At 37.9% G+C, this 144,179-nt stretch overlaps 3 protein-coding genes and 3 long non-coding RNA genes across 9 annotated transcripts; 2 read left to right on the top strand and 4 right to left on the bottom strand.

The window, feature by feature from the left end:
- Positions 1 to 1,052: 1,052 nt before the first annotated feature.
- On the top strand, positions 1,053 to 11,474 carry LOC126814291 (uncharacterized). The gene is made up of 4 exons (XR_007677478.2): positions 1,053 to 1,210; positions 5,385 to 5,472; positions 8,133 to 8,319; positions 10,317 to 11,474. It is a non-coding gene; the product is annotated as an uncharacterized LOC126814291 (long non-coding RNA).
- Positions 11,475 to 36,810: 25,336 nt separating this feature from the next.
- Positions 36,811 to 38,788, top strand: LOC126815044 (uncharacterized). The gene has a single exon (XM_050540572.2). The coding sequence runs from the start codon at positions 36,889 to 36,891 to the stop codon at positions 38,758 to 38,760; it is 1,872 nt and encodes a 623-aa protein (XP_050396529.2). The 5' UTR covers positions 36,811 to 36,888; the 3' UTR covers positions 38,761 to 38,788.
- Positions 38,789 to 42,891: 4,103 nt separating this feature from the next.
- LOC126814299 (uncharacterized) lies at positions 42,892 to 86,386 on the bottom strand. 2 transcript variants are annotated; one of them, XR_007677523.1, is made up of 3 exons: positions 86,263 to 86,386; positions 85,509 to 85,590; positions 42,892 to 43,328 (listed from the first exon to the last, which is right to left on the bottom strand). It is a non-coding gene; the product is annotated as an uncharacterized LOC126814299 (long non-coding RNA). The 2 variants fall into 2 exon arrangements; XR_008787638.1 differs by having other exon boundaries at positions 86,133 to 86,270.
- A 4,637-nt stretch (positions 86,387 to 91,023) lies between these two features.
- On the bottom strand, positions 91,024 to 98,105 carry LOC126814265 (putative ankyrin repeat protein RF_0381). 3 transcript variants are annotated; one of them, XM_050539318.2, is made up of 4 exons: positions 96,936 to 97,133; positions 95,786 to 95,868; positions 94,911 to 94,974; positions 91,024 to 93,781 (listed from the first exon to the last, which is right to left on the bottom strand). In XM_050539318.2, exons 3-4 carry the CDS (start codon positions 94,922 to 94,924, stop codon positions 91,423 to 91,425), a joined length of 2,373 nt encoding a protein of 790 aa, XP_050395275.1. In that variant the 5' UTR covers positions 94,925 to 94,974; positions 95,786 to 95,868; positions 96,936 to 97,133; the 3' UTR covers positions 91,024 to 91,422. The 3 variants fall into 3 exon arrangements, with proteins under 3 accessions (XP_050395275.1, XP_050395277.1, XP_055955657.1); XM_050539320.1 differs by lacking the exons at positions 95,786 to 95,868; positions 96,936 to 97,133 and adding an exon at positions 98,013 to 98,105; XM_056099682.1 differs by lacking the exon at positions 95,786 to 95,868.
- A 3,417-nt stretch (positions 98,106 to 101,522) lies between these two features.
- On the bottom strand, positions 101,523 to 110,264 carry LOC126814266 (uncharacterized). Its single transcript, XM_050539321.2, has 3 exons — positions 110,033 to 110,264; positions 102,748 to 104,711; positions 101,523 to 102,067 (listed from the first exon to the last, which is right to left on the bottom strand). Exons 2-3 carry the CDS (start codon positions 104,708 to 104,710, stop codon positions 101,892 to 101,894), a joined length of 2,139 nt encoding a protein of 712 aa, XP_050395278.1. The 5' UTR covers position 104,711; positions 110,033 to 110,264; the 3' UTR covers positions 101,523 to 101,891.
- Positions 110,265 to 133,967: 23,703 nt separating this feature from the next.
- LOC126814306 (uncharacterized) lies at positions 133,968 to 140,049 on the bottom strand. The gene is made up of 5 exons (XR_007677531.1): positions 139,898 to 140,049; positions 138,911 to 139,126; positions 136,720 to 136,773; positions 136,254 to 136,481; positions 133,968 to 134,122 (listed from the first exon to the last, which is right to left on the bottom strand). It is a non-coding gene; the product is annotated as an uncharacterized LOC126814306 (long non-coding RNA).
- Between the last annotated feature and the right edge of the window lie 4,130 nt (positions 140,050 to 144,179).

Below are 144,179 nucleotides of genomic sequence, written 5' to 3'. Positions count from 1 at the left end.
ATTAATGATTTTAGTAATGATGACCGAGACTATGCAAAAATTTCACCCGCTTCTTTCTCGCCTCATAGTGGATCAATTTGACTGAAATTTTCAGCAAATTATCTTTTACTATTATAGCGAGAACTGCCATCTCTTTATCTTATCTCCCATAATGTATCTTTAATAAAAAAAACTACAAAAACAACTGTAATAAACAACAATAAAAACAACTGTAAGTCAAATCATTTTTAAGAGCCCTCTTTCTCGACGTGAATTGTTATATATTACATACTTGAATTTTAAAATGCCACTGCCATTGAGTCAACTGGCGTGGTCTCGAATCCCCGGTTGTACGTGATAAGGAGTAGTGTCGCCTGCTAGCCTGGAGGTCGGGTGTTCGATCCCTGCATTGGCCGAGAAAGTTCATCCTGATTTTCCGACGTGGTTCCCCCCTTGTCAGTTTAGCAGAACGAAGGGCCTGACAAGGACAGCTGTCTAGTCCTTCGGATGAGACGAAAAACCGAGGTCCCGTGTAAACATTGGAAGGCACGTAAAAGACCCCTTGGCAGTTGGAATTCGATATAAGAGTAGGCGATAGTGCCGCTGCCCGGGCAAAATTTCCCTCATAGCACACTCTATGACGTACGCCCGTCTTCATTAGCCCAGTATAGGAGCAGAACAGTAGGACGTTAAACCCCATTTCCATTTCCATTTGTTTTATTCCAGGGAATTAGGTAATCAGTCAGACGTTAATGAGTACACATCACGGTGTGTATACGTAATAAGGAATAACCATACATATGCATTTTTAATTGATTATATTCATAAAGTATTTAATATTTTTTATATTATCTGTGTTATTTGTTTTTATTTATGGATGTGAATATATTTCTGTGATTCCTTTCATTTTAACTCGAATAATTCACAATATGTTTGGAGCAAAAGAGACCTCTTGGTTCTGGCGTGCCATTAAATACCACATTTCATTCATTCATAATAACTTTTGTGATGTAGTCTCCGATATCAAGGTGGTGCAGAGAGTCGTCTCTAATATCAAGTTCTTCTCGATACATATTACCAGACGCGGGATAAGACGGGTGTCATTTCGATTCAGTTTGTGCAGAGTCGCTGAGTTTTCTATTCCTTGGATTTTAAACGGGAAATTATTTCACTAGCTTTCTACAGATTTACGTCATCATGAATATTTTGCTCATGCTAATCCTCATTTCTGGTAAGTTTGTTTTTATACGCCCACATTTTCATATGGACGTATATTGTCGTCGCCCATGTCCATCTGGATGTCCGCCTGTCTACAATTGGTTTGTGGACACTCTACAGGTCACAATTCTTATTCGATTTTGACGAAACTTAAAACAGAGGCTTATCTCCCAAGAATCTGGGGTTTCTTTTGATATTAGCATGAATCGGACCATAACTTCTTGTGGTCCCTCTAGAGGTCATAATTTTATCCGATTTCGATGAATCTGAAAATATATGTCAAAGACCTAAAGATCTGGGTTCCGTGTGATATTCACGCATATCGGACGGCAACTTCCTGATTACGAAAACGCGTTTTTTGAGATTGTGGTCCCTCTAGAGATCACAATTGTTACCAGAATTTAAAAACCCTTCAAATGTATCACCACTACACCCTAATGGTGGTTTAATTCGATTTTCGTGAAAAGCAGATCGAAATCATACGCAAATAGTGGAACAAAATTTAATACTCTAGAGGTCACAATTCTTATCTGATTTGGGTGAAACTTGAAATACACGTTTACAACCCAACGATCGTGGTTCCTTTCGATATTTGCGCATATCGGATCGTAACTTCCTGAATTATTGGCCTTGATTGAGTGTACAATAAATCGCGTTTCTAGCTTGTGGTCCCTCTAGAGGTCACAATTATTATCCAAATTTTAAAAAAAAGTTTGAATATATCACCGTTACACCCTAATGATGCTTGAGGGCGGAATTTCGTGCCAATCGGACCAAACCTGGCGGACAAAATGGCCGCACCTCGTATGCAAATAGTGTAAATATATGGTATATCAAGGTTGTGGACCCTCTAGAGGCCATAATTTTAATCCGATTTGGATGAAACTTGATGTTTATATCACAAAGATCTTGGTTTCTCTCGATAATCGCGCATATCCGAACGTAACTCCCTGGATTATGACCTCTGATTGTACGAAAAATCACGTTTTTAACTTGTGGATCCTTTAGGGTCATAATTTTTATCCGATATTAAAAAGCGTTCAAATATATCACCATTACACCCTAATCACTGTTGAGTGCGAATTTCGTGAAAATGGGAACTGTCTGACATATTGGCCGCTCCTTTTACGCAAATAGTGTAAAAGTGTTTAACACCAAGATCGCGGGCTCTCTAGAAGTCACAATTGTTGTCCGATTTTGATGAAACTTAAAATATATCTTTATTACCCAACTATATCAGCCCATTTCGAATTTCAATATTTGCGCATTTCAGACCATGACTTCCTGGATTATGACCCTCGATCCATCTCTTGCAAAATGTGGTTGTTGACTTTTTTGGAGTAGAGTGGACAAAGATGGCTTGAATGAACATTGTCTGCCAGATTTGGGTAAATATTCATGATTTAGAGGCGGGAGGATAACAGAGTTATAGGTTACATATTTTTAGTATGCTTCTTCAAGTTTGTGTATCTCAAAATTTTGGTGTTAACCTCATACAAAGTTTGGTGCAAGGACATGGCCATTTGTGTTTCTGTCTGTAGTGAATAGCATTCAGCCCAACAACAATTGGGGGAAGAGTTGGAGTCGAGCAAAGAGGCCAGAATTTACATTGAAGTCAAAGGGGAAATTAATGGTGGTCTGCCTCCGTGTAACTACCGGATTGTACGAAAAATCGTGTTTCAGCTTGTCACATTTTTTATCAAAACGTTCAAATATATAACCGTTACGCCCTAATGACGGTTAAATTCGAATTTACTGAATATCGGACCGACACTTCCAGACAAAATGGCCGTTCCCCGTTTGCAAATAGTGTAAAAGTATATAATACCAAGGTTGTGGACATTCTAGATGTCACAATTTTTATCCGATTTTAATGAAACTTAAAATATTTGTATATATTCCAAGGATCTCACTTTCTTTCAATATTCGCGCATATCACGTGTAATTACCTGGATTATGGCCCCTGATTGTACGTAATTATCGTGTTGTTAGCTTGTGGGGCATCTAGGGGTCACAATAATTGTCCGATTTTGATGAAACTTAAAATATATGTTTAGATCCCAAAGACCTTGGCTCCTGTTAATATTGTCGCACGTCGGAGTGTAAAATATTGGGTTATGTACGAAAATAGCCCTTTTAGCTTCTTTTCCGTCCTTCTCTTGCAAAATGTGTCCATATCTTGCATGGCAACAGCCCGTATTATTTTGTTTTCGTCTTGGTGAATTAAAATTAATTGACATTTTAAAATATATACATATACTTGTATTTAGACAACATCTCTATACCAAACACGTTAAGCCCCATTTCATTTCTATTCCAAACCTCATACGGAAATATATATATTGTATTTTTTAACAAACGACCATGCAATAATTTAGAATTTCGTTGCAACTAAAGGAATTCCAATCTTTGTACTTATTGCATTTTTGTCTTTGTATTGTTATGCTTGGAATATGTCTTTATTAAACACTGTTGCTCAATTAACGCCTATTGCGTCACATGCAATAAATACAATACAATATCAATACTTAAATATCACTATACTGATGATATGTATGCTGCAATAATATGAACACACTGATTCGATTCACTGTCAACTTCACTGCTTTTAACACTGCATTAAGCTCATGTCCTACTGTTCTGTTTCAATTTGTTGATCCGTAAACACTTCTTGAAATTCGTCTCCAGAACCATATCTGCTTGCATACTGGAATTCCCCAACTGGTTCGTTTGCTGTGCGTTAACACAGAGTTCATTACATCCCGTGTCCCACCAGTGTACTTACTCCATTAGACAAATATTAGTTGAATTACATTGGCCTTATTGTATAACATTTATTAATTGGTTTCTATTATATCGTAATCAAATTGTACCCTTCCGCCTATTTTAAAATTAAACTTGTATTTACTACCCTTTTAACTCATATTTTCATTTTGAAGCGAGAGCCTCAACCAGAATGTGTTCACTGTCATGTTCCTTTAACAGTAAAACACATCTTGATTGTTTGCAATCATCTCAAACATATTAGATCTAAATGTAACCGTTGCCAGTCACCACGTCAGCTATTTGCTCAACCGGAGCTTTATGATAAATTGCTAACATTTTTAAAAGAGACAAACTTTTATTCAAAATTTTAATTGTATATATTTGTCATATATTGAGTTTTAAATATTTATATAAGTAAAGGAATTGATATATTTATTTTTAATTATATTTTCTGTGATATTTGTTTTTATTTACATATATGAATACATCCCTGTGATATTGTTTTAATTTGTCTCGTTAAATTCACCATATGTTTGGCGCAATATAGCCCGGATGGAGCTGACCTGCCATTAAACAACATTTCATTTCATTTCACTTCATTTTGAATACACCTGTGTATTTATCTATAGTTCTAGTTACTTTTAAATAAATACCTAAATAAATTATAAACATCAGATAGCTTAAACATACATTATGACGTCAAATTAATAATGATGTCATTGTATTAATATAATGATATATATATATATATCATATATATATATATATATATCAGTCGACATTTTATATTTCTTATTGTTATAGTAATATGTATTTTCTTTATTCATTATTATGCATTTATTATTATATGACTCACTCACACTGTATATACCAGCACCCGAAATTCCGGGGGGCTAAGTGGGTAAGACACTGGCTCGCTAGCCTGGAGGTCGGGTGTTCGATCCCTGCATTGGCCGAGAAAGTTCATCCAGATTTTCCAGCGTGGTTTCCCCTTGTCAGTGATGCAGGACGGAGGGCCTGACAAGGACGCCTGTCTAGTCCTTCGGATGAGACGAAAAACCGAGGTCCCGTGTGTATATTGGAATGCACGTAAAAAATCCCCTAGCAGTTGGAATTCGATATAAGAGTAGGCCATAGTGCCGCTGCCCGGGCACAATTTCCACCACAGCACACTGTATGGCGTATGCCCGTCTTCATTAACCCAGTATATAAGCAGAACAGTAGGACGTTAAACCCCATTTAATTTCATTTCATTTGGGTCTATTCCGCGCTGGTATTAAAGTAGCGTTTCAAACTTTCTAATGATCCTTGTGCTAGGGAATAATTGAAATAAGGATCTAAATGTACCATATTATGCAATTAAGTCTTGAAATCTCTCTCCATTGTATTTCCATCCATCATAAACTGTTCTCTACTTTCAGGTGTTGTTGCTATGGTAGCCACAGACTGTGACGTAGCAGGATGTATGCGCGGGATGCCTGAAGCTGGTTCTGGAAAGAGTATTTGCTCGTAAGTAACATTAGGTGGCCATAATTGTCTAAACTGTAGAGCGTGTTTGCTCGTAAGTAACATTAGGTGGCCTTAATTGTCTGAACTATAGAGAGTGTTTGCCCTAAGTAACCTTTAATGGCCACAACTGTCTGAGACTTGATAGGCGTCACCGCTGTCTGTCTTGAAAACGCCCTATAAATACAACACAATGGCGGATACACGCCCAGCGATAGAGATTCGTACGGATTCCCTTAATCCCTTAATTTAGACTCGGTATCTCCTTATAAACAACTTAGTATCTCCCAATTATGATTAAGTATCTCTCCATCTGATTATGAATTGGTTTCTACGAATTTCGCCTGAAGTTAGTATCTCCTAATGTCAGTTAGCACCACCCACTTATAACTAAGTATCTCCCAGTTAGAACTTAGTATCTCCTGAGTATAACTTGGTATCTCCTGAGTATAACTTGGTATCTCCTGAGTATAACTTAGTATCTCCTTTTTCTTTTTTTAGTTTGAGTCATTCTATGTGTCTATGACTAGTCTGTGTCTACGGATGTATTCCGTCTGACTTACCATGTTTTTATTTAGCAAAAAATTCAAATATTTTTCATATATATCTAGCCAGGTGTGCCGCTATTTTTTCATGTGTTCCAAGGTGTGCCGTTGGCAAAAAAAGGTTGAGAGCCAATGTCTATTTTCTATCTTGTCCGCAGGTTTATCTTGTAGATTTTTGTTTTACCTGTACTGCGGTCCTCCTGCACTTACTATTAATATCTCCCAGTTAGATCTTTGTATCGCCTCATTATGGCAGTATCTCCCCATTATAACTTAGTGACTCCTAATTATGACTTGATATCACCTAATTATGACTTGATATCACCTTATTATGACTTAGTATCTCCCCATTATAACTTAGTGACTTGATATCACCTAATTATGACTTTGTATCTCCTCATTATGGCAGTATCTCCCCATTATAACTTAGTGACTCCTAATTATGACTTGATATCACCTAATTATGACTTAGTATCTCCCCATTATAACTTAGTGACTTGATATCACCTAATTATGACTTAGTATCTCCCCATTATAACTTAGTGACTCCTAATTATGACGTGATATCACCAAACTATTTTCAACCCAAAGAAATATCAATGATACTGCACAAGGTTGAGGAATTAGTGCTGATAAAGGGAGGAGGTTATACGGGTTATATCCTGTTATAATCCTGTAGATTACACAGAAAACTTCAATAATTCGCTTGCGCGTAGGGGTCTGTAGCAGTGGGAAGAAACCGGAGCATCCGGAGAAAACCCACGAGGTTGAACAGGCGACCCTACTCCTTGTCACGTACATACGGAGAATCGAAACCACGCCAGTTGACTGACAGACTGGTTAGCACGTGCGCGCTGTATCATGAAGCCTCTCATTGAGCCAACTGGCTTGGTTTCAAATCCCCGGTTGTACGCGACAAGGAGTAGGGTCGCCTGTCCAACCTCGTGGGTTTTCTCTGGGTCCTCCCACTGCTAAAGACCCCTACGCGCAAGCGAATTATTGAAATCAAATTAAACCATATGTTAGTCCCGAAATGACCTAGTTTGTGTCATTCGGGGCAGAACAGCAGGACGTTAAACCATACACAATCTAATTCCTATTTAAGAGTCCAACCTCATGGGTTTTCTCCGCCCCCCCCCCCCCCCAACTGCTAAAATAGAACTAAACTTAATGTTAGTCCCGAAATGACCTAGTTTGTGTCGAGTGGACGTTAATCCCCATTTCTCTCTCTTTCTCACGTCGGTCCTTCTTCCGCAATTTCTTGTAAACAATCTACAAACTACATGTACATGTATTATCTGATCAATTTGAAATTTATATATATTGTTTATATTCGTGCGACGACGTATCCTGTCGAATTGCAACAATTTTAAAGATACATTATGGGAGATTGGATAAAGAGCTGGCAGTTCTCACTATAATAGTTACAAACTAGATAATGTAAAGGCAATTTGATGAACATTTCAGTCAAATGGATTCATTCTGAACCGAGATTTTAGCGATTGAATTATGGGCATAGCCTCGATTATCATTAATAAATCATGAATGTATTTTAAGCAACAAATCGGATCCTAATCCAGTATATATACCAGGCTAGCGATGACATCGAGAGTTGATTATGGTTTGGATAAGTTAATTAATGTCTATTTAATAATTTAGATAGCATTCGAGGCCTAAAGAAAGACAGGAAATAAGCAGATTTGGCTCTTGCATATTATATGTTCAATTAATTAGTTCTGGAGTTATGGTTCCTGTTCCATTTCGTTGAACCTCGTGAACGCTCTAACGACAAAAGATATCCGATCTGTATTGAATTTACATGTATGTTTTTAAAATTGGTAAAACGAAGAAATCTGCTGAATTTGAGCAATTTCCCTTTTCACGTTGTTGAACCTTCTTGTGAATGCTCTAACGGCCACAATTATTATTCGTTCTGTTTGAAAATTTTATCAGCTTGTCTTGTAAATTCTCCCATTTTCAACAAAAAAAATGATATGTGACAACCAGTGACTGCCGGACGATTTAGCTGCTGTGAGCAGATGTTTCGTGGCCTGGCAATCTATCTTTTTTATAATCTGGCAATATTTACTTTTAAAACATGACACTATATTTTTTCAGACCTATGAGAATGATATTAACATGTTTAGAAAATGTGGTGAATACTTGTCCGATGTTGGCTGATCACCAGGAAGCCATAAGCAGACCTCTTGTTGAAGCATTGGACTCCTTCAGCAGATATTGCGGGGACGGTCCCCCCAACACGTTACCATAATGTTGTGCTCTTTCTGTGGGCGTTTTCTACACGGTTAGTTAACAAGGCGTTAAATGGATTTAAAATGAAATGGGTTTTACGTCCTTTAAGGTTCTGCTCAAACTGGTCTAATGAAGACGGTAATACGCCCTACAGTGTTATTTAAAAACAAGTTACCCGACCAGCAGCACTACGGCTTATTCTTATATCGAATTCTGTCATTGGTTCTTTTTTGTACAGGTCATTGTTTACACCGAACATTCGAACGACTACGATGGGTTTGTCCGGATTCTTTCTCTGGCGACCTCTTATTAATAATAGTAATAATGTCCACCGATTGCATCCAAGCTACATGCTCTAAGCATTGTAATAAGCCATGCGTGTCTGAGAGAGAGAGAGAGAGAGAGAGAGAGAGAGAAAGAGTAGAGTGAAATAGGGTTTAACGTCCACTGGACACCAACTAGGTCATTTCGGGACTAACACATGGTTCAATTTTATTTCAATAAGTCGCTTGCGCATAGGGGTCTTTAGCAGTAGGAGGTTGGACAGGCGACCCTACTCCTTGTCACGTACAACCGGGGAATCGAAACCTCACCAGTTGACTCAATGACAGACCGTATGATACACGTGCTAACCATTCGACCATCCCCCCGTCTTAGGTCTACATTAAAGCTGGGAAATCGCAGACAGTATACACTAAAAGTCCAAGGGTGGTCGCACACGGCGAGATTGTCAATAATTACAGTAACGTGTTACTATAGTTACCAAGTTTTATTTAAGTAAATGTTGTTTTGATTGTTGATTTGGAACATTGGGGAAATACATTGGGAGGGGGCACAGTATTTAACAATGTTAATATTATATTCAAATTTATTAATTCGACTATACTGTGCAGTAAAAACCGAAGGGCGTTATCTCCTCTTAACATAATATAGTTATTTCCCTTGTGGATGTCGTACTCTTTGATATGATTGGATGGTTACTGGTTACAATATCAGTTAGATTTAGATTCGATCAGGTTTTTTTTCCCCATAATCAAAGCAACAACAAAACTGTTGTTCCCTCCATACCTCCATGTTTTCACTTCATAAAGTTGCAAAATTAAATTTTGTTGGCATAACTACTGTTTAACGGGCGAATCTATAAATGAGGGGAAGATATGATAACTTATTTTTTTCTGAGCATTACAATAATGGGACATTACTAATCCTTTATCTGCGGATTCGATCCCTTTATTGTAATGTCCAGAAAAATATAAGTTATGTCCCTTGATCGCCATTATAACAACAGTTGGAAGTGAAAACATACTTATTTGATGGAGAGGACTACCGTTTTATTGCTGCTTTGGGTATATTTTGGAACGATAATACTAGACTTTATGGCGCAGAAAAGTATTTGGTGTTTCTACTCTGTTGTGCAAAAATTTCACGAAATAAGAAACAATTGGTTGGTGCTGGTTGATTTGTTATTGTTTGGGGTAAGGCAATTTCTCTGTTATTTTTAGAGCAAAAGTACACCGTCGTCTAATTAGTAAAATAATATATACCTGATCAGACATAATAATTGTGTAGCAATAATATTTTCTGTGGGCTGATAGTGGAAAAAATTCGATTAGTCAGGAGGTAATTGCTAGTTGACTATAAATTACCGGATGTGGACACTTCGGTTGACACGGCAAATACTGGAAGTGGGCGTGGCCTGCCTATGTATTTGTCCACCCAAAACGATCGCCATGTTAGTTCAAGAAATTGAAAACAAGTATGGCGGTTGTTTTGGGCGTAACCTTTTTTTTTTTTAATTATTTCTGTAGTTTTATAATCGGAGTTCAGCTTTAAGGCAGGCACGTAGCTAGCGCCGGCGCGTGTGTTTGTGTGTGTGTGTGGGGAGGGGGGCATGAGGCCGAATGACCATGGTTGGGCTGCCCCCCCCCCCAACAAGCTACGGGCCATTTATTTATCTATTATTTTAATTATTATTATTATTTACACCTTATTTTATTTTTGTGGTACTGTGCCCTAATTTATTTATCATTTGTTTTTTTATATTTTCAGGAGTTATCCAGTCTCAGCATTTGCTTGCCGTAGTCCCTGTAGCATTCGCAGCGGCGTCTATAGTCGTTTGTAAACATAAATTGTATTTTTTCTTGGACTGATATTTAGAAATTGAACATATTAACACAAGGTACGGGTTTAGTTGTAAATGACCCCCCCATAATCAAAGGTGTTAAGATGTATATGTTACTTGTGTTGCATATTGTGTATTATGTTTGTCTTCTAATCATTATCGGTATCATTTACTTAATAAAGACGAGAGTATCCCCGTCGAAACGTCGCTTAGTATTAAACTCAGTAATTGTGTAACGTTGGTGCAATAAATAACACAAATAATTCTTCATGAATTGTGCATACCCTATAGTTTCGGGTGCCATTTGTTCAAAAGATTATAGCCCTAAGCCCTTTAAGCATACCAGCTCCTGCCAATACCATCGCCACGTATTCTAGCTGCTCCTCTGACATTCACTGAATTCTGTAGAATTTTAATTGGGTTAATCCGTTTATATACGCCCACATTTTCACGTGGACGTATATTGTCGTCACCCCTGTCCGTCCGTCCACAATTTGTTTGTTGACAACTCTACAGGTTACAATTTGTATCCGATTTTGACGACACTTGAAATATAGTTCTATTTCCCAAAGACCTCGGTTCCTTTCGATATTGGCATGTATCGGACTAAAACTGCATAGATTATGGCCCCTGATTGTACGAAAAATCACATCTGTAGCTTGTAGACACTCTATAGGTCACAATTTTGATCCGATTTTGATGAAACTTGAAATGCATGTTTCGATGTTCGCGCATATCGGATCGTAACTTCCTGAATTAATGCGTTGATTGATAAGAAGCCAGTTTAAATCTTTCAGTACAGGTGTGATGTGCTCATATTGTTTCGTTCTGGTTATAATACGGGCAGAAATATTTTGAATTTTTTTTAAGATGTTGTAAAGTTGATGCGGGAATGCCAAACAGTAACCAATTGCAATAGCCCAGGCGAGGTGTGATCAGAGCATTTACTTTGGTTTTAGTTGTATCTGTATCTAGGTATTTACGAATTCCCGCAGAGATGATTGGAGGAAGATTTGCAAATTGAAGAAATATGTTGTGTAATGTCCATGGTGTTGTTAAAAATTAAACCAAGGTTTCTAGCGGAATCTGGAGATGTTATGTTATCGTTTCCAAATGACAATAAAAGGTCCTGCGACATACAATTGGGTATCATCAGCAAACAAGTGGTGTCAAACTGCATAATAATGTCTCCTAGTGGAAAAATGTAGACCGAAAACAAGAGCGGACCAAGTACGGAGCCGGACGGGACACCATATCGCAGGTAACTTCCTGGATTATGGCCTCTGATTGGTAGAAAAATTGCATATTTAGCCATGTGGTGGCCTCCATTTAACATGCGGTAATTCATCAGTTATGAAACTTGTCAGATGTTAGAGGGTATCAGATTGGACGTGCTGGAATCAAATTCTTTCAATCTCAAAAACAGTGAGATGGGTGTGAAAAGGGGGATTTCGGGTTACAACGCAAGCACAGACTGCATACGAACCAGAGAGTTTAATGGAGTTGTTATAACCACAGGCCTAAACATTAGGTAAACCGGGCAGTCGTGGATACTGTTATAACTACACGCCCAAACATTAGGTAACCCATGAAATCATGGGCACTGTTACAGCCACAGGCCCAAACATTAGACAAACCATGAAATCATGGTTACTGTTACATCCATGGGCCCAAACATTAGGTAAACCGGGCAGTCGAGGATACTGCTATAACTACACGCCCAAACATTAGGTAAACCAGGAAATCCTGGGTACTGTTACAGCCACAGGCCCAAACATTAAGCAAACCAGGGCGACCTGGGTACTGTTACAACCATGTTATTATTATTATTATCATTATATATTTATATTAGCGCCGCTTCCACAGCACTGTGCTCCAGTACGCTTTACAGTAAAGATATTCAAGCAAATATGAAAATGCAGGACGTAGGGCCTGATAAGGACAGCTGTCTAGTCGTTTGTCTTCATTAGCCCAGTTCGGAGCAGGACAGTAGAACGTTAAACCCAATTTCATTTCGTTTCTTTTAATTAAAAGACAATATTGGTGCCAGTCATTATCACATATGTGATAGAACTGGTTAAACACGTTCCAAATATTATTTTATCACAGAAATAATTGCTACGATAGATGCGTAATCAATGTTTAAACAATCGGAAGTGATGCGCGCAAAACGAATACACGAGTTGTTTAACATCAACTCGACACAAACTAGGTCATTTTGGGACTAACATGGTTCAATATTATTTCAATAATTCGCTAGCACGTAGGGATCTGTAGCAGTGGGAGAAAATGGGAGGACCCGGAGAAAACGCATGAGTTTGGACAGACGATCGTACTCCTTGTCACATACAAGCAGGTATTCAAAGTCACGCTACTTGACTCAATGACAGACCGTGTGATCAAATGCGCACGCGTTAACCATTCGGCCACCCTCCCCCAGTCTTTTCTCGGAGAATAACCCTTGTCCTTGTCCGAAATTAAAACATGGAGTGATTGGGGATAGGAGATAGCTATTTCACTCACCGAGGGTTGATATGTGAAATAACCTCAGGCCTAGGTTGCCCCACCATAAATAAATATCTCGAAATATCTCGACAATTACACCACAATACTTATATATATACTAAGCTTTAAATCAGTTTCGCACAATTATAGTCACTAAATAAACGGTCATGTTGTACTTAATAAGATATGACCATTTAACCATCTATAAATAATATACTGAAAAATGGTTCGGAGTGTCGTCTATGAAATCCAGACACTTTTGAGCAAAAGATAGGTTACGTGCCCTTGTTTTGAAATTAGTCTCAATTAACCAGTCTACCGATCATTCTCCGTCTGATTGACAGGCCGGGATAATCAAGACTACTTTTTTTACGAAACATGACAGAAAGCTAGAACAAGAAATTGAATTTACAAATAACGCCCGGTGGGCGACACAACAATTGTTTTAATAACCTTGTAAAAGTAAAACGAAACTACTGCTAATATCATTTTCCTGCCCAACCCGCGTTATTCAGAGAGATTATTTGTACTAAACCAAAAGATGCCACTCTTAACAGTCTAGTTAATAATAAAGCAATTGAAAAAATAAAACGAGCGTAATTTCTAAAGCTGCAGTAATGACCAAAAAGCTAAATATTATTGCTATTCAGAATCGTCAACAATAGATTATTTACGTCTGTAATAGTTATTACAAGTGTTGAGAATTTCACGTGCTGTGGCTATTTATAGACACAAAGAGAGATCGAGACTCGTCTGAAATCATACTGCACGCAGCGACCCATCTACGTCATACTTCCCAGAATGTGACACTGCACTGATTATCCGCCATTTAAAACGATCATGTGATCATTTTGGGGCGGGACTTATCGATTCGACACCGCTTTGTTTAGACAACAAAGTAAAAATAACCCACGCACGTGTGTTTTATGTAAACACGGCATGTCGCTGACACTCGCGTAAAAGCGATATATAATATGTGCTATGGGTAATATTGCAATAAACTCTTTACCATTGTAAACTGTCTTTAGAGTTTCAATCTGTTTATCTTTCAAAACAAGGTTAGATACTCCTAAATTTGTTTTCGCAAACAAAACCGCCTCTGTGAAATTATGTTTCATGGGCGCCGCCATATTGAATAATTAGAGGACTATTTTGTGATTCGGCTTTGATTAGTTTGACATCTTTCATACACACAGCGGCTAAATAAACATATTTAATTTCATTCAATATGACAATAGAAGAGAAATAAATACTTTTAATATTTTCTAAAAGCATACTCAGTGGTTTCGACTAAAATCGTCGATGTAGGAATTTAAATGTCGGTTAATTAGCTTAGGGCCTATTCTCAGCCGGAGCTAGCTGTAGATAGGCAGCCTAAGTTTGGGATGGTCTGAAATCAATTAGAGTTACATCACTGAAGCGTGCACATTCAACGTGTCGAGTACAACTTTTAGAAGGGAAAAGATTCGGCCACGGGGCACCCTTCCTGTCAGGTCGAAAGCCGTGGGTTATTTCACATATCGACTGAGGGTATTAAGTTAATATTTGTCTTACATACTGACGTCAATGTTAAATCTATCCTAATTGATTTCACCTATAAGACAATGGTTTAGCCCATATCGGCCCCGCGATTGATATGACAAAAATGAAGAAAACAAGTTATAAGTTGCACGTGCCTTACATTTTAGTAATCACACGTTGACAAACTGGCATTCATTTTGTACAATGTTGTCAAACGATTCCGACGACGAACTCATCCGAGCAAGGCAGAAAATGTGGTTGAAAAAGAAAACGAAGATTTTGACAAAGAATTATTTAAAGCTAGTGAAAGTGCAGAATTTATGCAAAAATATTTAAGTAGAATTTAATGTACTCGGATATGAAAACGTTTTCGAATGACAAAAAGTCGTCAGTGAAATTGCCAAAAATGTCCTGCCCTGCATAAATATGAAATCGTTCAGTTGGGACGAAAACCTAGGTCCCGTGAACACACTGACGTGCACGTAAAATATCCCTTGACAGATGGAATTCGATATAAGAGTAGGCCGTAGTGCCACTGTCTGGGCAAAATTCCCTCATAGCACACTGTATGGCGTATGCCCATCTTCATTAGCCCAGTTCGGAGCAGAATTATAGGACGTTTAACCCATTTCGTTTACACGTATATATTCTAATATGCTGAGTTCGATTATGCATTTGTCTATAATGCAAAACGCGGAATGGAAAAGTGTAATGCGCAAAATAACTATTATATTGTATTTTGTATTATTGAAAAGTGTATTCTGCCCAACAATACAACACAAAAACACCAGCCACTTGACCAGGGAATTAAAACGAGAGCATCGCTACCGCTGCAATATACGTCCACATTCATACTTTGATAAATATGAAGAGAATGAAGTATGAAATGGCTGCAACGACTGTAATATGACAAGAGGCAAAGAAGGCTAGGCGTTGGGTATGTTTTGCCAAATTTACAGACTAAATATAAACAAAAAATAGGTGCCACATCACCCCTGGGGTTTGGGCACCACATCGCCCCTGGGGTTTGGGCATGCACGAAAATGAATAGTTGCTATCCATACAGTAAAATGAATAAATATGCGAAGTTTCAAAATGATCCATTCAGAATTCCCGCCTGTAGACAACAAACACAAAAATTGGCCGTGGTTCTGCCCCTGGCTGTTGGACATGGATCAATATGAATAGGTACAACCCTATGATGGATCATGCCGAATTGGATCAAAGTCTGTTAATATATTGCAACCTTTAGAGTATTTACAGACAAAATATTAACAAAAACTGCCAAAGATGGTCGGATCATGCACCAAAATCAATAGTTGCCGTCCATAGGCTATAAGGAATACGTATGCCAAATTCCAAGATAACATACCTATAAGTTCAAGGGATATTCCTGATTTGACAATGAACCTCCCAAATTTGATTACTGCCATAGAAATATTGTTTTATTTGGATTTTAGAACACATAGTAGGTTATGACTTCAGGTCTATCGAAAGTTTTACGAAATATATGAACTAAAATTTACAAATTAATGATTTTATTTGATCAGAAATATTAAACTAAATTAAACTACTGACACCCGATAATAGATTAGAATATTAGTAAAAAATTATTAATAATAAATTTGGTACTAAATTATAATAACGAATGACACCCAAACATAAGACTTTTTAAAAATGTACATCCTGAAAACGCACATGTACTTGCAGTTACATGAATTTATAATTTATTTAGTGTGAGAGAGAGAGAGAGAGAGAGAGAGAGACATTGTCATTGCAGTACCAAAAGGTCTTTAGCAGTGGGGGGAAAGGGGGAGAAAACGGTGGTTTGAAACGTCAACAAATAACCGGTATAAATACTTCTAACACTTACAAAGCGTTCTGAAAAATAAGTTGAACAAAGGCTCTCAGAAACCACTCACAAAAACCCGAATGTTACATGGGTGACAACTATTTAAAAGCATATCACGTCAGTTTGACATTGTTAAATGGAGTTTGACATTGTTAAATGGAGTTATCTCCCCAAAATCGGGCATGCACCCAAAAGAAAAGGGACCAACCTCAGGGTATAAGGAATATGTATTTTAAGTTTCAAGATGATCGATTTAGAATTGTGGCCTGTAGGCGACACACAAAAAGAAAATTGGCATGGCTCTGCCCCTGGGGGTTGGGCATGTAGGGCCTACTCCAAATGATAAGGATGTTCCAAATGATAGGAATGTTCCTTAGGGTACAAAGAATAAGTATATAAAGTGTGGCTCTGCCCCTGGGGGTTGGGCATGTACCCCAAACGATAGGGATGTTCCTTAGGGTACAAAGAATGTGTATGCAAGATTATAAGTTAAGAAATGTGGCCTGTAGACGACAAACAAACAAATACTAGAAATGGGCGTGGCTCTGCCCCTGGGGGTCGGGCATGCACCAAAAACAATAGGGATCTTCCTTGGGGTATAAGGAATAAGTATACCAAGTTTGAAGAAAATCCAGTAAGAATTGCGCCCTGTAGGCGACACAAAGACACACGAAAAGAAAATGGGAAATGGGCGTGGCTCTGCCCCTGGGGGTTGGGCATGTACCCCAAACGATAGGGATGTTCCTTAGGGTACAAAGAATGTGTATGCAAGATTATAAGTTAAGAAATGTGGCCTGTAGACGACAAACAAACAAATACTAGAAATGGGCGTGGCTCTGCCCCTGGGGGTCGGGCATGCACCAAAAACAATAGGGATCTTCCTTGGGGTATAAGGAATAAGTATACCAAGTTTGAAGAAAATCCAGTAAGAATTGCGCCCTGTAGGCGACACAAAGACACACGAAAAGAAAATGGGCGTGGCTCTGCCCCTGGGGGTTGGGCATGCACCCCAAACGATAGGGATGTTCCTTAGGGTACAAAGAATGTGTATGCAAAGTTTCAAGATTATTAGTTAAGAAATGTGGCCTGTAGACGACAAACAAACAAATACTAGAAATGGGCGTGGCTCTGCCCCGGGGGGTCGGGCATGCACCAAAAACAATAGGGATCTTCCTTGGGGTATAAGGAATAAGTATACCAAGTTTGAAGAAAATCCATGAAGAATTGCGCCCTGTAGGCGAACCACAGACACACACACACACACACACACACACACACATACATACATACACACACACACACACACAGACAGGGGCGACGGCATAATACGTTCACATTATGAATGTGGACGTATAAAAATGAAATGAAATGAAATGTTGTTTAATGGCACGTCAGCTCCAACCGGGCTATATTGCGCCAAACATATAGTGATTTATGCGAGACAAGTTAAATAAATATCACAGAAAAAGTATTATTCTATTCAAAAAAGTAGGGGATATTTGATTTTGGGGGCATAATACTAAACAAGCCAACAGTGAGGCTGATGTCCCCCGCCGAAATCCCAAAATAAATAGATGACACATTAATTAATCGCACATTTATTTTTTTCAAAAGTATCGAGCAATCAAATTATACACTAAGTTTCAGCACTCTCTATCAGATAGAATCAAAGTTATCTTGTCCCAAAGCATCGACCAATGTTAATAATTGAACTCAGCCATGACATGACAGCAGAAAATACTCATTATCAAACTTAGTCAAGGTAATGATATAATAAAGCTATACACCAAGTGTCCTCACTCTCACTTAATTAGAACTAAAGTTATCGTGTCCCAAAGCATCAACCAATCAAATTGCTTATCCCTGCTTACTCTAAGCAAAAAATTCTCATCTTCACACTCCATCAAGGCATTCACCTAATAGCCACCTATGCCAAGTGTGAACATTCTAACTCAACTAGAATGAGAGTTATTGTGTTCTAAAGTCTCGACCAATCAAATTGCTTATCTCTGCTTAACCTAAGCACAAAATGCTCATCTTCGAACTCCATCAAGACATTAACCTAATAAACACCTACACCAAGTTTGAACATTCTAGCTCAATTAGAAAAGGAGTTAATGTGTTCCAAAGTCTCGGCCAATCAAATTGCTTATCGCTCTGCTTACCCTAAGCAGAAAATGCTCATTATCGAGACTTACTCAAGGTATTGATATAATAAAGCTATACACCAAGTGTCCTCACTCTCCCTTTTAATTAGAACTAAAGTTATCAGGTCCCAAAGCATCAACCAATCAAATTGCTTATCTCTGCTTACCCTAAGCGGAAAATGCTCATCTTCGAACTCCAGCAAGGCATTGACCTAATCAACACATACACCAAGTTTGAACATTCTAGCTCAATTAGGAAGAGAGTTATCGTGCCCCAAAGTATCAACCAATCAAATTGCTTATCTCTGCTTACCCTAAGCGGAAAATGCTCATCTTCGAACTCCATCAAGGCATTGATCTAATAAACACATACACCAAGTTTGAACATTCTAGCTCAATTAAAAGTTATCGTGTCCCAAAGCATCAACCAATCAAATTGCTTATCTCTGCTTACCCTAAGCGGAAAATGCTCATCTTCGAACTCCATCAAGGCATTGACCTAATCAACACATACACCAAGTTTGAACATTCTAGCCCAATTAGGAAGAGAGTTATCGTGTCCCAAAGCATCAACCAATCAAATTGCTTATCTCTGCTTACCCTAAGCGGAAAATGCTCATCTTCGAACTCCATCAAGGCATTGACCTAATAAACACATACACCAAGTTTGAACATTCTAGCTCAATTAGGAAGAGAGTTATTGTGTCCCAAAGCATCAACCAATCAAATTGCTTATCTCTGCTTACCCTAAGCGGAAAATGCTCATCTTCGAACTCCATCAAGGCATTGACCTAATCAACACATACACCAAGTTTGAACATTCTAGCCCAATTAGGAAGAGAGTTATCGTGTCCCAAAGCATCAACCAATCAAATTGCTTATCTCTGCTTACCCTAAGCGGAAAATGCTCATCTTCGAACTCCATCAAGGCATTGACCTAATAAACACATACACCAAGTTTGAACATTCTAGCTCAATTAGGAAGAGAGTTATTGTGTCCCAAAGCATCAACCAATCAAATTGCTTATCTCTGCTTACCCTAAGCGGAAAATGCTCATCTTCGAACTTCATCAAGGCATTGACCTAATCAACACATACACCAAGTTTGAACATTCTAGCCCAATTAGGAAGAGAGTTATCGTGTCCCAAAGCATCAACCAATCAAATTGCTTATCTCTGCTTACCCTAAGCGGAAAATGCTCATCTTCGAACTCCATCAAGGCATTGACCTAATAAACACATACACCAAGTTTGAACATTCTAGCTCAATTAGGAAGAGAGTTATTGTGTCCCAAAAAGTGTGACGGACAGACAGACATACAGACAGACGGACGAACCCATTTTAATAGTCCCCTGCTTTCTTCGAAAGGCGGGGGACAAATATGCAAATGACTACGAAAAAAGTCACTATAGAACCTAACAGAAGAAACATTTCCAGTTACATGTGACGCCCAAACGCACCAATAGCTACCGCATGGAATGCAGGCGATGCTTGGGATCATCATGGGGGTCCAACCCAAGATTTGCACGACTCTGACTTTGAATGTTACAGTCATTGTGGCATTGAATTCCAGGGTGGAAACATCAGTTTAATTGTTTTAGTGACCAGAAAACAAATTTGATATGCGTCGGCTTACCCAAAATGAAAGGTTACGTGCCCTTGGCATGCTACAGATCGGCACAACACAGGCGGTTGTGGCGCGGACGATGAATGTTTCTCAGTCTGTCATAAGCAGGCTATGGTCCAGATACCGTGATACACAATCTGTACAGGACAGACCACGCTCAGGTCGACCAAGGGCGACAACTCAAGCCCAGGATCGATTTATCCGTACCTTGGCCTTGAGAAATCGTGTCATCACAGCAAATCAGATCAGCGCTCGTCTTTAAACAGACACTGGTGTGAGAGTGAGTGGCCAGACGATTCGGAATCGACTGCATAGGGGTCACCTTCGCGCCCGACGTCCTCGCGTGATTCCTTGTTTTGAGAGATCATCACATTCAGGCAAGACGTCGTTGGTGTAGGGATCGTCAACACTGGGATAATCGACGCTGGAGCAATGTGATGTTTTCAGATGAGTCAAGGTTCACTGTTGATTTTTTGGACAGACGTAGGAGGGTGTGGCGTCGTCGAAACAAGCGCTTCCAAGACGTTAACGTCATCAGACATGATCGATTTGGGGGTGGTTCTGTTATGGTGTGGGGAGGCATCACTGTTGCTGGAAGAACGGCTTTACATGTTTTTGCAGGGCGTGTTACACGCAAGATGTCACAGGGCCAGGATCGTTACAGGTTACCTCCAACAACAGAACATCACCACATTACCTTGGCCAGCACTGAGTCCCGACCTCTCCCCCATCGAGCATGTCTGGGACATGCTTGGACAGAGGTTACGTCAACAACGTCCTGCCAATGTCCAAGAACTTGCTGCTGCGTTGCAACAGGAATGGGACAATCTGGACCAAAATGACCTTAGACGTCTCATTAGGAGTATGCCACGTCGGATCAATGCTTGTTTGGCAAACAGAGGAGGATTTACCCGTTACTGACTTGGTTGTGATGCTGTGGTAACTTTGCTGTTTGACCCCGGGTATCATTTTACCCTTATAATGGTCAGTCTGTGCCTTACTTAGTCTAACGATCATTTGGAATAAATCGATGAATGTGAACTTCATTTCATTTTGTCATTTGTTTCTTCGTCAGTTTCATTATGTGACTTTAATAACACTTAAAAATCAAATATCCCCTACTTTTTTTGAATAGTATATAATAAATGTTGCAGTGGATGAGCGTTACAACAGCATAACCATAGGCCACAGTAAAAAGCCAGGGCAAGCAGCCTCGCAAGCCATTGGAATAGCATGCGAGACAAACACAAATATACCCCGAGTGCTGTGATGCAAAACAAACTGTGCTGGCAAGGTGCGTGACTTAAGGGAGCACTAAGGCTGTACTGCAGATTGACCAGTCCACGCACCATTATCGGAGTTAGATAAGGGGGAAAGGCATCGGCACAGAACTAGCGGTCCAAAACGTACTCATCAAATATGCAACAACAGATGGAGATGGACGATCAGCTGCTGGAATTGAAGATATTTTTAAAAATATTGCATCCGATGTGGAGTGTGGAGCGACTAGCCGACCCTTCTCACCTGGCTGCCACTCAATTTAGGCACTGCTATAATGCAAAATTCAGTGACGAGATGTTTCCTGGTAAAACCAGACTGGCTAAGGGCAAGATCAAGAAAATACTAAGCCAAGATGTAAGCGCTAGATGCAGTCTAATCATGACCACATTGTTTGAAAACTACTGTGGTAATACTGAGGAGATGAGAAAACGCCTACCAAAAGTCCTAGAGTCCACTATCATGTGTTACGACGGTGACTGCTCAAGGTGTCGCCATCATTCTGTTCTGTGTCGGGGTGGGATAAAAAAATAACTGAATATGAATGAAAATGACAAATCAATTCTAAGTGAAATTTTAAAAATCCGAATAAGTGAAGCAGCTTTAGAAAAAAAAATTCCAAACAAACACACAGAAATGCGAGGCAATCAACCGAGTATTTCACTTCCAAAGAATGTAAATTACTGAATAAATGCGATGGGTCGACTTTCCTCAACAATATTGAGAAGCAATGATGGAATAAAGAGTACCACCCAGCAGAAAGCTGAACTCCTTGGGGCCCATCGTTCTCCAAAGACAAGATATTCCCTGCCGCAAAGAGAAAGTCTGTACCATAGAGAATACCAATCCAGACCCGAAGTGCAAAGACAAGCACTTGTGCTGCGCGGACGAAAGCTTCACGAATTCCGTGAGTACAAGAATTACTATGCAGTTGAATACGGCTACAAAAAAGGCCATTTAAACCAGTCATCAACAGAAGAAGACACTTAACAGGATCACAGCTATAGTAAATAAGCAAGACAGACAAATGCAAGCCATTGTCATATACCCAAGTTTTGCCATAATACTTGTGTTGAGGTCAATAAATCCACTCTTGCACAGTAACCTGACACCTGAAATGATAGAATGATGGGAATAAATATGCAATAAAAAAGTAAGAAAATAATAATAATAAAAAAATATGCGGTTGAATAAGAAGGGAGACCTCCTCGCGGTTTCAACTGGAAATAGAAATAATATGCCTCTTTATTTCTAGCGAACATCCCTTCAGTGGCCCCCCCAACAAGAAATTAGTTAAAAATGCATTATGTAAGAGCAAAATCTGTTTATTACAAGTCTTTCTTTCGGCATGAAATGTTATCAAAATTTTCAATTAGAGATTAATTAACTTATCCAGACCATAATAAACTCTCGATGTCAAGGCTAGCCTTAGGCTAGCCTTCGATGCTGGCTGGATTAGATTCCTATATGCCGCTTAACGGCCATTGATAATTAAATCAAAACAGTGGATAATCGAGACTATGCTGTTTATATTAATGATTTTAGTAATGATGACCGAGACTATGCGAAAATTTCACCCGCTTCGTTCTCGGCTCATAGTGGATCAATTTGACTAAAATTTTCAGCAAATTACCTTTACATTATCTGGTTTTTACATTATCTCTTTATCTTATCTCCCATAATGTATCTTTAACAATCAATAAAAAAAAAGTAAACCTTGAGTATGACATACATCTAAGCCAGTCTCAAATGTAGAAGACACCTGCTGTAGGCACCATGGCCATTGGATTTACAATACTGTCTGTTGTTATTTATATGGTGCGGCTCAAAACTGATGTGGCTGGCATTCGTACACAGGCTGTTGTGGCAGACATGTGAACAATCCATGTTTGAGGGCAAATCAAAACCGAACGCCGTGGTCACCATAAAGAACAGTCTGGACACCGGTGGACTTCCAAACCCCTGTTAATGGGCACTTAAACGACGTCCTCCCATATCTTGCATCTGCCGACTTCAAGCCCTGTCATATCCTGCCTTCCCCATTTGCACTCAATAAAGATGGATATTCATATTTCTCATAAATCCTACGATAGAAATCTGCCATTTTGAAAAAAAAAACAACACATGCCACTAGATAACTAGAAACATTGTAATACACTATTCAACGTTTTGATATGACATCATACATGCAACAAAATGTAAACATTTACCCCAAAATTCACACTCTGCCAACGGATACCCCAAATAATGGCTATTTTGATTTCAAAGAGCTAGAAAAATGTCTTCTGAGCAATAAAAACACAGTATATTCTTACCATTCCTGACAATTCCCATTCAAAACTTCATGAAATAAGTGGCTGAGAAAATATCTACATTCCAAGCCTGCCGCCATATCATGACTCAGACTAGCAATTATTTGCCCATTGACTTCAATGTTAAATGGCTGTAACATTCTGTTGGTTCCAATCTTTATAGGCACAATGTAGACCACATTTGGCAATCTCCTCATCATAATTTTGTATGGGGTTGACCGTTTAGATTTTTTGCTACGGGGATTTGAAGTTGACTGGGGTGAAAATCTCATTTCCGACACAATGATTGCTCTGCAGAAAGACACTTTACACCCCCTATCCCTCCGCTGTAATATCATCCGTATTACCCAAAACTGCTATGAAATTACAAATTTGATCCCTTTTCTCCAATTCTAGTTCAAAAAGTTAACCAAAGAATGCAGCAAGATGGTAGAAAAAAATGAAGGGAAAATTCTCTATAACTCGCACTACATTCGTGAAATAAGGGGAAATAATTACTAGTCTTAGTCAATTTCCGGGATGAATGATTTTTAGTGTGAGAATGATACCTATGATCGTGAGTTGACAACCTATTGAGCAAAAGACAGAAATAATTATGTTTTGACTTTAATAACTGTGTTTTCAAATGGTTAGTTGTTGAATCAAGCTGTCGGTAATATCTGGGAGATAGTGACGATTGAAGATGAAGCGAATGTTTATCTGAGTGTTTGCCATTTTTAAATAAATATAATTTCGACACAGACCATCCATTTATATTCATATGGTGAATTGAGTTCGTGTTTGGAGGCATAAAGCCGACATAAACTGGCATTAAGCTTTGCTCTCCCTCACGCTCCCGCCCACGACTTCTTGCGGAGTGGGAGGGAGGGGGTATATAATATATAGTGGTTCCAATACCCACCTTGCTTTTAAATTGTAAAAGAGAAGCAAAAAAAAAAAAAAAAAAAAAAAAAAAAACCAACGGACCAGCAATCTGTGGGTGCATAAAAGTTCTTATTATTTCTGTCCCCATCTCTATTGCAATTTGCTGGTCTACATCACAAGCCGACCCCTGTAAGTCCTTATCATCACTGTCAGTGGTGTAGGGAAGAGGATCTAGGTGCTAGTCGTTCGGACGCGGCGAAAACAGAGGCCACATGTATCCTTTGGCAGTGACATACAAGAATTCAACATAGAGAGAGAGAGAAATGGGGTTTAACGTCCACTCGACACAAACTAGGTCATTTCGGGACTAACATGGTTTTAATTTTATTTCAATAATTCGCTTGCGCGTAGGGGTCTTTAGCAGTGGGAGGAAACCGGAGGACCCGGAGAAAACCCACGAGGTTGGACGAATTCAAAATAAGAGTATTTCCTGGGAACAATGTCTCACATTGAACACATTATGGCATATACCCGTCTTCATTAACCTTGTTGATGCGAAACAGCAGAACGTTAAATCCCATTTCCTTTATGTCGGCATTTAGAAGCTTTGTAATTGTTAGTCATTACTTTAGCCTCGCCATCTTGGGGGATCACGTGGCTAAGTCGGTAAGACGCTGGCTCGCTAGCCTGGTGGTCGTGTGGTCGATCCCTGCATTGGCCGAGAAAGTTCATCCAGATTTACCGGCGTGGTTTCCCCCTTGTCAGTGATGCAGGACGGAGGGCCTGACAAGGACAGCTGTCTAGTCGTTCGGATGGGACGAAAAACCGAGGTCCCGTGTACACATTGGCGTGCACTTAAAAGATCCCTTGACAGTTGGAATTCGATATAAGAGTAGGCCGTAGTGCCGCTGTCCTGGCAAACAAAATTTCCCTCATAGCACACTGTATGGTGTATGCCCGTCTTCATTAGCCCAGTTCGGATCAGAACAGTAGGACGTTAAACCCCATTTCATTTCATTTACCTTGCCATCTTTTCAAGAGTGGTCGGTCTTTGAATAACATTTAATATTTGCAGTATTAACAAATAAAATACAATCTATTGATAATAATTAATAGTGTTTATTACACTGCGACATGTGTGTACAGATGAACACAAGAAAGTGTGGTTTAATTTTAATTGATCCGTGTAAGTATATTAGTAAAAACAGTATAAAAACTTACGACACTCAGTTGGAAGTCCTTGGTGCATAGGTGTAGTTTAATGGTCTCGTGCGAGACATTAAAGATACATATTGGGAGATTCGATAACGAGTTGGCAGTTCTCACTATACTAATTAAAAACTAGATAACCTAAAGGCAATTTGCTGAAAATTTCATTCAAATTGATCCACTATGAACCGAGAACTAAGCGAATGAAATTTTTGCCTAGCCTCGGTCATCATTACTAAAGTCAGTATGTTAAACAGCATAGTCTCGATTATCCATTTAATCGTTTAATCGAGAAGGAAAGTTATGTAGTAAATCGGATCACAATCCACTTAAGATCGCAGGCTAGCAATGCCATCTAGAGTTGATTATGGTCTGGATAAGTTAATTAATGATTTAGATAACATTTCAGGCCTAAAGAAAGACCTGAAATAGACAGATTTAGCTCTTGCATAATGTATGTTTAAGCAATATATTGATATTGCACGAGTGCTACAACTATATATTACCCAGTGTCTTGCACGAGACCATAAAACAGACACTATCCAGGACTTACATTCCAATGAAATACGTCATATTAGAAATAATGTACGCTTGACACTTTGGTCGTACCATTATTGAACCATTGAAATAATGGTACGCAAACATCAAATGATGACGTCACATCTGTATTTTAATTACCAATATAGGCCAATGCTTCAATATATATTTCCATTATCAAAACCAAACCAAGTCATTGACATTATGTATTACAAAACTGACATGTCAAGTACACTTCATGGCATGGTCTAATGGTTACGCACAGTTAGATACGGTTTAAAGAACTGAGCTGAATGAAATGTAAAGTTCGCGTCATGTCAAGGTCTAGTAACTCTGGACTGTCATGCACGGTTCAAAGAATTGAACTAAAATCAAATGTATTTCTATAGAGAAGAATTTAAATTGTTATAACCTCGAGCTCCATTGATAGTAAATGTTTTGTTTTGTTTCCATACTTTCTTTTGTTGATTCATCCATTGTACGTTTCAAGAGTAAGGTCTTTATCAATACTCATCTTTCTTAGCCCGGTCGGTGTTTAACAATTATGGCGTCATGGATTACACAATTTAATTTACATACGGTATATAAATTATGTATATATATATATATACGGTATATAAATGATATATATATATATACGCCCTGTATAACAATTATGACGTCATGGATTACGTAATTTAATTTACAAGCGATATATAAATGATATATAATAGACGTTCTATATGGCAATGAAATTTCCCTCCTATGCAAATGCAATGGAATAAATTTACTTATATATGAGTTGATATAGAAATGAAATGAAATATTGTTTATTGGCACGTCAGCTCCAACCGGGCTATATTGCGCCAAACATATGGCGGGGTTTCTCGAGACAAACTAGACACAAATAATCACAATATTATCTATATATACATAAATAAAAACAAATATCACGGTAAATATCAAATAAAAAGAGGTGATATAGAAATTTGTATATAAACATATAAATGGATGTGTGTAGGAGATCCAAATTCCGAGGCCGCACAGATTGAACAACTACAATAACTGAAATAGAAAGGCAACATGCATTGAAAAACTTCGGCTACCTGTCAGTCTTTTGAGGGTTAACGAAGCATGGAGCGACAACAATATTCTCTCGCAGTTCGACAGACACAGAATCAGTTGGAGGAGTGCAATTAGAAAGGTAAGTGAACGACATTTCTTAAAATATTTTACAGGAGAATTATTAGGCATTTGTCTTTCAATATTAAAAACCCTATCTTTTTCGATATCTTTTGTCAATGAGCGACAGACAAATATCGGGTTTAACATCCGCTTGACACAAAATAGGTTTTTTGCCGATAAACATGCGGTACAATTTTATTTCAATAATGCGCTGGGCGAAAAAACTCTTAAGACCGCTAGAAAACAGACGAGGTAGGCTACTCTACTAATTGTCACGTACACGAGTGGGGTGGAAATTAGGTTACTTGATTCAATAACAGACCTTTTGATCTATAGTACACATTTTAGATCATTCGACTAGAAAACCCACGAGGTTAGGCAGGCGACCCTAGGAAAACGCCACCACCTGTCTCAATAACAGACCGTGTAATCTAATGAGCACGCTGTAGACCACATTACCATTGACTAGATACTGTTTCCGTCTCAAGGGACAGAACTAGAAGATTGGTTGAGAATTGTGGACAAAACTTATATTATGTGTATGAAGATGGGGGAGGGGAGAATATGTTGAGATAGTGGACAAAAGGCAAATGTTTATGAATGATTTATAAAAGAGGACAAATGTATACTGATTTGAAGTTTACTATTTCTACCGGGAAAGACTGGTTTCTGTTGTAGCTTGAGGATATTCGCGAACTGTGGATAGTCTACTCTTGATACTTGTGCACTTTAGTAGTTAGTCTCACAAATTATTAACAACTGAGTTTTAAATATAAAAGTTTTTCTCGGTGTTTTGAGTGGATCTGTGTAAATATTTTTCGCTCCGTTCTCTTCCATGTACTCAAGGTCAAAGGGAAGTCACTCTCCCTCACCGGCAAGTAACTCTTGCTAGTTGTACTTGCTTTAATTAAACTGTGGTTTCGAAAAATATCACTCAAGCTTCAACAGATACACTAGCTATACAATGCATATTTCCGGTAATTATCAATTATAGTAATGAAAGTTTGATTAACGTAATGTATAAAACAAATTATTGTTCGCATATATTTTACAAAGTTGAAATTATAAACTGTTTGATATAAACAATTGAAATTGCCATAGATCTTGAAAAACCAAGTTATACAACTAAATAAATGAAAAAACATTAATTAGCACACACACATATTAAAAAGTGTTAATGATATTTCATACGTTATCAGTTTGTCGAGTTTGGTAGTTATTGATATAGACGGCAAATAGGGTTGGCAAAATAAGACAGCCCCGTTTGACCACTGATTGATCATCAGTCATTTGTTGACGGAACAACTGTGGACTGACAACTTGATAGGTTTCTCGTGTCGCCCTTTCGGCTTGTTTACAACGTTCAAGTCATCAAAGTCAATTAGGGGTAGGTACCTATAAAATAGAGAGCAGGGGTAGAATTCGGGAAAACTCACGCAGACGAATATAACGGCAATAATAAACCAGATAATATTCTTGAGAACAGGGGAGGGTTGAGATTATCAATTACCCCAGATTGTTTGAGGAAAGAAAAACACAACAGCAGTAGTACTACGGTAACCGGATTCCCGAATGAAACACTTGCCTAAGTATGGTAATTGTCAACCTTAAAAGCATACGTACCAAAGCATTTTCTATAAATTAAAAGAACGCGAATAATTTTTTTTTGTGTGTTAGCGCTATGCAGTTTGGCAACCAAATCAAAGTCGCTGGCTAGATGTGGAAAGTACAAAGCTATAAAAAACATCCGACATCCAACGTGTGACACATACTCTCTCCTCTGCTACATATTTTATTAGCCTTGTCATCGTCTAGAATTGTCTCTGGTTATATTTATAATTCTTTACTTTAGGACTCCGCTTTAAACGTTGTGAATTTGTTCTCCGCTTATTCAGTTTATGGTTACAAAAAGAAAAAACTATTCCACGGCTCGTTTCTACATTTTATATCAAGCACTGAATACATAGAGCTTACAAGCATAGACTAAAATCAAATTTGATTGGCATTTATTTATTTATTTATTTTTTTTAAAAATATAGTTCATTTATAAAATTCATATAATTACATTCAGTTATGCATAATTATATTAACAATGCAATAGATAATTTATAATTTAATACAGTAGAATTATTTATTTACATGTATTTACAATTGTTATATACAAAGTCAATATGAGATGATATATACAAACGGTAATATAATACAAAATACAATTAAAGTTCCTATATTATAGCTACTTTCTTATATACAGCTAAAAATATATTTGAAGTCTGTAGTGGAAAAGCGTCTGGTTGAAAGAGAGTGCGATGTTTCCCAGCAATTGAACATATTAACACGAGGTACAAATTTTATGGATACACGAGTTTAATACTAAGCGACGTTTTGACGAGGATACTCGTTCGTTCGTTCCTAGAAGCCCACTTCCACCATTACTGATATGTGAATGGTAGGTAAGTATATACCGAATATGCAACAAAAATAACAATCAAATACAATTAAGACTTTAACACCTTTTATTAGGGGACCATTTACAACTAAACCAACACAGCGGAAACCCTTACAGGTATTTAAAGGAGGAAAATCCTATTAAAGATCAATAAGTTAACACTATTGACGTGAAACCAATTAACCTGAGCTATAGATAAACAATAACTGAAAGAAATTGTGTATGTATGGGAGTATGAATGAACAAGAGAGATCGCTGATGCAAGGGAAACAATAAATATATTTATTCAATCAACTGAAAATCATGAAAGATATAAAACCTATTATTAGACTATAAAACTGGACGAAGGAAGCCGTAAATATTAATTCAATAAAATGAAATCAAAAGAAGTGAAATATATTATCGAACTGTATACTGGATGAGCACTGTGAATCAAGATAAGTAAAACACACTTATTAAGACTATACAAAAACTAGATAAGCACTGAAATAAAACAAAAATATGGGAATTAGTGTAAAAGTTTGTCATAAGCCCCTGAACAAGAGTGATCGCTGATGCAAGGGAGGCCATCAATTTATAAGCTGAAAACCATGTAAGTCCGTACTCAGTCCTTAATTTTTTCAGAAGGTTATACATCCATACGATCAATACAAGTCAAAACTAACTCCGTACTTGAAGACCAAGTGAACACTTGTTATGTCAAAAAATACAACAGTTTAAAATCAAGACAACAAGCAACACGTCCGCTTCCGATGAGTACCTTACAAAGCTGAACCTCGGCTCTACTAATGGCCTGTCCAACCTCGTGGGTTTTCTCCGGTTTCCTCCCACTGCTAAAGACCCCTACGCCCAAGCGAATTGTTGAAAAAAATTGAACCATATGGTGGTCCCGAAATGACCTAGTTTGTGTCGAGTGGACGTTAACCCCCATCTCTCTCTGTTTTTATTTGAATATATTCCCGGAGCAGTTATTATCCACGGTATATCTCTCGTACAATGGTAAAATGTTTGAAAAAAAAAAAATAAAAAATGGAGTGATTCATATCTTAATAGATATACGTTAATTTGGTGGCAAATCCATAAAAAAACCAAGTGTGTTGTTTTATTATTCAAGGCAAAATTGCACTTTCAGCATACTATATGGCCGGACTATGCCCGTCTTCATTAGCCCAGACGGTGCAAAGCAGGGCGTTTTTTTTTAAATAGTTCGTGCATCATATTTTAAATGCAAATATATTTGAACTATGAATTGAAATGGGTTTTAACGTCCTATTTTTCTGGGGCCTGACAAGGACAGCTGTGTAGTCGTTTGGATGGGACGAAAAACCGAGGTCCCATGTACACATTGGCGTGCACGTAAACGATCCCTTGGCAGTTGGAATTCGATATAAGAGTAGGCCGCAGTGCCGCTGCTCGGGCAAAATGTCCCTCATAGCACACTGTATGGCTTATGCCCGTCTTCATTAGCCCAGTTTAGGAGCAGAACAGTAGGACGTTAAACCCGATTTCATTTCCTATTTTTCTTATCTAACAGTGGTCATGAAGACAGACGTACGTCAGTCAGTCGGTGCTACAGCCTACTCTTATTTCGAATTCTGTCAGGGAGCCACGGTGGCTAGGTGGGTTAGACGCTGGCTCGCTAGCCAGGAGGTAGGGCGTTCGATCCCTGCATTGGCCGAGAAAGTTCATCGAGATTTTCCGACGTGGTTTCCCCTTGTCAGTGGTGCAGAACGGAGGGCCTGACAAGGACAGCTGTCCAGTCCTTCGGATGAGACGAAAAACCGAGGTCCCGTGTATATATTGGAATGCACGTAAAAGATCCCTTGGCAGTTGGAATTCGATATAAGAGTAGGCGATAGTGCCGCTGCCCGGGCAAAATATCCCTCATAGCACACTGTATGGCGTATGCCCGTCTTCATTAGCCCAGTATAGAAGCAGAACAGTAGGACGTTAAACCCCATTTCATTTCATTTCATTTCAAATTTTGTCACGGAACCTCGTCTGTTTTGTCCAACCTGAACGACTAGTCACTGTTCCTTGCCAGGCCCTGCGTACTGCGTCACCGGCAAGAAGACGCCACACCGGCAAAAGCCCAAGTAACATTCAAGGTCAACACTTTGTGGGGTCCTTTAGCTTGCCCACCTGTAGATAATTTTTACGACTGTTTGTGGTCTATTTAGATTATATTTATGAATCAATGTAGATCAGAATAACTTTAATAACGAGGTCATAACAGGTCATGTGTTGTAAAGCATATCTGTTCAAAATAAATAATACTAGCCCGACTAATGCCTTTTCTAGATGGTTTACAAAGCACAGCGCTCTGGGTTAGACACAATTATATGTTATGGTTATATATGCACACAGGTGATATAATTATATCAGGTGATATAATTATATGTGCACATCAAATGATATTATAATAATATGACCCTAATCGGAGACGGTGGGTTATTTCACATATCGACCGAGGGTATTAAGGTAATATTTGTCTTACACACCGACAACAATGTTACATCTATCCTAATTGATTTCACCTATAAGACAATGGTTTAGCCCATATCAGCCCTGCAACTGATACGACAAAATTAAGAAAACAAGTCGTAAGTTGCACGTGCATTGCATTTTAGTAACCACTTGTTCAAAAACTGGCATTCATTTTGTTCAATGTTGTCAAACGATTCGGACGACGAACTCATCCGCGCAAGTCAGTTTGTAGAAAAAGATAACGTATATTTTGACAAAGAATTATTTAAAGCTAATCCAAGTGCAGAATTTATGCAGATAATATACTCGTATCTTCCAGCGCACACAAGATTTTTCGCTCACTATCGTGTTTGTTAATCCGCCACACTGACCAACTCTTAAAAACGTTCACAGCCCACTGATTTCTGCGTAATGTATTTATGGACACGGCATTGTTGGAACATTCACTGGCGTCACTCGAAATTGAAAAGCGTTGATCATTTGTATCTCACAATCCGAAATATCTGAGTACATTAAATCCCTGTTAAATCAACGGATTTATAAATAAAACAGGACAAACACATATCTAGCTATGATAATTTAATAAAAATAAGAGCAAATTGTATGTATTGATAATGTAAATGAACCATTTAAATCCTATACCACATTCTGTTAAAATTGTTAATAAAAATCTGTGACTTTTAAAATCTTCCACTCAATCAAAATGTGATTTATTGACATTGTTCAACATTGGGGTCGAGGAATGGACTTCAAAATAACAAAATAATAAAAATAACAAAATAATAAAAAAAGAAACGTATGACCAAAGCAAGAGCCACATAAAACCACTGTCTATGAATTGGATCAGTTTCCAAGGAGATACTCGGCTTTGTGTTGTACATATATTTCTCTCATTTGAATAGGGTGGGTGGGTTGCTGAATGGTTAGCGTGTGCACGCTGTATCATAAAGTCTGTCATTGAGTCAACTGGCGTGGTTTCTAATCCCCGGTTGTACGTGACGAGGAGACGGGTCGCCTGTCCAACCTCGTGGGTTTTCTCCTGGTCCTCTGGTTTCCTCCCACTGCTAAAGACCCCTACGCGCAAGCGAATTATTGAAATAAAATTAAACCATATGTTAGTCCCGAAATGACCTAGTTTGTGTCGAGTGGACGTTAAACCCCATTTCTCTCTCTCTCATTTGAATATTATGTTTTGGCTTGAAAACGAGTGAAATTTTATGTGCGTTTTTGTGTGAAATAGCGTTATTTAACGTCCGCTTCCACCCAAGTCTTATCGCATATATTTAACGGTCAGCTCCAAATGTGGTCAGCAGCCTCAAGATATCTCCGTCTCTAGCGTATGGTACTGGTCTTGATAAGCAAGGCAACCCCGAAAAAACACACACTTCGATTTAGTGCATTTTTTACGACCACCTTCCCTGGGCTAATGAAGACGGGCATACGCCATACAGTGTGCTATGTCTAGGCTATATCTTTTAAAACTTACATACCTTCCGTATTCCACCGCGGACATGCCATTTTTGCATTCTGTTGCATATGCCCCAACTCCTTTGTGGCAACATGTATGTCCAGAATAAACATTCCTAGAAAAGTAAAACATGTTTTACTATCCATTGACAGTAAAGTTCAACCCCATCATTAAACAGGTAATTAACGTAGGGTGTTAAACCACATTTGATTTTAATTTATGCGTGTAATTAGCAAAACATGTAAACCACATGGAGCAGTCAGATCTAAATGTGAATTGGGTTTATAGGTCATTTAAACATACATTATGCAAGAGCTAAATCTGTCTATTGCAGGTCTTTCTTTAGGCCTGACATGTTATCTAAATTATTAATTAGACATTAACTTATCCCGACCATAATCAAATCGCGATGGTATTGCTAGCATACGATATTTAGCGGATCGGAATTCCCTTTTTGTTGTTTTTTTTAAAAAAAATATTAAATACAAAAATGGATAACCGATAATCAACACTATGTTTTTATCGTACGTCTTTAGTATACGTATGATTTAGACTAGGCCTAAATTTCCACAGCTAATATATCGGTTCAGGCTGGAGCAATTTTACTTAAATTTTCAGCATATTCTACTAACGTTATCTCTTTTTTTAATTATTATAGAGCGAAATGTCAACTCTTTAAAGAATCTCCCCTTTTCAGAATTCATTAATCGGCCAAGGACTTACCAATTCGTGCGTTTAAGGTGAACGATTGTTTTCGATAGGCATCCAATGCTACGACTATCCCTTTCAACTCCATAAATTCTTCTACCATTATTGCTGTTATAAATTTCATGTCAATATTCATCTTAGGACCTAAATAGCGTACAATAAAGTCAGGGTGAAGGCACTAAAACAATCATAATCTCACAATAGTCGGATACGTAATATACATTATATTACATCACGTTTGTCATCTAAGTCTAATTAAACATCTATCATTGGCATAAAGTAAAATAACAATTATATGTCGTGATGTAGGTATAAATGAATCAGTTACCTGTGATAAGACCGATTAGCAATATTGTAATATTGTTGCCGACTGGCAGGGGTAAATTTAATATATCGCATGTCTGTGCCCAGATACTGTAGCTGCCTTTCTTCATTATATGGTGGTGGGGTTGAAGCCATCACTACAGTTGTAACACTATCTTACAGATAACAGAAGATCAGTATAATTGATAAGACCTTTATTGAGAACATGAAATAGACATAAATCGGGAGGAGCTCTATTCCAAGTCTGACTTGCTGTCAGTAAACGCCTGCTTATATAGCGTCTAACAATTAGGGAAGATGGACAGGAGTGATCACCATATATGGTATTGTTTATTTATCAAATTATGAAGTCTGTAATTACACTGCGTATTTCTTTGGAAGTCATTGTCAGGTCAAGGTATGATGCACTGACCACTAATACATTCTCTTTGAAGTTCTGTCGAATTATACACGGATCACGTGTAAAGAACACATTGAATAAATTAGATGTTTAATAAGATCGTGCCTTAACAAAAATTTATAGACGTCAACTTCAGGTATAGATCACTTTGTAACATTCCTTTCCCACCCACAGGTTATTTATTAAAAATAAATAACGAACACAATTCCCACAGGTGGGACACTGGCTTCATCTGTATTACATAATAGTACACACAATAAAGCTTCATCACAGACGATATAAGAAGAGCACACACGCTATGATACAAAAAAACAGGATATAATGATACTCATGATATAATACTTTATACTATACTTCAGGAACAACATTAGTCCTAGACTTTTTGTAGGACGATAACATTTATGCGGTCTACGCTTCTCGTTATACCATTAAATTCTGGCATTCTTCTGGACTAACTCATGACAAAGTTAATGTCACTTGGTTATTTCTTAGTGCTGGTGTGGAATCATCTGTTCCATGGAGCGTATTTTCGTCCTCGATCTCAGCCGACACCATCTTCTTAATTAACGTTGTTATCTAACATGCATTAAATACAATACAATATCATTACTTTAAAGCTCTAAATTTGTCCATTACAATTTCACGTGTAGCTTGTAAAGAACATATTGAATAAATTAGATGTTTAATAAGATCGTGCCTTAACAAAAGTTTATAGAGAGTTTAAACGTCAACTTAAGGTATAGATCACTTTGTCACACAGTATGAAAGTACTAGTTCTCTAGGGTCGTCGCTGCCTTCCTGTCACATGATCGCTGAATAAAACATCGTATTTTATTGTATATTTATCAAGACATGAAATTTGTCGGAAAATATTAAATTTTCCATGGTTTAATCCAATTTACAGTATACACAAATTTATTTAAGACATCGCAATATCAATGATAAATAATCTCCCGATTGTGATTCAATCGGATTTAAAATAGACCCTTTAACAGTCTAATTCAACGGGTTATTGAAGGTACAACGCGTAATCGTCCGGATGGAACGAACAATGTTTGATTGCACTTTAAGGAACCCTTTACAGTTGGACTTTGAAATTAAAGTATGTCAGGACAGCTGACCGGACCAAATGTCGCTCATAGTACACTGCATTGCGCATGGCTGCCTGTCTTCATTGGTATTCAAGAACGAATGTTAACACCTTTTTTTTATTATGAGCCCCAGGCACCATTTGTTGTACGTGTTTCAGTTCAGTTCTTTATTCCGTGGGCTAACTGCCCATCAGATACAATACAGAACAATATACAGAACATACAAACATTCAAATGTGAAATTATTTACAATTTAAATTTTTTAAATGGTTGTTATTTATGGGAGAGTAGACATTGTATTTGTTTCGTATCATAATGGGACAAAAATTGTGGGTGGGGTGTTCTCTTTAGAGACGTAAGGGTTTTTTTTCTTATCAGTCTGTATTGTGTTTTCTGTTCTGTTTATAAATGTTTGTTTTATTTTATCATTTAAGGATGACTAGAACAATTCTACAGCTTATACTTCCGGTGCTAATTGTGTCATTAGCAACAGCACACACGTGTCACCAGAATGCAGAAACGTGTGAATTTTGGTTGCACATTGAGCACAGACTGACAATGGTAAAGGGTCGTATTGCTGTTTTCCCCGAAAATGGTCAACTCTACAGTTATGATACCGTCAACACTTCCGCCGCTACGCCAGTGGACTTATCAGACGTTATAACCGCTGATGGCTGGGAAGGATACCGTTTAGTTACAGTAGCTAATAATAGTTTACCTGGCCCACCTATAGAAGTCTACGAAGGTCAAACTGTTGTTGTACATGTGAAAAACTCATTAACCAGCGAATCTGTTACTATTCATTGGCACGGACTCCATCAGACGGGTACCCCTTGGATGGACGGCGTAGCTTTTGTTAGCCAATGCCCCATTCACCCCGGTGGGAGCTTCACCTACAGATTCAAAGCTAAACCTAAAGGTACCTTTTGGTATCATTCACATGTGGGCTCACAGCGAACCATGGGTTTATATGGAGCGTTGATCATTCGTGAGAAAAAGCCAATGGTAATGAAAGAATTGATTGCCGTTATTACAGACTGGAACCATTGGGATTCAGCGGAGGTTCATCAACAGATGCTTTACGGAATGTACGATCATCGTGTGAAACTGATTAGCACCGACTCACTGGATGGTGGACATTTCAGTTTGTTTCGATTTCAATCGGGTTTAATTAATGGCAAAGGCAGATTATATGATGGCAATAAACATAACGGGGCTCCTTTACATATATTTAATGTTACTGCTGGAGAACAATACCGATTTCGATGGATTGCAGCAGGTGCTCTCTACCCGTTTCGTATATCCATTGATGAACATAATCTCACCATCATTGCTTCAGATGGTTATGATTTGAAACCAAAAACAGTTGAATCACTAGTGATAAATCCTGGTGAGCGATACGACTTTATCATTACGACAGACAAGCCAGTGGGAAACTATTGGGTTCGCGCCATCACTCTTGAGGTGAACGTCAATCACACAGCGGAGGCCATTCTTAGATATGATACAGCTGCCAACATGGAACCTGATTCAAGCAAAAAGGCGTGCACGCAAGATGATAAATGTGTTGTAGCAAATTGTCCATTTTCTTATTATCCTATAGAAGCCAGTACCGTTTGCATTCGATTTGATGAGTTTAAAGCCCTTCCTGATAACGACCCTGCACCAAAAGGACAACTGGAAGAACGTTTCATAAACTTTGCTTTTCCGGGAAGTAGCTGGTATCCAAGCTCAGCCAATGGCCGATCATTTGTATATCCACCAGTTTCAGCCATGACCCAACCTCAAGAATTAGGGAAGTATCGTTGTGGTGAAGAATGTACGGAGCAAACGAATTGTCATTGTTTCGGCACAATGGATCTGGATCACAACAAGGTTTATCAGATAGTATTTCTTAACATGGGTAACGGAAAGGGTTGGGCTCATCCAATTCACATGCATGGCCACTCGTTCTACGTCGTCAAGATGGAATATGGATCATACAATGAAACAACTGGGAAAATAATAGAGGACAATTTAGATATTGATTGTCGTGGCGGTAAAGACAGGTCTAAAAGTTTCTGTAACAATGCCACGTGGACGAATTCAACGTGGTTTGGTGGTAGTGTCCCCGGTTTAGAACTGACAAATCCGCCACGAAAAGACACAATAATCGTTCCAAGTGGGGGCTACGTTGTTGTAAGAATTAAGGCGGATAATCCTGGGACGTGGTTTGTGCATTGTCATATAGATCTGCACGCAAGTGATGGAATGGCCCTTGTTTTAAACGAGTCTTTCCCACACCATCCAAAAGCACCCAAGGGCTTTCCTAGATGTGGCGATTTCGACTATAATATGTCCAACGAGAACATGAAACCAGATCCCGAGAAGGAGACCATCGAACCTGCAGGTAAATATGTATCATGTTTGACACCAAGCACAACGAATTAAGGAACTGCTATTGGCTTAGATAATAGGAACTACAATGACTCAGTAAGACGCTGGTTCATAACCAGGTTGTCTCGGGTTCACATCCAGTGTTGGCCGGGATAGTTCCTTAGTATTTTTACGATGTGGTGCATGACCGATGCCGGGCAGTGTTTAGTCGTCGCCAGACATTGAAAACAGAGGTCCCGTGTAGACGTTGGCGTGCACGTAGGAGTAGGCCGTAGTATTTTGTCCAGGCAAAATTGTCATCATAGCACAAAGTATGGCGTGCGTACGTCCGTCTTCAAAGCAGAAAAAATGATCTTTATAGATAATAAAAATTGATAAAGCCGCAAAGTCACAGGCAATATAGGCTACCCCCATCTGGAGATATTATAAACATGTACGCGCTGAACCATGGAGCCGTTTCAGAAGGTTCGCCCTTGTGTCGTGTATTACTGTAAAACATGAAATTATTGCGAAAATTGCGAACGAGGCCCTCTCGCAATAATTTCATGTTCGCAATAATTTCGTGAAAATTCGTTAAAATGTCGGCCATATTGAATTATCCCCCCTTCATTACTCTTCACAAGAAAGAGTCCCAATAAGTACCAATATTAACCTGGGGCGTAAAGGAAATAAAAATAAAGATTTTAATACCAGTATCATATATGTTTATAATATTTTATAATGTATATACCATCAATAACAATTATCATCATACATCAAGTTTATTTTATAAGAATGTCCAACAATCCCGCTTTTTTCCAGCCAAGTAAAACTGTGTCTTTTCTTTCTTTAATTTTATCAAAGGCTTGAATAGTCCACTTGGCGTGAAGAGGCTCCATTGTTGATAGCTTTAGGTCTACAGTCTTCGTATTATCCTTGGCAATTTTGTCTGTATACCACTCTGTAAACTGGTCCTTCATTATTGTTTTAAAATCACCGTTAACACTCAAATCTATAGGCTGAAGTTCTCCAGTGCACCCCGCAGGCACAAACACGTGCTCTATTCGGGCATTGGTATTTAATTTTCTTTGATCTGTTGAATACAGACTCAAAGCCATAATCCTCAATAGTTGTTTATTTACTGTTACTAATGATCACCAATCAACCGATGTTTTGAAGAGCCGACTGTCACCTCAAAATTAACAATCTACCACATTTTATAGACAAATTTTCTAAAAAAAAAATTATTTAAATTCGCAATTTCATGTCGCAATAATTTCCCCCCCACTATAGAAATTCGCAATAATTTCATGTCGCAAATATATTTCACCACCCCAACTCGCAATAATTTCATGTCGCAATAATTTCATGTTTTACAGTATTAAAAAATTGTGCCATAATGGCGAGCCGTCTTTGTATTTAGTTTATTATACGTAGTTGATTTTCATTAAAAAATTCGTTATCTTTTTGGTATAACAATAAAATAGTATTGCTAGAAATTGGACTCTATTTCGATTTAATACATGGTTTGTTATTTTGTGTGTTTTATTTTCAGAGAAAATGGTGTCGAAAGAACAGTTCTGGGCTGTAACAGGATGTCTAATTGGTGGCAACGTGCTTCTTGGTTCCATCATTGTCTGTATGATTTGCAACAAAGAAAAGACTAAAAATATGCCGTGGGTCAAGACAGTAAAGTCTTCACTGTTAATTCATAACAGCATTTGATGTTTCAAACTATATATGTATATACACAGACAATGGACGTCTTGTGGAGGTCCATCTTAGGTTTGGTGAAAGGGAAGTATATGCATTCGGACTTCAGAGGCAGCAATCGTCCTTCATTTGTAAATAATCATAATTAAATCCACCTGTCTATAATATCATATCTATGTAATGGACGATAATATTTTAATAAATAACAATAACAGCGACTGTACTCCTCTCTTTCTCTATCAGCGCAGTCGGAACAGAACAATAGGGCGTTATGCAGCACTAGACAGTTCGGCAACCAAATCAAACATAGTGATATGCAATGCTATGTGTCGCTGGTTAGATGTGGAAAGTACTAGCGACCAAAACACATCAAAAACCAACGTGCAACGCATACTCTCCTCTGCTACATATTTTATTATTCATGTGATCGTCTAGTGTTGCCTCTGGTTATGTTTGTAATTTTCTACTGGTTAAGACGTTTCTTTAAATGTAACTCTGACATTCCTTGTTGTGAATTTGCATCCTACTCCGATTATGGTTATACACAGAAATAACAATGCAACAGTTCATTTCATGTTGAACACTGGATATATGGTTACAAGCATATATAGATTAAAGATTAGACGAAATAAGTCAACTACGATGTACTTTTGCTCTAAAAGTAAGAGAACAACTGCCTTGTTTATATACAGCCAGGTTTGGAAGCTGAAAACAGATCTGGGGTTCTTCTTGGAGCCAAGTTACTTTGTGGTTCAAAGGTATTTGGGTTTTGGTGGACCAGAAGCAAATTGGTGTTTGGTTCAGAAGCATATTGGCCTGATGGTTTAGACAAATCTGGGTCTGTTAGTTTTAAAATAACCTGTTCTGCTTGTTTAGAAGTGTCTTGTTCTGGTAGTTTATAAGTACATGGGTTTGTTCGTTCAGAAGTACCTAAATTTGCATGAGCAGAAGTAACAGGGTTTATTGATTCAGTTGTGTGGGGAATTCGTGGTTCACGCATATCTGGGTCTGGTAGTAGAGAAGGATCTGGGTTTGATGGTTTACAGGCATGTGGGTTTGGTGGTTCAGAAGCACCTCGGTTGTTTGGTTCAGAAACACCTCGGTGGTTTTGTTTTAAAAAATCTTGACCTGTCAGTTCAAAATTAAATTGTTCCAGTTGGTTCAGAAGTACCTGGATTTGGCGATTCAGCTGTGTCTGAATTTGGTGGTCCACGTGTATCTGGTAATGGTAGTTGAGAAGGATATGAGTTTGGTGGTTCAGAAGATCATGTGTTTTGCAGTTCAGTTGTACCTGCGTTTGGTGGTTCAGAAGCTCCTGGGTTTCGTGGTTCAGAAGCAGCTTTGTTGTTTGGTTAGATGCAGCGTGATCTGTCAGTTTAAAAGTAACTTGTTCTGGCCGTTGAGATGTACGTGTACCTGAGTTTGCATGGGCAGAAGTAACATGGTATGATGGTTCACGCGTATCTGCGCCTAGTAGCTGAGAAGCATCCGTGTCTGGTGGTTCAGATGGGTCTGTTGGTTCAAATGCATCTGGGTGGTTTAGATGCCTCTGGGTTTCGCAGTTTAGAGGTAGCTGGTTTTGGTGGCTCAGGAGCAGCTTTGTTTAGTAGTTCAGGGTCAGCCCAGAGGCACCTTGGTGGTTTGGCTTAAAAGTATCTTGGTCCACTGGTTCAGATAAATCTTGGTCTGTCGGTTCAACATTAATTTGTGCTTTTTGTTTTCAAGTAAACGAATAGGTTGGTTCAGAAGTGCCATTTCTGTGTGTCGTCCACCTGCTGCTTCAATATTTACAGCTGAGCTCCAGGCCATTCTTCAGGCTTTGGAGCTTATTCAGTCATCACATCTACTACAGCACATCATCTTTACTGATTCTCTGTCCTCGCTTTCTAGCAATTAACAGCTTGAACACCCATTAGTAGCAGATGTTTATTGTCTGCTACTATCTTACGAGTTGATCATCAAGGACACTGTCTTTTGCTGGCTCCACAGTCACGTTGATATAAGGGGGAATGATCAAGCAGATTTTGCTGCCAAAGCTGCTTTAGATCTTCCCCAAGCAACCTTTTTAATACCATATCAAGATTTTAAATCTTCAATAAATCATTTCATTTATGGTAGTTGGCAAAGGTCGTGGGATCTTGCAGGTACTAACAAACTTCATCACATTAATACCATATCAAGATTTTAAATCTTCAATAAATTATTTCATTTATGGTAATTGGCAACGGTCGTGGGATCTTGCAGGTACTAACAAACTTCATCACATTAATCCTCTCTTAGGGGATTGGTCAAACTCCTACATAACCAACAGGAGAGATGAAGTTGTTTTGTGTCGCTCTCGTATAGGTCATACTTTTTTTAAACACATATTTTTATCTTAAAGCGAGAGCCTCAACCAGAATGTCATCACTGTAAAGTTCCTTTGACAGTTAAGCACATTCTGATTTAGTGCAAGTTTCTTAGAGACATCAGAACAAATTATTATCGTTGCCAATCATTAAATCATTTATTTGCCCAAACGGGTCTATATTCGAAACTACTAGATTTTTTAAAAGAGACAAATTTTTATAAACAATTTTAATTGTAAATATATATCATATTGTTTTTCATTTTTAAATACTTGTGTACATGAAGTTGTGATTTTTATTTTTAATTATTTAATACACTGTGATATTTGCTTTTATTTGTGTACATAAATTCCATAAGATATTTAGTTTGTCTCATACTTTTCACCATATGTCTGGCGCAATATAGCCCGGTTGGAGCTGACGTGCCATAAAACCAGGGCATGGTGGTTCAAATGTATCTGGGTCTGTTATTTGAGAAATATCAAAGTGTGGTGGTTCAGAATTACATTATCTAGGTCTTTAGGTCCATAACTATCTGGCTTGCATCGTTTCAATTCTGGACATCTGACCTTTTTGGGCTTCCTAAATCAAATACAAAACAAATTAGAAACATACTTCAATAACAAACTGAATGATTTTCAAATATGTCCAGCTTACGGGTGGAGTGTATGTGTCTCAGCTAGTTCGTTACGCGACAGCTGGTTCCTTTTATTCTGATTTTTTTTAAGTAGATCGAGGCATTTGGCATCTAAGCTTCAACTACAAGGATACTTGCTCACTAAACTTAACGTTTTATGGTCGTCATATTGGACATGTCTCTTTCGGCTATTATTTGTACGGTGATTACACCATTTACTGATTACACTATTCTGTCTATATTGTTTTTAGGACTATCCCCGGTTGTACGTGACAAGGAGTAGGGTCGCCTGTCCAACCTCGTGGGTTTTCTCCTTGTCCTCCCACTGCTAAACAGCCCTACGCGCAAGCGAATTATTGAAATAAAATTAAACCATGTGTTAGTCCCGAAATGACCTAGTTTGTGTCGAGTGGACGTTAAACCCCATTTCTCTCTTTTTAAGGATTTCGATTTTTGTCTAATGGTTTGATTTGTTCGTACTTTTATTTTATTTCATTTTATGAGAAAATTCTAACAGCAAGATTATAATCATTCAAAAATGCTGCCAGGGAAAACTTCGCTTTCCTTAACTGACCTGGATATAAAAATTTGTAATTACAAAAGAAGAACTGTTGAAAGTCAGGTGACCATTTTTAATAAAGTTACCTGCATAACATTTATGAAAAGGTTATCATACTAGACCCACATGAACCTATCATGAATATAAGAGCAAAATGGAAATGGTACACTCGCTGTCTTTGAAATAGTGGGGCCTACCCACATTTTAAAAATATATTTAATATTCATGCCGGATTTGGATTTCTGGATGCAGATTAAAAGACAATATCTGTGTCAGTAATTATCACATATGTGACAGAACTGGTTAAACACATTCACAATATAATTTTAACACAGAGATCATTGCTACAATAGATGCTTTATGAAGATTTCAAGAACGGGGAGTGACGAATGCCATACAAATGACGAGTGATAACAGATAAACGGGCGAATTTTTGCTCACTAATTTATAATAATTCATTCGAAATGGAATGAAATGGGGTTTAACGTCCTACTGTTTTGCTCCGAACTGGGCTAATGAAGACGGGCATACGCCATACAGTGTGCTATGAGGGAAAAATAATTGCTTCGAAGACCAAAAGTTGTTATATAAGACTGTGGGAGGATGTCTGTTTATTTTTATCAAATGTACATAGTTTTTGTCTAAATGTTAGTTTATTTCAATTAAATTTACTAGATCAAGATCGAGTTTAGTTCTAAATGTTAGCTTAGATTGATCAAATGTACAGAGTTTAGTGTTCTAAATGTTAGTTATTTCAATTAAATATTCATAATTGGTTAGTATTGGGTAAAATCAATCAAGGTTGGTTTTTTTAATTGTTATTCTAAGACTTTGTACACCTTCTAAACCCCCACGATGAAATTCAGCTATATCTTTAAAGATACATTATGGGAGATTCGATAACGAGTTGGCAGTTCTCACTATAATAGTTAAAAACTAGATAACGTAAAGGCAATTTGCTGACAATTTCATTCAAATTGATCCACTATGAACCGAAAACTAAGCGAATGAAATTTCTGCCTAGCCTCGGTCATCATTACTAAAGTCAGTACGATAAACAGCATAGTCTCAATTATCTATTTAATCGTTTAATAGAGAAGGAAAGTTATGCAGTAAATCGGCTCACAATCCACTTAAGATCGCGAGCTAGCGAGGCCATCTAGAGTTGATTATGGTCTGGATAAGTTAATTAATGTCTAATTGATAATTTAGATAACATTTCAGGCCTAAAGAAATACTTGTAATAAGCAGATTTTGCTCTTGCATAATGCATGTTTAATATATACTGAACGGAATTAAACCAGTTTTGTACTGGTATTCCTTTTATAAGCCGGAAATCAGAATATTTAGTTTTTCACATATTCCTGAAGCAATGGCCCGAGAAATCCCTCTCTGATACTTGACCTTTTGAGGGAGTGTGTCTATCGGTGTCGTTCAATCAAACCTATCGCAAGTACAGCAATATAACAGCCCTTCGTTTAATCTGTTGTGTTCCCTAAAACTTTGGACAGTGATTTAAGGTATTAAAAACTGTAAGTATTGTTCGTCTCCACACAGTTTAGTGTACATTGCATCCGTGTTGTTAGCCTCGTTTGTGACACAATTAGTTTGTCTGCACTGGTTAATTGAGCATAAAAATATCCGAGTTATGACTTGACGTTATGTGAACATATTCGGTCCAATTTGGAGCTCTGTTTAAAAGCGTAATGATATTGTTACGAAGTTAGCTATTATTGGTCAGTTATAATTTGGAACATAAATTTGCTTCCTTTACAGCAGTGATAAGTGGGATTAGCTCTAATTAAACAAAACACTGCAAAGAGTATGAGTTTTTCCTTTTTCAAGGAAATGAAATACTGCAAACGAACGACGACTTTAAGAATAACAAATTGGTAATTTAAGATTTGAATGAAATATGGAATGTCTCTCTCGGTAACTTAAATATCGATGCATGTTCCGTTATATGAACGTAAAGAATCTTAGTATGCATATTTAATAGCCTTTTAAAATATCTCGCTATGCAAGAGTTGTTAGAAAACCAATTAACCAGTAAGCCATCAAGAAACTATGTACCGTAACAACTGCATATTGTTTAACAAGCTTTTGGTTGCTCCAGAAATCGGACTTGGGCTACAATAATAACAGTACTGTATGGCTATATGGGTATATTTATGTTCCGTTATATTCAAGAATTGAAAAATCTCAAGAAGCCGGTTATATCCAAAGAGAAGTCACACCTCTATCCGGAGATGGTCGGGGTATCAATTTCGAGTTTATTACAACAATGAGTGAAATTCTAATAAATTAATTTGTTTGAAATTATAAATTATCACAATCGTTATTTCACCTGTTTTTAAGTAAATAAAATAAGTTCCTCTCTCCAATTTCTTAGTATTAGGCCCTCTATTTAAGTCTTGGGGCACATAATCAGTCGCTTTGTTCCATATATTAATGAATAAAGCTATTTTATCAAACTAACGGAACGGCTGATCACATAGTACAGCCATCCATCCATGAATTGACTAGGAGGGTGTGGCGTCGTCGAAACGAGCGCTTCCAAGACGTTAACGTCATCAGACATGATCGATTTGGGGGTGGTTCTGTTATGGTGTGGGGAGGCATCACTGTTGCTGGAACAACGGCTTTACATGTTGTTGCAGGGCGTGTTACAGGCCAGTACTACCGGAACAACATCTTGGCAGTCCATGTTGTGCCGTTCGCACGACGTCATGGCCGCCGTTTCATCTTCCAGGATGACAACGCAAGATGTCACAGGGCCAGGATCGTTACAGGTTACCTCCAACAACAGAACATCACCACATTACCTTGGCCAGCACTGAGTCCCGACCTCTCCCCCATCGAGCATGTCTGGGACATGCTTGGACAGAGGTTACGTCAACGTCAACAACGTCCTGCCAATGTCCAAGAACTTGCTGCTGCGTTGCAACAGGAATGGGACAATCTGGACCAAAATGACCTTAGACGTCTCATTAGGAGTATGCCACGTCGGATCAATGCTTGTTTGGCAAACAGAGGAGGATTTACCCGTTACTGACTTGGTTGTGATGCTGTGGTAACTTTGCTGTTTGACCCCGGGTATCATTTTACCCTTATAATGGTCAGTCTGTGCCTTACTTAGTCTAACGATCATTTGGAATAAATCGATGAATGTGAACTTCATTTCATTTTGTCATTTGTTTCTTCGTCAGTTTCATTTGGTGACTTTAATAACACTTAAAAATCAAATATCCCCTACTTTTTTTGAATAGTATATATTTAACTTGCAACTGCATTCTTTCTTATTTTGTGTGTTTTGTAGTTTAGGAGTGACTTACTAACCCAAACTTCTCACTTTAAAATGCTATAAATGATTTTGAATTTATCCTGATATTACATGTATATATGTCTTTGTAGTTTAGGAGGACTTATCGAAGATTAGGTTTGTTTTGCAAACAAAATAAGTTGCCTCATTATATAAATTTGTTTTTTTCTGTAACTATAATTAATATTATATACCCCGATTTTTCAAACTTTTCTCAGAGGAGAACCCCCCATAGCCCCCTCATCGGTTTGAGAAAAGAACCACCCCTGCCCTCCGACACAATAACCTGCGTCCGCCAATGCATGTAGTCAAAATCTTCATCAATTGACAATTGTTTCATAGATTAGATATTAAAAGACAGTTAAAATCATTTTCGGTAAATAATAAATGACGCTACAAAATGTGTTTATTATGTTGCCATGGACACTAATGCTCAGTCAATTCTGGCAGAACATTCCTGCAAGTATTTGAAATTACTTAACCTTTAATTTTAGAGATGAAAACACATTATTTCTTATAGTTTTGTAACGTGGAATGAATATCCATATGTTATAAAATAAATCAAATATTACATCATGCGTAATGAAATGAAACGGAATTTAATGTTTCTACATGCACCAGGGCATGTAGTTAATTAACTCTGCGTCCAATTCTAATTGCCAAATTACAACTTGTTGTTTTTTTTAAAGAATATACCGTCCAATACATTATACATGGACAGTGTCCTTGCTGATAGTAGCAGACGGTGGTTGATCAAGCTGTTTATTATGTACTGCTTGAAGAGAGGACACATAATCAGTAAAGATGGCGCGCATTAAATTAAATGAGCTCCAGGGCTTAAGAATAGTCTGTAGCTCAGCTGTAAAAATACAAGCTGCAGGTGGAAAACAGCACGATATGGTCTTAGATGGCGTTACGGTAGCCGAGGCCACCGATCACCATCTTTACAACCATACGTATAAATAGAAGAATAATCACCCAAATTAGACCGTAGCTCCCTAAAGAGAGATTTGGACACCATAGAACTAGAATCTTTCTTTTTATGTCGAGAAAGATCGAAGTGGTATTCGCAATACTGTCATGGTTGATGTTATTTTCGTTGCATATGGCAGCTCCTGTTTATCAGGGGTTTGTTGGGTCGAGGTGTCTAAAGCGGTGGACACACTAGCCGAATGATTCGGCCGAATCAATCGGCGTCGAAATTTGCCTAGTGTGTCCACTGTCATTCGGCCGAATGATTCGCCCGAATCAAACAGGTTTGATATATTCGGCCGAATTATATTCGCCTGGTGTGTCCGCTTCGCCGAAGCATTCGGCCGAATGTAGAATTCATTAGCCAATCACCACTCATATCGAGAAGTCTCGTGATAGTTTGAAGACATAGACGCCGCCATGTTTAATCATGTGACATGAAAGGTGATGCAATCGACTGGTGAATCGGGCGAAGCATTCGGCTAGTGTGTCCACCCATTCAGCCGAATAAAATTCGGCGCCGATTGATTCGGCTAATGTGTCCACTGCATTAGTGATTTAGACGCTGGCTCGCTAGTTTGGAGGTCTGGTGTTCGATCCCTGCATTGACCGAGAAAGTTCATCCAGATTCCGGCGTGGTCCCCCCTTGTCAGTGACGCAGGAATTCTCCAGTCACTCGAATGGGACATCAAACCGAGGTCCCGTGTACACATTGGCGCTCACGTAAAAGATCCCTTGGCAGTTGGAATTCGGTATAACAGTAGGCCGTAGTGTCACTGTCGGGGGAAAGCAAAATTTACCCCATAGTACACTGTATGCCGTTCTTCATTAACCTAGTTCGGAGAATAACAGTAGGACGTTAAAACCCATTTCATTTCATTTCATCAGTGCGCCCCGACGTATACGAGCAGCTTTTGAGTATATGACCTCCATCTTCGATTGACAAATTAGTGTGGATGTTTCACATGGGTATTCCGAAGTACAACTATTGCTTTGAAATGTTTTCTAATGTCGGCCCAGAGTTCCGCGTGCCAGACGATAAGCATCCGCCTCAACAGATCATTCAATTGGCTAATCCATCACATCAACCAGAACGCGGGTTTATGAACTCTTCCAAGGCTATGTTCCACATAAACATAAAACTATAATTTTATCCTAACTTAAGATAAGACGAGTTTGACGAAACGATTTTAAGCATTTAAAGGAGCTAAATCGCTTATATTTTGGACCTAGAAATTGGCACAAATGGGTCGCAACACATATACTAATGTAATATGAATTCATATAAACTGTTTTACATTCAATCGTGTCCGTTTTACTGTGAATTGTCATCAGTTATGTTCGGCGAAATACGCCAGAAGTCTCAACCGCAAGTCAGTTTCTAGCGTCTGGTTATTCCAGTCAACACCGATATTATTTATTGCGCATGCTCTCCAAAAAAGAACATGATATCACCGTTTGACATGACTTGTTGATTATGTCTAGCCTCATTCTTTGAGCACCTTGTTACAAATGGCGCTGAAACAGATTATGCTACACATTTCGTGTACCAATGGTAAAATGTTTATTTTGTCTTAAATATTGGGTATGAGAAGCCAGGGTAGGATCTGATTTAAATGCTGATTTAAATTGCAAAAAAAATCGTGTTTTCAATATCGAAGATTTTGGATGATATTGAGTTACGGACTTAGCTACTTAAAGATAATATCAACTAAAATAATATTTCAAGTTAAAATTGTATCTCAACTTAAAATACTGGCGTTTTACAAAACTATTTTAGGGACAATTTTAACTAAAATCAATTTAATCTCAGGACAGCCGTCACACTCTCCTAACTTAAACTTGCGACATTGACAAACATTGATTCGGGCTACTTTGTTAGATCTATTGCAACATATAGATATATGTGGAATAATGATAATATTGCCAATGGCGCCGGTCACATAATGTTAACATACCATCATTCCCAAAAACAGTTCTCATTCAATTTCTTTTCATAGCATTGGAAATACAGCAACGCTCAATCCGTTTATTTTATTGCAAGAAAAAACAACACCCAAAACCCCAGTAAACAAAACCCTTTATTACTGTTTTATATATTACCATCTGATTCAAGTATAAATTACACTATTTTGAAATAATTAATAGACAAAAAAAAAAATCCCCCCAAAAGACAATCTGAACTCACTTCATATCGAATGTCATGGAAAGAAGAGCACACATATTTATAAAAAATATATCTTCGTGTACTATGATTTAAAATGGCCAATTTCTTGGTATTAGAAGGCCTATAATTCTAGACATGCCATATGCAAAGTAATTACTCAGTGGTTTTAGGGTTATGATGATTTGTAAAATTATAAATCAATAATCTAAATTAGGTTTATTGACAAATGTTATAGGCCTGTTTGAAATTAAATTATAATATCATAAATATATTATTAATTCTAAATGAAGGCTTACGTCAATAACGCAAAATAAATCTTGTGGAAAAATCATTTTAATTCAGTAAGATCGATAGGCATTATAGAATAAGGAGTGTGCTACTTCGGCATTTCCGGTCTGTAAGGCTGACATTTCAAATCTAGGCATCGGAACATTGGCTATTTGGTTTAATAGTTTCAAAGTTGTTGAATACTTTTAAAAATGGACAATAATTAACAGCCTAGTTTTGTAACAATTACCAATAGTTTTTGTTATCCAAACTCCATAAAACAACGAAATTCAAGCGATTTAGTTTATTAAAGCTTACGAGTACATCAAATGCCAAGGTCACGATAGCAGTATGCAAGTTGAAGGCCAACCCATTGATACATTTCGAAATGAAATGAAATGGGGGTTTAACATCCTACTGTTCTGCTCCTAACCTGGGCATACACCATACAGTGTGCTATGAGGGCAATTTTGCCCGGGCAGCGGCACTATCGCCTATTCTTATATCGTATTCCATCTGCCAAGGTTTACAGCCGAGCTCCATGCCATTCTTCGGGCTTTGGAGTTAATTCAATCATCACATCTACTACAGCACATCATCTTTACTGATTCTCTGTCCTCGCTTCAAGCAATTAACAATAAACAGCTTGAACACCCATTAGTAGCAGATGTTTATCGTCTGCTACTATCTTACGAGTTCAGCAGCAAAGACGTTGTCTTTTGCTGGCTCCCCAGTCACGTTGATATAAGGGGGAATGATCAAGCAGATTTTGCTGCCAAAGCTGCTTTAGATCTTCTCCAATCACCCTTTTTAATACCATATAATGATTTTAAATCATGTATAAATCATTTTATTTATGATCGCTGGCAACGGTCTTGGGATCTTGCAGGCACAAATAAACTTCATCACATTAAGCCTCTCTTAGGAGATTGGCCCAACTCCTATAGAACCAACAGGAGGAATAAAGTTGTTTTGTGTCGCTCTCGCATTGGTCATACCCTTTTAACACACATTTTCATTTTGAAGCGAGAGCCTCGACCGGAATGTGTTCACTGTCATGTTCCTTTGACAGTGAAGCACATTTGGATTGAATGCAATCATCTCAAGAACATAAGATCGAAATATTACCGTTGCCAGTCTTTACGTCATCTGTTCGACCAACCGGGTTTATATTGTAATATACTAGACTTTTTAAAAGAGACATGTTTTTATTATAAATTTTAATTGTATATTTATCATTTCATTTTTGTATTTTAAATATTAATATGCATAAAAGGTTTATTTCATTTTTAATTTTATTTACTGTGATATTGTTTTTATTTATGCATATAATACTTTTTTCTGTTATATTCATTTAACTTGTCTCGCATAAATCACCATATGTTTGGCGCAATATAGCCCGGTGGGTGCTGACGTGCCATAAAACCACATTTCATTTCATTTCATTTCCATCTGCCAAGGGATCTTTTACGTGCACGCCAATAAGTACACGTGACCTCGATTTTTCGTCCCATCACAACGAAGGGGGGTTGGATGGCTGAGTGGTTAGCACGTTCGCACTGAATCATACGGTCTGTCATTGAGTCAACGGGCGGGGTTTCGATTCCCCGGTTGTACCTGGCAAGCCTGAGTAGGGTCGCCTGTCCAACCTCGTGGGTTTTCTCCGGGTCCTTCCACTGCTAAAGACCCCTACGCGCAAGCGAATTATTGAAATTCCGCCATATTGGAACTATTTTAAAGGTCCCGGGTGAAAAATGGCTGCGCCCATGGAGATTTCTGTGGAGAGTGTATTATATCAATAAACGTCAAGTTTGGCATTGGGTTTGGGGAATTACCAGGGAATTATATTAAACCAGCAGCCTTGAGACAATATCTCTGCTCGTTTAGTTATATATACTCGACAAAAAACGCCATTTTGGGACTTTTTTGTAAAAGCGCCGCGTTTTCCTGTTAAAGTAAACCGGTAGCCGCATCGCAAATGTATGGGCGTAGGTACATATCAATTACTATCATACAGCCGAGGTTAGATGTAGGGTACCGGAATCTGCCGAGGTTTGCCGAGTGGCCCTCCAGTCTGCATCACTGACTAGGGGAAACCACGCCGGAAAATCTGGATGAACTTTCTCGGCCAATTTCGAAACGAACAATACGCAATAAACATATTTATTTCATCTCTCTACATTGCCTGACCATATGAAAACATTCCTACAATTTAAGAAACTCCCCCTATTGATAATGTAACCGATTTTAGTTAAAATCCATTTTAGTGGGTTTGGTTTAACATTTTGTGAAACAGGCTCCAGGTCCTCTGTAGTGTAGACAGATTTCAACCACAAAAAACGAAACGAATTAAGATCTGTGATTTAATCAGATTGTTCTTATAGTTTATTTCTCCATCGAGTAAATAAATGTCCCTAAAGGATTATTATTGAGAAAATATGTCCGGTGTTCCAAAAATAACTTGTCTGAACCGGGTCCTGGTACAGCGGTATCAATTATGCAGTATGATGAACATGGAGAGGAGCTTGATTGATCATCCGTAAAAGAGGAGTAATACTCCACTGTGTTTACTTAGAAATCGTTTCATTGTGAGTTGAATCGTCGACAATGATTATCCGTTCTGAAATTATATTTTACATTTTTGTGATTGGTACTTGCACCGCACAATCTCAGTGCAAGAAAACGGATTGGTTTAAACCAAAACCATGTACTGAAAAAACTTTACCCAAAAGTGACGCTTATAAAGTATTTAGTACAGATCACAAATTAAAATGTATGAAGGCTTGTAAGCACACAACGGGTAAATGTTTGTCCGTGTCTTATGATAGAAGAAACAAACTATGCTATCATTTTGATGATATCGGTGATAGTTGTACTGATATGGTGGAGGAACCCGATACACAATATTACCACAAGGTAAGAATTTAATAATAATAAGGTGTTTCTGCTAGTAATTTTGATATCCATCAACACCGAAAAAAATCTAAAAGACAGAAACTCTAAGATCTGCTCTTATTCCCATTTAATGTTTAGAATTTACAGATATTATATAGTAGCCATGAATTACCAGGTGTGTAAACTAGCTGTACAAGACGATATTGCTAAAGAGTGACTAATTTTCATATTCATCACCCTCCGAAAAAGATGTGCAAAACAGCGGCCCTACTCGCAAACAAATTTGATATTTATTTCCACTCACACGAGGAACACAAGACAAACGAAAATAATGCGACGGGAGTTGACGGTGGTCGTCCCTCGAATGGCGATAGTCTTCCATGTGCGCATCGATTGACTAACGTCACAATTCTAATATTTATATTATTATCATCCATCTCCCATTATAAAAAAGGGTCACCAAGTATCATATAAAAATTGCTGTAAATAATTATGTCCGTGCCAGTTGATTGTTTGTAAATATAGCCTACTCAATTGCAACTACAGAATTATACTTATTTATACAGATATTTTGAAATACACAAACACACGTTTTAAAAAAAAACCTTATCATATCAGAATTGTATATAAACCTCTAATTGTCAACAATTAAAATTTTTGTAATGAATCGCATCGTTTAAAATATAATTGTACATATCATTTTCTAGTTGATTCAAACTTGTAACGTTTTGTCTTTGACCTATATTACTTCAATAAACTTATTCTATTATATGGTGGCGATGTCGTCATGCCTGGTTTCTGGTACAGTATCGGAAACAAGACATCATCAACCCGACCCAGTGTAACCGCCCTGTTGGTGCTGCGGCCAATACGATTTATCCACAACCCAGTGTAACCACCCTGTTGGTGCTGCAGCCAATACTTAAAAATGAAAACCCGTTACGATTTATTCACAATGTTAATTTTAATTACAGAATATATCATGTTTAAATGGTGGAATAAAAAATTCATCAAACCAATGTGAATGCCCTGTTGGTGCGTCAGGTCGGCATTGTAACAAATTGTTATCAGGTATGTTTCATAATATAATAAAATTACTGGTTCAACCGTCATATCCTTTAAGGCAAGGGAATATTAAAATGGGTTTGTCTGTCTGTCCGTCACACTTTTTGGGACACAAATGGGCTACAATGTTCAAACTTGCTCGTCGTGCCTTGATGGAGTTTGAAGATGAACATTTTCGCTTAGGGTAAACAGCGATAAGCAATTGTATTGGTTGACAGCGATAAGCAATTGTATTGGTTGATGCTTTGGGACACGATAACTTTAGTTCTAATTAAGTGAGAGTGACATCAATACCTTGACTAAGTTGGATAATGAGCATTTTCTGACCAGGGTAAGCAGAGCGATAAGCAATTTGGGGCGCGACAACTTTGGTTCTACTTGTTGAGTGATAGTGGTGAAACTTCGTATACTATTCAAAAAAAGTAGGGGATATTTGATTTTTAAGTGTTATTAAAGTCACCTAATGAAACTGACGAAGAAACAAATGACAAAATGAAATGAAGTTCACATTCATCGATTTATTCTAAATGATCGTTAGACTAAGTAAGGCACAGACTGACCATTATAAGGGTAAAATGATACCCGGGGTCAAACAGCAAAGTTACCACAGCATCACAACCAAGTCAGTAACGGGTAAATCCTCCTCTGTTTGCCAAACAAGCATTGATCCGACGTGGCATACTCCTAATGAGACGTCTAAGGTCATTTTGGTCCAGATTGTCCCATTCCTGTTGCAACGCAGCAGCAAGTTCTTGGACATTGGCAGGACGTTGTTGACGTAACCTCTGTCCAAGCATGTCCCAGACATGCTCGATGGGGGAGAGGTCGGGACTCAGTGCTGGCCAAGGTAATGTGGTGATGTTCTGTTGTTGGAGGTAACCTGTAACGATCCTGGCCCTGTGACATCTTGCGTTGTCATCCTGGAAGATGAAACGGCGGCCATGACGTCGTGCGAACGGCACAACATGGACTGCCAAGATGTTGTCCCGGTAGTACTGGCCTGTAACACGCCCTGCAACAACATGTAAAGCCGTTCTTCCAGCAACAGTGATGCCTCCCCACACCATAACAGAACCACCCCCAAATCGATCATGTCTGATGACGTTAACGTCTTGGAAGCGCTCGTTTCGACGACGCCACACCCTCCTACGTCTGTCCAAAAAATCAACAGTGAACCTTGACTCATCTGAAAACATCACATTGCTCCAGCGTCGATTATCCCAGTGTTGACGATCCCTACACCAACGACGTCTTGCCTGAATGTGATGATCTCTCAAACAAAGGATCACGCGAGGACGTCGGGCGCGAAGGTGACCCCTATGCAGTCGATTCCGAATCGTCTGGCCACTCACTCTCACACCAGTGTCTGTTTGAAGACGAGCGCAGATCTGATTTGCTGTGATGACACGATTTCTCAAGGCCAAGGTACGGATAAATCGATCCTGGGCTTGAGTTGTCGCCCTTGGTCGACCTGAGCGTGGTCTGTCCTGTACAGATTGTGTATCACGGTATCTGGACCATAGTCTGCTTATGACAGACTGAGAAACATTCATCGTCCGCGCCACAACCGCCTGTGTTGTGCCGATCTGTAGCATGCCAAGGGCACGTAACCTTTCATTTTGGGTAAGCCGACGCATATCAAAATTTGTTTTCTGGTCACTAAAACAATTAAGCTGATGTTTCCACCCTGGAATTCAATGCCACAATGACTGTAACATTCAAAGTCAGAGTCGTGCAAATCTTGGGTTGGACCCCCATGATGATCCCAAGCATCACCTGCATTCCATGCGGTAGCTATTGGTGCGTTTGGGCGTCACATGTAACTGGAAATGTTTCTTCTGTTAGGTTCTATAGTGACTTTTTTCGTAGTCATTTGCATATTTTAGTATTATGCCCCCAAAATCAAATATCCCCTACTTTTTTTGAATAGTATATATAGTTTTATTACATCAATAACTTAAAGTTTGATGAAACTTCCTCTCCTAGGAGATTGGCCCAACTCCTATAGAACCAACAGGAGGGATGAAGTTGTTTTGTGTCGCTCTCGCATTGGTCATACTTTTTTAACTCATATTTTCATTTTGAAGCGAGAGCCTCAACCGGAATGTGTTCACTGTCATGTTCCTTTGACAGTGAAACACATCTTGATTGAGTGCAAACATCTCAAGAACATTAAATCTAAATATTACCGTTGCCAGTCAGTACGTCAGCTATTTGCTCAACCGGAGCTATATGACAAAGTGCTAACATTTTTAAAAGAGACAAACTTTTATAATCAATTTTAATTGTATATATTTAATCATGTATATCGTTTTAAATAATTATATATGTAAAAGATTTGTTATATTTATTTTTAATTAATATATTTTCTGTGATATTTGTTTTTATTTACATATATAAATTCATTTATGTGATATTGTTTTAATTTGTCTCAGATTCACCATATGTTTGGCGCCATAAAACCATATTTCATTCATTCATTCATTGATGAAACTTAGTGTATAGTTGATAATTAGTTTGATTGCTCGATACTTTTGAAAAAAATAAATGTACAATTAATTAATATGTGTCATCTATTTATTTTGGGTTTTCGGCGGGGGACATCAACCTCACTATTGGCTTATTGTTTTATATTTAGGGTTAATTAGTTAACTTCATCTTGTATAATGCCCTGTTTACAGTGCGCGCTTGGGCACCAACATTGGTCTGGTCCTTTGACGAAAGCGTAATGAAACCTTTAAGTGTTCGTGGATTTTTAACGGTTAAGCACGTTAAATATACATTATGGGAGATTAGATAAAGAGCTGGTAGTTCTCACTATAATAGTTACAAGCTAGGTAATGTAAAGGGAATTTGCTAAAAATGTCGGTCAAATTGAAACCACCCTGAACCGGGTATTTAGCGATTGAATTTTGGGCCTAGCCTCGATCATCATTACTAAAGTAGGTACGAAATGAAATGAAATGTTTAATAGCACGTCAGCTCCAACCGCGCTATATTGCGCCAAACATATGGTGATTTATGCGAGACAAGTTAAATAAATATCACAGAAAAAGTATTATATGCATAAATAAAAACAATATCACAGTAACTAAAATTAAAAATGAAATAAACCTTTTATGCATATTAATATTTAAAATACAAAAAGTGATAAATATACAATTAAAATTTATGATAAAAACATGTCTCTTTTAAAAAGTCTAGTATGTTACAATATAAACCCGGTTGGGCAAATAGATGACGTAGAGACTGGCAACGGTAATATTTCGATCTTACGTTCTTGAGATGATTGCACTCAATCAAGATGTGTTTTACTGTCAAAGGAACATGACAGTGAACACATTCTGGTCGAGGCTCTAGCTTCAAAATGAAAATATGAGTTAAAAAAGTATGACCAATGCGAGAGCGGCACAAAACAACATCATCCCTCCTGCTGGTTCTATAGGAGCTTGGCCAATCTGCTAAAAGAGGTTTAATGTGATGAAGTTTATTTGTGCCTGCAAGATCCCAAGACCGTTGCCAGCGGCCATAAATGAAATTATTTATAATAAATTTAAAATCTTTATATGGCGTTAAAAATTCAGATATGGGAAGATCTAAAGCAGACTTGGCAGCCGAGTCTGCTTGATCGTTCCCTTTGATATCCATATGACTGGGGAGCCAGCAAAGGACAATGTCCTTGCTGGTACTCTCGAATGATAGTAGCAGACGATAAATGTCTGCCACTAATGGGTGATCAAGATGTTTGTTGTTTATTGCTTGTAGGGAGGACAAAGAATCAGTAAATATTATATATTTAAATATAGATGATGATTGAATGAACTCCAAGGCCTGTAGAATGGCCTGGAGTTCAGCTGTAAAGATGGAAGAAGCAGGTGGAATGCGGACATAAATTGTCTCAGATGGTGTCACAGTAGCCGAAGCTACCCGATCATCATCTTTCGAACCATCTGTATATATTGTAGCATAATCACCATATTTAGACCTTAGCTCTCGAATGAGAGACTGAAACACCGTCGAGCTAGTATCTCTCTTTTTATGTTGCGAAAGATCGAAATCGATCTTTGGGGGAGATACAGCCCACGGTGGAGTCTCAAAGAGAGGGAAATTCGCGATACTGTCAAGACTGATACCAGCCTCAAACAAAAGGGGTTGAATGCGAATACCGAAAGATGGAATGACGTTTGTCTTAACAAGATACAAATGCTCATGAAGAGGTCTAAATATGGTGTTAAATGAAATATGGTTTGGAAGTGATGCAATTTTCGTAGCATACTGCAGGGCCAGTTTATCACGTCTGTTGTTCAGTGAGGGCTCATGCGCCTCGACGTATAAACTGTCCACTGGAGATGTACGAAATGCTCCTAAACTGATTCTAAGTCCCTGGTTGTGTATGGTGTCGAGAAGTAGGTACGATGAAAAAAACAGCCTCGATTATCCATTTTTTGATATAAGCAGCAGACCGTGTTTTAATCCAGTACATATCGCAGGCTTACGATGCCATCGAGAATGGATTATGATCTGGATAAGTTAATTAATGTCTAATTAATCATTTAGATAACATTTCAGGCCTAAAGAAAAACATGCAATTGACAAATTTAGCGCTTGCATAATGTATTTTTAATATACAAGAATATGTCAACAAATCAGATTGCCGGCACTGCACATTCATCGAATATGGAAGGGAAATCAGGGTTAAGGTCCTACTTGTCTGGGCTAATGAGGACCGGCATACATACGCCATACAGTGTGCTTTGTAGGATATCTTGTATCTTATATCGAATTTTAACTGCCAAGGGTTCTTTTATGTGGACCTCAATGTGTACACGGGAACTCGGTTCTCATGCCCTCCGAACCACTATAGGTTGTCTCCTGTCAGGCCTTCCGCCCTGCACCACTGAAAAGTTGAATGCACCCCGGAAAAAAACCTTGATGAGCATAGGGACTTTCAAGTTAGCGAGCCAAAGTCTTACTCCTCATCGAATCGGAATTTAAGTTCAGATCAGTTAGAAATTATATGTGGACACATTATGTAATGTATCTACAAACGATTATGTCATTGTTTTCACTTTATTTTTTAGGTTGCAAGGAGTTATATAATAGTGGGGTAATAGGTATATACAAAATCCGGGTTCAAGTAACACCCGATGGACCACCGTTACCAGTGTTATGTCACTACAGCCATATCTCTGTCATGATCCACGATATAGATCACCCATTCCGTTTCAACAGAACATGGGAAGAATATGTCAACGGGTTCGATGCGGGGGAACATGCTTTTTGGATAGGACTTGAGACATTGCATCAAATCATCAAATATACCCCTGAACAGGAATTGGTATTCGATATCCTTATTGATCAGTATCAACGCCATAGCTCTTTGTACCTGGATTTCAAAGTTGGTGACCGATCAACAAATTACAGAATGACATATTTCTCTTATATCCATCCAAGTAATTTAGTTCTTGGCGACGTTTTGAATGGTTTAAATGGCTCATCGTTCAGTACTTATGACAGCGATAACGACGGTGATGACAATCGAAACTGTGCTCTCCAATATGCTGGTGGGTGGTGGTTTAATGGTCTCAACAATTGCTCAAAAAGTTCTGTTACATCATTGTTCACCTGCCCTGACCAGAATTGTGATCCAATGGCAATAAAGCAGTTTCCGGATAGCATTTACAACAACTATCAAACTGCTAAGGTCAATTTGTATTTGCAACCTGGATTATAAAATACTTGCCCCATTACCATTATACGCATTCTGTCCGATACATAGATATATATCCTATCTGCTCTAAAATCTTTGGTGCAAGTTAAGTCTCGTTTTGCCGAAGCACCAAAACATAATAAAAGCCTTTTATTAAAAAAAGGGGTACATTTTGTATTTTTGTCTAAATATTATTATTAATATCAGTAAAAATTAATATAAAATCATAATAGAACACCCCCCTGGGGTGTAGGGGGTGATAAGAATATACCCTTCGTATGTCCTGCGTGTCGTAAAAGGCGACTAAAAGGATCCCCATAATGTCGGTGGAGAGTGGAATCCTGGTAATTGAGTGGGGATTTGGTTTGCGAGCCCTTTCACTGCAACACATTACTTTGGCCCATGATTCACCTAGACGGGAAGTCAGCGTGGCCCACTCTGATCAATCGGCTTTGGTCGTTTTTAGCTCTGTAGAGTGTACGTTTTTCCAATTTCATTGCTTTGTTGTTTTCACTCAGCAAGTTTACCTTTGTGTCCTGAGTACATTCTACAGAGCGGCGGCCTGGGTCAATCAGGTTGGATAAGTATTTATACTTTCTGGCTTGAGTATACCCCTCGTCGAGCCCTGAGGCAATGCACTGGTAATCCGTGCTAGTCCTCCCCCTGGTAGGCAGGGAAGTAACCTGGGGGACGACGAGGGGTGGATTTAAAAAAACATATTTATGGATTCCCCAATCCCCCCCCCACATCAATTAAAGAAAGAAATATAAAACAGAAACGTCCTAATACAAAGGACGTTTCGAATTTATTTAATTCCCCCCAAAAAATTATGAAGGCATGGCCGAGGTTTCTCTTAATTGAGAGTCCCTCTACCGAACTCTCAAAAATTTCACACTTTTTGATAACCAAGGGCATAGCTGGCTTGGCTGGTGAGCCCAAGGCCATCAAAAAACTAAAAAACGGGACACTCCTGATAGAATGTGCCAAGGAACAGCATGCAACAATGCTGCTTAAATCCACATCCTTGGCAGACATTCCTATCAAGGTGTCGCCGCATAGGTCGTTAAATTCAAGTAGAAGAGTTATTCGCTGTCGGGATCTTGAAGGCAGCAGTGAGGATGAAATGGTGGAATACCTTTCTTCCCAAGGCGTCTCGCATGTAAAAAGGATTAGCGTACGCCGGGGAGATAGAGTGATTGCTACAAGCACCTATATCCCCACTTTCAATCGTCCCGAAATACCAAAGACTCTCAAGGCAGGTTATCTTAATATACCTGTTGATTCGTACATTTCCAACCCTCTTCGCTGTTACAAATGCCAAAAGTTTGGACACAGCAAAACCGTCTGCAGAGGTAAAGACATCTGCGCTCGTTGTGGTCTTGATGGCCACGAGAGTGCTACCTGCCAGGTGGAATTTTGTTGTGTTAACTGCAAGGGTAAGCACTTTGCTTACTCTCGCGAATGTCCCATTTGGCAGAAAGAGAAACGAATCCAACAGATTATGTCTGAACGGAAAATACCATATTTTGATGCTAGAAAGCAAGTAGAGCTTACAGCAATTTTCCCATTGCACAACAAGGGAAATCTTTCGCAAGTGCTGCAAAAGTTTCTACAAAATCAATTTCTGTTCAGACTGACCTAACCTGGCCCAGAAAAGAGAAAATGCCTAAACTTTTAACGTCAGATCATAATAAAGGGGTATCGAGCTCTTCTCAAACGAGTGAGAGCTCGGATAAAATTATTAAATCTTTGCCTGGCAAGGACTCATCTTCCTTGCCTTAAACTGAAGATGTTGGGACCATTCCCAACACTTCCAACCAGAACGGCAAGGAGTCCGCTCCCTTGCCCCCTGAAGCTGTTACTCTTGATTCCAGTTCTACTGGGTCAAGTTCGCAGCCAAAGGGTATTCCACCTACACAAGAAGTTCTTTCTAAGAAAGAACAGAAATTAGCAAAGATGCGTGATAGAGAGAAAAATGGTTCACAAAACCCTATTGCTCTCTATAATAGATATGGGGATGATCTGATGGACGGCATTACTGTAGCGGATGTCCATAAGGACCCCGTCAGTAAGCCGCCAAAAATTAACTATCCCTGACAATGGTCAATTCCATTATTCAATGGAATTGTCGTGGTTTAAAACCAAATTTTAATGAAGTTCAACTTTTAATTCAAAAGTACAATCCTTTAGCTATTTGTTTACAGGAAACTGTTTTGAGGAATTCTGACACTTTATCTTTTAGAGATTTTGTTGGTTACCATCCTCACTCGGTTGGTGATGGTAGAGCTCATGGGGGCGTTTCTATTATTCTTAATGGAGACATTCCTCAGAGCCAAGTCAACCTCAACTCGCCGTTACAGGCAGTTGCAATTCGAGTGACTTTGCATATTCCAATTACACTCTGTTCTATTTATCTTCCACCAAGCTTGCATCTTAATCCCAGAGATCTTGATGACCTTGTTGCACAACTTCCTCTCCCGTTTATAATTACGGGAGATTTCAATGGTCATCATTCCCTCTGGGGTAGTCCAGATGATAACAACAGAGGTAAACAAATAGCGGACTTCATTAACCTTAATAATTTGTGTTTATTAAATGATGACTCGCCTACTTACCTACATCCTGCCACAGCTTCTTTTTCTTCCCTTGATCTCACCATTTGCTCCCCGGTCCTGTTTCAGGATTTTACATGGAGAGTAAATGAAGATCTATGTGGTAGTGACCACTTTCCTATCTTGATTGATAATAATGGTCCCTCTCCGGTCGAAAGGCCACAGAGGTGGAAGTTACATAAGGCTGATTGTGCTCTATTTGAATCTTTGTGTCTCTTCTCTTTTGATGCAAAGGAGTTAGAAGATGCAGATGAACCCATGGCCTTATTCACTTCAATTCTACAAGATGTAGCTGAGCAGTCGATTCCTAAAACCACGACTGAACCAAAACGTTTCAATAAACCATGGTATAATGACGATTGCAAATCCGCTTTAAAAGAGCGTGATCGTATCCTAAGACGATTAAAGAATCACCCTTCCATGGAGAATATTGCGGCATACCAGATGGTCCGAGCGAAGGCTCGTAGAACCATACGCCAAGCAAAGAAGTGTTCATGGCAAGGTTACGTCTCTAGGATCAATTCCCGTACAACATCAAAATCGGTATGGGATAGGATTCGTAGGATTAAAGGTAAAAGTAGTGCATTATCAGTTAACCATCTAAATGTTGATAATACCACCTTAACAACATTTCCTGATATTGCTAATTCTCTGGCTAGTACATTTTCATACAATTCATCATCCAATTTCTCCTCTGATGCCTTTCGGGGCATTAAAAATCAGCAGGAGGAAAGGCGACTTAATTTCAAGTCCCATAATGATCGAATGTTACAATGATCATTTTTCTGTTGCAGAGCTCCGTGACTCACTTTACCAACACTCGTAATACTATTGGATCTTTTTAACCGGATTTGGGTTGATGGGAATTTCCCTCCTTCGTGGCATGAAGCCACAATAATTCCCATCCCTAAACCAGGTAAAGATCATACGAATCCTACCAACTATCGTCCGATCGCTTTGACTAGCTGCATTTGCAAAACCATGGAGAGATTGATCAATCAAAGGCTTGTTTGGTACCTAGAGTCCAACAACCTCATCACTGACCTCCAATGTGGATTTCGGTCCCAAAGGAGTACTCTTGATCATCTCGTTCGATTTGAAACGTTCGTCAGGGACGCTTTCATCCAGACGCAACATTTAGTTGCAATATTTTTTGATCTGGAGAAAGCATATGATACCACGTGGAAACACGGTATCATGCGCGACCTCCATAACCTCGGACTACGAGGTCGCTTACCTATCTTCATTAAAAAATTTCCTGGAAGATAGGTCATTTAAGGTACGACTGGGATCAATTTTCTCTGACCCATTTCCTCAGGAAATGGGAGTTCCTCAGGGAAGGATATTATCTCCTACTTTTTTTGCCATTAAAATTAATATAATCCCAGCGTGCCTTAAACCAGGTACAAATGGCGCTCTTTATGTTGATGACTTTCAGATGTGCTATGGTTCTACAGACATGCGGATAATCGAACGTAAGTTGCAGCTTTGTTTGAATTCACTTCAACAATGGGCAACCGAAAATGGATTTCGATTTTCGAAATCCAAGACTGTCCGCATGCATTTCTGTCAGAAACGAGGTTTACATCCCGATCTATTCTTGGATGGCAATCGCATTCCAGTTGTGGATGAAACCAAATTTCTGGGGCTGATATTTGATAAGAAATTATCATTTATCCCACACATTAAAATTTCCTGGAAGATAGGTCATTTAAGGTCCGACTGGGATCAATCTTCTCTGACTCAGGAAATGGGGGTTCCCCACAGAAGTATTTTATCTCCAACATTATTTGGAATAAAAATTAATACTATCCCAGCGTGCCTTAAACCAGGTACAAACGGGGCTCTCTATGTTGATGACTTTCAGATGTGCTATGGTTCTACAGACATGCGGATAATCGAACGTAAGTTGCAGCTTTGTTTGAATTCACTTCAACAATGGGCAACCGAAAATGGATTTCGATTTTCGAAATCCAAGACTGTCTGCATGCATTTCTGTCAGAAACGAGGTTTACATCCCGATCTATTCTTGGATGGCAATCGCATTCCAGTTGTGGATGAAACCAAATTTCTGGGGCTGATATTTGATAAGAAATTATCATTTATCCCACACATTAAAAGCCTCAAAACGAAATGTCTGAAAGCCCTCAACATATTGAGAGTCTTATCAAATACTGACTGGGGAGCAGACCGCAAGGTCTTGCTTCGATTATATCGAGCATTAGTTAGATCAAAACTCGATTATGGGTGCATTGTGTATGGGTCTGCCCGCGAGTCTTATCTCAAAGAGCTCGACACCATACACAACCACCTTTCACCGATTTCAGATCGTCCATTAACTTGTTTATATATGACCGCTGGCAACGGTCTTGGGATCTTGCAGACACAAATAAACTTCATCACATTAAGCCTCTCTTGGGAGACTGGCCAAGCTCCGACAGGTCTAACAGGAGAGATGAAGTTGTTTTGTGTCGCTCTCGCATTTGTCATACCTTTTTAACGCATATTTTCATATTAAAGCGAGAGCCTCAACCAGAATGTGAGCACTGTCTTGTTCCTTTGACAGTGAAGCACATTTTGATTGAGTGCAAGCATCTCAAGGATATTAGATCGCATTTTTATCGTTGTCAATCATTACATCACATGTTTGCCCAACCGGGTTTATATGTGAAAGTGTTAGACTTTTTAAAAGAGACAGGTTTTTATCATAAATTTTAATTTGTATTTATATATCATTTCATTTTTGTATTTTAGATAGTTATATGCATAAAAGATAGATTTTATTTTTAATGGTACTTACTGTGATATTGTTTTTATTTATGCATGTAATTTGTTCGGTGATATAATTTAGCCTGTCTCGAAATAATCACCATATGTTTGGCGCAATATAGCCCGGTTGGAGCTGACGTGCCATATAACCACATTTCATTTTATTTCATAATAGAACAGTCGCCCTGAATCTCGTGCATTTATCCTTCGAAAAATGACGAGTTTATATCAAACTTATCTTAAATCTTCGGTGCAAATTGTAATCACAGTACATCGAGGCACTAGAACGAAATAACAGGCTGCACAAGCCAGTTTGTACCCATTGCTATACCTGGTAGTCTTAAGCCATCTAGAATAAACTATTTTGTGTAGATCATCTTTAATTTAACAGCTCTTAAGACATAATTTGAATAGTATGATGGAGTAAATATGTTTAATATCAAAAGTTACAAAGATGAAATTAAAAAAATGGTGTTTAACGTCCTACTTTTCTGCTCCCATTGGACTAATGAAGACAGGAGTTAATTACAAAGATAGGAGCGTATATACTTTCCGTGTCATTTTTGTATATTTCACCATAGACAGATTATGTTAATTTAGATACTTGTATTTGAAATGGAGTTTTGTTTATGCGTTTCTCTTTTATTACAGGGGGGGGGGGGGGCTGAATGGTTAGCACGTGCGTGCTGTATCATAAAGGTCCTCCGGTTTCCTCCCACTGCTAAAAACCCCTACGCGCAAGCGAATTATTGGAATGAAATTAAAAAAATTAACCATATGCTAGTCCCGAAATGACCTAGTCTGTGTCGAGTGAACGTTAAACCCCATTTTTCTCTCTATATATAAGTCATCTAAAATAAACTATTTTGTGAATCTATCGTGTAGATCATCCGGGAAACTATTTACCCACATTTTAACAGCTCAAAGACATAATCGTCTTCCACCTGCTGCTTCAATATTTACAGCTGAGCTCCAGGCCATTCTTCAGGCCTTGGAGTTTATACAATCCTCTTCATCTTTAAAGCATATCATCTTTACTGATTCTCTGTCCTCGCTTCAAGCAATATATAATAAACAGCTTGAACACCCATTAGTAGCAGATGTTTATCGTCTGCTACTATCTTATGAGTTTAACAGCAAAGACGTCGCCTTTTGCTGGCTCCCCAGTCACGTTGATATAAGGGGGAATGATCAAGCAGATTTTGCTGCCAAAGCTGCTTTAGATCTTCCCCAATCACCCTTTTTAATACCATATAAAGATTTTAAATCATGTATAAATCATTTTATTTATGACCGCTGGCAACGGTCTTGGGATCTTGCAGGCACAAATAAACTTCATCACATTAAGCCTCTCCTAGGAGATTGGCCCAACTCCTATTGAACCAACAGGAGGGATGAAGTTGTTTTGTGTCGCTCTCGCATTGGTCATATTTATTCTTAATTAATATATTTTCTGTGATATTTGTTTTTATTTACATATATAAATTCCTTTATGTGATATCGATTTAATTTGTCTCGTTAGATTCACCATATTATTGGCGCAATATAGCCCGGTTGGAGCTGACGTGCCATAAAACCATATTTCATTCATTCATTCAAAGACATAATCTGAATGGTATATTCGAGTAAGTATGTTTAATATCAAAAGTTACAAAAATGAAATAAAATAAAATGGGGTTTAACGTCCTACTTTTCTGCTCCCATTGGGCTAATGAAGACGGGAGTTAATTACAAAGATAGGAGCGTATATAATTTCTGTTTCATTTTTGTATATTTGACCATAGACAGATTATATACTATTCAAAAAAAGTAGGGGATATTTGATTTTGGGGGCATAATACTAAAATATGCAAATGACTACGAAAAAGGTCACTATAGAACCTAACAGAAGAAACATTTCCAGTTACATGTAACGCCCAAACGCACCAATAGCTACCGCATGGAATGCAGGTGATGCTTGGGATCATCATGGGGGTCCAACCCAAGATTTGCACGACTCTGACTTTGAATGTTACAGTCATTGTGGCATTAAATTCCAGGGTGGAAACATCAGTTTAATTGTTTTAGTGACCAGAAAACAAATTTTGATATGCGTCGGCTTACCCAAAATGAAAGGTTACGTGCCCTTGGCATGCTACAGATCGGGTCAACACAGGCGGTTGTGGCGCGGACGATGAATGTTTCTTAGTCTGTCATAAGCAGGCTATGGTCCAGATACCGTGATACACAATCTGTACAGGACAGACCACACTCAGGTCGACAACTCAAGCCCAGGATCGATTTATCCGTACCTTGGCCTTGAGAAATCGTGTTATCACAGCAAATCAGATCAGCGCTCGTCTTCAAACAGACACTGGTGTGAGAGTGAGTGGCCAGACGATTCGGAATCGACTGCATAGGGGTCACCTTCGCGCCCGACGTCCTCGCGTGATCCCTTGTTTGAGAGATCATCACATTCAGGCAAGACGTCGTTGGTGTAGGGATCGTCAACACTGGGATAATCGACGCTGGAGCAATGTGATGTTTTCAGATGAGTCAAGGTTCACTGTTGATTTTTTGGACAGACGTAGGAGGGTGTGGCGTCGTCGAAACGAGCGCTTCCAAGACGTTAACGTCATCAGACATGATCGATTTGGGGGTGGTTCTGTTATGGTGTGGGGAGGCATCACTGTTGCTGGAAGAACGGCTTTACATGTTGTTGCAGGGCGTGTTACAGGCCAGTACTACCGGGACAACATCTTGGCAGTCCATGTTGTGCCGTTCGCACGACGTCATGGCCGCCGTTTCATCTTCCAGGATGACAACGCAAGATGTCACAGGGCCAGGATCGTTACAGGTTACCTCCAACAACAGAACATCACCACATTACCTTGGCCAGCACTGAGTCCCGACCTTTCCCCCATCGAGCATGTCTGGGACATGCTTGGACAGAGGTTACGTCAACGTCAACAACGTCCTGCCAATGTCCAAGAACTTGCTGCTGCGTTGCAACAGGAATGGGACAATCTGGACCAAAATGACCTTAGACGTCTCATTAGGAGTATGCCACGTCGGATCAATGCTTGTTTGGCAAACAGAGGAGGATTTACCCGTTACTGACTTGGTTGTGATGCTGTGGTAACTTTGCTGTTTGACCCCGGGTATCATTTTACCCTTATAATGGTCAGTCTGTGCCTTACTTAGTCTAACGATCATTTGGAATAAATCGATGAATGTGAACTTCATTTCATTTTGTCATTTGTTTCTTCGTCAGTTTCATTAGGTGACTTGAATAACACTTAAAAATCAAATATCCCCTACTTTTTTTGAATAGTATATTAATTTAGATATTTGTATTTGAAATGGAGTTTTGGTTATGCATTTCTCTTTTATTACCAATATAGCCCGGTTGGAGCTGACGTGCCATAAAACCACATTTCATTTCATTTCTCTTTTATTACATTCAATGTGTTTTATACACGGTTTTCATGTTTGTGATATGCATCATGCTATTGATGTAAGTCTTGGTACAAATGCGCTAAAAAAGTTTTACGAAACATTAAATTCTACTTGGAGACACCCAATCTTAATATAAACCATGCTTACAATTAAACATACTGGATTCGCTGAAAAACATGAGGAGTGCACATGACAAAAATGTACTTGGATCAGCCGGTCCATTTGTTGTTTGCTTGCTACGAGCGCTTGGTTTCGTTGATCGAAGGGTTACCGGTTGAGAACTGTGAAATACTTAAGTATTGCAGACTTTGCGATCAAATTTGTTGCTGAGAATAATCCAAGAATCTACTTATGATAAATGGGCAGTTTTAGGAACATATTGGTCCTCCCAAACACAGTCACACTTGAGAAACAAGGTTGCTTACAATATAATTTTGCAGCTTAATTACAAACCTCTGATAGATAAATTAGTTGGAATATGTTTCTTGTCTAGATAATTGTATCATCAAATCACAGTTTGTACGTTGGACGACATCTTTTAAACAACGCAATTCCACTTAGATTCTCAAGGCAATGAGATAACAATATCATCGAGCGATTTCGTTAGCAGATTCATTTTTTTCAATTTTAGTCTTAATATATCAAAGCACTAGGACAGTATATCATGATGCACTTAAAATTCCCCATAGTTCTTTAACCGTATGACAAATCTATCGTCCCGGAATCTCCACTAGTTATCTTCCAAACAAAAATAACAACGACTTATTTTCAATATCCAATGCAATTTTAGTCTTAATATACACTAGGACAGTATAGCATGATGCACATGTTTTACCCACTGTTGCACCTAGTCGTTGTCTATAATGTTTGAAATCAAAACAGAAACATTTATTTTCTATCACAAATTTTAAACTTTCCAAAATAAACTATTTTGTGAATCTGTCTTGTACGGTTGTAAGATCTAAAGTTAAAAGTCTGTAACATCACAAGTTACCCAGATAGTTTCCCCAGGTATATAATTGTCCATGTTATTTTTTGTATATTTCACAATAATTACATACACTTGTATTTGGAATGATAACTGTTTTTCATTTGTTTCTTTATGTAATAGTAATAACTTATGTTATGATATTTCACTAACCATTTTTATCTTTTTCACTATACTAGACTGATTATGTAAATACTTGTATTTGAATGGTGTCCTTTGTGTCTAATATACACTATTATCAATTTTATAATATTATGTACACTGCTCGTATTGCTACAGTATTAGCTTTTGTTATGGTATCTTATTTTACCAATCATCTTCGCTAAATCGTTTACAAGCCACGGTAGTGTATCTGTACATGAATTCAGATTCGTAATATTTTTGAATTAATCTGAAAGGCGAAAGCAAAATATCTGCGATAGGTTATCTCGCGGCTTTTGGTCAATTGCATTAACACTTGTCAGAAGTTATTGTTTGTCTATTTTAATGATTGTTTTGATGTTTAATAATTTTATGACTGCTTATTGTTTCGATGTTATTCAAGTCAAACCATATTTGTTATCGATAAATAAAATGACGTGTTGCTACCATGGCCCGAAAGCTCATTGGAAATTTTGGATTTGATCAATTCAAATTTCAAAATTACATTAAATCGGTAAATTCCAGCTCTGATTTATAAACTTTATTTATTTTTAATACTCAATGACAAGACGAGTGTTTTTAGGAGTAAAAGAGGTGAAAGTGGTGCACCCTGAGTAGACCAATGCCATGTTAAATACGCATGTATCCGCCTTCATAAATAACCAACACTCGTGCACATCTCACCTCCCTTTGTTTTAAATATGTTTATCATTAAGGATCCAAATTTCGAATGAGTCTTCTCAGTCAACCTGTATTGTATTACGTAATGTAATGTATTTCTAATTTTGTTTTTCATATTACCCTGCCTGTATAATCACCTTTTTAATAAAGCTACTGAAATTAAAAAGAGTATCCCGTTTATCTTGGGGGGGGGGGGGATGGACCGATGGTTAGCACGTGCGTGCTGTATCGTAAGGCCTGTCATTGAGTCACCTGGCGTGGTTTCGAATCCCCGGTTGTACGTGACAAGGAGTAGGGTCGCCTGTCCAACCTCGTAGGTCTTCTCCGGTTTCCTCCCACTGCTAAAGACCCCTACTCGCAAGCGAATTATTGAAATAAAATTAAATCATATGTTAGTCCCGAAATGACCTAGTTTGTGTCGAGTGGACGTTAAACCCCATTTCTCTCTCTCCATAACAACTTGGGTATGAGTACTTCACATTGTATTTCACCTCAATAATGGTGACATATAGTGGTCTTCTGTCTTTGACTGAGTGGACTTCTCTATTTTTCTGAGTGGTCTTGGGCCGAGTAGTCCTTGGTCTGGATTGTCATGCATTTAGGAGAATATCTTCATCAGCTTGCATTTGCAAGAAAATAGGGAAACTGTTAAGATATGATCCGATCCCCTTAACAAATTAACCAGCCCTATTATTTTATTCTCTTTCTCTGCTGCTTGTTTCTAAACATCAATTTCTTCAACAATTTTGGAATCGTGATAATGTTTCATACACAGTTTTGGTAACGTTGGTAACGTGGAATGTGAGAAGTAGTGGCCTCTACCATACCCCAGTGAGAGTTTTGTCTGCACATTCCTGCCTGGAGTTCTTTGTCCAGAAAATCGGCATTTGTCTCCGGCACAAGCCTGCCAAGCCTGGATTTGGCTTGCGAGCCCTTTCTCTGCAACACATTACTTTGGCCCATGGTTCACCTAGACGGGAGGTCCGAGTAGCCCACTCTGATCAATCGGCTTTGGTCGTTTTAGCTTTGTAGAATGTACCCTTTTCCAATTTAATGCTCTGTTGTTTATTCACTCAGCAATTACTACCTTTGTGTCCTAGTACATTCTACAAAGCGGCGACTTGGGTCAATCAGGTTGGATTAGTATTTTTACTTTCTGGCTTGAGTATACCCCTCGTCGAGCCCTGAGGCCATGCGCTGGTTATCCGTGCTAGTCCTCCCCTTAGTAGGCAGGGAAGTAACCTGGGGGACGACGAGGGATGAATTTAAAAAATATTACGTTCATGAATACCCCAATCCCCCCCACACCTATCAATGAACGACAAAAGCAGAAACGTCCTAATTCAGAGGACGTTTCTAACATATTTAAAACAAAAATGGCAAAGTCGTGGCCGAGGTTTCTTTTGATTGAGAGCCCCTCTACTGACTTATCCAAAGTCTCACCATTTTTGATAGCTAAGGGCATTGCCGGCTTGGCCGGTGAGCCCAAGGCTATTAAAAAATTGAAAAATGGAACACTCTTGATAGAATGTGTTAAGGAACAGCATGCTACCATGCTTCTTAAGTCAACAACATTGGCAGACATTCCTATCAAGGTGTCTCCACATAGATCATTAAATTTTAGTAGAGACGTTATTCGCTGTCGGGATCTTGAAGGCAGCAGTGAGGATGAAATGGTAGAATACCTTTCTTCTCAAGGCGTCCAAGAAGTTAAAAGAATTAGTGTACGCCGAGGAGATAAGGTGATTCCTACAAGCACCTATATCCTCACTTTTAATCGTCCCGACATACCGAAGTCAATCAAGGCAGGTTATTTAAATATACCTGTTGATTCTTATATTTCCAACCCTCTTCGCTGCTATAAATGTCAGAAATTTGGACACAGCAAGACCGTCTGCAGGGGCAAAGACACCTGCGCTCGTTGTGGTCATGATGACCACGAGAGCACTGCCTGCCAGGCTGAGTTTTGCTGCGTTAATTGCAAGGGTAAGCATTTTGCTTATTCTCGCGAATGTCCAATATGGCAGAAAGAGAAAAGAATTCAACAGGTAATGTCTGAACGGAAGATTCCATATTTTGATGCTAGGAAGCAAGTAGAACTTACTTCACTCATTCCCATTGCACCACAAGGGAAATCGTTTTCGAGTGTAGTTAAAGTTTCTATAAAATCTATATCTGTTCAGACAGACATAACCTGGCCATATAAACAGAAAAAACCAAAGACTTTGCCTACATCAGATCATGTACAAGGGGTCTCGAGCTCAACTGAGAGCTCGAGTCAATGCACTAACACTCTCCCTAATGGGACTGTGTCCTCCTTGCCTTCATCTGGAGTTATTGTGGCGATTCCCAATACTCCAACCAAATATGGCAAGGCTCCTCCCTTGCGCTCCTCTAAAGCTGACACTACTGATTCCAGTTCCACTGGGTCAGGGGTGCAGTTTTCGGGTACTCCATCTGCAAAGGAGAACATAGTGCATTCAAAAAAATATCCAAATTTTTTAAAATTTCGAGATAAGGAACCTAAGGGTTCAAAAAACCCTATCACTATCTTCAATAAATATGGGGATGATCTGATGGACGACATTACTGTAGTGGATGTCCATGTAGACCCACTCAGTAAGCCTCCAAAAATTAAGTTTCCCTGACAATGGTAAATTCCATTATTCAATGGAATTGTCGTGGTTTAAAACCAAATTTTAATGAAGTTCAATTATTAATTCAAAAGTACAATCCGTTAGCTATTTGTTTACAGGAAACTTTCTTAAAGAATTTTGACACTTTATCTTTCAGACATTTTGTTGGTTACCATCATCACTCAGTTGGTGATGGTAGGGCTCGTGTGGGTGTTTCTATTATTCTTAATGGAGATATTCATCAGAGTCAAGTCACACTCAACTCGCCTTTACAGGCAGTTGCAGTTAGGGTGACTTTGCATATTCCTATAACACTCTGCTCTGTATATCTTCCACCCAGTTTACATCTTAATCCCCGAGATCTTGATGACCTTGTTGCACAACTTTCTCTCCCGTTTATTATTACGCGAGATTTCAATGGTCATCATTCGCTCTGGGGTAGTCAAGATGATAACAACAGAGGTAAACCAATAGCGGACTTCATTAACATTAATAATTTGTGTTTATTAAATGATGACTCGCCTACTTATCTACATCCTGCCACAGCCTCTTTTTCTTCCCTAGATCTCACCATTTGCTCTCCGGTCCTGTTTCAGGATTTTTCATGGAGGGTTAATGAAGATCTATGTGGTAGTGACCGCTTTCCTATCTTGATTGATAATAATGGTCCCTCTCCGGTCGAAAGACCTCAGAGGTGGAAGTTGCATAAGGCCGATTGGGCTCTTTTCGAATCTTTGTGTCTCTTCTCTTTTGATACAAAGGAGTTAGAAGATGCAGATGAGCCCATGGCCTTATTCACTTCAATTCTTCAAGATGTGGCTGAGCAGGCGATTCCAAAAACCACGACTACACCAAAACGTGTCAGTAAACCATGGTACAACGATGACTGCAAATCCGCTCTTAAAGAGCGTGATCGCATCCCGAGGCGATTAAAGAACCATCCTTCCATGGAGAATATTGCGGCATACCAGATGGTCCGGGCGAAGGCTCGTAGAACCATACGTCAAGCAAAGAAATCTTCATGGCAAGGTTACGTCTCAAGGATTAATTCCCGTACCACATCTAAGTCGGTATGGGATAGGATTCGTAGGATTAAAGGTAAAAGTAGTGCATTATCAGTTAATCATTTAAATGTTGATAATACCACCTTAACAACATTTCCTGATATTGCTAATTCTCTGGCCAGTACTTTTTCATTTAATTCATCATCCAATTTCTCCTCCGATGCCTTTCGAGGCATTAGACAACAACAGGAGAAAAGGCGACTTAATTTCAAGTCCCGCAATGATGAATGCTATAATGAGACCTTTTCCATTGCAGAGCTTCGGGATTCGCTAAAGCGAGCTTGAGATACTGCAACTGGGCCAGATGAAATACACTACCAAATTCTTAAACATTTACCTTTTTCCACTCTCTTAATTTTACTGGATCTTTTTAACCGGATTTGGGTTGATGGGAAATTCCCCCCTTCGTGGCATGAAGCCACAATAATTCCCATCCCTAAACCCGGTAAAGATCATACGAATCCTACCAATTATCGTCCGATCGCTTTAACTAGCTGTATTTGCAAAACCATGGAGAGATTGATCAATCGAAGGCTTGTTTGGTACCTTGAGTCCAACAACCTCATTACAGACCTCCAATGTGGATTTCGGTCCCAAAGGAGCACTCTTGATCATCTCGTTAGATTTTAAACGTTTGTCAGGGACGCTTTCATCCAGAAGCAACATTTAGTTGCAATATTTTTTGATCTGAAGAAAGCATATGATACAACGTGGAAACACGGTATCATGCGCGACCTCCATAACCTCGGCCTACGAGGTCGCTTACCTATCTTCATTAAAAATTTCCTGGAAGATAGGTCATTTAAGGTACGACTGGGATCAATATTCTCTGACCCATTTCCTCAGAAAATGGGGGTTCCACAGGGAAGTATTTTATCTCCAACTCTATCCCAACGTGCCTTAAACCAGGTACAAACGGCGCTCTTTATGTTGATGACTTTCAGATGTGCTATGGTTCTACAGACATGCGGATAGTCGAACGTAAGTTGCAGCTTTGTTTGAATTGACTTCAACAATGGGCAACCGAAAATGGATTTCGTTTTTCGAAATCCAAGACTGTCTGCATGCATTTCTGTCAGAAACGAGGTTTGCATCCTGATCCAGAACTTTTCTTGGATGGCAACCGCCTTCCAGTTGTGGATGAAACCAAATTTCTGGGGCTGATATTTGATAAGAAATTGTCATTTATCCCCCACATTAAAAACCTAAAATAAATTTGTCTGAAAGCCCTCAATATATTGAGAGTCTTATCAAATACTGACTGGGGAGCAGACCGTAAGGTCTTGCTCAGATTATATCGAGCATTAATAAGATCAAAACTCGATTATGGGTGTATTGTGTATGGGTGTGCCCGCGAGTCTTATCTCAAAGAGCTCGACACCATACACAACCAGGGACTTAGAATCAGTTTAGGAGCATTTCGTACATCTCCAGTGGAAAGTTTATACGTCGAGGCGCACGAGCTCTCATTGCACAACAGACGTGATAAACTTGCCCTGCAGTATGCTACGAAAATTGCATCACTTCCAAATCATATTTCATATAATACCATATTTAGACCTTATCATGAGCATTTATATCTGCGAAAGACTAAGGTTATTCCATCATTTGGTATTCGCATACAACCCCTCAGGTCGGAGGCTGGTATCAGCCTTGCGAATACCCCTTTCTTTAGGTCTCCGCCGTGGGCTATATCTCTCCCAAAGATCGATTTCGATCTGACTCAACATAAGAGGAGAGATACTAGCTCGACGGTGTTCCAATCTCTTTTTGGGGAGCTAAGGTCTAAATATGGTGATTATGCTCCTATTTACACAGATGGTTCTAAAGATGGTGATCGGGTGGCTTCGGCTACAGTGACGCCAACTGAGACCATTTCTGTGTGTCTTCCACCTGCTGCTTCAATATTTACGGCTGAGCTCCAGGCCATTCGTCAGGCTTTGGAGTTCATTCAATCATCACATTTACTACAGCACATCATCTTTACTGATTCTCTGTCCTCGCTTCAAGCAATTAACAATAAACAGCTTGAACACCCATTAGTAGCAGATGTTTATCGTCTGCTACTATCTTACGAGTTGAGCAGCAAGGGCAATGTCCTTTGCTGGCTCCCCAGTCACGTTGATATAAGGGGGAATGATCAAGCAAATTTGGCTGCCAAAGCTGCTTTAGATCTTCCCCAATCACCCTTTTTAATACCATATAAAGATTTTAAATCATGTATAAATCATTTTATTTATGACCGCTGGCAACGGTCTTGGGATCTTGCAGGCACAAATAAACTTCATCATATCAAGCCTCTCTTAGGAGATTGGCCAAGCTCCTATAGAACTAACAGGAGGGATGAAGTTGTTTTGTGTCGCTCTCGCATTGGTCATACTTTTTTAACTCACTTTTTCATCTTGAAACGAGAGCCTCAACCAGAATGTGAACACTGGCATGTTCCTTTGACGGCGAAGCACATTTTGATCGAGTGCAAGTATCTTGGAAATATTAGATCTAAATATTACCGTTGCCAGACATTACATCATTTATTTGCTCAACCGGAGCTATATTGTGAGATACTAAACTTTTTAAAAGAGTCAAAATTTTATTATAAGTTTTAACTGTATATATATATATATATATATATATATATATATATCCTATATTCTTTCTTTTTAATTGTTTATATTCATAAAGTATTTGATATTTATTTTTAATTTTATATATTATCTGTGATATTTGTTTTTATTTATGGATATAAATATATTTCTGTGATTTCTTTTATTTTGTCTTGAATTGTTCACCATATGTTTGGCGCCATAAAACCACATTTCATTCATTCATTCATTCCTTACTCACTGAGTCACAGTGACAACCTATATCATACAGATTAGACCACATGAAGCGAAACTGCCCTCATTGCACACGGTATGTCGTATGTCTGTCGAATATGTTGGAAGTCAATTTAATATAATATTGAATAATTTGGGTTTTTTTTTATTTTATGGTATCGAAACATTTTTTGACATAATCGAAGCAAGTTTTGGTCTCATTCTGAAACCAAATGTTGCAGTGTAGAAACAGACATTTTGGCTGGAAATTTGAAATTTGTGACCTATTAATACCAAAGCAATCGGATTGCACGTTATGTGTTGTGAAAAAAACGAGGTAATTTGTGGACAAATGCATGGTTCAAATTTATTTCACTAATTCGCTTGCGCGTAGGTTCTTTAGCAGTGGGAATAAACCGGAGGACCCGACGAAAACACACGAGATTGGACAGGCGACCCTACTCCTTCTCACGTACAAACAGGGAATCGAAACCACGCCAGTTGACTCAATGACAGACCTCATGATACAGCGCATATGTGCTGGCCATTCAACCCCCATTATTCTTCCTATTTTAATAATATAAGTAAATTAACAATATCTAATTCTTTTTCATGTATACCTAAGTGTTTAATTAAACTGATGAGATTTGTCTATAAAAAAGAAAGGAAAAGAAAAGATAATATTTTAGAGGCATTTAATAACTGGATACATCAATAAACTATAGCACATACTTATGGAAAAAACAATTATTAGAGACTTTTGGCAAGCGTAAATTTCTAGTCCGTATCGCGTATCCGTATGGATTTTGCGTGTGACGTCATCAATGTGTGTGCATTTATCATACGTGATACGTCACACGGATACGGCAGCACGTATCGAACAGCTTTCATACGGAAAAGGTCCGTATATCATTGTCGTGTCCTTTTAACGTCTTTTTTGCTACTTTTAGATGCTGAAATAGCTCAGCGACTGTCGGGCGACTTTATTCCCTCCGGGAAATTGTCGGTTCTAATAGGCACTTGACTAGTACTGATGGTGATCTTGGTAGATATCTGCCATCATGCTGTTATAGAACTAAGCTCAGTTGATCGACGTACGCGACGCGAAAATCTGCCAAAACTCTAAAACTACATTGACGCAACGTATCACGTATACGATACGAATACGTGATACGGATGGGAAAATTCCGCTTGCCAAAAGTCTCTATTGATTTATTTAGGCGACGTATGGAAGAGTAATCTTTCAATACGCTAGCTTGAAAACATTGAGAGAATATTCTTCGAAACATGGGTCTTCGAAACATGGGCCTAAAGTTAATCAATAATTGTTCTTCCAAATCAAAAGATAATCCCTGTAAGACATAGATCCATTTCATTACTAGAATTATATATGCATACAATAATATACAATAGTATACAATATTAATCCTTATAAGACATATAGAAAAAGATTTCACTAAAATTAACACACTTATATGGATATACTACTTCTGAATAAAATTCAGAAGTGGTGTATCCATATAAGTGTTAATTTTAATTAGTATAGTTGTTATTATACTATATACATACAATAATAATATATATCATTGGGCATATTGTGTAATTATTACAAGGAAGATATTATTATACTTTAATTAACATCAACATACATAGGCATATTGTGTAATCGAGCCTCAACCAAAATGTGAACACTGTCATGTTCCTTTGACAGTTAAGCTCATTTTGATTGAGTGCAAGCATTTCAAGGATATTAGATCGAATTTTTACCGTTGTCAGTCATTACATCAGATGTTTACCCAACCGGGTTTATATGGTAAAGCGTTAGACTTTTTAAAAGAGACAGGATTTTATCATAAATTTTAATTATATATATCATATCATTTTTGTATTTAATATTTATATGCATAAAAGTTATATTATATTTTTAATTGTATTAACTGTGATATTGTTTTTATTTATGCATATAACGTTTTTCTGTGATATAATTTAGCCTGTCTCGTAATTTTCACCATATGTTTGGCGCAATATAGCCCGGTTGGAGCTGACGTGCCATAAAACTACATTTTATTTCATTTTTCATATTGTGTATTAATTACAAGGTAGTTGTTACTATACTAATGTCCAAAAGAAAGTATACACACTAAAAGTATGACTAAGTTTTGTTTAGATTAAAAACATTTGATAAAGCTTTACTGAGTTTGTCTCTTGCGCCCAAACTTAAAATTTCTAAGCAAAATAAAAATGTGAAACAAATTGACATTCTACCCAAATACCATGGAAAAACGACTTTGGTTGATGCAGCACAAAATGCAGTGTATACTTTCTTTTGGACATTAGTATATATGAACAAGAATCATGTATAATAAATCAGAACTAATTCGTGGGACCAAAATGGGGACAATAAAATGTTGTAGTGTTATTACATAACAAAAAAAAGGTTGCCATTCAACGGCATCTGAATCGTCCGGACATTCGAAATTTGTTGTCTCATATTTATACAGGGTAGTTTACAATATACTGATATTATTGTAATACAGTTTGGATGATAACTTACTTTTATTGTCGTTTGAGTGTTCACAAGGTGCCACAAAGTGAAACACGGACTATAATTCCAGCGGTTATCAATATAAATCATTGGAGGTCAATAGATGTCCCTATTTTAAAAATTTAAATAATAAGTAAAAATTTAAATAATAATCCTTATAAGACATATAGAAGTAGATTTTTACAAAGTAAAAACACTTGTATGGATATATCTGTATGTGTATCGAAACATAGCATGTTCATAATTCAGAAGTAGTATATCCATATATTCAGAAGTAGTATATCCATATAAGTGGTTTTAATTTGAATAATGTTTACAAATTTCATTTTGTATTTTTTTTTTCATTCAAGCAATTACAAAGGGAAACAGGGGCAATGACTCCATAAGTAATTGACGGAAATTGCCGAAATCCGATAGGCCGCTCCATTTTAGTATTTTAAAAAATGCGAAAGAGGGGCTACAATTCTAAAAGTATTTAACGGACATTGTTGAAATTAGATAAGTTTCTTCGTTTTAATAATGCACATACATTTTATACAGATCGGATAGTAACTTTTGTCGTTTGAGCGTTCACAAGGTTGTGCAAAAAGAAACAAGGGCAATAGCTTAGAAGAAATACACGGAAATAGTTTACATGAAATTGTCTTCTACATCTACGACATTTTTTTATGTCGGCGTATAAAAGCATTCTAATTTTTTTTATCAGCTATAACATGGATTATATATCTATAAACATCGAGAAATGTATTTTACAAAATGAAATAATCTAATAATAATAATGATGAGATTTTGTATAGCCCAGCTTATCTATAAAAATGCTAAAGTGTGTTATGCGTGTTAAGAAATTTAAACATACACTAAATGCACAGGTAATTCCTGCTGCAATTGGTCGCTGGTCAGATTAAGTTACCCCAGATAAAGAATAGCGTTGATAGAAACATGTAATCGATAAATATTTGTAAAACATAATGTCAGTTTAACAATCAGTATAAACCAGAAGAACATTATGAATGACTGTTTTCATGAAATGATGTTTACGATATTGTATGACAAGTAGCCGTGAACAAGAAAATATGGAATGCCGATTACCGTATACTGATTTGTTCTTTATAATGTTGCATGGTGAGTAATTGTACATGATGACAAAACTTGACAAAAGCCGTAGATGTAAATAGAGATAATGTGTACATGTAAACTGTGGTATCTATTAATATTAATTAGCAGGGGTCGTACTTGTGCACTGGATATATATGATGAGGTATAATTGAATTTATGAATTGCGTTTGGAACTTGTTATTCTCAATCATACCACCAATATTAGTATAATCTCTATCTTAATCATCGTCATCGTCCCCACCATCATCATCATCATCATTTGTATCATCAGTATTATTATCATTATTAATATATGTTTCATCGTCGTCGTAGTCACTATCATCTTCATCATCATCGTCTTCGTCATCATCTTCATCATCATCTTCAACATCATCTTCATCATCAAAATAATGACGATCATCTACAAAAAGACGACGATTATTTTTATCATCAAAAAGGTGATGAATACCATTGACACCATTAGGAAACATCCAGGTATTCATGAAATCTTCTCCAAGTCCATCATCCGTATTCAGTGTAAAATACTGGTAGTTATATTCGCTATAATCATCATCTTTATCTATATCATAACCATCATAATCATCATCCTCATCAAAATCATTACAGCCGTCATCAATCTGGTCTAAGTTGTAATCTTGTGGATGAAGAACATCTTTAAGTAGAAGAAAATCATTAAATTTATTCACCTGGTTTACGTCCACACCAGCATCAACTAATTGAATAACACATTGTAATAACAATGTATTGTCATAAATATTCAAAAATGTTCGTATCTGCTTGTATTTCTGGCTATCAACATAATGTAAATCTACTCCATGTTTTAACAGACGTTTCAAAGCTTTATGCAATCTAGCAGCAATAAATAGCCTACAATATAATAAAGATGTCGTTTTAGTCTTAAAGGTTATATAAATATACACGGAGAAAAAAGTATTGCAACAAACCCTATTGAATCTAGTGCTAGTGTTTGTTGATCAGATATGTTAACTGTGGGGTATTGAGTCTTCCTGGACTGGCTCGAAGAAACCAGCAAAGAAAGATAAAAACGTTAGCTTAAGTAGATAATTTAATGTCTAGTTAAAATACAGAGACGGAATAGTGTGCCTGGTACAGATCATAAGGAACAAATCCTGTTCTTCATCTCATTTCATGTCATGTTCAAGTGGCCCATAGAGACGCAATACAGATAAACAAGAATGTATCTGGTGATAGTCTTTTGCATTCATGGTGTACTAGCTGTTCCAAATCGTACGTCAGGATTCTAAACTTATGGACTCATCCGAGGGATTGTACACCCAAGAGTCTCCAAATATGACAAGATAAGGTTGTAAGTAGCATTTTTGGACAATTGGGCGCTTTTTTTCGTCTCAAGATAGATCGTCTTATGTGTCATATTCGGCCGATTTGAGCCGGTAAAAAAACGGTAAAAAAAACTGTCCTGTAGGATAGGGGGAGACTCGGTAGCCATTCCCTTTTCGACGTATTGCTTGGCGCAACAGCATGATTTCGCACGAGTCTCAAAAGACCTGTCTACCAGAACGTTGACGGCGCTTTACGTCATTAGAGGCTGTTAATGTTTTCGTAAAAATCTACCAATGTTCTAGGGATGGTTACCCAACTGTAGTGCAATATTTCACGTCAAATTCACAGCATTAAATATGCAAATAACCTGCCATCATTCGCTGTAGATTGGAAATACAGACATTGATTTAAAAATGTCCCCAATGCAATGGCTGATAACTCAGACATGATTTGCATGACACAAATAATTGGTTCATGCCATCTTATGCGCTGCATTGGCAGCTTTCACTTTCGCAGATATTTAACTTTCGCAATGAATTTATTTTGATAGGATATACATTCGAGTGTTGCAATACATTTTTCTCTGTGTATTTAATAACAAACTGAAAAATGATGGCTACGCCCATACAGTAGCTTTGTCTCGACGGCAGCTTATCCGAAAGGAAAACTTGGATGTTGGGCAAATTTTATGAATTCGGAACGCTAAATATGAATTTCGATAGGGTTCATCCTGCCATGATCCATTTGTTTTACACCAAATCCGTTAAAATCTATAGCCTCTATCGCGCCCACAAGGTGTTTGGTAAATCGGTGATAACTCTGGAACGTCAAATTTGAAATATGTCGTTAAAAGATGTAGCCTCTATCGCGTTCTTAAGCGGGAATAACTCCGAAACGTAACGTTGACTTGGTTCGTCCTCTCATGATACTTCCTACCAAATTTGAAAACTGTGGCCTATATTGTGTTTACAAGGGTTTCGGAGACGAGGGATATCTCATCCCACCATGATTCCAATCCTCACCAACTTTGAAAACAATGTATTAAAAACTATAGAATCTATCGCTGTGGCAAGGGTTCCGAAAATTGTGGGAATTCCTTTGGAACGGCGTAGTTTAAATATCGATAGTGTTTGGCCACACTTTTTCACACCAAATCCGTTAAACACCATAGCTGTTACAGTTGTCGACAAGTGTTTAGTGGAAGCGGTAGTTGGTGAGTGGAGGAGTTGTATCGCCATATTTGTAAACTCATCCAAGATCTTTGGAATATATATAACATGCTTTGTCTCTATCTGTGGGAGGGGCACAACCTTGATACTTCGCCTCTATTTGCGGAAGAACCCACAACGTTGATATAAGTATTCCACGCTTTGCTACTATTTGCATTTTAACGGGAATTTAGTCCGATATCAACTCATCAAATAATTTTATGCATTATACGTGTATTTTGAGTTTCATCATCAGTTAAATAAAGATAGGTTGCCAGGCAACAAAGTATACACCCATAGCAGCTAAATCTTACGTGCAGTCGACACGGGTTCTCGCATATTCATTATTTTGCAGGTAACCGGAGCATTTGCAAGACACTGTTGACTTTTATGATTAGAGCGTTCACAAGGGCCATAACTGTAGACGTTGTTATCGGAAAGGGCTGAAACTCGATAGGATTCTTCGTTAATGGTTGTAATTTCAAATTATTCTGATTTTGATGCATATTGTAGAATATAGCTAATTTAGGAATAAAATACCATTTTCAACAACATTACGGCAGATTTTTCATAAACTTTTCTCAGAAAGCCCAGTCAGAGCAGAACAGTAAAACGGTAAACCCCATTTCATTTCGTTTTACTAAACCAAATAGCGCATGTACAGACCGGACGATAAATTATGTAGCTGGAGCTTTCACTAAGGGTTCAACAAAGTGAAATAGGTGTCATAACTCTTACAAGTAATAAACAGAAATTGTTGAAATTTAATAAAATTCATCCTTTTACTAATCCAAATAAATCTAATATAGATCGAATTTTAACTTTTCGACAAGTTTCTTTCTTTTACTAATTTGAATGATGTAAATTTAATACGGATCACAAATTTTTAAAAAGTGAAGCAAGGGCCATAACTCTAGAATTAACGGAAATTGCTGACATTCAATAGGTCCACTCGATTCAATAGGTCCACTCGTTTAAATAATCTAACTTATGCATGTGAATTCAATACAGATCGCGACTGGACGACTGAATGTGTCGTTAGAGCGTTCACAATGTTCAGTGAAGTGACACAAAGGCCTTAACCATAGAAGTTATAAACGAAAATTGCTGAAATTCAATAGGAGCGGTCACTTGCTTAGTATTGGCCCAGTACTAATTCTCCATGGCTTTAGCTATCACTCTCCCTTTTAGCGCCATTTTGAAATCGCCCAATCACGTCCGAGAGCAACGTGATTGACCTTTAAACCCAACAAGTCTGGTGTGTTCTTACAGGAAATCGAGACCACAGTTTTGAAAAACTCCCAGCGATTTCACGATAACACCCTTACTATTCATGTTAGGGGGCCAAGGTTTGTTTCTATACCTAGGTTTAAAGGGTGAAACAAGCAACCACTGGACAGAAAACACATGACATCATTTTGCAATCCAAGATGGTCGCCACCAAACTATATAATACCCCCGTCAGACCGGAGTGGCGTCCTTACTGCGCTGCTAAGGCGACAGAAAATGGTCTCAGAGCGCGCCAAGATCGTCATTAGCGTGGTAAAAGCGTGATGGAAACGCCAGATATCGTGCCGTGGTCGGCAATGATCGCCGTTTATTTTGAGCATGTTCAAAACAAACGCCAAGGTTCTGCGATCTGACCTGAAAAGCTGTGAGAAGGCGACTTTTTTCATGTTTGTAATTTTTGGGGACATTTTATCCCGTTGTGTTCCCGTTTGGCGGTGACCTTGTGCATTTGCTGGTCCCCGTACGGTCGCAGCAGCGCAGTAAGGACGCCACCCCGGTCTGACGGGGCTTAAACTACTGTGTATCTTACCCCAGTTAACCCTAGTCTATTTAATATACGAACCTCACTGGATCCATCTTGTTTAGTCTTTGGCCAATTCGACATGGAAGAAAACAAGTGGTCGTTATCTGATCTGTTATATTGCCTATTAGTTAAAATAAATAAAGGATTTATTAGTATTAATCCTCATCACAGAAACCTCAACCTACACTCAATTACTACAAACACACATTTGTGAATGGACTAGCCGTAAGTGGTCAATGCGTTGTACAGTCCCGAGCCTGTCGTGAAAACTGTGAAAAGCAAACTAACGATAACATATCTTATTCTAGAACAAAATAATTATTGATCGTTACGTATTGTTAAAGAGCTTAATGTCTGTGAATAGAATACAGTATATTAAAATCTCGTATGTTTCTATAAATTGGTAGGTATTTTACATCTTCAAATCCAATTTTAATTTACTGTTATTTATCTTAATATCCAAGCCAAGAATATTTAAATGTGCATTAGCCATGAATGGGGTTGGAACAGTTCCCACTAGTAAGCCCATCGATTGATGTATTGTGTGCCCTCCAACCTCAAATAATGTGCTGTCAGCAACACAATGTTAATGTATTATGTTTGGAATGTCACTTCTGTGATATTTACCAGAAAGAGTGATCAAAATTTAACGCTATAGCTTACCATGGGGTACTCCTGATATATTTACTTCTGGAGACACTATACCTTACTCCTGATATATTTACTGTATCTCTGGCTGGGGTTGATGGTTCACGGATTCTAAAGTATAGCCGATTGTAACAATATACCTTACCTGGAGTAATCTTGATATATTAAGTGTATCTATGGCTAGTGTTAGTAGTTCCAGATTTTACTCGAAACGACCGTCAACCACCTTGCTTGTCGATTATTCAAGACATCTGTTACCTAGATTTGTGAGGTAATTGTGTATATGCTTATAAGTCGATATGCACCGACTGTTAGGTATTATTCGTCAGTAATGTTATTCAATACGTACATAATATCACATTCACAAGTAGCGCAGTCGGTAATTTAGACCATAGTCGCATTAAAAACAATATCAATTGAATAATCGCCAATATCGGTACACGTGGAGAATTATTTACAGTCCCACTAGCTAAGGAAATGAAATGGAATGGAGTTTGACGTCCTACTGTTCTGCCCCGACTGGGATAATGAAGACGGGCATATGCCATGCAGTAGGTTATGAGGGAAATTTTGCCCGGGCAGCGGCACTATGGCCTACTCTTATATCGAATTCCAACTGCCAAGGGATCTTTTACGTGCACGCCAATGTGTATACGGGACCTCAGATTTTCGCCCTTGTCAGGCCCACCGTCTTGCACCACTGACACAGGGAAACCACGTCGGAAAGACCTCCAGACTAGCGAGCGCTGCATCGTCTTACCCACCGTGGCTCCCCACCAGTGCAGAAAAGCCAATACCAGTCCATGGGTTACTTGTAGATATGCCCACTGATTTATGACATAATGAAAAATCTTTACAACATGATACAGTCGAGAGTATCAAGAGAACCTCATTTGGAGGGACAATGCAACCACCAAGCCACCCCACCCGCACCCCAAAAAGAAAGCGAAAGAGCATCATCTAGTTGACTTGTTTTGGTACATATTTCAAATCATGCAGCGTCTCTTAAACATGAAAATGAAATGAAACCAACACAATCCTGAAACAAACATGTTATAATAAAAATAATACGTTTATTTTAGTAATTAGGTCGAATGGCCTATAGACACATTATATAAAACACGTATATATGTACAAAAATTGTCTTTAACACACTTTGAAATCTAATCATGACCCAGTCACATGTATACGGGGCTTCGGTGTATCGTTCAACCCGAACGATGCCAGGCCCAGGAGAAACTACGCCGGAATATCTCGATGAAATTTCTCGGCCAACGGTAGGATCGAACACGAGATCGCCAGGTTAGCGAGTCGACGTCTTTTTTTATTAATCTTTATTAACGAAAGAATATTTACGTTATGCGTGTATTATTGGGTCTTTTGTGTTAATTATGGTAACCGTAGGAGCAACTGGAGCAAGTTTAGCACTAAATTTAACCATTTTCACTGCATCTGTGTAGCATACAATAACTCATATGGCCTGGTACATATTACGGTAATAGAATTCAAAGCGTTGATTGGCTTAGGCAGTGTTCGCGATCCGTCGATTTCAAAATGTTGTACATGTGATTAATATTATACATTAGCTGAATATAAGTATTGGTCGGTTTGTGTATGAACCAGTTAGATGACACGCACTTGTCAAAATACATATGAATAATATATTTTGTAATCAGATTATTTGAAAACACAGTTAATTTATATTCCGATACTATTTATATATGTAAAGGAATTGATATATTTATTTTTAAGTATATTTTTTGTGATATTTGTTTTTATTTACATATATGAATACATTCCTGTGATATTGTTTTAATTTGTCTTGTTAAATTCACCATATGATTGGCGCAATATAGCCCGGTTGGAGCTGACGTGCCATTAAACAACATTTCATTTCATTTCATATTCCGATACCTTGAGAATAGCAGGATGAGGAGTCAAACTGTCAAGACTATTTTGTTTATTGTCTAAATCGCTTATGGTGGAAAGTTACCAATTACGTCATAAGGACCAATCGTCAGATATCAGACGTGTCGTTAGACATCAGGCAGATTCTTTAGACAACCATTTCATGATGTAGTGGCGTCCACAGCAGAGAATTGTCATGCTGGTTAGACTTGGACGGGACAATATAAAGATATTAAAGAAACTGTTATACTGTTATTCCTGGCACATACGAATTTTTTTTTTTAAATTTCACCCCGTTTCTGTTTCTAATTTAGACAATACCATTGCTATGGGAATAAGAATGAAAAACTTCCACACTTCCAGATAGTGCTGTATAAAAGCATAGGCAAATAAGCAGACATACCCGTGAATACACTTGGTTTGTCATTGAGTTAGTCCCACAATGACATATTTTGTCTCATTAAACGGGCAATCATATGTGAATTAATAATACGAGGAGATAGCGGCTAATAAGACTAACTGTACTGTATCATTGTTTTACATAAAATACACAGACATTGTAAGCAATAAACAGCAACCACGTAAATATTATATCAAGTAGATGGACCCGGTGGTCAGAAGTAAACGGCCACTGTAGTGCGCAATCCCGAGTCTGGAATGATACAGACTTCTCTTACAATTAGATTAGAACAGAATTGTCAAAGAACTTCATAAAATTGAATGATGACAAACCCGAATATTTGTCAATTTATATACGATAACTTAGCGGCTGTATTTGGTAAATCTCATAATTTTTCTTCATGTTCTGCTAAAGCGAGATCAACTAAACACGATGTTATGTCACTTTTAGTTGTTTTACCTTTTAAATATCATAGATAATTGCAAACAGTACAGAAAAAAGCATTTACAATTGTTAATTGAACTAAAAGAGATTATAACATAACTCCCGGCTTATATAATTTACATGGGTTACTTGCTAAACATCAAATTTATTTTCTGGTCTACCATTATGTCCATCAGATAAACTGCTTTTGAAGCCCAAAACCGCACATCTAGTCCGTTATGGTCGGCGCTCTTAGTTTTGAAGCCCCTCTTTTATTGTAAGGTGCTGTACACTTCTACCTCTTTACAAAGAGTATTTCGTGACCCGTCGACCATATCCTTAACATTTGTGGGGAACTAGTTCATAATTGCCTAGCGAGAATTTTATACATTGTCAGCTTCTTCACGTCGGGTATAATGCTGCACATAGAACGGACTGAGGCAATGGCAACACGATAGTATCTAAACTGTTGTGCGTTCGGTGCAAGCTTTGTATTTGATGTAACTGTTGATATGGTGTTGATCATTTTGCAAAGAAATCTAGGATCTCTACAAACAATGACAAAAGACAATTCTACATGGAAAAGACAAAATTTTGAAAAATAGACTTCCGGAAATGCGGTCTGGTAGTATTTCAAGCACCAATTTACGAGGCAAATAGAGCTGACCAGATACCGCCTGTCGCCAAATCACTAGTTTATCCGACCAGAGAGGAAAGTGTCCAGTGCTATAAATTAATGTTGTAATAGTCCATAATCATACTTCCCGATATTTTTAGGCAAGAGACACCCTCCCCCGATACCAAACAAAACAGTTGTCCAAGACAATTATATACATTTATTTACACACTTTACGCAATTTTTAGGCAAGAGACACACTGCCCCGGCCCCCATGCCAAACAAAACAGTAAATTATATACACTTATTTGAACATTTTACGCAATTTTAGACATCGACCTCTGTCCCGACCGTATCCTGGAAAAAGTTCCTCCTCCCAAACGCCAGCCCAAATCAAAATCTACGCAAAAAAATATCCCAAATACTCTGGAATAACTCGGCTCTCATACTTATGATATTGTCCTCTTGGGTGGCCACCACACTAAGGGAATAGACGTAAATAATTCAGTTATTCGTAAAGGAATTTAAAGTGATGGCGCCTGGTTAGGAAGTTTGGAGAAGGGAGTGTGTGTGTGTGAAAATGTGGCCACCACACTAAGGGAATAGACGTAAATAATTCAGTTATTCGTAAAGGAATTTAAAGTGATGGCGCCTGGTTAGGAAGTGGGCATGTTTGGAGAAGGGAGTGTGTGTGTGTGAAAATGTATATCTTTAAACTTCACCAACTGTTACTTCTGTGCACTACACGAATATAGATAAATTTATAAAATTTGAATTTGTCATGTAATTAAGGGTCGGTTACACTCGGGAAATCTTAATTATGAGTTCTACCTTAGTTAGTTAACCGAATCGTCCCATTTAAAAACTACTGGGTCGATGATTTATGCCCCCATAAATTTAGCTTTCAACCAATCGCATAAAGTCTCTGAACCATAGTAGGCAAGTGATTAAGACATTGGACCAAACAACTGGAATGTTGTGGATTCGAATATCGGTGTGAGTCGGAAAGCACATTCGGGATTTATCAAACCCAGTGCTCACTGTCTGACAAGGTCAGTTGCCCAGTGTTTTGGTTGGGATAGAAAGGCAGGTTCCCCCCTGTGTATACATTACTCACAATACCTTGAGACGAGACAGGTAAATTGAAAGGAACGCTATTAGTTTAACAGTAATATATCGGCCCTACATGACCTCTTCCCCACTATTACACACTTGGCCACAGTAAATTTGTTTACATTAACCCTCCTTCAATTACACACATGTGCCGTAGACATCTAAATTGAGAGGAACGGTATCAGTCTTACAGTGATATACCCTCCCTACATGCTTACCCTCAATACCATTACACACTTGATCATAGTATATTGGGTCGTGGACAGATAAATCGGAAGGAATGGTACCAGTTTAACATCCTCCCAGATTACACTCAAAGCCATTACGCACTTGACATACTACACTTTAACATAGACATAAATTAGAAGAAGGGAATTTTTCGAATAAGTCACAGAAAACGCAGCTCTTTATAATTCAATATAATATAGTGAACAAATACAATAAAATCTTTCAATAAACATTTTATCTCTTTTTATCATATAATTATTCTTAAATTTTGGTGTAACAAAGTTGAAACATTACATAAATCAACATGTTTTTGTCTTTGAAAGCAATTTGTAGTACAGAATGTTTCCAGAAATATGAGCAAACGAGAAAGGACAGGGGTTATGACAACATAATATGTACACATAACATGTGTGTATATCAATTAAATCGATAATTTCTAATTTGCTATCAGTTATAACTATTAGTCAAATATTTGAACAAATTCTTAATATTTTTATTATTATTGTGGGCTTACACAAAAACTAGGGAGACGGTAATTATCAAAAAACTACTGTAGTTTATCGCTCGTCAGAATACGCCAAAACAAACACTGGAGTCACCTCGGATATGGTTTAATGTTAATCAGCATTATCATTATCATTATCATCAGCAGCAGCTGCACCACCATCAGCAAAATCATCACTACCTTCATCATCATCAACCTCACCATTAGGAAATAATGATGTTTTTATGAAATCTTGCCTTAGTTTATCATCTGTATTGAGAGTAAAATACTGGTATTTATATTGACTATAATCATCATCGCTCTCTTTATCTATATCATAACCATCATAATCATCATCATCATCAAAATAATTACAGCCATCATCAATCTGGTCTAAGTTGTACTCTTGTGACCGAAGGACATCTTTTAGTAGAAGAAAACCATTTAATTCATAAGGTAAATCTAGATCCTTAACATTTTCATTTATTCCCAATCCAAGAAGCTGTCTGATGTTTCTTCTACAAATAGACTTAAGAGATATATTATTACAGAAGCTAGCGAATTGCCCTCTGCCTCGTGAGCCAATTGTGTCGTTGTCTTCATATGGTTTATCTTCCTCATCAAAGTTTAATGTTGTCATAATTTCCTCCCCTTGGGCGCCACTATAATATAACAGTTTTCTCAGTTTATCTCTATCTGAACTACTTAGATCAGTAAGACCAATTTGATTATAGCTACTTTTAACTGAAGACGTAACGAGAGTCTGAACACAACAGTTTTCAGCAACTAAATATGTAACAAAACGAACGACGTGGTATGGTTCCCAGAAGCGGGGAAAACACAAGGCTGTTTGGATAATCGTGTTACCACCAATACAGGTTAAATTGAGAAGACCAGTATTGCCATTAGATAGAAGTAATTTAAAACAAGTCAAATCAAATACACTCTGATAAATATCAAGATATTGTATAGCTGATCTTCCTGAATAGTCTAACGTGTTAACTATGGCACCAGCCTGGAGTAGTTTCCTCGTAAGAACTCTGTCATTTTTCATAGCAGCCATCATTAAACTAGTTTTACCCCCATTATCTGGAATATTTACATCTATTCCATCAACTCCAAGTAAAGTATCAATACAAGCCATGTATATTGGATATATCTGTCTACAATAATTCTTAACAACACTATTTACCTGTCTCTTGTTTAAGCCATCTTTAAACATCGTAAAGCCAATGATACACAGATGAAGAGCTGTATAACCCTGGTTATTTTGTGTATTGACCTTTAGTCTAGGGTGACGTGTAACTAGTTCTAAATATTTACTGTTTAATAAAAAGGCAGCTATCATAGTCGGTGTGTTGGTTTTAGAGCAGGGGTGGTTAATATCTAGCTCGTTATTTAACAACCAGTTAAACTTGTTTGAAGAATAATCATAGTTAACACCTGCTAAAAGATGAAGCATATTTTCCCCTTCAGCTGTAACACCATTAACAACCAACTTTAGTCCAATGTAATAACGGAACACTCCCAATCTCTTACATTTTAAAATATCATGGAATAACTTAACTCCATTGTTACAGGACATCAGATCTGAACCCGAATCTACTAAAAGTTTAAAGACGGGTGTAGAACTGATCATGTGATATTGAACACAATAACTTATTGCTGTATTACCATTATTATCAGATAAACTTAGATCAGAATGTGGAATTAACAGTTTTAATAGACTGATATCAGCTTGGAGTTGTATATGGTGCATTAAGGCCGTTACTCCAAGTTTGTTTTGGTGGTTCACGTTACAGCCAGCTTCTAACAACATGTTAATCAATCTACATTTTAATAGAAAATAGGGGTCCTGTTCTGTCTCTAATTTCATTATTTTCGCGTGCGCTTTTCCAAGGTTCAGTGGGGGAATGTCATTAGAAGGGATGTATATACCGACATAGAACAACGGGGTATTACCTTCATAGTCAGGTTGGTTTATGTCTGATTTCATGTTTATTAAAGTCGTAACGAGTTTTATAGTTTTATATTGCTCGTCATATTTCACAAGGGAATGCATACAACCCAATACATAGTGAAGAATGTTGCGTTGAAATCTATCAACATCATGTACATCTACTCCATTTTGTAACAGATACATCAAAACGTCATACAATCTGTAACTAGCAGCTACAGAACAACCTGTCTCTAAATGTTCATTCAACTGGTTAACGTCTACACCGGCATCAACTAATTTAATTACACATTGTAACAAATCATGCATATATGTATTGTCATATCGTTTATAGCTATCTAAAAGAAGGTGTATCAGGTGGTTTTTATAACGATCAACATCAATACCATGGTCCAATAGAAAAATCAGAACCTTATACAACCCTTCTCTGGCAGCTATACGTAAAGCCTTCTTCTTATCTTGTGCTGACAATGTTTTAATGATTTCTCCAGTATTTCCATCTGTTTGAGCTTGGTGTAGTATTGACTTCAGTAGCCTACAATATATTAAACATGTTGTTTTAGTTATAACAATGTTACAATAGAGACTTTTGGCAATCGGATTTTTTTCCATCCGTATCACGTATCCGTATCGTATACGTGATACGTTACGTCAATGTAGTTTTAGAGTTTTGGCAGATTTTCGCGTCGCGTAAGTATGCATAGCTGAGCTGATCTTAGTTCTATTACAGCATGATGACAGTTATCTACCCAGATCACCATCAGTACTAGTCAAGTACCTAGCTTACAATTTCCCGGAGGGGGAGAAGTCACTCGGCAGTCGCTGAGCTATTCAAAAAAATTTAATGTTGAATCTTATTTAAAAAATCTTCGATTTCAACTCGACAGCAATTTTTGGTTTCACTAATGCATCATTTCAGAAAGTTTATACCCCTTTACCATAGAATTAAGTCATTTGCAAAGTTCCACCTCCCTGAATTTAGCATGTAGATCAACCAGCATGCAGACAGACAGGAAAAGTATGAAAATTCCGAGAAAAACTATCAAAAATAATTATTAAATTCCAGTCTTTTTCATTGTTAAAATCACATCAAATATACACCTTCGTGTTCGATGATACACATAGATTCATAAACGCTACAACGATACAACAATTCAGCGTCTACAAGTAGCACAAAAGACGGTAAAAAGACGAAGATGTTATACGGACCTTTTCAGTATAAAAGCTGTTCGATAAGTGCTGCCGTATCCGTGTGCCGTATCACGTATGAGAAATACACACACATTGATGACGTCACACACAAAATCCATACGGATACGGATCAAGAATTTACGCTTGCCAAAAGTCTCTATTGTAAAAACTCAACGTATTATGTCTTATCAATCTCTGTTAATTACTATGAATCAGGAATTAATCAAATACGTTTTTATAAAGCTATTCTATACTATACAGCCATTCTAATTTTTGAAAAATGCAATTGCCTAAATATACCGTTTAGTTTGGGTGTTATTCGAAACTGTCCACCGGTATACCTTACCCCAGTTAACCCTGATGTTCACCGTATCTACACTAGGCTAATTGTACCTTATCCCAGTTAACTCTGATCTACAATATTGTATGGGTGATCGACAGATCTTAAAGCCTGATTTATTTAATATACGAACCTCTCTGTAGCCATCTTATTTGGCTGTTAATCTATATCCAGCGGCCTTTATTATCTCAACCTCACTAAAATACACAAATAAATAAAGACTATTAGTTATGTACATTTAAAATACAGATGTGACGTCATCCTTTGATCTTGGCGTACCATTATTTCCAAAAAGAGCACTAGTCATGGAAAGATAACTGGTTGTGTAGACCAGGTTGGCGGCTAAGCCAGCTGGATGCTTTAATAATATCAGAATAAATTGACATTAGAGATATACATATCTAGTTACAACGGAAGGAACTATTGTTATAGGACAGTATGGCGATTCAGTCTGTATGATTTATTACAATAAGATATTAGAGAAAATGAAATGAAATGAAATGAAATGGGGTTTAACGTCCTACTGTGCTGCTCCGAACTGAGCTAATGAAGACGGGCATACACAATACAGTGTGTTATGAGGGCAATTTTGCCCGGACAGCGGCACTACGGCCTACTCGTATATCGAATTCCAACTGTCAAGGGATCTTTTACGTGTACACCAATGTGTACACGGGACCTCGGTTTTTCGTCCCATCCGAACGACTAGACAGCTGTCCTTGTCACGCCCTCCGTCCTGCATCACTGATATGGGGGAACCACGCCGGAAAATCTGGATGAACTTTCTCGGCCAATGCAGGGATCCAACACCCGACCTCCAGGCTATAGCAAGCCAGCGTCTTACCCACTTAGCGACTAATAGAGAAAACTAATGACAAATGAGTAGGTACCTAGCTACACAATCAACATTAACAATGACAGTGTATATCAATCAATTTAATTTAATTCATGTCTAAAATATTAATGCCATGTATTATTTCTATAAATGGTTTAATTTGTTTTAATTACTTTGTACTGTGTTGCTGCTGACTCTTCTTTTTCTTTTCAGGTAGCATGAAGACCCCTAATGGAATGTCTTTAACTTTTAAACGCTGAAATTGTGAACGGCATTAAAGGACTTTTAACTAATGTTTAACCATATGAAACTTATTGAACGAACAGTTTTAAATATGTAAATAATCCACTGTTCCAGTTATGTGGCTTTTACCGCGAGCACTTTGCTTTGCGGATTCTCTTTCCCCATGGTTTTTTTTTGTTCTATCCGCACTGATGACGCCAAACATCGATCAGCTGGACCTCCTGTTTTAACTTGTTTTCGTTATGACAAGGGGAGAAAATGACCCACCCCTCTTCTCACGACAGCGATTTTATAAGTGTGTTTTAGGGTGACTATTTATATACAAGGACTTTTTTATTTTGTGTTTTTACTAATTGTCAACCCTTTAAGTATAAATACAATACTTTAATTAAATCAACCTGTCCATAATATCATATTTATTGTATGGATGGCCAAACGGTTAGCGTGTGCGCGCTGTATCATAGTCTCTCATTGAGTCAGCTGGCGTGGTTTCGAATCCACGGTTGTACGTGACAAGGAGTAGGGTCGCCTGTCCAACCTCGTGGGTTTTCTCCGGGTCCTCCGGTTTTCTCCCACTGCTAAAGACCCCCTTCGCACAAGCGAATTATTGAAATAAAATTAAACCATGTGTTAGTCCCGAAATGACCTAGTTTGTGTTGAGTGGACGTTAGACCCCATTTCTCTCTCGTTCTCTATGTAATAAACAACAACGACAATACAATATATGGTTTGCATTCTACCAGGCACAAGCCTTGATTACATAGTCCCTATATGCAATGTACATAAAAATGAATAAAGGACTTGATAACATTAGCTGAAAACTGGTTTTCCCCTTTCCATAAATAGATAGTGACTCACATGTAAGGCGTTTCAATTGAAAGAATGACACTAATTTAGAAATTGTTCTACTAATTATTAAGAGTTATAGTTTCCCCAGTTGCCATCGGCTTATGTACGAGGCAAGACATGTTTCCTCTTTGTATAACATCCGATACCACTTCTCTCTCTTGAACTGAAACGCATATATTATGTTTGACATATCTACAGCCGTCTATTATAACAACACGCCTATATACTTACAGACAAACTTGTAGTTGGCTGCTGAAATATTACTTTCCCTCTTAAAGGCGATGTCTTCCTGCTTTCAGTTGATGCAAGGGGGATAAATCTACTTTTCTACTTATGGAATCAGACTAATAATTCTCGTCCCCATTAATACCAGACTTTGCCATTTTATTTTATTGTATATCCAAAATTCAACCAGTAAAAGCATGCTGATTTCCTTGAATGATTCCTGGCAGCAAAAATTGATATACATAAGGCCACGGAGGGTGGGGGAGGGGTATTGGTATGGAGAAATTATCATGAAGCCAGGGGGAATTTTTGCTATTTTATTCTCAGTCCAACATCGAACAATCCACCACTCGAATCCTATACATGTTTCCTTAATGAGTAGAAATATTGTCTCACATCCTCTAATCTCCTACAGGATGTTCTCCCCCCCCCCCACGTGTTCAAATGCCTGGGACCGAACCTGACTTACATCAAGTTATATTCTTATATAAACAACTTGAGACTATACCAGAATGTAATATAATATAATATATGTAACGTGTATAATTATTGTATGTATATATATATAATATAATACATATAGTAAGATCAGAGCATGTATGACGTACTTTAATTTTTTTTTTAATATTTGATTTCTGCGTTATGCCTGAATAACGTAACCTAAATATAAGCTTATAAAAATATACCATTCTTGAACGATAAAAATAGGTACTTTCCTTGTCAAACCTACAGGTTACAGGTGAAATTTCTGGAGTCCAATAGACGATCAAAATTATTTTGGTCCGCTTAAGAAATCTCTCTCTCTCTCTCCTTCTCTCTCTGTGATACCTTCGTTGTACTTAGTTTGCTATTAAACACTGTGTTATTCGTATTGTAGTGAACGAGTGGATAGATCGACACTGTTACTAAATTAAGAGTACTTGCTTCGTTGAGGTCTTGACATATAGTGACGTTCAAGGGTAAACCAGAAGTTGATATTGTTGGTGTATATTTTCTAGGACATGTCCGTAACGCATGGCAATATATCGATATACCTATATATTGTGTTTGACGTCTCTACAGACTTTTATCATAACAACTCACCTATTTACTTAAACAATCTTGTATCTTGTAGTTATCTGATGAAATAATTCTTCCCCTCTTTTAATGACGATTTCTTCCTTGTTTCAGTTTATGCAAGGGAGATCAATCTATTTTAATGTTCATGACTGTTAGATCTATTTTACAAGGCCAAATGCATAATTACGAGGTGTGAACAGGGCTAGCGCTAACCCTAACCCAAGATCTAACCCTATGCCTTAACCTAACGCTAACCCACAATCCTCGACAGCAATCACGTGCCCTAACCCTGTTTACATCTCGCCGGCCTTGACGAATTATGCATTGGGCCTCGTAAAATAGATTAGCCGTTCAGGCTAGTAATTTTTCCCCACTGACATCAATTTAATTTTTAAACAATCCGATGATCTTAATCTACTAATAAAGTAATAATACTGAAGGGGGTGGAGGTGGAGACATTTATATTTTATAATGATTTCCCAAACGACGTTGTCTCCGACCAAGACCGCCCCACCCACTTTATGCTCAAATTCATTGACGAGCCCCTGAATGTTAGTAATTTCCATTTTTATATAAACGACAAGACACGGCCCATCCTGCAACACAAGACTCGATAATCCCAAGGTACTTTCTCGGCCATTACTGGGATTGAACCCGGGACAAGCTGTTTAGTCAGATAGCGCATCAATCCCGGAGTCAAAAATGTCAGAATGGGACGACTAGTGATAATAAAGCTGATTCGGTTACTAAGAACCCAAAACAGTTCACCTGAAAGAAAAATAGACTTTGCATAATACATAATATAATTTATTATATAAATACATAACATAATTTATTACATAAGTAAGACACGTTTTAATCAACTATCACTTAAAATATATAACTAATAGTGGGTTCTTCCAGCGTTCCAATGAGACACTAGTTTTTAGCCAATTTGTTTTAAAATTTAACTTATTAAGGCCAGGCGAGGGCGAAGACTATGGATCACGCAACCTTTCGTTTCTGAGTTAGCACGCCCACTGGACCTATCGTCGACAACATATTGAACGCGATAGAGACTACCCCCCCCCCCCCACTTATATTTTTTCGAAGATTTCCACCAATTAAAAACGTTCCGCTTTGGAATACAAATGAAAATTTTGCAGATAGTCTAAAACTAATAATCAGATCGTGCTTATTTTCACGGTGTGTTTGTGCCGATAAGACACCAAAACAATAAATCATAGATTTTCATAATAAACTGTCATAGGTGTGCATCCCAGTTTTCATATTATATCTTCATTTAGCATTTAACAACGTTTTCAGAGGCGGATTCAAGGGGGGGGGGGGGGTATGTTTGGCGCAATAAAGCCCGGTTGGTGCTGTCGTGCCATAAAATCACATTCAAGGGGGGGGGGGACCAGTGCCCTTTTTTACTGCTAAAAGTGCCTTTTCTCAGACCCAAATATGTCCGTTCACAATCCGTTACAGGGATCTCAAATGACTCAGACCATCGATTTAAACACACCAATTCTTGTTGTTTAGCTGACGGTGCCCTAATCCTATAGAGTGACGTATAGACAAACATCTTGTGGAATCGGCGGCGTATACACTCATGGCCATCATCGACGCGCATGAGTGCAACTTGATGTAGCATTGTTTCATGTGTGGACAGTATCAGCCAAATAGCTCTTGTAATGGCTACAGATGCAAGGAAATGACGGATAATTTTCTTGGGCCCCCCCCCCCAAAAAAAAATAAAGAAATCCCCTCTCAGCGGCGTGCCCTCATTTTTCGGCGCCCCCCCTTTTCAAAATTCCTAGATCCGCCCCTGGTTTTCTACCTTAATATTATTTAAGCGAACTATTCGAGGTAATTGGGAAAATGGAAGAGAGAGAGAGAGAAGATAAGTGTCGTGGATCAGTCATGAGGGAGGGTGGGGGAGAGGACGAACATATGGTTCAATTTAAGTTTTACAGATTTATTGGGCGTGTGGATGGAAACCGAAGGACTTGGAGAAAATCAAGGTGGTATTTGTTGTGGATGGAGATGTCCGCCGCCTCTGTCTGCGCCAGTGATTCTCAACCAGTGTGTCGCGGCACACAAGTGTTGCGAGATCTTCCTAAGTGTGCCGCGACATTTTAAACGACACACTAAGAAAATGCGAAAAAGCCCGTGATCCAAAATGAGTATTCACTGGGGTTTAATAGTAGGTTGCTAGCTGTGTTTTTCTTTATCTAGTTTGAGTTACTCTATATGACTAGTCTTTGTGGTTGTATGTCGTCTATGACTTGCCGTGTTTTGGGTTTTTTTGCAAACTTTTTCACATATATTTAGCCAGGTGTGCCGCTAGTTTTTCACGTGTTCTAAGGTGTGCCATTGGCCAAAAAGGGTTGAGAACCACTGGTCTACGCCTAACGTCTAACGTTTTAAGAAGAAATGGTAATTGGAGAAAAGGAATCAAATTTGCAATTTCATAGCAATTTTTTGTAACACTGATATGATATTACAACAGAGGGATAGGGGTGTAAAGTGTCTTTCTGCAGAGCAATCATTGTGTCTGAAACTGAAGTGAGATTTTCAACTGAAGCAAAATCAAATTCCCGTAGCCAAAAATCTAAACGGTCAACCCCCTACAAAATTATGATGAAAATATTGCCAAATATCCCCATTGTGCCTATAAAGATTGGAACCAACAGAATGTTGAGTAAAAAGCTACAGCCTGTGATGTTACAGCCATTTAACATTGAAGTCAATAAGCAAATAATTACTAGTTTGAGTCCTGATCGATTTCCAACTGTCAATGATTGATTTATTTTCACGCAAATATACACACGGGATCTCGGAGTTTTGTGTTCCCCGAAGCCAGGCCGCCCGCCCTGCACCACTGACAAGTGGGGTAATCACGTCGGAATTTCACGACGAACTGTCTCCTCGGCCTAAACCGGGATCGATCAAAGGACTTTGAAGTTAGCGAACCAACGTCTTGCTCACTCAGACATTGCGGCTGTCTGTTGAAATGACAGTGATTGTGTTTATATATATATATATATATATTCATGAGAATTATGATTAAAATAGAAACAATCCCAAATGTAACCATATCAAACGTGTGTATTTTCGTCCATCACGCGTCGTCGCTGCCATCCACCCCCACCATTTGTGGTATCAAAATAACCCGCATGATCCCGTGAATGATTTAGGACATCGAATTCAGGCCCTGGGTGAATTGGGCCTGGGACACGGACGAATCACGCTTCGTCGCCGCGCTCCGCCCCCGCTACATGGTCACCATATAACAATTTGATTTAGAAATGAATATTCAGGTCTCATTCTTCAAACATTTATACCTTCGCTCTGAATGAAGTAATTTGATTGGAATATTTAATATCTATTTTACAACTATTACAACGAGAACTGTCAGTTCGTTATCGAAATATTCTATAATGCATGTTTAATATGAACCAACATATTGAGAGATAGGAAATGGAATGAGGTTTAACGTCCTATTGTTCTGCTCCAACTGGTATACTAGAGAGGTAGGAGTACTGTCGCTGTTATTGTTATTGTTATTTATTAAAATTGTAACTTCCAGTACATAGATATGACATTATGTACAGGTTAATTTAATTAAGATTATTTACAAATGAAGGACGATTGCTGCCTCTAAGTCCGAACAGATAAATACTTGTCTCCCACCAAACCTTAGATGGACCTTCCCGAGACGTCCATTGTCTTTATATATAAATATATCCAAAATATAAGCACAACCGCAAATCTGCGCTACTGCAATATATATACAGTTATTCGAGAAAAGTTTACATGGGTGACCTCTTTATGTACTAATTTGTTAATTGTTATGTGCGCCCCCCCCCCCCCGCCATCCCATGCACGTTCCTGTATAGGTTGAAGCATCAAATGCTGTTATGAATTAACAGTGAAGACTTTATTGTCTTGACCCACGGCATATTTCATCTCATATTGTTTTTTAGTCTTTTCTTTGTTGCAAACCATACACACAATGATGAAACCAAGAAGCACGATGCCACCAATTAGACATCCAGTTACAACCCAGAACTGTTCGTTCGATACCATTTTCTCTGGAAATAAAACATTCAAAATAACAAACCATGTATTAATTTCAAGGAATTATAATCTACGTATAATCAACGACATACAACGAGCTCTCGTCATTATAACACGTTTCTTTAAAAGCACGACGCGTTTGACCTCAAGGGCGAACCCTCTGAAACAGCTCCAGGGACCAGAACGTACACGTAGCCGCATTGATGTGATGTGAATCTGACGGGTGTATATTTTCTCTGACTTAGTAGCTTTATTAATTTATTATCTATAGCGATCCTACTTTTTTTCTACTTTGGCTAGGCAAATGAAGACGGACGTACGCAATACATTGTGCTATGAGGGAATGAAGACGGACAGAATACTAAAGTCGACTCTTATATCACATCCCAACTGTCAAGGGATCTTTTACATGTACGCCAAAGTCTTCACGGGACCTCAGTTGTTATGTTGGGCAACGACTAGACATAATTCGGCATCTCTAATGCAGCTACGACAAGGGAAACCACACCGGAAACTACCGCGGAACGAATCGCGGCCAACACTGGGCTTTAACCCGAGACCTCCCGGTTATAGGTCAGCATCTTACTCACTGAGTCATCGTGGCTCCTATTATTTATTTATCTATTAAAGCGGTAAGCCAATAGCAGTCTCGTTATTATAATAACGCTTGAGGTCAAATACAATGCATATTTACCTGCAGGTTTCATATTCTCCTTCTCGGGATCTGGTTCCATGTTCTCGTTGGACATATCATATTCGAAATCGCCACATCTAGGAAAGTCCTTCGGTGCTTTTGGATGGTGTGGAAAAGACTCGTTTAAAACAAGGGCCATTCCATCACTTGCGTGCAGATCTATATGACAATGCATAAACCACGTTCCGGGATTATCCGCCTTGATTCTTACAACAACATAGCCCCCACTTGGAACGATTATTGTGTCTTTTCGTGGCGGATTGGTCAGTTCTAAACCTGGGACATTGCCACCAAACCATGTCGAATTCGACCATGTGGCATTGTTACAGAAACTTTTAGATCTGTCTTTACCGCCACGACAATCAATATCTAAATTGTCCTCCATTATTTTCCCAGTCGTTTCATTGTATGATCCATATCCCATCTTGACGACGTAGAACGAGTGGCCATGCATGTGAATTGGATGCGCCCAACCCTTTCCGTTACCCATATTAAGAAACACTATCTGATAAACCTTGTTGTGATCCAGATCCATTGTGCCAAAACAATGACAATTCGTTTGCTCCGTACATTCTTCACCACAACGATACTTCCCTAATTCTTGAGGTTGGGTCATGGCTGAAACTGGTGGATTTACAAATGATCGACCATTGGCTGAGCCTGGATACCTGTTAATTCCCGGAAAAGCAAAGTTTATGAAACGTTCTTGTAGTTGATCTTGTGGTGCTGTAGGTGCGGGGTCGTTATCAGGAAGGGCTTTAAACTCATCAAATCGAATGCAAACGGTATTGGCTTCTATAGGATAATAAGAAAATGGACAATTTGCTACAACACATTTATCATTTTGCGTGCACGCCTTTTTGCTTGAATCAGGTTCCATGTTAGCAGCTGTGTCATATCTAAGAATGGCCTCCGCTGTGTGATTGACGTTCACCTCAAGAGTGATGGCGCGAACCCAATAGTTTCCCACTGGCTTGTCTGTCGTAATGATAAAGTCGTATCGCTCACCAGGATTCATCACTAGTGATTCAACTGTTTGGGGTTTCAAATCATAACCATCTGAAGCTATGATGGTGAGATTATGTTCATCAATGGATATACGAAACGGAAAGAGAGCACCTGCTGCAATCCATCGAAATCTGTACTGTTCTCCAGCAGTAACATTAAATATATGCAAAGGAGCCCCGTTGTGTTTATTTCCATCGTATAATCTGCCTTTGCCATTAATTAAGCCCGATTGGTATCGAAACAAACTGAAATGGGACCCATCCAGTGAGTCGGTGCTACCCAGTTTCACACGATGATCGTACATCCCGTAGATCATTCGTTGATGAACCTCCGTTGAATCCCAATGGTTCCAGTCTGTAATAACGGCAATTAATTCTTTCATCACCATTGGCTTTTTCTCACGAATGATCAACGCTCCATATAAACCCATGGTTCGCTGTGAGCCCACATGTGAATGATACCAAAAGGTACCTTTAGGTTTAGCTTTGAATCTGTAGGTGAAGCTCCCACCGGGGTGAATGGGGCATTGGTTAACAAAAGCTACGCCGTCCATCCAAGGGGTACCCGTCTGATGGAGTCCGTGCCAATGAATAGTAACAGATTCGCTGGTTAATGCGTTTTTCACATGTACAACAACAGTTTGACCTTCGTAGACTTCTATAGGTGGGCCTGGTAAACTATTATTAGCTACTATAACTAAACGGTATCCTTCCCAGCCATCAGCGGTTATAACGTCTGATAGATCCATTGGCGTGGCGGCGGAAGTGTTGACGGTATCATAACTGTAGATTTGACCATTTTCAGGGAAAACAGCAATTCGACCCTTTACCATCGTCATTCTGTGGTCAATGTGTAACCAAAATTCACATGTTTCTGCATCCTGGTGACACGTGTTTGCTGTTGCTAATGACACAATTAGCACCGGAAGTATAAGCTGTAGAATTGTTCTAGTCATCCTTAAATGATAAAATAAAACATGCATTTATAAACACAACAGCAAACAGGCTATTATGAAAAAAAACTTACGTTTCTAAAATGTAAACCCTACTCACTCCTCTTGCCTGAGACTGACATGCAACAAATGGCTCCTGGGCTGATATGAAAATGTGTTTACACTCTTTCTTCAATACGTCATTTCAGTCATATAAAATGGGATAATAAAGACGGACGGGCATGATCCATACAGTGTACTATGAGCGACATTTTGACAGGTCAGCTGTCGGAATATATACTGATTTTGAATTCCAACTGTCAAGGGTTCCTTAAAGTGCACCCCGACGTTAAAAGTGCCATCCAAACGAGTACGCGTTGTTCCTTCAATAACCAGTTGATTAGACTCGTTTGAAGGGATTATTTTTTAGATCTGATTGACTCCGAGCCGGGAGATCATTAAAATCGTTGATATTGTGTTTTTTTCTTTAAATTGGATTAAACCAGGGAAAACTTGATATTTCATGTCTTGAAAAATATACAATAAAATGCGATGTTTTATTCCGTGATCAAGGCCTCCGCCGCCTATTTAAGCACATCATCTGATGTGCATATATAACCATATCATCTGCTGTGCCTATATAACTATATCATTTTTGTACTAAAAGTAAATATGAATAAATTGTTATATATACATTATAATTATAATCCGATACCTGTGTCTAACCCAACGGGCTTTATAGACAAATTTTGCTATGTTTTCATAACGTATGCCCATCTTCATTAGCCCTGTCAGAGAGGAACAATAGGAAATTAACCCCATTTTATTGTATTTGTTTTTTTTTAAAGAAAACGTTGACCATTTAAATGTATCAGTGGCCTCTGCATTGGTCTCCATGTCTGTGTTTTAGATAAAAGAACGGCGATAATATTTATTATACAAGAATCTATCCTGTGGGTTACCCGGAATATACCTGCGAGTGATCGAAACCACGACCGTAAGCCTAAGGTGATCGGCCATCAAGAGCTCGAACAGCTACACCCTAACATCACAAGGCCATCCCGAATTATAACTACCGTATGAATGTTGATGTTATACTCGGATACGTCTACTAGTAAGTCAGAGGGAGCGGTGGAGGGGGAGTGGGACTACACACCAACAAAACCGAAAAAGCCAAACCCGCGGATAAGACAAAAACTACACTTACATAAGGAATTAAGAAAGAAATAAATATTAGATCAACTGAATGGAGGGAAAGAAAGAGAGGATGTGTGTGTGTGTGGGGGGGGGGGGTAACGTCCACTCGACATAAACTAGATCATTTCGGCGACTAACATATGGTTTAATTTTTATTCCAATAATTCCCTTGCGCATATTGGTCTTTAGCAGTGGGAGGAAACCTGAGGACCTGGAGAAAACCCACGAGGTTGGACAGGCGACCCTACTCCTTGTCACGTACAACCGGGAATTCGAAACCACGCCAGTTGACTCAATGACAGGCCTTATGCCAACCATTCGGCCATCCATCCTCCCCAAGTGAATGGAACTTGGACAAGATGTAAGCGTCCTCTGCTATTTTATATTACAATAGTCCATAATTTTGGCTTTGAAGTATATGTCAACGGCCTAGCTTAATGTCATTTGAATAGCATTCCAAAGTTTGAGGTATATGTCTACGTCCTAGTTTAATAGCATTTGAATAACATTCCTAAGTTAATATAATAAGATATAGGCGAAGTCGATCGTGTCCACCTCCAAATGAATATATACAACCGATAAATACTAAAGCATGTTTATTGCTATTGATAAGTATAAATGGTTTATTGTCAATGGCATACATTGATATTGTTAGTGCGTTATGCTTTGTAAACCATTTAGAAAAGGTATTAGTCCGGTTAGTATTTTTTTTATTTTGAACAGATGTGCTTTACAAAACATGACCTGTTATAACCTCGTAATTAAAGTTAGTCTGATTTACATTGATTCATAAAATAAAATATAAATAGACCACAAACAGTCGTTAAAAATTCTCTACAGGTGGATATGCGTGAAATGACCCCCACAAAGTGATGGCTGAGAATGTTGCTTGGGATTTTTCCGTTCGGAGTGGTTGCCTCTTGTCGGCGATAGAGGACTTGTCATTGTTCCTCGTCAGGCCCTATGACAAGTCGTTTGGGTCGGACAAAAAGCATTAGGCTGCAACACCAATGTCCGGGGGTTTCGAATCCCCGGTTGTACGTGACACGGTGTAGGGTCGCCTGTCCAACTTAGTGGGTTTTCTCCGGGTCCTCCAGTTTCCTCCCACTGCTAAAGACAACTACGCGCAAGCTAATTATGGAAATAAAATTAAACCATATGTTGGTCCCGAAATGACCTAGTTTGTGTCACGTGGACGTTAAACCCCATTTCTCTCTCTCTCTCTCCCAATGTCCGGGTATAATTGCCCCCATAGTACACTGAGTGACGTGGACCTGTCTTTATGACTCCTGTTAGATCAGAAAAAATAGGATGTTAAACCCCATTTCAATTCGTAATTACTCAGAAATATGTTGCATTTAAAATATGATGCACGAACTATTTAAAAAAAAACAACACCATTTGAGTAGATTGATATTTCTTTTCCACTACTTGGATTTCGTGCATAAACCACGATAACCTTTATTTGTCCTCGACCTTGAATTTAATATTTTATATAACTATTTTGCATATAATACTTATTTCTTAATATCCCGATATCCAGCTTTTAAAGATCACTCAACCGTTGTTAACCTGACATTTATCACACAATCCCTTATTTATATAACAAACTATCTAGAAAAGACGATGTTAAAGGGCACGTGGCCCTATTAAAGCACATATTTATGTAACTTGAATGTATAGGAAATTATAACTTATTGTAATTTCTAATTAATTATGTTCGGTGAAATGTGTGAAAAGTCCACCTGTAAATGGTTTGCTATCCAGGGGCCCTAGACCCCTTGTGGCTAAACTAGATCCATAACTGGTAACAAAATAATAGTAAATAGGTCTTATTTAAAATTATGTTTGCATTTTCAATTGTCGGTTTTTTTTGTGACCCACCTTGTCATATCTTTAAATAACAACGTTTATATCATTGCGGTTGTTCCGGTTCATGATGTTAAGTTATTTAGGAGAATGAAAGAAATAAAACGATTTTATGATGTGTAACAAAATTGTAAAATGAAGAGGCATACAGTAATATATGAAATACAATCCTAACATTAATTCCCGAGGTTTTTTGGTCCCGTTTTTTTTTTTACTGAAATACCCCGTTATTTTATAAATCCATGAAATCCATGAAGGTGTAATAGCCCAAAACTGTACTCAGAATCTCGTCTTTTGGTGAAATCCAAAGGACTATAGACTGTGGTGTAGGAAGGACGGCCTGACAAGGAATAATGTCTAGTCATTCGGATGGAACGACATATCGAATCCTGACTTCATGTCGGCGTCTACCTAAAATAACTTTTAACAATCAGAGGAGTCCATATCCGGACAATATTTTCTCATAGCTCACTGCATGGCGTATGTCCGTCTGGATTAACCCAGTCGGTGCAGAAAAATAGGCCTCGAATACCCTTTTCTTTTCATTTTTTTGTCCGTTTATGCGACCAGAGATACAATGTTCATATAAGTTCTATTTGTTTTTTTGATGTATATTGGTAGAAATCAATTGGAGAATGGAAATAATAAATATAACATAGCAAATATTCATAACGCGTTTACCTGATATAGGTGTTCGCTAGCCTGGTGTTCGGGTGTTCGACCCCTGCATTGGCGGAGCAAGTTCATCGGGATTTTCCGACGTGGATTCCCCATTGTCAGTGGTGCAGAGCACGGCCTGACAAAGACAGCTGTTTAGTCCTTCGGATGATACGAGGTTCCGTGTATATATTGGAATGCACGTAAAAGATCCCCTGACAGTTGGAATTCGATATAAGAGTAGGCGATAGTGCCGCTGCCCGGGCAAAATTTCCCGCATAGCACACCGTATGGCGTATGCCCGTCTTCATTAGCCCAGTATAGGAGCAGAACAGTAGGATGTTAAACCCATTTCATTGCATTTCATTTACCTGATATAATATAAAACAACAATAAAACTAATAGTAAGCTATTTTAAAAACACCGGAGTGTCGCATCCTACATAAACAAATACACAAGACAAACAAGTTGGTGTGCCCGTAAAAGATACGTTGATAGTTGAAATTCAATTGCTGTCCGGGACAATTTACATTCATAGAATAACACACTTTATGGCATATTTTCGTCTTCAAGTTATCCGGAGAACACGGGGGGAACGAACTAGTGGCGTCACCCAGTCAAGTATTGACAACGGTTGAAGATGAGCCTATGTCTCACTCTCCTTTACAAACAACTAAACAACCCATACACGCATCACAACTCAAAACGTAGCAGTTCAGGTGATAGTGACAGTGATGACTTGAACGTTGTAAAAAAAAAGCCCAAAGGCGACATGAGAAACCTATCCAGTTGTCAGAGTGCACAGTTGTCCCGTCAAGAAATAACTGATAACATGATCTATCAGTGGTCAAGCAGTGGTCTTATTTTGCCAACCCTATTTGCCGTCTATATCAATGGCGACCAAACGTGATAAACTGAAATGTCATTAATACTATATCCAGTATCTGTGAGTGCTAATGTTGTGTAATTTACTAAGTTGTATTACTTGTTTTTTCAGGATTCCACAATAATTTGCAGATCTATAGCAATTTCAAACAGATCGTAACTTTGACCTTGTAAGATATATGCGAATAATAATTTGTCTTATAAAAGCAATTCTACATTGTGTGAATGGTATATCAAACATTCATTACTATAATTGATAATTACCGGAAATATGCATTGTATAGCTAGTGTATCTTGTCATTCATAATGTGGTCTTACAGCTTGCTCATTAGATTACAGTCGTTTCCTAGGGTCGCCTGCCTAACCTCGTGGGTATTCTAGTCGAATGATCTAAAATGTGTACTTAAGATCATAAGGTCTGTTATTGAATCAAGTGACGTAATTTCCACGTCACACGTGTACGTGACAATCAGTAGAGTCGCCTACCGCGTCTGTTTTCTAGGGTCCTTAGAGTTTTTTTTCGACCACTCATACGCCCAAGCGCATTATTGAAATAAAATTGTACCGTATGTTTATCCAAAAATACCCTAGTTTGTGTCCGGTGGACGTTAAACCCGATATTTGTCCCTCGCTCATTGACAAAGATATGAAACCAGGATTTTCATCTAACGATAAACGCCTGATAATTCTCACATTAAATCTCTTATAACATGTACTCTAATAATTACGTTGACTTACCTTTCTAATTGCACTCCTCCAACTGATTCTATTTCAGCCGAATTGCGAGAGAATATTATATTTGTCGCTCCATGCTTCGTTAACTCTCAAAAGACTGACAGGTAGTCGAAATTTTTCAATGTATGTTGACCTTAGATATATACATTTCTATATCCACTCTTAGGCTTTTCAACCTGTGCCGCCTTGGAATTTTGAGCACCTACACACGTACAATAAATGTTGATATATAAATTTCTATATCAACTCATAGATAGAGCAAATTTATTTCCTTTCATTTACATATGAGAGAAATCGTATTGTTTACATATAACAACTCTTCTATTTATGCAGAGCGTCTATTATATTTCATTTATATATCCCTTGTAAATTAAAGTGCGTATTTATATATTAACCTTTATGGACGAAAATAATCCATGACGCATTTAACATAAAGATTATTTAAAGATTCGGTATACAAAGGCTAAATATGCCGGTTGCTGGTCTTTTTCTAGATTCAAACGTTATATAAATTATTATTTATTTATTCTCTAGACTATCAGCTGGCTTAGATGTTGATTAGATTAAAACACTATTAACGTTAAAACGATAATCGAGATAATGTTTATTAGTGTAGCAATTGTACTTGATAATCGAGACTCTCTTGCGAATTCTTCAAACATTCATAAATTCGTTCGGAATAAAGTAATTTCACGGATATTTGAAATATATTCATAATTTTTCATTATCTATTTTGAACTTTAATAGCGAGAACGACCGCATCTTTATTTAAATCTTACTCAATGCACCTTTAAGTAATTAGTGACGTATTTAATATAAGTGTCTAGGATCTGGGCAAGGCAAACGAACTAAAAACTAGCTATTGTGTCAGATGAAACGTAAGAAATCAATTACTAAACAGTGTGTATTATTTGATAACGGATATAGTGATGTTCATGTTACATGATTTAACGTCTTACTGCTCTGCATCGATTAGAGTAATACGGATGAACATTGAACATGCATGTGTGATGAGAAAAAGTTCGTCTGGGCATCCTGTACACGGGACCATCGGAACAACTAGACGTTGTTCCTTGACAGGTTCGTCGCCCAGAGAGAGAGAGAGAGAGAAGAGAGAGAGAGAGAGACCGTCTACTCAACACAAACCAGGTCATTTCGGGACTAACATATGCACGTACAACAGGGACATCGAAACCAGAGAGAGAGAGAGAGAGAGAGAGAGAGAGGTGGTGGTGGTGGTGTTGGGGGGAGGGGGGTGCTTAACGTCCACTCCACACAAAATAAGTCATATTTCGGATTTCGGGACCATCGTTTATCCCAATAATCCGCATGAGTGTTTAACAGTGGGAAGAAAGCTTTTGGAAATCTGAATACAGAAGTTCTGATCGAATCAAAATGTTTACCAACTTTATAACAAATATAGGCCAATCAATTTAGTTCTCCTTATTGTTAAGAGACAAGTGTAGTTTGTATTCATTTTGAATGAAACCTGTATCACTGCATGTACAGACAGGGCATTGTACAATGTACAGCACAGTGGGTGTGTACGACTTGCTTCCGGATTCATTCACTTAGTTGTATACGTGAGTTGTATATTGTTTGAAATGTCGGTATATATTGTGTATGGTCTGTAGGCTTGTTTATATATGGTGCACTTACTATTTGTTACTAATACTAAATAAGTGTATTGCATAGAAACGCCCAGGGGGAGCAGCATATATGTGGTACACTTACTATAATATTTATTACTAATACATGTAAAGTATATACAGCCATATTTCAATACACAGACAATAACTGTATTTAACTTTTTAACCTCATATTGTGTTTACGATTATTAAAAAACGAGTAAATGTACTGACCTCCCCCCACCCCTACCATTGTCAACCCATAAATAATAATTTTATTCAAATTTTTAGCTTCATATCTTTACACATCGCCCTTGAATCAGTAGTGAACAAGGTAACGTTTATCTATGTTCATGTATATTTGTTCTTATGTGATTTTTGTTTCATTTTGTAATTGTAGGCTGCTCCCCGTGGGCGTTTTTATGCAATAAACTTACTTACTTACTTACTTTATACTGTCTACGATTTTTAAAAAAACTCAAAAATGTACCACATCCCATCCCATAAACTATCTCTTTTTTTACTTTTTAACCTCATATACTCGTTAAAAAACGAATAAATGTACTACCCCCCCCCCCCCCACACACACACACCCCACCCCAATTGCCATCCTATAAATAACAATTTTATTCAAATTTTTAACTTCATAGCCTGTCTACGATTATTAAAAAACGTGAAAATGCCCCCCCCCACACCCTCTCCAAGCCAACCCATAAATTTTATTAAACTTTTTAACCTCATATACCATTTCATGTTTATTATGAAATGAGTTTACGTATCACACAGCAATTAAAAAACAACCATTCAATGTATAAGCCTTGTATAATATCTAAGATTATTATAAAACGTGAAAATGTACCAGGTCAACTCAAAAAATAATTGGACTGTATCGGACATCTTTATGTTAAAGTACTATAAGATAAACAGGTCGTAGTGTGCGTGTTATTGATTTTTTTAACTGTACTATATCTTTATGGATGAGGTGTCAAGTGGATAATACACGACCACCTTGTCTGAACAGCGATAAATTAATTCTTGATACACATCGGTGGTCCTGTAGAATATTCAAATACGCCTTGTACTAATACGCTCAGAGCGGGACCTGCAAGCAAGAACTCAGAGCGCGACAATCAAACCACTGGGCCACCTCAACCCCATAATAAAATTATACAAATTAGGTCAATTTTAAAGGGGGTTGAATATGGTCCCATTGAATAACTTGGTATCAAAAACCCATAAATAGACACCAAAACAAACTTCATATCACACTCATACATGGGAGGGTTGGGGGCGAATAGTTTGCACGTGCGCGCTGTATCATAAGGTCTGTCATTGAGTCAACTGGCGTGGTTTCGATTTCTCCCGGTTGTACGTGACAAGGAGTAGGGCTGCAGGTCCAACCTCGTGGGTTTTCTTCGATTCCTCCGGTTTCCTCCCATTGCTATTGAACCATGTTAGTCCCGAAATGACCTTGTTTGTGTCGAGTGGACGTTAAACCCCATTTCTCTCTATATATTTACCATTAATCATGAATATGATGCATGGAATTATTAAAGATCTCAATAATAAAACTTCCGACCAATTGTGGTTGATTTATCTACAAAATTCTGTGTATGAGAGGTCGTCAGATTTTGAACTGCTTTCAAACTGAAATAGTAAGTGCAGGGGGACTGCACCACACATAATTTACACAAAAACAATTACCTGGACAAGACATCATACTCAGAAAAACACACATAAAGAAATTCAAAAAACGTGAATGGATCTTGGGGCTAGCCGTAAGCGTCCACTGCGCTGTACAGTCCCGGGCCTGTGGTGAAAGTAATGTTTGAGGGAAATGTGTCTTAAAAGTGTAAATTGCACTTGAAAATGATGGTTTATGGCGTTGAACTATGTTTAAAACATAAGAAACAAATGTTCCATTTAAATCAACTGCTGTCAGTTCTTGATATTCCAAGGAGATGGGGATTAACGTCCACTCGACATGAACTAGGTCATTTCGGGACTAACATATGGTTTAATTTTATTTTTATAATTCGCTTGCGCGTAGGGGTCTTTAGCAGTGGGTGGAAACCGGAGGACCCTGAGAAAACCCACGAGGATGGGCAGGCGACCCTACTCCTTGTCACGTACATCAGGGGAATCGAAACCACAACAGTTGACTCAATGACAGACTTTATGATACGTGCTAACCATTCAGCCATCCAACCCCCCTCGCGGACACGATAAATCATCGCCGACGAAACGAGTAATCGACAAGGGGATGTCCTTGCTGTTTCCGCTAGGTGGTTTGCTCGTTAGGTGGTCCTGGTAACCAATTTGTGTTGGTAGGCCTTAAGAGACCACAACTAGTGACAACATGGTCCCCATATTTTAATAACTGGAAGGAATGGTTAAAATAACGTAAGTATCTATGACAAATTGTATTTACATGTATTTAAATAAAATAAAACCAAGTACGAACAACCGAATTTGTGGCGATTCACTCGAATGGACATGTCACAAGCTACATAACCACGGGAGCAGTGTCCTTTTCACCAACCAGGACGTATGTAAACATAATTATTTAAATGACTCTATAGGTAGCAAGCTTCGTTAGTTTCTGGAGTTTAATGACTCTAAAGGTAGCAATCTTTCGAACGTTTCTGGAGTTTAACGGCGCTAAAGGTAGCAAGCTTTCGTACGTTTCTAGAGATTAATGACGCTAAAGGTAGCAAGCTTTCGAATTAACCTTTTATATTTGCAGGACAGGTTGTATTCGAGGGAGCCAAATCGTGGTTAGGTTATCGCATCGTAAAGTTCAGTAACATTTTTTACAAGATTTCTTAAATATTGTTAACTAGCTTTCGGCAGATGGGAGCCACGGCGGCTAAGTGGGTAAGGCGCTGGATCGCTAGCCTGGAGGTCGCGTGTTCCGCAATGCCCGCATTAGCCGAGAAAGTTCACCGGTTTTTTCCGGCGTGGTTTCCCCTTGTTAGCGGTGCAGAACGGAGGGTTTGACAAGGACAGCTGTCGGATGGGATGAAAAACCGAGGACCCGTGTATACATTGGCGTGCACGTAAAACATCCCGTGGCAGTTGGGATTCGATATAAGAGTAGGCCATAGTGCCGCTGTCCGGGCAAAATTTCCCTCATAGCACACTGTATGGCGTATGCCAGTCTTCATTAGCCCAATAGGCACAGAACAGTAGGACGTTAAACCCCATTTCATTTCATTTTCATTTCTTTTGGTATATTGTTGGACAAAATGACTTTCTAATGGGCATGCCAGATATCTTTTGATCCGGATCCAAAAAGTGAGGGTTGTACGTGACAAGGAGTAGGGTCGCCTGTCCAACCTCGTGGGTTTTCTCCGGGTCCTCCGGTTTTCTCCCACAGCTAAAGACCCCTACGCGCAAGCGAATTATTGAAATAAAATTGAACCATGTGTTAGTCCCGAAATGACCTAGTTTGTGTCGAGTGGACGTTAAACCCCATTTCCTTCCTTAACCAAAAAGTGAGCTTTGGCACACTTTCATTGATTCGTAAGTAAGTGGGTGAACCACTTTACCAGTACATTTTTTTTATATAAGGTTTATAAAAAGGTTTATATAAATGTATTATGTTCGTCTAGCTATGCTGTTGACACATTTTGATAAAATCTGTTAACAATTTAAACTCAACCCAGTCAGGCATATCGAAATTAGGGGATTTTAGTTTACTTTAGTTTTTCCATAGAATATCTTGTAACAAAGAGTACCTTTTTTTTAAATTATAGGGCAGTATTCACGACCTATTTTAAACTGGTTGAGTGTATGCTTGTACGCTTGCCTCAGTACAATGTTGTTCAGCATTACGTTAGAGACCATCGCGTCGAAGACCAGCGGAGTATGAAAAGGTGGACACAGGTGCATTTTGATGCGAGTTTAAGACTACATAACCGACATTTAGTTAATTTTTCTATCCGCAGTGTCGTGCAACCCAACCACTCCGTTCAACGGGTAATTTGTGTTGAAAATGTGCGACAGTCCCTTAAAATTGAAAAATATGTTAGTCCAGAAATGACCTAGTTTGTTGAAGGTCACTTTGGACGCAAAGATATTTCACACACCTCTAATGGGTGTCAAAGAAGTCGCATCAAAAATATTTAAAAATGGAATATTTTTCAAAGTGGACATTATTTTACCATGTCGTACCCCGTATCCCTTAAATTATCAGTAATTTTATTTACTACAAAGTTAAAAATGAAATGGGGTTTAACGTCCTTGATCAAGCAGACTCGGCTGACAAGTCTGCTTTAGATCTTCCCGTATCTGAATTTTATATAACTTTTAAGGATTTTAAATCCATTATAAATACATTTATTTGTGGCCGCTGGCAACGGCCTTGGGATCTAGCAGGCACAAATAAACTTAATCATATTAAGCCTCTCCTAGGAAAATGAAATGAAATGGGTTGAACGTCCTATTGTTTTGCTCCTAAACTGGGCTAATAAAGACGGGCATACGCCATACAGTGTGCTATAAGGGAAATTTTGCCTGGGCAGCGGCAATACGGCCTACTCTTATATCGAATTCCAACTGTCAAGGGGTCTTTTACGTGCAAGCCAATGCGTACACGGGGTCTCGGTTTTTCGTCCCATCCGAACGACTAGACAGCTGCCCCTGTCAGGTCCTCCGTCCCCGACAAGGCGGAACCACGCCGACAATTCTTGATGAACTTTCTCAGCCAATGCAGGGGTCGAACACCCGACCTCCAGGCTAGCGAGCCAGCGCCTTACCCACTTAACCACCATGATCCCCCCCCCCCTGTAGTTTTATATTGTTTCTGAATATCCCCTACTTTTTTGAAGAGTGTATAAATTAAAGTAGACAAATGCTGTATTTGTGTGATAATCATATTCTCTCATAAAAAGATCACAAACCACTTAATATTTATAAAATTGGGAATATTTCAGAGGTATCATTGAAATTTGGAGGGTGAGTATTTTTGAGTAAGCATATATTTTTTAATCATTACACCAATTTCCTGATACTCTTTAATGATGAAGCAAAAACCATTTATGACAGATTTCACGGCATAAAAAAGGGTCTGCAAAGGAGTTAAATTAATATAATATTGACACATATTACAAAACACTATAAATAATAGTTTTACATCCAACGACGTTCTGCATCGACTGGGCTAATAAAGACGGGCATAGACCATACAGTGTGCTGTAAGGGCAATTTTGCACGCCCACCGGCGCTACGACCTATACTTACATCGAATTCTAACTGTCGGTGGTTCTTTTAAGTGCACATTATGTACATCGTGCTGACAAAAAACCCAGCACAACTGCAACAAATCTCGTAGGATGCTCTGTTTGACCATAAACAAAAATGTATTAAAAATAGTTAAAAGTAACATTCCCATTATAATTACATAAAACCTATGAACGGCTAATTTAGATTCAATGTAGATTCAATTAAATCTCCAAATATCATAAGAATATCTGTCTGAAGGCGACGAAATACTCTACAAACACATATAGTGCACCTTCTCAAAGCGAGAATTACACATGTTCCTGAAGCAACAACTGCGAGTTTTAATAATGATAAATATTGTTTAACCAGAAGTCATTAAAGATAAGTTGTCATCATGTTCCTGAAGCAACAACTGCGAGTTTTACAACATCTGGACGTTGCTGGTTAACTCGACAATTCCTGAACTTATAGCTATGTTATCTACAGACACGTGAACCGTGGCTTCCAATCAGAGGTTGTGACATTGCGACCTCCACGGAAAGAGTGACATTGAATGAACCTTGAATTTTTCAACTCGATTATCACAGGTAGACATTATAGCTTGAAAGCGCGAGACTTGGTATTCGCGACGATAGAGGAATCTGATCTCGCCGCCGATGTTTTGTGAAGTCATACATACCTGTACAGTACTTAAACATACATTATGCAAGAGCTAAATCTGCCTATCACAGGTCTTTCTTTAGGTTTGAAATCTTATCTAAATTATTAATTAGACATTAATTAACTTATCCAGACCATAATCAACTCTCGATGTCAAGGCTAGCCTTCGATATCGACTGGATTATAATCCTATCTGCTGCAAACGCTCATTGATAATTAAATGAAAACAATGGATAATCGAGACTATGCTTTTTAACGTACTAACTTTAGTAATGATGAACGAGGCTAGGCGGAAATTTACAAAGCTGATATCTCGGTTCATAGTGGACCAATTTGACTGAAATTTTCAACAAATTGCCTTACATCATCTAGTTTTTAACAATTATAGCGAGAACTTTCAGCTCTTTATCTTATCTCCCATAATGTATCTTTAATTAAATTTAATGTCTTAATTTTCTTCTAATTTCTGTGTAAATGTTGAAACCTTTTTAATGTGTGACAAATGTCGGATATTGTAGATTGTAGAATATGTATCGATGGAACTGAAAGCGTCAACTTTTTAATTTCCATGTGTATTTTAACTTACACCGTATTATTAAGACAACACCTACTTCTAGAATGAGAGAGTGTGTGTAAGAGAGAGAGAGAGTTGTATAGAAATGGTTAAATTTAATGGTGGTCTGCATCTCATACAGGTAAAGCCTAATTATCTCCCTTTATCTATGAACTATTTTTCCGGCTTGTATTATGCTGCCCAAACAGTGCAACCTTTTTTGTGGTATTGGCGTACGTCACCTTAACAGCTGGGTAGACAGGAATACGCATTCATACCGGTATCCATTTACAGCCGGTGGACAAGAATACACTAAACTACCGGTATCCATTTACAGCTGGGTAGACAGGAATACACACTCATACCAGTACCCATTTACAGCTGGGTAGACTGGAATATATCATTCTACCAGTACCCAGTTACAGCTGGGTAGACTGGAATATATCATTCTACCAGTACCCATTTACAGCTGGGTAGACTGGAATATATCATTCTACCAGTACCCAGTTACAGCTGGGTGGACTGGAATATATCATTCTACCAGTACCCAGTTACAGCTGGGTAGACTGGAATATATCATTCTACCAGTACTCATTTACAGCTGGGTAGACTGGAATATATCATTCTACCAGTACCCATTTACAGCTGGGTAGACTGGAATACACCATCCTGCCAGTACCCATTTGTTTATCTGAAGTTAAATACATGTTGGTATGTATTTATAAATATTTCATCCTGTTAAACTTAACAAACAATTAATCATGATTAATTCATAATTATTTTGGCTGTTTCACAGCTTTAGGAAAGAGAGATAATTGTTACATATAGCTTTGAGTTGAAATTACAATCAGTCCTGCTGATGTATGTATATGGGGTAAACAAACCCTCATCCCAAAGACAAACTCATTCAAATATAAGACAACTCGTCTCAAGCTAGAAGACAACTCATCCCAACTTTAAAACATGGGTCGAGATATAAGACAACTCATCCCAACAAATATAAGTTTTAGTTATAATATTTGTTTTAATACAATTGCTTTCTTTGAAGACCGCTCAGACCAGTCTGATTTTCTTCGTAGAACTTACCAGTATCACAAGCTAATCAAAGTACTGACTCTACTCTTTCTACCTGCGGAACACATACTACCGACTAGAAAGCCGTCACAGATCCTATAAAGATTGTAATGCGATACATATTATAGGGGTGGGGTGGGGAGGTGGGATGAACTAGAGTGCCGCGCTTCGACCTCTAGTTGGACGGTCACCTCTGACTTTTGGTTGTCTTTTCGATCCATGGCTTAAGCGTATGTGGCTTAGAGATAGGGGCGCTTTCCCAACCTCGTGGATTTAATCCGGGTACTCCGGTTTCCTCGCACAAGAAACTCCCAAGCGCGTGCTCTAAGATAATAAAAATGAAATATAGTCAGCCAAATTAAAAACTTGACACTCGGGATTTTTTGGGATTAGATTTTTAATAGTTGGTATAAGGCAACTATTTTAGTGTAATGTTGTGCACATACGACCTTGACATCAACAGAAAGCAAGAATACGTCTCGCCGAAAGTCCTTGACATTGATAACGTTCGTGATGTCACAGTACCCCCCAAAATGAAATTCACAGACTTGGAGAACAATCGGAATAAAGTGTATAGTAACGGCTGTGGCCTCCTCTAGCGTCTCGTACTACCACACACCGTCTTCTCATGGATCTCAGAACTTTAGTAAACACTACCCAAGGATGACGTCGCCACTGCTCAGCAAGAGCATGTTGAAGGTCATGCAACGTCAGTGGTGGATTCACTTGCTGACGAACACGTCGACTCAGTTCGTCCCAGATGTGTTCAATAGGATTAAGGTCGGGGCTAAGCGACGGCCAATCCAGGACTTGGACACCGGCATTTCTTAAAAAATTCTGGGTAGCAATTGCTGTATGGGGTCGAGCATACAGGTCACAATTTTTTTTATCTGATTTTGACGGAACTTTAAATATAGGATTATATCCCACTGATCTCGGTTCCTGACGATAGTGGCATGTATCGGACCGTAAAGTATTGGATTATGGCCCCTGATTTTACTAAAAATAGCCGGTTTTGCTTGTTCTCTGTCAATTTTTGAAAAAAGGACAAAAAAAAATATTATTTTAGATTGGATGTGAAATCTTTATGTGTACACGAAGGTGTTTGATATTATGCATCCGGTTTCGGTGGGGACGACTGGTACATTATTTATTGTGATTTGTCTCCCTAAAATGATCACAGTACCAGCTGGTGAATCACATGTTTGGATGCTACGATAAATACAGTTGAGAGATCTAATACATTTCCAATGGCGCAATGATATCTGAAGACGGGGAGAATGCCATATAATCTGATAATAAGTGTTTATTTATATTAACAATATTATAAATTATTTTACAGCGAGAGTATGTAACGTGACAGAGTGTGAAGCTAACGGGGGACAGTGTGCGTTCATAAGATGTACAACTCATGGTAAGCTACCTTCGTCTATTACCAATGGATTTATAACCAGTTATGTATTAATCACATAAATTTGTTAATTTTAAGAACAAATTGAAATTCCATCATATCATTGTATTGATTTATTTTCTTGTTTAAATTTCAGTCAGTCAAATAGGTTAATAAATTCATCATTAATATCCACATCTGTATTTGTTGAATATATTGAAATCTGTAAACTAACACATCAATCTTCTAACCAGTAATTTGGTTTCATTTTTCAGGTAAGTGTGGAGATGGAGATTCCTGTGACCAGTCATCTGGGTTTCGGGTCTGTCTTAATGATAAATGTACAAACGGAAGTAAGTACGGCATGTTACCTGTCTGTTGATATCAAATTTAGAGAAATGAGAATTTGGTTTAGTGAACATTTCCTGCCCCGTGAATGTCACTTATAACGACTTACAGGCAATGTTATTCAACAACCTATTCATGCAATTTTGCAATGTTGAAGTTGAATATAAATACATTATGTACTAAGGGGTATTAACAGGTAAGTTCATAAAAGAGCAAAGTGAGGCAAGAAAAGTAAATGGACTTTCCATATGGCAAATAATTATAGAAGTAGTGTTTAAGCGTTGAATTGATAACAAATGTCTAAGAGTTGATAACTGTGAATAAAATGTGTAGCCTATAGCATGTACCTTCTAAATAAAATAAAGAAATATCTTGATTATTACCTTAAATACATACTTTTGTTCGGAATGAAGTCACGTCGCGTTTAGTTAAATTCTGTATTTAGGTTGAAATAATGACTGTTTTGATAAGACTTTACTTGTGAACAGAAACAGGTTAAAAGCAACGACAGTATGTCCCTATTATGATGTAGATTTTAACGCATTATAAGACAACTCCTGTTTTATATTTTAGCAACTGTGTGTTCTCTACTGGAAGATGGCAGATGGGTCTACTGTCAATATAAAGGTATTTTATCGAACAATGTTTAGTTACAATCATATACCCGGATTTCACAATATTTAGTTGAGCTGCAATCATATAACCAGTTCATGTTACGAATTGTATGATTACGTGAATGGCTACATCCGGTGGCCCGGTAAAACGAGTGGAATACATGTAATTAAAAATAGTATTGCATATATATCATTAACATTTCACATGTGGTCCAAATTTCTTATTCGCCCAAATATTGTTAACATAACAAGAATGTTAAATCAAGTTTTAGCGGACTGAGACGTCATATCCCACTTACCTTGAGTACTCCTGGTTTTTAAGTACCGACCTGCTGAGAGAAACTGTAAGTTGTTGTAACTAAAGCATATCGTATTCTTAATTTTATTTCTTCAGGAGCTCGATGTGGGAAAGATAACTATTGCACTAAGTTAAGTACATGTGTAGATGGCGTGTGCATGTGTAAGTATAATATAGATAAATATTATTAATAACATCTCTTTTGCTATTACCAATACTGTTCTACTTGGTTCATTCATATGAGAGTGGCAGATACCTTGTCACCGCCTGGTGACATGTCAATCATGTCGTGTTACCCATTTATCTTGTTAAGGAAGACCTGGTAACACTATGTCGTATGAATTGCCTTTATTTTGAATTTTGTCAACCAGATCGTGTTAGCCTTGATCTTATGAAAGCACATTTTTATATCGTAAATTATCCTTATTATAGCTGCTATGCATTGTCGTAATCAGTCTAATGGAACATCTTGCGCTTCCTACCCTGGGGTTTGTAGAACGGGTTCTTGTGTGCGTAAGTATGATTTATATTATAGACAGTGGATCAATTATACCAATGCAGTGTATTTATTTATATTATAGACAGTGGATCAATTATACCAATCCAGTGTATTTATTTATATTATGGACAGTGGATCAATTATACCAATCCGGTGTATTTATAACGATAATATTGCCAGAAATCTGTAAATATAACTCGTTCCTGTTGCCATGTTGATGAATATACTGATATTCGTGGTATTCATGGTGTCATATATAATACCAGACAGCTTTATGGATAACATTCAATAGGTTTATTTACTGCAACGTTTCATTTTCAATGAGTGTTGTACTCTCACGGTTATCAAGCATTGTAATATGCTTAAGGGTGACACTGTTGATTGAATAACACCTCTCTGTTTTAGTAATTTCTTTTAAAATGCTACAATGTCGTTAAACACTTCCTAACGCGTCGTGGGTCCTAATGATCTCAGGACATGTCTATTGGACAATAACACCCCTCTACATGTGAAACAGGAAATGATACAATTTAACATGTTACAGGAGGTTGTATACAAATGGTTAACAATCAACTAATTAACAGACGGAAGCCATTCAATAACAATGTGATATGGTGTTAAGCATTAATCCGATCTCAGTCCTAAAAAACCTAATAATTAATGGGATGCCCATAAAGAGAAGTTGTACAACTCATGTCAAACAACAATTAATGATATATTACATATATTTATAGCGAAATGTACTGACAGCATGGATTGTAATTATGGCTATCCATGTGTAAATGGATCGTGTGCAGGTAAATATTCACTATTCTACTTATAATCACCCATCCAACTTCATTTCACCTCTCGTCATTCCCTTACGTTTTAAATTGGACTATGGTGTACACTTGAGCTGTATGATAGGTTTACCCAATTTCAGTCATGGCTGCTTTGAGTATACGTTCACCATAATATGATGTTTTAGTGTTGTCTACATTTATTGAAATTTCGGAAGGATTATGACGGCTTGTTTATTTATAATAATATTATATTCCCTTTTTGTATTTTCAGGTGTCTATTGTGGCGATTCATTTTGTTATACTGAGCGCTGGAACAAAAACTAAGATATTTATAATAATATGTAACTTTTTTTAAAAGTCAATTTCTTTCGATTTAACCAACAACTACAATATATTCATCTGTACCCTTTAACGTAGCTAGATACCAATAACTACAATATACTATTCTTTACTTCTATAAAGCAGCCAGTTAAACTATCAAGATATTAAAATATAAACAATATCGCAAATAATCAGACTATGTTTGTTGCTTGTTTGTTGTTTATTTCGTTTACGTCCTATTGCTGTGTTTATCAGTCGCCCAGATAACCTTTCTTTATCATTTAGACAGTAAGATTTACAGAACATATTGGTGTGTGTATCAGTCGCCTAGGTTATCTTTATTTATCGTTTAGACAGTAAAATATGAATAGTTATTCATGGACTATATTCATGTCGCCTGTGGCACAGTCAAAACAGTCAACTATTATAATATATTGTGCATGGTAATTAGTTAGAATTGTCACTATGAAAGAACTATTTATTCACCTTTGGAAATGAATGGAATACCAGATGCGCGGATGAGCATACTAATCCCATATGAACTGATAAAGCTGTTAGATATGAAATAAAATGGCGTTAAATGTATTACCTTTCTACATGAATGTCGGCTTACGTCATGCAGTGCATTATGGGGGGGGGGGGATGTGCTCGGTCACCTGTGTTTCTGCGTACTCTTTGTCGAGTTTCAGCTTTCTAAACGGAACGGCGTTTTAGTACCGTCCAAGCCACGAGATGCTGGTCCTGACAAATCCCGTCAAGGGGACTTCACCTTGTAATTCCCGAGGTAATTTCGTACCCGGGATCTCAATGAGAGAAATGTTGTTTAACTTCCACTCGACACAAACTAGGCCATTTCGGGACTAACCTATGATTCAATTTTATTTCAATAATTCACTTGCGTAGGGGTCTTTAGCAGTGGACGGAAACCGGAGGACCCGGAGAAAACCCACGAGGTTGGACAGGCCCTACTCCTTGTCACGTACAACCCGGGAATTGAAACCACGCCAGTTGACTAAATGACAGATCTTATGATACAGCGTGCACGTGCTAACCATTCGGCCATCCACCCCCACCCTTTACTTTGCAGACAAACACATATAATATAATCATTTGTTTTATATTTCCTTACCCAAATCTTTCGTAACAAGGTAGTTTGCATATTGATTCCTATAGGATCGGGGCTAATAAATAGATACAAATACAATATTTTCTGTGGGCTATTTTATATGGCTTTCTCATTCCATAATTAACAAATCAATGAATAAAAAAAAACTTTTTCTGCAGATTATTAATTTCGCTTACATTTTCTATAACAAATTAACAAATCAATAATTAAAAATACGACATTTACTGCATGTTGTTTCTAAAAATAAAAATACATTTTCTACGTGTTGTTTTTAATGTTAATTTCTCTTCTCTTTTCAATAAAATAAATTTCTAAAAATAACTAACAAATAAATAAATACCGGTAAATAGAAATAAAACATTTATTTCGGCTATTATTTTCCTTTCTAAAATAAAATAAGTAACAATTAAATAAAAATACCAGTGCATATAATTCTGCCGGCTCACAGGTACATGGGGACAGGCATGCCCTTATATGGTGCACCTATGTGATTTTTTCAAAAATATTTTGATGATTTTGGGGGTTTCTTCTTAATATTTTTCAATTTTTTTAATCTGCTTTATTTTTCTTCCTATTTGGTGCTAAATAATATAATATTTACCATCAAACATGTTCGTATTAAACATCATACCTTCTGCCTATAATAAAAGAGAAAGGTAAGACACTTTTCTGTTGACATTTTGTTCTCCGTGAGGTACCCCTGTCACTATTTAATTCCAAATCGTGAATAAAATTGTCTTGCCTTACAAATCAGTCACTCGGTTCCCTTCGATATATAAATATATTCCTTTCGATAAAAACACATATTTCAATTTTTTTCAAAAATTCTTAATCAGTTTATTTGCCATAAATCACTCGAGTTTTTTTTACAATCCATCGACATTTTGAATTTGAAATGACGGAAGTGGTAATAAGGTGAAATTATCGTTATCAAGTACAGCGCGTGGGTCACCCACTTTATAGACCCTTAAAGGAACGGCCATAGAGTATCAGGTCACCCAACAAAAAATTGATTCAAAATCTTATAAGGGCTGCATGTCCGGATAAGCGGTTTTGACATTGACGACAGAACAACTCATATTTTGAGACAAGTTAAATACACCATTCATCTATATTTTGGCGCTTCAATTTCAAATGTACATTTTTGTTTCTGAGACTCTGTTAAAATTCCCTTTAAAAAGAAATATTGCAAGTTTATTTACAAATAATGATAAATTCGGGTGTTAATCCGAGAGAATTTGCTATTGTAGTGAAGACAATTACACCTCCGCACCTCCCAATTCTGAACTGATAAACCAAAAACTCTTTAATTAGTGACTATATGAAATCAGTGATTTACATGTTTGATTTACAATCAGATTTTAAAACTTATTTTAATCGTTAAAGAAGAGGAATTCTAGAGCAACTCTTTCTTTTGAGAATACCAAACTTAGTCAGCTACTAATCTCTCTTATTAGACCTAATCACGGATTATTTTAGACACTGATCACTCCAAGGGCGAGCTCCTACCATGTTTGGTAATATTATTTAATAATGTTTTTTGAGTCAGGGCTATTTCCAATATAGTGGGCCAAAGGGAGACAGGGAGAAATAGGGCTTAACATCCACTCGACACAAACTAGGCCAATTCGGGACTAACACAAGGTTCAATTTTATTTCAATCATTCGCTTGCGCGTAGGGGTCTTTAGCAGTGGTAGGTAACCGGAGCACCCTACTCCTTGTCACGTACATTCGGAAAATCGAAACCACGCCAGTTGACTCAATGACAGACAGTATGATAACGCGCGCATGTGCTAACCATTCGCCCCCCCCCCCCGGGTCAAAGGCAATATTGTTCCACTTTTTAAGAAAGGAAATCCTTGTAACATTGACAATTACCGCGGAATAACAATAGTCTCAAGTTTAGGGAAATTGTTCACATCCATTCTAAATACTCGCTTTCTTAAGTTGGTCCTCCTGGGGTGTAGGGGGTGATAAGAATATACCCTTCGTATGTCCTGCGTGTCGTAAACGGCGACTAAAAGGATCCCTGTAATAGGGCAACGTGGTTGCCGTGCCTTGCGACCGTTGCGGAAACGGGTTGGGTATGTTAGGGGGAACTAGAATTAAGAGAAATCCAGCTTTTATCGTTTTGGGCAGTTCTGGTTTGTTGAATGTCAGGATATAAGTGTTGGTTTGGATGATGTTACAGTGGTAGGTCTTTGAATGACATAAAATCAAATTTCATCAAGTATAATTTTAATTTCACGCTTTGATTGAAAAGCTAATCAATGCAATATTGTTTTCTCATATATTTCCTTTTAGTAAAAACCAAACTATGTCTAGAAGTATTAAGCGATCTGGTATGGAAAAAACCACAGTTTCCACCAATCCTGGAAGCCAGTAAGGGCATTGTAAACATGGCGAAAAGTAATTATAATGACCTAGTTGAGACCACTAAACCGAACTATCATCAGAACCAAATACAAAAGGCAGATTCCAAGGAACTCGTATAAATCACGAACAAGAACATTGGTGACATTAGCCCCGAGGGGAATGGCTAGTGGGCAAGCGGGCGCGGAACTTCCTTCATCATTCTTCAGGTTGATAAACTGCGTGACGAGTTTGATACATCTTCTGTATCGCAATATGATGACGAGGTCCCATGCCCCGCCACAATGGCACATTTTAGACCAGCTATAGTGGATGGAATCAGGAAACTGATCATGGAAGCTCCATCTCAAACATGTGGACTTGATCCTATGCTCTCAGCTTTGGTGACGAAGCAAGTTGATAGCCTAGCGCCACCTATCACTGAACTCCCGAACGAGTCTCTTTTAAAGGGGATAGTGCCAGACTTTTTTAAATCTGCTCATGCCCGTCCACCTTTTGAAAAAAAAGTTGGACTTGATCATATCCAGAAAAATTTCCGTCCTATTTGTTTTATAAACATCTACGAAAAAGTTGTCATGGTATGTCTCGTTTACAAGATTATCTGTGCCATAATTATATGTAAACTAAATGTCAGTCTGCTTCCTAGCTCTTGATTCACGGTCTCATGTGATACTCCCACTCCTTGACCTTAGTGCCATTTTCGTGACTCTGAATCACGCGAGGCTATTACATAGACTAGAGATCCGTTTTGGGTTGTTAGGAACAGTTTTAGACTGGTTCGGGTCGTATTTCTCGGATATAAGTCAGTCAGTTATTGATGGTAACAGTATTTTTCGCAAAATGCCATTGAAGCACGGTGTACCTCAGGGCACAGTTTTAGACCCGGCATTATTCACTATGTATACCGCTCCAATCAAAGAAATTATTAGTAAACGTGGTTTGGATGCTATGATCTATGCCGATGATAGTCAATTGTATTTTGCGTGGAAGGATCAATCTGCATCTTTAGATGCCATTGAAGCACGTAACGATGCGATCAGATCATGGATGTTTGACAACAAACTAGTGCTAAATGATTCCAAGAATGAAATTATTAATTTCAAATGTCGTTTTGGTCACACTACACCCACTGAGTCAGTCCAAGTCGGTGATGATTTTATTCTACCTTCGAATTCAGTTCCAAACCTTGGTGTAATGTTTAATTCATATTGTTCCCTAGAAAGTTTTGTTGAGCAGACCTGTTGTGTTTCGTACTCACAGTTCAAGATTGGGCGTATCCGTAGACTTCTTAGTCCGACATCTACTGAGACACTAGTACATTCCATGATCACCTCGAGGCCGAATTATTGTAATATTCTGTTTCATAAGATTAGCCATTTACAAACAACGAAACTCCAGGGTTTATAGAGAGTGCAATAGCCAGGTTGGTAAATCGATCGAGAAAAGACTGATAATATCACACCAATCTTTTCAATCTCCATTGGCTCCCCATAGTTGAGAGTGTTGAGTTTCAAGTATTACTATTTTTAAGGTAGTGAACAATATAGCTCCGGCCTATCTGAACAAACTCTTGTCCGTAAAACGACTACGGAAATCTACCAGATTCAACAAGGCTCTATCTTTGGACAATTTCATCGGGGAGCACAAGAGAACGAACAATAAATGTTATGGAAATGGTATTTTTCGGCACTATACATCTTCATTACGGAATAATCTCCCTAGCGAGATTCGCACTGAAAATGCTATTGATAGTTTACACGCTCAATTAAAACCATTCTCTTCAAGCATCATTTCACATGCTGTTTTCTGAATCCTGTGATGAAACATTTTACTTTTTAATGCTTATAAAATTTCAGCAGTTTTCCAGTCCAAGTTTCCGCCAAACATTGTATCTTTCTAGTCAAAACATTTTGTCCGTCTGTCATTGTTTTTTATTCAATAGACGTTATTGTATGAAAACCGATCATCGTTGAATTTTTAAAACATAATTGAATTGTAATACTCATGTTTCTATAAAGCGTGTTGGGATCTTGCTTTGATTATTGTATATATTTGTGTTATGTTAAGTATGTACTATTTAATATTGCTTCCATTTAGAGTTATGTATACATTTACGATCCAGCAAATGCGTCTTTGATTAGAATCTCTCTAATGGCGAACTTGTCAGAAAATTTCATTGAAAGTCTGAAGAATGTTAACAAACATTCATGCACAAATGAGTAAATAGAATGACAAGTTGTATTTTTCAAAACAATAGCGAGCCAATAAACCCAGATAACAGAGAAGATATAACTCGTTCTACTCATTTTGATTAAATAGTACGTGGCAAATACGTCATAAAATTACGCTAAAACGCCGTCCACATGGGTGTATATATATACTTGTTACTGAAATTAATGATTGCAACTATAGGATAAAAAATGAATTAATATATTGTGATGAACTGAAATGTGTGCTGATCAGGCATCAAGACACGGCGGTCTAACTTTGTATTTTGATACCCATCCATAAAATAAATCTGGAGTAAATTTACACAGGTACAGAAGTATATTAGCATCTTGGTAAATTTACACATATTTATATAGCAGAATACATCATAAATACACAGTTATGTTGGCTCATGTATTAGGTAATTTTCATCTCGTTTGGTTTGAAAAAAAAAAACGAGCACCCTCACAGTTATGTATTGCTGATTAATAATGTATCCGTTAATCCACAGTGGTATTCGTTCTTTGAATCTGTTCTGGATGACAACATTGTTTTAAACTTCATAGAATACTTTAATTGTTCTTCAAACATATCAAGTACAAAACTTCTTATAGTTGAAGGCCCCGTAAAATGTTTGTGTTTAGGGAGTTATGGTCCTAGCTTGGCTCCTGGCACAGGGTGCCAAATCCCAATTCACTTACATGACCGCTGTCTGATCTTAACTGGAGACCTGCCTGATCCCAAGTTAACTTCTATCAATTAGATCTCTGCTTTATAATCTCTTTCTAGACAAAAGATGATCGAAGATATTATGCAGCTGGCTATATTGCATCATAGCACTTTAAACGGCCATTACAGATGGCTTTACAAGACAACGGACATTACATAAAAATGGTCAGCAATACGTTTATATTATGGTAATGACTAATGGGTGTCAATAGCCGACATACAGATATTTGAATCAATTCCACTTTAATATGTCAAGATGGCACGATAACTTGTCCATAACCTCTGCAAATTGTGTAACAACAGCCAGGGGCATTTTGCGTGCTTTCAAAGATTTGATAAATGTTATTTACGAATAAGGAATATTTACCATTATATGACTTAACCACAACAGGCACATCAGTGGTGTAAAAATGGGTACAGAGATTTAGATACATTGAAACCACGTGAACAGAGATTTAGATGCATTGACACCATGTGCACAGAGATTTGGATGCATTGACATCATGTGAACGAGGCTTTAGATTCATTGACACCATGTGAACGAGGCTTTAGATTCATTGACACCATGTGAACGAGGCTTTAGATTCATTTAAACCATGTGAATGAGTTCACTCCAATATGTTTGCGTTACACTTTAGTAGGGAAAACAGAAAAACAGCTTTTAAAATCTATTTTATAAAACATAATTGTTTATTGTACACATTGAGTTCGTTTTTCCCAGTTCATAAAGAATCAATCAATACCAGCTAGTTATTAGCAAACGGAAATATTTATTTTATAATTAAAGTTCTAAATTAATGTTTTTAGTCTACTCTTTAGTGTTTTTTTTTTCGCTTTTCTCTTTTTGTAAGGATACAATGTAATCTATTTAGAACTGCTGTTCTTATTGATTTTGTATGTCCGTGTTCTACGTTTACTATAAAAGCACAGTTGAGCATTTCTCAAAACGGAATCTGAGTCCTATTCATCGAACACTATTTCATTCAAATAATATTTCAATCGATTGAAGATTGGGTCTAAAGAAACAAAAGACCAAATAATCTACAGAATGTTAGAAATAAGTATTATATTTTAACAAAAGCATAACGTCGGAACAGTACAGTAGGAAGTTTAAGCTTATTTCATTTCTTTTCCTATTATATGTGACTAGAAGAATGCCCGGCTTCGCTCGGGGGTCATAACCCCGAAACCGGAAGTGGTAGACTAACGCCACCTGGCCTATGTTACTCCCCGGTCCAAGCTACCCCTATACCTCAAATTTCAGACTCGGGGCAGACCTAGTGTAGCCGCCAACCCCGCACAGACAAACAGACAGATAAACGACGGTCACAAATATTAGTATAGATTTTCATGTTGAAATCAAATCATAAATACAACAATATTTACGTTGCTTTTCCTTTACAATATGAATTGAACGCATTTCGTATTTAGCAATGAGGAAGCACAGCAACCCATTGTTTCTGAACAAAACCAAAAAAATATTGCGACCGGGTTTTGAAACAAAAGATATTAAAGTGGCAATAAGACAATCGTTATATACACTTACATCGGCTACATGAGCTTATCTAATTTTCACTGATTACAATTATTTTGCCTATACCGTTTTTTTAGGACTTCGAATTTTGTCTAATGGTTTGGATTGTTCGTACTTGGTTTTATTTTATTTCACTTGGTTCTAGCATTATGTGCTTGTATGTAACTTTAATTTCGGGGAATTTTAAATTGCATAATGTCCAGTTGGGGGTGGAAGTACGGGGGGGGGGAGGGGTCTGGACATCTTACTGACTAAGCCACCGTCTTAATCCCTTAGCCACCATGAACTAGGGTTTAACGTCCTACTTTTCTGCTGCAACCGGGTTACAGAAGACCGACATGAGGGACTACACATACTCTTCGTCGAATTCAAGGTATCTTTTACGTACATACCAAATTGTACAACGATTTGACGCTGTTCCGCGCCGAGTCCTCGGTCCAGCACCACTGACCTCCTGATAAGTGAGCCCCCAATTATAAACATGGAAGCACATGTTTGGAGCTGGCGTACCATACTCCATTATATCCCGGTTGGAACCGAGGTGTCCAAAAATAAACTTCATTTCATTCATATATTACGTGGATGTACATATTGCATATACGTGAAAAAAAGCAACCGAATAGGGCTTTAAAATCATTAGTAAAGCGACATTACGGAAGGTTAAATAAAGAGCTGACAGTTCTCGCTACAATAGTTAAAAAAATATATAATGAAAAGGGGGTATGCTGAAAATTTCTGTCAAGTTACTACACTCTAAGCCGAGATATCGGCGATACAATAACACGGTAGCCTCGATTGTCATTGTTACCATTTTTATGGTTAATCATCAACGGCCGTCGAACCACCGATCGGATTCGAATCTGAAAAACTGGACACAGCAGAAGACATCGAGAGTTAATTATGGGTTGTTTTGTTAATAAATGTCTAATTAATAGTTTAAGTAACATTTCAGGCCAAAAGAAGGGCCTGTTCGATTTAGCTCTTGCATAATGCATGTTTAAGTTAAATATTGATTTTGGACATTTCCTGGACCTACCGGACTTCATTTTATTTAATTTTATCGACATATGGTAGTTCATTGAAGTGTATAGAAATCATTTGAATTATGTCCATTATACGACAGGAATGCATTATTCTATTAAGTGTCTATACTTAATGTCGACGGCCCTAGAGTAGTCGCTGTGCCTTATGCGCGACATTTGTTCGGATATTATTTTTTTTTATGATCTGTATTTTGGGAAGTGAATTTCTAATTGCCTTCGCGTTAACGTATATCCATGCACTCTTTCGGATTGGTGAGAGCAAAGATGTCTGGGGATATTTCAATACGCATGTGAATTTAAAGGAATTAAATTCATCTGGGTGAACTCCAGATTACATTAATTGTAACATTTGATTGCAATAACTTGCACTGACCAAGGTAAATCTGCGTTAACGTTTTCTAATAACTACATTTGTAACAAAAATAGGCGAGTGGCTTTCTCGGACCGCATCTAGGGGTTAGTGTTAGAGTCATTTTTAACAAGATAATAACTTTTATAAAGCTATTATTATCTAACAAGTTTTTTTTTATGTAATTAGACATAATATTGCACAAAGCTCCCTGTCTTTATATTTTGTTTCATGTAAATTTGTTTCTTAAATCGGGAAATTGATATTGAAAATATTGACAAACTAAGGGGCTCAGGTATAATTTAGTATTTGGGTAACACAGATACGACACTGGTGTTCATGTTGTGTAAATATATTCATGTTTAACACAACCTCAACACCGCAGACCTTAACACACATTGATTTCAAATACAGGAGGGGGGGGGGGTTGAGATTGAGTTTGCACAGTCTTACACTAGTGCTACACTTGAATTGACCCATTGAATAATAATACAACGGGATGAAATGAAATGGGGTTTAACGTCCCACTGTTATACTGTTCTGCCCCGGACATACGCCATACAGTGTACTATGAGGGACATTTTGCCCGGACAGTCAAGGGATCTATTACGTGTAAGCCAATGTGTTCACGGGACTTCCTTCGGTTTTTCGCCCCACCGAAGGACTAGGCAACTGTCCTTGTCAGCCCCCCCCCCCCCCGTCCTGCATCACTGACAAAGTGGAACCACGTCGGAAAATCTGGATGATATTTCTCAAACACCCGACCCTCAGGCTAGCGAGCCAGCGTCTTACCCTCTTAACCATCGAGAAAACCTATATATCAAGAGCAATGTGGGGCTCATAGGCTTTAATAAATTTTCATTCATGTATACATTTTGCTCCAGACAGTGACGGGCTAAGATTCAAGTCTAGGTTTAAGGGCCTACAGCAATACAAATCATTCACTTTAAAAGTTTCCTTAATAAACTTTAAGTCGAATACAAGTAGTTTAATTTGGTACAAGGTCATAAAATTTCCATATTTAGAATTAGATACGTGTTATGAATAAATATTTCAGAATATGCGATCAGAAAATTTTCTGCTCCCAGTACTCTCCCTTTGACAGTCAATTCTTTACTGTTTTATACCTGTCACTTCGACTTCACAAATATTCAGATATTCTGTTGGTTTGGTTATCCTGATAAATCTGCCGACTGTTTTCTCATCACATTCTAAAGTTCTCACGGTACATCCAAAAACTCCAGGTATAAATTTACACAGTGTAGAAGTTGGATTACCGACAGATGGATCTGAATCATACACCATTACACTCACATCAGAGAACCTTTCCCCAACAACTGAAAGAGATACCAGAGCAATTAGGAATAAAGGGGGTTTGTGTCGTCTTTCATCCTTACTTACTATTCAATTACCGATGTGGCGGTATACTATGATGTTAGCGTACCATTATGTCAAATAATTGATAACCTGCCAATATAATACATGGAATATTAGAATCGCGTGAAGATGTAATTGAAATGAACGTGTAACCGTACTTTAAGTTGCTAAATGGTCTCAGTTTATATCCATCACCGATGGTAAGGAGCTGGACTATTGACAGGGTGCACCCCCCCCCCCCCACGTGTATATCTCATCACCATTGGCAAGGAGTTGAACCACTGACAGTTGTGCACCCCTCCACGTGTAAATCAGATCACCGATGGTAAGGAGCTGGACTATTGAAAGTGCACCCCCATCCACCTTTATACCACATCACTGACGGTAAGGAGTTAGACCACTGAAAGTGTGCACCCCTCTACGTTTATAACACATCACCGATGGTAAGGAGTTGAACCACCGACAGAGTGCGCCTTTCCAAGTTTATAGCACATCACCGATGGCAAGGAGTTGAACCACAGGCAGATTGTTATTACATTTAATACTCCACTTTATCTAAATTACTATTTTATTGAAAAATCTCTTGTTTCCAAAACGGATATCTTGCTCCGTTCACAGACCAGTAAATCTCTTTTTCTTCAAAAATGAAAAACGGAATCCTTGAAACGTACTTTTCATTAAATCTGCATGTCTTTTATGGAACAATCTGCCTTTTGATATAAAGATGTGTAAAAATGTTGAAAATTTTAAGATTAAACTGAAAACTCATTTATTTTGCGCACTGAAGGAACCATAATATTCAACTGATGACATGCTTATTATTTTTAACTTGCAACTGCATTCTATTTTATTTTGTGTGTAATTACAGTGTTCTTCCTATATTCTACTTGTATAATGTATATGTTTTGTAGTTTGGGATTGACTTCCCAAACCTTCCACTTTAAAATGCTATTGCATTTCAAATGATTTTGAATTTATCCTGATATTACATGTAAACGATCAGTCAGACTTTTTAATTTCACTTATCGATATATCGATGACGTTTTATCACTTAATAATCCTAAATTAAGTGATTATGTCGAATTCATATATCCTGATGAGCTCGAAATTAAAAACACCACTGACAGTGACAATTTCCTTCCTACTTGGATCTGCGTCTCGATTTTGACAATTGCCATAAACTGAGTGTTAAATTGTACGATAAACGTGATGACTTTGACTTTCCGATTGTTAACTTTCCATTTATTAGTAGTAACATTCCAATATCACCAGCTTATGGAGTGTTTGTGTCTCAACTAATTCGTTACGCGAGAGCTTGTTCCTTTTATTCTGATTTTTTAAGTAGATTGGGGCATTTGTCATCTAAGCTTCAACTACAAGGATACTTACGCACTAAACTTATTAAAACCTTTAAAAGGTTTTATGGCCGTCATATTGATTCGATTGGTAAATATAACGTGTCTCTCTCGGCTATTATTCTAGATATACTTAATTGACACGTATACTATTACTTTCTCCCTGATAATGTCTACTACATCGTTAACACAGTTCATCGCGTGCATTTTGCATACTGATAGTTCATTGGCCAATCACGCTATTTTATCGACATTTCGCCTAATAGTTTGGATGCAGCTATGGCGGGTGTGGCGCCAGGCAGGGTAAGCTTACTCTTCCGGACACCTGTTACCACTGTTTGTCGTGTATTTGGTACACGAGGAGCAGTCCATTTGCTGATTACACTATTTTGCTTTAATACACTATTTTGCCTATAACGTTTTTTAGGACTTCGAATTCTGTCTTATGGTTTGGATTGTTCGTACTTGGTTTTATTTTATTATGTATATGTCTTTGTAGCTTAGGGGACTTATGGAAGATTAGCTTTTTTGCAAACTAAATACGTTGCCTCATTAATATTATTATTATTATTATTGCACCCCTCAAACTTTTACCCAATATTACACCCGGAGGTTTAAATAATGTTACTCACTCAATGATATATTATTTGATCTGAAGGTCAAGTTCGTTTTAACTGGCATTAACAATGTGAGAGATTTGAACCTTACCGTTTAAAGAGGAAAACTAGTGACTTACTGGATTTATCATCATATCTGTTAGATATAGTTACACTTGTGATATCATACATCTCACCCAGATCTACTTGCCACCATGGATTGTTGTCACCACCGCTGGTGTGTTGACAACTATGAACCACCCTATGCTCGCCACTCTTAATCCCGTCCACGGCCTTTATTGACGTGTATGTCGTCGAAATTGTTGAGCTCTGTTTGGTTGGTTGTTCTAAAGCAATGTTGACGCCGCCTGAAAAATGATTTATCAAATATAGTCTGTAATTCGTTTCTCTGTATTATGGATAGACTTGCTCTACATAGAGCGTATTATTCCCATGGCCACTTACTTGATTTCGAGTCAGATGGAAGCTGGACAATCATGATCTGCAATTACTGACATCCTAATAAACTTGTATTCACCTTAAAATGTGCATGTAAAAGTCTTAAACACGTACTCGTTTAAATATCTATATACATGTCTGTCTTACCTGGTAATTTTCTACATTCATATCTGTGATTACAGGTGTCACTCGTTTCATTCACTAAAACAAAGTTTAATTGTGGACAATAAAAATACTTTGTTAATTGGGTAATGAATTACATAATATTGTTAATAAGTACTGATGGTTAATCGATGGAGAGAGGTATTCAAAGAAATAAATACAGAATATGCTTGATCAGAGAGGTTATTACAGACAAAAACCTGGTGTTAAAAATCAATTTAAAGATAAATTATATGAACCAGTTATTAATATTATGATTTATAATGTAAATTATCCGCAATTTTGAAATGAAATGAAATTAGATTTAACGTCCTACTGTTTTGCTTCGAACTGGGCTAATGAAGTGACATATGGTTTAACGACCTACGTCCTTCCTCCACAGGGCTAATGATAACGGGCCATTGAGTCAACTGGCGTGGTTTCGATTCACCCGTTGTACGTGGCAAGGAGTAGGGTCGCCTGTCCAACCTCGTGGGTTTTCTCCAGGCCCTCCCTTTTCCTCCTACTGCTAAAGACCCCTACGCGCAAGCGAATTATGGAAATAAAATTGAACCATTTGTTAGTAACGAAATGACCTAGTTTGTGTCGAGTGGACGTTAAGCCCATTTAGCTCTTTCTTCCCTCGCCATTTTGAATTCTCGCACACAATCAACATTTCCGAATAAAAAACTATCAAAACGGGTATTGTAATATTCAAATCCAGGTTAGATGTAATCGACAGCAAGCCCTTACCTCCAACGAAGAGGGTAAGGTAAGTTGTTTGCCTTTTTGGAGATAGTTGGCATTTTGAAATTTAGTTAGTACCCTTCATTATGCTGAATTGAATAGGAGGGTTAACTTCTGAGTTTCTCGCCATTTTGAAATTTCGAAAAAATTTATTTTTATTTAAAGAAGGTAGTAAAATGTTGAAACCCAGTAAAAATCCAGCAACTTTCTGAATTAAACAGGTAGACTACCATCATGAATTACTCAACAAGAGTTGCTGGACATGGTTTGCCATTCTTAAATTCCGTAAAAAGTTTTTTTTTCTTTTTACAAAAAAAAACCGATCAAAATTTGTAAACATAAAGGGGCATTATGGGACATTAGATAAAGAGTTGACAGTTCTCTCTATAATAGTTAAAAATAATAGATAATGCAAATAGAATATGGTGAATATTTCAGTCAAAGTGCTCCACTGTGAATCGAGATATTAGCTTTTGAATTTTAGGCTAGCCTCGGTCATCATTACTCAAGTCGGTACAATAAAAAAACAAGCCCCGATTATCCACTTTTACTTTTAATTATCTTTTAAAAAACGGTATTCAAATCCGCTAAATTTCACAGGTTAGCGATGGCATCGAGAGTTGATTATGGTCTGGATATGTTAATTAACGTTTAATTAATAATTTGGATAACATTTCAGGCAGATTTAGCGCTTCCATAATGTATGTTTAAGTAACAATTATGCTGAATTGAATAGGTAGGCTACCATAATGAATTTTGTTCCCCCTTATCAGTGATGCAGGACGGAAAGACTAACAACGACTGCTGTTTAGTAGTTCGGATTGGACGAAAAACCGAGGACCCGTGTACACATAAGAGTAGGCCGTAGTGCCGGTGTCCGGTCAAAATTTCCCTCATAGCACACTGTATGGCGTGTGCCCGTCTTCATTAGCCCACTTTGGAGCAGAACAGTAGGACGTTAAACCCCATTTCATTACATTTCATTTCATTTACCATAATGAATTACTCAAAATTAATGTGCTATATTACGAGTTCACAAATATTTTTCTGGATGATCGAGACTATGAATAGGTAGGCTACCATAATGACTAACTCAAAAAGTGATGTGCTATATTACAAGTTCACAAATACTAATTTTGCATGATAAATCTGAAAGCCCCTCGTTCAAAGACGCTTTCTTTGTCAAAGCAGTCATCGACACCTTGGCTAAGTTCGGCATGTCTTGAAATATTGTCAGTCGTGGGTCTCGCTGGACCAGGTAATAAATGAAATGGAAATTTTTGGTTTTGAATTACAATATTGTCTGCCATGGTTCTCTCTGGACAAGGTAATAAATGGTACATTCTGGTTTTGAATTTTAATCACTGACCAGACAACCATCAAACCCTTCTAAAAGAAACCCCAAGCTATAAAACCCACAATCCTCGTAGCAAAAGTCGTGAATACTTACCAGGGATTCCATATATTTCCACTTCACAAAGAGTTAATAAATTTGACTTTTCAATAGAAATCTTGACAAATCTACCACGGACCCCATCATTACACCTGATGATGTTTTTACCTGTATTGTAATCAACCACTGAAGCACAACAATTGGCTTCTGAAGAGTTGTTTATTGTTGGATCCGAATCGTAGACTTCATAATTAACGTCATGGAGGCGTTCAGCTGGAAATAAAGAAATGCTGCTCTGAACAACGATGCTGTGTCGTTATGTTATAGTAAACCGTTATTGAAGTTCGTGTAGACTGAGCAAAGAGAAACTCATATTAGTGTTTAGACAGCTAAATTATTTCGAAATTATATATATATATATATATATATATCTGCTATAATTTCAGCATACACTGTTTTCGTTCTTTTATTTGTGAGTGACTGTAAGTAAAAGGATTTATGTTTTACAGAAATAAGGACTTATGCATTAAGTTTGTATTGAATACCTTGACAATTTTTCATACGTTTATAATGTTTTGATCCCTATTCTTACTCCTATTTCAAGCCATGTAATTTAAATTTGTTTTTTTTTTCTACAATTCACAAAATTAGCCGTGTGTATTATGTGGCTTTCCACAACAACACACACAATAAAGATAGTCGATAGATCGTGTTTTACTCAGTCACGTGGTATACCATTATAAACCAAATATAGATACGATAAATAGTCTAGTTATACCCAGTATCATGTTACACCCAGTATCGCCTTATACCCAGTATCATGTTACACCCAGTATAGCGTTATACCCCAGTATCATGTTACACCCAGTATCGCGTTATACCCAGTATAGCGTCATAGCCAGTATCGTGTTATACCCCAGTATCATATTACACCCAGTATCGCGTTATACCCAGTATAGCGTCATAGCCAGTATCGTGTTATACCGTTTATAAACCATTAATCCTTTGTGTGCACAAGACCTAACATAAAATATCTATACTTACGATATTCACCCTCGTTGTAAACCACAATAAAACGAATTAGAAATGTCTCCATCAAATCAACAAGAAACCAGGGTTGGTAATCATCTTTTTGTGTTTGAAAACAGGTACTTGGGTCGTTATCTAAAGCTGCTGGGAGCGGTTGTAACGAACCAACAGAGCTAGTGGATGGTATTTGTAATCTGGCTAGGTTCCTTCCTCCTGCAAATATAGGTAAACGAAACGAAATGGGGTTTTAAATCTCACTATTCTGCTCCGACTGGGCTAATAAGGACGGGCATACCCCACGCAGTGTGCTGTGGTCAACATTTTGACCGGACAGCGGGTTTACGACCTACTCTTATATCGAACTTTAATATCATACTGCCCATTAGGAGGCTTAAAAAAATAATGAACTTTCACGAAACAAAATATTTCAGTAATCAACAAAAACACTATAAAAAAAAATATAATCAACGAGAACAGTATATATAAGTGTTTAAGGGAATAAATTTGATGCTGTTTTATATCATGTTTTGGCCTTATAAATGTTTAAATAGTTGCTGGTTCTACTGTCACTTTTCAGCTAACTAATGTCCGGGGAGAGTCATCCTCTACGAGGCATATATTAAATTGCCGTCAGGCTGTATATGATTTTAAAATGAACTGTTTCAAAACATTAGAAATATGTTAACCTTATAGACATCACGGGCAGACTTTAATTGAAAATCGTCTTACGGACAGTTTTTGATTTGGAAACAATCCAAAAGTCCATCATGTGGTTTTCGGTTTGATAACTCTGCTTTTCCGCATAAAGCAAACGGATTCTGCTTCCCGCATTGATGATACCAGACATCAATCAGATGGACCTGCTGTTTAAACTTGGATTTATTAGGACCAAGGGAGAAGATGCCCCCCCCCTCTCTCTTCTCATGTCAGCGAATTTTAGTACGTTTTAAATGGGGGGTTGGATGGCCGAATGGTTAGCACGCGCGCGCTATATCATACGGTCTGTCATTGAGTCAACTTGCGGAGTTTCGATTCCCGGTTGTAGGTGGCAAGGAGTAGGGTCGCCTGTCCAACCTCGTGGGTTTTCTCCGGGTCCTCCGGTTTCCTCCCACTGCTAAGGACCCCTACGCGCAAGTGACTTATTGAAATAAAATTGAACCATGTGTTAGTCCCGAAATGACCTAGTTTGTGTCGAGTGGACGTTAAACCCCATTTCTCTCTCTCTCTCTCTCTCTCTCTCTCTCTCTCTCACGTTTTAAATGACACTTACATATATACAAGAACCAATTTATTTTACTCCTTCATTTAAACAACTTAATTAAATTAGCATGTCTATAATATGTATTGGACGTTAAATTCGTAACAATGAACGGGTGAATGAAATGTGGTTTTATCAGCTCCAACCGGACTATATTGCGCCAAACATATGATGAATTATTCGAGACAAAATATAAGAAATCACAAATATATATGTATATCCTTTATATCCGGTTTAAATAAAATTCGTAATAAACAACAACATGTATAAAACCTTACCGGTAATCACTAAGAAAACCGTGACTCCTGGGTCCGGGTCTGTAGTTAGTTCGTTCACATTCTTTGTATAAAGATGACATTCTTTTCTCTGTTGATGAAAGGCAAACGCCACACAATGAGTTGCCTGAGTACAGACAAATATACACCCAACTTTCGAATCTATCGACACCATTTTTAGAGCTGAATGTGGTAACACATCATCTAAAACATGCGTAAATCCCAACCAAAAATCGGGACAACAACAACTTAATTTGGTAACCACAAATAGAAAATGAAAAACTCTCAGAAGATCCCGAAACTGTGCAAACCTGTTGTACATTTCTGTAAACTTTAAACCGTTTCAAAGCCTAACCAATTACCCTAATGAAATATATAGCTCGCCCGTCTTAGAAAATAACAACATCACCGTCAAATCGATAAAGTCATATGATGAATATTAGATAAGATAGTTCTGATAACGTTAGTTAAATGTAAACCGTTCTAATAATTTGGACTGTCGATTCTTGAACATACCAACATCACTGTCAGATATAAAAAGTCTGTTCAGGGATATCAGATAATGTATTCACTGGTAATATTTGTTTAGGTCTACACGATAATGATCGCAGAGCTATTGTTTGGTAATATTTGTTATTTATTTGGTTCAGGTTTTGGTCGTCTGTCCAACTTCGCGGTTGTTCTCCGAGTCCCCCGGCTTCCACAATATGCTAAAGACACCTACGCGCTAGCGAAGTATTGAAATAAAAATGAACCTTGTTTTTTCCGAAAATCACGATGAACTGATTCGGCCCACACCGGAATCAACCACGGGACTCCATGAAAGAGATATAACGTTTTACTGTGGTTAATTTGAAATACAATTTAACTTCTGTATGAAGGTATATAACATATATAAACGATATTTGTGTCGGTTTCCTGGTATCATCATTCGCGAAGAGAGAGAGAGAGAGAAATGGAGTTTAACGTCCACTCGACACAAACTAGGTCATTTCGGGACTAACATATGGTTTAATTTTATTTCAATAATTCGCTTGCCCATAAGGGTCTTTAGCAGTGGGAGGAAACCGGAGGACCCGTAGAAAACCCACGAGGTTGGACAGGCGACCCTACTCCTTGTCACGTACAACCGGGGATTCGAAACCACGCCAGTCGACTCAGTGACAGACTTTATGATACAGCGCGCGCACGCTAACACCCCTCAATTACCACCTCTATGCGGACGACACGCAACTTTATGTAGAACTTGACTTGACCTCTCTCCAAACACCAATATCAAGGAAGTGAGACTGTGAATACACTGTAACTAATTAAAATTAAACAGAGTATAACCATTGGCAACAAGAAGTGAAATGGGGTTTAACATCCTACTTTTCTGCTCCGAACTGGGCTAATGAAGACGGGGCAACAAGAACAACATTAATTTAAATCTCATAGCCATAGGAAACACAAATATTAAACCAACCTATTGCATTAGCAACCTTGGTGTATATTTTTGCACTAAATGAAATACATGTGTCCAATATCAACAAAAAAGCAAACTTTCATCGTTACAACATTAGAAATATTCGACCAGTTATAGACCTTTATACCCTCAAATTACTAATTAATGTTTTATTTCCTCTCGTAATTACTGTAGCTCGTTATTATACTCTCTTGTCAAAATACCTACTTGATCAACTAAGAATAATTCAGAATAAAGCTGCCAAATTTGTGACCAGGGCTAAACTATCTGAACATAAAACACCCTGTTTAAAAGATCAACACTGGCTACCTATTGGACACCTGATCAATTTTAAGATACCATAGCTTTTAACTGTATCAACGACCACTCTCCACCAAATTAATTTATTAACACGATAGTTATAATCAAATAGTAACCGGTTAGTTCGTACTGTCCCTAAATCGAGCCTTGTAGAAAGAGCATTAGCTTACGCTGGTCCAAAAAAATACAAGAAACGGTTAAAACATAATATTTTGAAATTAATTATGAAAATTAAATTTATTGTATATTTTGTGTATGAAACTCGTCAAGTTTGTGTATGTTTATAATTTTGTTTAACTTGTTATATTCTACTTTATATGCTTTGTAAAGCACCACAGAGCAGTCTCGCTAATTGAATGTTCAGCGCTCTAGAAAATTATTATTATTATTATCCTGCTCAACTCGTTATAAATCCAGTAATTCTGTATCCTTAAAATTGAACATTCGGTAACATAATCAATTACACATACAAAAACAGTAATTTATTTGGATCGTTTTGAAAATAAAGTGAATAACATTACTAAATCTTCGCTAAACATTTCTTTTTAATTTGGGACTAGTCAAATCAACTCCTGTGATAATTATACAAATTATTGAATACGCAACTCGTTTTTTTATATCTGACTTTCCTATAGAAAACACAACAATAAAAAAAAAACGACTTGCAATTATTTTGCTCGTCTTCAAACCAAGTATATTCTAGTCGCAATGGAATTTGATATAAATTGTTGATGAGCGCGGACCATACAATTGGAAATCAATTTCAATTCATGCCTTCAAGAACATTGATTTGAATTGAAAGTTTTATTATACTGGCATGGTATGTTAATACTACGTACATTGATTTGAAGTAAAAGTTTTATTATACTGCTATTAAAATACTACCAATGTTTAGTCACACATTCATGTATATTCTCATAAATTTCGACTTAAACATATATTTGCCAGAGAATTGTAGCCTATATCTGGGGAGAAATAGTTTTGTTCTTATCAAGAATA

This window comes from Patella vulgata, chromosome 3, assembly GCF_932274485.2.
Source record: "Patella vulgata chromosome 3, xgPatVulg1.2, whole genome shotgun sequence".
Taxonomy (NCBI): Eukaryota; Metazoa; Mollusca; class Gastropoda; family Patellidae; genus Patella; species Patella vulgata.
Note: the sequence above shows the minus strand (reverse complement) of the source record. Positions and strands in the feature narration are given on the sequence as shown.

Coding starts and splice junctions, on each gene's coding strand:
- LOC126815044 (XM_050540572.2), top strand. CDS start 36,889: ATGGTAAAGGGTCGTATTGCTGTTTTCCCCGAAAATGGTCAACTCTAC.
- LOC126814266 (XM_050539321.2), bottom strand. CDS start 104,710: ATGACTAGAACAATTCTACAGCTTATACTTCCGGTGCTAATTGTGTCA. Junction 102,068..102,747: donor GGAGAATATGAAACCTGCAG/GTAAATATGCAT, acceptor TTTTATTTCCAG/AGAAAATGGTATCGAACGAA.